Raw genomic sequence first — 107,227 nt, 5'->3', positions numbered from 1 at the left:
CTCCCATGGCCAGTACACAAGAGTTTGGGAACAAAGAAGTAGAAGTAGGCCTTACTGTTTTCACTGTTACACCAAATTATCTATACCTGCATCATTTTTGTTTCCTACCCCTATAACTTCTCATTCTGCAAGTTTAGAGGTCTTAGTTTCCAAAAGAGAAATACTTTCATTAATGACACAATAATTTTGTCATTGAATTATAAGTTGACACCACTTCATGGATAGCTTGGGCTTCTCCTGCCATTAAATTATCAGGCAAAGACAAGGGACGAGGGTTGTGATCCTGCTTACCAACAAGACATCAGTTTGTCGAAACATAATGGAATTCACTGGGACACCCTTCCCACCTTAGTAATCTTAAACACAGTTGTAAAATCCAAAACAATTGCCCAATAAAACCAGAACCACTAAGTGTTCATACTCTTTGGGAAAGAAGTCTTGGGTCACCAACGAGATACAGAACCCTGACCCACTGAGGTTCTGGTTGAGGGCAAGAGGTGAAGGAAGCAATTTCATGATTAGAGACAATCATTTTTGTTATGCATATATTAACAAATTATGCATATTTTATCCTTTCCTCTTTCTTTACTATCTATAAGAAGAGTGTCAGTGACACTTAAATTTTCATTTTAATTCATAAATCACCATACTTTAAGGAACGACATCCAGATGTCCTGATGAAGATATTTTATCACCTAGAGACCTTTGCCTTTGAGAATGAGGAGTGAATAATGAGATTTCAAGTGACCCTTTTGTGGGGGAGAAGTGGGAGAATTTTTATTTGTATTTGGGTTGTATTTTTTTAGATGGAAACATGAAGTTGTTGTGTGGGAATAAGTTATATATGGTTGGGGAGAATGCCTGGTGCATAGCAAAAGAGGTAAACTGTGTGACACTTGTTTGTACTTGTGCTCACAGATTCATTCTCTGCCCTTACTCTGCTCTCCAGGAATTGGCTTTTTGCAGACAACATCTCCAAGGCTACTTTCGTCAATTGACTTATAGCTAGGGAGGGTAAATGGGAAGCTATAATATGAGTTTGCGGCCCAAGGAAGGAGGAAGTCAAGCCTACCACACCAATTCTCCCCCATTGTTTCATGGTTCTAATTCTTTTTTTTTAATGTTTTATTTATTTTTGAAAGAGACAGAGCACAAGTTGTGGAGGGGCAGAGAGAGAGGGAGATACAGAATTCGAAGCAGGCTCCAGGCTCTGAACTGTCAGCACAGAGCCTGATGTGGGGCTCGAACTGACTGAGTTCGACTGAGCCAACTCAGGCACCCCTCATGTTGGGTCCTCATGAGTCAGGCTCATGACAGAGCCAACTCTAACCGACTGAGCCACCCAGGCACCCCTCATGGTTCTAATTCTAGCCAGGGATCTAAACAGCCCTTCTCACCATGATTTTACCTCCTTCTCAGCAGCTCTGCTCCAATGGCTCTTTTTTTTTTTTTTTTAAGTTTATTCATTTACTCTGAGAGAGAGAGTGCATGCATGTAGATAAGCTGGGGAGGGACAGAGAGAGAGAGAGAGAGAGAGAGAGAGAGAATCCCAAATCAGGCTCTGAGCTGTTAGCAAAGAAGCCAATGCGGGGTTCAATCTCAGGAACCGTGAGATCATAACCTGAGCCAACACCAAGAGTCAGAGCCACCTAGGCACCCCCATTGGCTCTTTTAATATCATATCCTTCCTCTGCTCTCCAGTCCTGGATGGAAGTGCTTTACTGGTATAGCTAATGTTAGGGCTGGTATTCCATCATTGTTCGGCTTTTCAGTTTTTCTAATAATTTGATAAGAAGCTTTATACTCCTAATGTTCAGCTACCAGGCACTGACTGTTTTCCTCACTTGACCCTGACTGAGTCAATCTCAGGAGTTCAGGTGAAAGATGATGGTGGTTTAAATTAGGGAACTAGGGTGCTAGTAGTAGGGATCAAGAGATTTGGACTGGTTAGAAGATATGTAAATTGTAGGTGATAAGGAAGGGAGGCATCAAGGAACATGCTTGGTTTTCTATTTTGAGCATCTGCATTATTAATGCCATTATTTATTAAGATGCACTAGATACGGGAGGAACAACTTGGAGGTAAGAATTAAACATTCCACTTTAGATGGGTTTATCATGAGATCCCTGTAGGATTGCCAAATGGATTTCTTTAGTTGGCAGATGGCTAGTGGAATCAAGAGATTTGTGGAAAACTCTAGGCTCCTGAACGCCATCCTTAAGTTCTACGCCCTCTTTTTCACTTGCAGTTAACATCAGAGTGGTCAGATTCCAGCTTTATTTGTGGTTCTTAGCCCACAGTGGCTGGGGGGTGGGTCAGATGGAGTTTCTAGGAATATATCCATTTAAACTATATTCCCATAGAACAAAATTAATTGACTGACTGCCTCAGTTTACTAAAAAGCATCTTACCTTATTTTGAGGTGACAAAAGGAAGTGAGCGTCTAAACAGCAAAAACTTGAGGCAATGTTTAGGTGCTTGTTTTAATACTCTGAGAGCAATGGGAAATCTAGTTACCCAACAACCAATTGCACTTACCAACAGCTTGAAAGATTGCCCTCAGTCAACATTTTCTTTTAAAACATCATCAATTTGCTGCTTTAGTCTCAACTAAATTTCATCAGATGGAAAAAAGGGGAAAAAACAGGCAGTCCTACTGACCCCAGAAAGAAATCATGGAATCTAAAGTAGAAATTTGTTAGCACTTTGGTACACAACTGAAGGATGTAAAAGAAGTATTCGTTAGGATTTGGCTTTGTGAATTCAGTGATATTCCCATATTTCTATACTTAAATAATCATCAATCATTCACATATAAAACATAGTCAGAACTCAGGAACTATTATTAAGCAAGAATGGGTAATAAAACTTGAAAATATCACTGCTATATTTTGGAAAAGGAAATTAAGTGTCAAAATGTCATTCCAAAGTTTCACTCACTTAGGGTTAACTACTATGTTCTCTTGAACATATTTTTTAATTTAGCTAACCTTTTAGTGATCGTGTCTTCCAGAAACTTTTGTGGAGTGTGACATAAGGTGGGAATCCAATCCCATAGCATAGCTTTTCTCTATACTTCTGCTATATACTCTAGGTTTCCAGTAAATGTGTTTGAGATTGGTGTGTGTATGTGCGGTGTGTGTATACTGAATGCATTATTCCCACTGATAGCTGGCTGTGTGTGTAGAGGAAAAGGCAGTGAGAAATGGAGAGGAATGGGTTTGGGGAATTCCCTTCCCAAGACGTCTTAGGAAACCAAAGCTTCCCATGTCTTGAAAGGTCAAAGAAAGAGTATAATACACTTATGAAAAAGAAGCTGTCTTATCCAGTGTTCTTGGCCCAGTCAGCAGATAAAATATAAATGCTGTCATCGCTTACGTGTGAGATAAAGGATAGAAAGTGGGAATGTGTTGGTTTACTGCAAATACCATTCTTTCGGTTTGAGAACATTGCTGGAAATAACCTGCGCTGAGAAGAGCTCCCTGTGAGGAATACACGTTATGGGAAACGGTTAAAGGCAAAGTTTGGTCACTGACCTTCTCGATGTAGTTTAATCAAGCTGCAAGCACCACACCAAAAAAGACAGCTGCTTGAAGAAGGGAGCCATCACGAAGCCAAGACATTTTACCTTTTCTCTATTACACGAGTCGGGGATAAGACACAAGCGTGCAGTAAATCTCTAGTTCATGCATTCAGAGGCTGCACTGTAATAATGATAGACTATAAATCACCCAGAAATGTTACCTTTATTTTAGGACAGTCAATAGCTAGAAATAGTACTCACCAATAGCACAGATGTCTAGGAGATATAAAAACAAATGCTTGGCAGTTGTTTAAAAATGGGAAGTACAAGAATCTGACCTAAAATATATTAGAACACAACAGCGGTTTCATCGTTTTGTCCAGTTTCCAGTTTTGCGTCTCACTATTTTTTTAATCCCATGTTCTGTTGTTGAAGGTAGAACTGTAATTTTGGAGAAGTGAAAAAAGTGTCTGTCATGCGTTTCTTTAAAAACCTTGTAAATATTTGTAAAGCGCACATACATCCATGGGCTGTTATGTAAATTTGTTTTTCCTTGCAAGTTTCAGGATAATTGCATGCCGAGAATTGAAGTAAGATGAGGCTGTAAACAAATGGGAGGCTCCTGCAAGGCCCCGAGGGGACGGAACTAGGCTATCAATGTGCCAAATATTAGCTAATTGTGAGGATGACACTGCCTGGCCAGACTCACAATCTGCATCCCAGTGTCTGCCTCAAAAGAGCTGTTACAAGAAGAAAATGCTCATTTGTTTCAACTGTGACTGAATGTTCTGAAATCGAGTCATGGGCTTTGGAAATGGAGATCCTTCTAATCAGTGACCTTGTTAAGGGTCAAGGAGGCTTTTGATATTTCTCCAGGTAGGAAATGCACAGGGTTAACAGGCTTTACTTTACTTATCAATTTTTTTTTAATTTAATATGAATCTGGACAAACTGGAATGTTATGGAAAAGTGAATCACACTTTTAAAAAAATCTTCTTTTTACGTGTTTTTTTTTCTTGCATCCCACTTTTTTTGGGGGGGGCGGGGGGGGCGGGCGGAGGGGTATTGTCAGGAAGTAGAACAAGTTGATTTAAACAACTGAAACTCTAGAGAAATCTGAATCTTAACTTACCGGAGGTTTCAAGTAAAGCTCAGTTTCCTGTGACTCTCCATTTCCTGGGTTTAACAGGGACACAGATCTCAAGAATTAAAATACGGTGAGAAAGTCTGTCCTACTAAGATTTTCTCACCCCAGCAGGAAAGTACCATACCAGAAATTTCACAAGAAAGTCTGCTCTCATGAGACTCACAGCCAGACTTTTAACCATTTTGATAAGTTCAGAAGAGCTTCAATCAAAAAGCTTTCAAATCCCTGTCCCAAATGACCCCACAAATCCCTTTGAGAGCCACCCAACACCACTTCATAGTTCCCATAAACACTTGGACCTTTCCCTGTGAAAGCTGACAAGTTTTCCCGAAAGTCCTTACATACCACGCTCAGGCTCATCTTGCCAAATGTGCTATCTCAGTGGAAACTGCTGGAACTTTCCAGACAGATTTTATGCTAAAGGCAAAAAGTACCTCAGTCACCAATATGCCCACAGTTTTCTGGGACTAAAGGTACCTAAATATTTCAAATGCTGTGTATAGAGTCTCCTACCCTTTTTCTCCCTGTGTGACCAAGTATTGCTGTCATAATACTTTGTGAAAAATGTCTCATAACTGTAGTAATTACTGATGTCAACACCCCTGTTAATATTCTGGAACTGCAAACATTTCACATCAAATCTCCACGTGGAAAAGGGACTGTTCACCTCTACTTTGTGAATTAGCTATATGATTTATCTGTGGGAAACATTTCAGAAATATAGATTCAGAAAGACATCTACCACATGATGGCTTTTCCATATGGCATCTCATAATTATTTTGCTGTGTGTGAACATGATGAAAACAGTTTCATAATTCTCCGAGGGTCAGAGTAAATTATTTCAATTAGACATATTTCAGAGCAAACATTACCTTAGGGTTTATTAATAATATTACCTGAGAAGGAACAGCTGCCTTTTATGCATAAAAAGCTGTCAGCTTCTTACCACTCCTTACTATAGAAACCCTTTTGTGACTTTCAAAAAAATGGCAGATTTTCTCATGCTTTACCTAAACACAAAACTTGGCAGTAGGGACCTGGTTGTAATCCTCAGCATGGGAGCTAGTGGGTGGATTTTTTTTCTCTATAAACTCTTGTATAAACCACACCAGTCTCCTGGTATTTATTCTGGGTAATGCTGGAAATTGTACACAGATCCAACAGGCCATGTAAAGGAGTTTTGTAACTTCCTGAAGCTCTTTCATGCAAAATCCTTACTCTGAATGCAATTCCAGAAAGATGGGGCATTTCAGCAGCTCAGAAGGAAAGGCTTATTCTGTTGTCTTTTCCTCCTTCTCGCTGGAGTCCTGCAAATATGAAATAGGTCAATTGGGGCAACATAATAACAGCAATTAATTTGACATTAATTGACCTATATTGAAAATTCAATGCCCATTGAAATGTCTTTAGAGATAAATCACAAGGTAGCTGTATCATAATAATTAAGGATTGGAATTTTTCTCTATAGGTTGGTTGCCACTTTATAAGAGTTAGTTGGAGCTACAGATTACTGCAGGACATCAATTAAGCTTAGCTTTATTATTACCACTACTAGTCTCTGAACATGCATATTAAAAAATCTCAAGACACAGGAGTCTATGAGGGATGTGGAAAAGAGATTAGAAATCTTCTCTGTGCCTAAGAAACGTATCGCTTTACCACAAACGTTCCTTGCCTCCCACCCCAAGATAATGATGGTTATTGACGATGTCACTGATGATCAGATGGTTTGGTAAGGGCTTCTCACCAACATGTTCTGCTTTTGGCAAAACTTTCCCAAGGCAAATGCACATTTGTCTTAGTAGAACTAGCCAAGACTTTATTCTTTAGGCATTTGTTGCTGGTTGGATGAGGGTTGGTATGGTAAGTGGTAGAGTTAGTCAACTTCAACTCCTCAAACATTAATCTCTTGGCACTGAGGTTCAGTGTGGCTTCAAATTCTCAGGGGATCCTAGCTGGCACCCTAACTGTGGCCTTATGACTGTTTCTTGAAACAAACAGACTTTAAGCACTGTGGCTGAAACTTAAAAGGAAACTTAAATGTAAACATAATCTGTCAAATACCTGCAGCCCAATTTCCTTCTCACAAACATACATTAAGCCACAATTAAAGCAGTCCTCCACCCAAGGCAGCAAGGAAGTGAATAAGGAAAAGAGGATTATTGGGAGATTGACTGACATCTGCCTATTTCGTGACTGAATACATAGCCAGGAGTGAGGCGCTATAATTTAAGAAATAGAAATGAAAATTGCAGTCAGAAAGGCTATTTGCATAATTCTCTCCTATTTTATTTTAGAACAAAATATCAAGTTAAAAAGTGGGGATATTATAGAATGTTAAAGAACCCTCGTGTTGTGCTTTTTATATTCCTCATAGTGGGGCAGAACATCTTTCTTGCTTTGCTCTAACCATTCCAGAAAGAAAAAAAGCACAAATACTCTGCCCTAAGTATCCCCACCATCCTACAATCTTATGCTTTCTAGATCTCATTTTTCCTCATTTGGCATTCTGCCATGTCACATTCTTATTTTGTACTTGCTTTGACCCCGGCTAAATGATGAAGGACTAAAAACCAAAAGCAAAGCCATAATTGGGTAAGAAAAGATTTGGAAACTTCATTATCTCATGCATGAACCATTGGCAATAGGTCAGTATTTACTTATGGTACCATTTTATTCCTTGCCATAGTGGCCTCCATATCAGTAAATTGTACCATCAACCACTTAGTTGCTCCAAAAAAACATGGAGAGGCAATATCGACTGCTCTCTTTCTCTCACACTCCACATCCAAATCATTAGCAAATCCAACAACTTATCATCTCCGGGGCTATCACCAAGCCATTATAACCATTTGTCTGCATCACTGCAATAGTAATGAGCAATGAGCTACCACAATAAGCAATGCTCCTCATACTGCTTGCTTGTACTGATGCTCCCTCCTCACCTCCACACAGTTGTTGGTGATCCTTTTAAAAGATAAATCAGAGTATATAATGTCCCTGTCCTCAATCTTTCAATGCCTTCTCATTATACTTAGGATAAAATTCAAAATCCCTACATGGCTTCTAAGTCCACACGAGATCCATCTTCTGGAATGACTGAATTGATTTCCTACATATTTCAGCTTACTCATTGCACTCCAATAACACTCGCCTTCCCATCTCGGGGCTTTCACACTTTGCTAGGAGTACTTGTGTGCTAGATATTTACATGGCCCATTCTCTTACTTTATTCACCTCTCTGTTCACCATCAACTTCCCAGAGCTCAACCTTTGCCTATATATATAGAACAGCCTATGGTGTCACTATTCTTTCATCCTACTTCATCTTAATTCTTAAAACTTACTTGACATTATAATATATGATTATGGCTTATATTTACTGATTTAATTAATCAGTTTCTTAATTATTGCTATTTCCTCTACCAGAAATAATGAGCTCCATGAGGTCAGAGAGTTGTATGTTTGCTGATCACTATATTCCCAGTGCCTAAAATATTGCCTTGCACAGAGTATATACTAAATAAGCATTCATAATCTAAATGGATATTTTTCACTCAATTTGAAAGTTTGAAACATGAAAATAAGGTAAGTGGCAGGATACATCACATAGTTTCATTATCCATTTTACATACTAAAGGAAGTAAATGTGTATCGATAACTAATTAATAAAAACTGGTTAATTAGCATGAAAATGGTTACACCGGATTGTCTACAACATTCATGGTTCATACTGATCCCCAGTACCACCTAATGCATTGACTGTCCTTGGGTTTATCTACTTGTGGCCCATCTTGTCCACTTTTCTTATTTAAGATCATAGCTTCAAGTTCTACTCATGTACCGATTGAAAAGGTTGAACTACCTCATCTCCAAGTTCTCCTCTAGTTACATAATTTTACTGAAAATGTAAAAGATATGACAAAAATCTTTTAGAAAAAGATGGAAACTTAATGGCGATTCTCAATTATTCAATATCCCTGTATGTTTTAGTTCATTAGCTACCCTACACTTAACTTTGTTTTTTATTAAGTTTATTTATTTATTTTGAGAGAGAGAAGAGAAGAGAAGATAGAATCCTGAGCAGACTCTGCAGTGTCAGCACCCAGACCAATGCGGGGTTCGAACTCATGTACCATGAGATCCTGACCTGAGTCAAAATCGAGATTTGGACGCTTAACCAACTAAGCCACCGAGGCATCCCTACATAACTTTAATATACAACTAAAGTCACTTGACAGCCAAGATTTACACTAGCCAATGGAACTGAAACTTACAAGGTTGACATTCTTATTAAATATCCCTGGAAAGTCTTATAATCAGACAGATGAGAGGCTAATACGGAGATTGGAAAATCATAGCCATTGCACCTAATATGTAATTCAGTTTGTCCCAAGCAAACTTTTTGTACTTTAATTGGTTAATCTGTAAAATAAGGTCCACGCACAGAACACTTACTAGAAATCCTCTTAATATGGCCATATTCACAGGCTGGTTTCTCTGGAAGTAGGAAATGAGACTGAATTTGACAATTACAAAATGTCAGGAGAGGAGGCAAGGTGGTGCAGAGGGAGAAGTTGAATAGCCATAGAAGCACAATAAACTATTGGTCAGAAGCTCAGGAGAGCTCTAGTACATATATACCCCTTCAGAGTTACTCTGTCTTGGGCAGAAATGGCTGGATATTTATACATGTCTCCATCAGTCATCAGATAGGGATGGGGTGGAGGCAGGAAAAGCATGCCTGGGAGGAAGGAACCCATAGAAAGTTTGGCAGGCCCTGAAGGAGCTGACAGATGGAGACTCTCTGCTAGAAGTTAGGGCAATAAGTCCCTTCTTACAGGGGAATCTGGGTGACACATTTCCATTCTTTGCAGTCATAGTACCATCTAGCAAATCCTCTTATACCATTTATATTAACATGAAAGAATAATATATATCCCATGTGAGCACATTCCAAAAGACAGTTACTAACAGGACACCCTGTGTGTTACTATGTATTCTAGTTTTTCAACCTGTAATGAGCAATGACAGTAAAACTTGGTGATCTGTATTGAAGTTTATATGTATGTACAAGTGCCCATGGGCTCGTGGGGATAAGAAAAAGAACTTGAAGTGGGCAGAAGGTCATTTATAGGCTAATATTTACAGTACAGAAGAACAATTATCAGATTCATATGTCGTGCTTTGGCTGGACTGCCCCTTACTAGACTTATCAAGAACATTGGCTTGGGGCGCCTAGGTGGCTCAGTCTGTTTAGCGTCCGACTTCTGCTCAGGTCACGATCTCACAATTTAGGAGTTCAAGCCCAGTGTTGGGCTCTGTGCTAACAGCTCGGAGCCTGGAGCCTACTTCAGATTCTGTGTCTTCCTCTCTCTCTACCCCTCCCCCGCTCACACTCTGTCTCTCTCAAAAATAAACATTAAAAAAAATCTTTTTAAAAAGAACACAGGCATTAGCTATAGTCCTACTCAATCGGCTGTGTTTAAATTTTACAAAGTTTACATCTCACACCATACTGAAGGGTTCATCAACATATTCCTATATGTAGCTATTTCAAAAAGTAGAGGCTTACTTAAATAGAACATAATTCTTGAATTTTCTAGATAATTCTTTACAGTCATTATCATCTGTCCTGGAACTGCTAATCATAGACTATACCATGATTTTTCCTCATTTTCTCCCTTCCCAACTTAAATACTTTTAACATCATGTTGGCTTTTATTATTTTTTTTCTTGTTTTCTGAAATACTCCACCAATTGGCTTAGCCTTCTTCTTTTTTTTTTTTTTTTCTGCTGTGTCACCTTTTAATACAGGTTTTCATCACCTCCGCAAAAGAGACTTTTTTTTCTCCCCAGTGAAAAAAGATGGATTGGTAAGAGGTCCCACAGCCTATAAACTGTTTCCTTTTAATTCAGGCCCTAGCAGTTTGGCCTGGCTCACGTTCAGATAGTACTATAACTTGTCTGAACCCCTTCTAAAGGGCCTCCTGCTAGTGTATTTATGCCTGAGCACTTGGGCCAGCCTTGAAATAGCTTCTCTAAAGAGTGATGGGATCTGTTTGCTCACCTCCAGCCCACATTGTAATGAAGCATGACCCTTGCTTTCAAACTCCTGAGGTTCTGACCTCACCAGGTGAGGCTTTCCCTGGAAATGGCCCCCTGAGGCTAATCCTAACTGCAGTCCTGTGTAGGATACCACTAAGGGTGTTCACTCTTAAGGGTTTTCTTTCTCGTAGCCTTGTCAGCCGCTTTCATGAACAGCCTTAAAGTTCCGCGTAGGAAGTATTAGGAGGAGATTTCTGAAACTCAAGCTCAATCTGTTAAAGTTGTCCTTTAGCATTCAAAACACTCAGGATTTGAGGGCGAATGGCAAATTTTGCAATCGCGTGTTCACTTTAAGTGGGGTGGTATAATATGCAAAAGAACAAAGAAATCTTTTCATCGTTAATGTCATTGCCAAGGAAAGGAACTGATGTTATCTGAGCTTTGATCTTTGTTTTCTTCCCCTCCCCCCACTGCTTAATTCAATTACAGATCTCTCCTTTCTATAATACAAGCACCACTCCTCCACAACTCCTCCTTAATTACAGACTATTCAGGGATCCTAGATGTCCTGCCATGGCATTGTTTTATTGTAACCTCTACCAGGTACTGCATATTGCAGACAATTGCTTTTTTAAGGCCCCCAAATATCAGACTGCATGGATAACAGCTCATCCAGTAATCAGTAGATTATGAAGTGGTTGAAACATAAATGGAAATTAATGGATAGATTGAGACAAGAGGCTACTTAGATTCCTTTGATGAGATGATACAGCAACTTACAGCTAACCTAACTACTACTCCCTCTCCCCAATTAACTATGCAATTGCAAATTTATGAAAACATTTCAAACTAGATTTATATTATAGGCCTTGTCAAATGTAGCTCTCAAATAATTGTGGGCAAAAATTGAAGATTTTAACACAAAATTAAAACTTCTTTCATCTTATGCCTCACTGCTTTACCTAACGCTCGGACTAGAATCAACTATTATGCTCTTTTTGGGGAAAAGAGAAAGGAGGCAGAAGAATGGATGGATAATGTTCATAAAAGGAAAGGACTGGCACATCATGGTAGAGTTTTAAGCATGTGTCTGTGTTCAGCCTAGTACAGAGCAACCTCAAGAAGATTCCTGTCTGCTAGAAGCTTACCATCTGTGACTGGAGAAGGAAGATACAAACAAATGAAAAGGAATTAAGCAAGGATTTGTGTAAGTAATGCGATGTTAAATATATATATATACATATATGTATGTGTATATATATATACACAATATATATATGTACACTATATCTATCTATCTATATCTATCTATCTATCTATCTATATATATATATATATCAGTGTGAAAGGGAAAAGCTACCTGGGGAATCGATTGCAATTTCTCTTCCAGAGTGTTGTGGAAATGGGGTTTTAATTGGGATGATGCAGTATGAGTTTAAGGAACCAAAGCTGGGAAGTTCTTCCAGCCATGCAGTCTTGTCTGAGAGGAAGACCAGAGGATGTGCTAATCAAGAGGAGTCTTCCTTCGCTACAGTGAGCCAACATTACATTGCCATTCTCAGTAGCAATATTTTGAGTTTTCCTTTGGTTCAAAACATTTCCATAAATTGCAATTACTTCCCACAGTGTCGCATACATTTTCCCTGACAAAGGTGATTATTAGGTATTAAAGTCTAATCCCATAAGAAATTTGTGAATTGTTAAGCCTATTTCTTAACTAGTCAAGAGCAAATCCTTCTTTCTCATACTCTTTCATGCTAATGTTACATGTTATCACCTGCATGTCAGGAGAAAATTCTTCAGGCAAAGATTTTTCCCTCCAGAAAGAAAACAAGGGCAGTTACCTTGCTCTAAATATATCATGAGGGACTTTGATCTTTCAGTTCTTTTCATATAACTTTTATTTTTACCAAGAAAAAGTGTCCATAAGTTCAATTGTAGGGATGAAAATATGAGGGCAAAACCAATATATATTTGAAGGGGAAAGTAACCAGATTACAAAAGGCCATTTATACAGAAAAAGTGTACTTTACAATAAAGTGGTAAAAATGTCATAAATCTTTATGTGCTAAACAAATAGCATTAAAAAAACATTATATGAAAAATGGATAGAAACAGAACTTCTGTAGAAGACTTTGGTAAAAAAGAAAAAGTAAGCCCAAGGTCGAGTCATTTTCCTCCAAGATAGCAAACCAAGACTTAATTACAGTTTCAACCTATTCAAGGAATGTGACCTTATAACAGTCAACCTGAAATTTCCTGATCAGCACCACATGATAGAAATCCACATGATAGAAACCCTCCTGACCCGTTCTCACCAGAAAAGACCTCCTGGCCTGAAACAATCTTTTTTTTTTTTTTTGCTAATAAGTTCTTGCCCCACCCTGCTTCTTATAAAAACCTTCCATTTTTGTACAACTGCTGGGAGTTTCCTCTCTACTTGACAGATGGGATGCTCTCTGATTCATCAATCACCTAATAAAACCAATTAGATCTTCATATTTACTTTGTTGTATTTTGTTTTTTAACAACTTTAGTACAGTTCTGTCTTTGATGTTTCTAGTAGGTTAAGAAAAAAAATTAATTATTCAAAAAAGTAATATGGTTGATTAATAAAAATATTTTAACTATAAATTCTATAAAAACATAAAATATATAATATTTATATAACATGTGGAAAAAATAGTCATCTATAGTTTCATGAAATATTTCAATATACTCTACAAAGCAGAAATTATGCAGGGTACATTTTCTGAAAACCCAGCAAATATAAGAAATAATAACAAAAAGCTAAAGAAAGAAAACCAGCAAAAATTCTAAATATTAGGGAATTTATAATAATTTTGCTAAATAAATTTAGACCAAGAAGAAATAAAAATTAATACATATATTATTTGGAAGATAAAGAAATGAGTATATTACTTTTTAACTCTTATGAGATGCCACCAAGGTGGTATCCAGAGACAAAATACCAGCCTTGACATATTTTTATAATTACACAAGAGAAAAATGAAAATGAACCAAGCATTTGATTAAAGAAATTAGAAAAAGAAAACACACTTAAGGAAAATAGGAGAAAGATAACAGTGATGATAAGGGCAGAAATTAATTTATTACAAAAGAGGAAGATCATAGAAATATTATAAATAAATTCAAGAAGTATAAAAGAATGGAAGAAAATTGAGTGAGAAATACATAAATAAAAATAAATACATGCATACATACATACATAAATTTGCAAATGAAATTGAGAGGGAAAGGATTATGATGATAACTATAATGGTAAATAGTATGTGTTGTGTGTTTCTCTGTAGCAGATGATCCTTAGAGATTTGTATATTATTTTAGTTAATCCTTAGAGCAAAACTCTAAAGGGCTTATTTGTTTTCCTGTTTTTTACAAATTTGGCCACTGAAATTAGGGGGTTAATTTACTATAATCACAAAACTCCACATGTATCAAATATAGATTTTAATGTAGCACCTCCTTGCCTTGACTCCAAGACCTGTGCTCCTAACAGCTATGTTATTTCTAATAAAATCATTAGATAAATGGTTATAAGAGGTAAGAATGCATAATTCTTAATCAGTTTGATAAATTGAAAGAACTGGGCAATTCTCTGGTAAAATACATATTTCACAATTGTAGCAACTTTAAATAGGCATCCCATGTATGTAAGTAACCATTGAATACATTGGAAATGTTACACCACCCCAAAAAAACTCTAAAGATGGCTCTAGGCCAACATAATACTTTATTTTAACTAGTGAGCATTTGTGTTTAAATTTTCAGAGAACAAAATCAGCTCTGTATCATTTATTCTAGAGCTCCTAACAGATAAAAGGTACTCTTTTAATTTTAAAAAATGAAATACTTAATATCAAAATCTGCTTAGAGTAACAAGAAAATTAAAAAAAAATATTGTGCACTTATCTCAGTTACACAGATGTGAAAATACCAAATACAAGTACCAGTAATCAAACTCACCATTATAAAGACGTTTCATTGGATAAAATGCAATCCTATTACTTATTAAGCATTGTACAGAATAGCGTTTAAATCATTAATCAGCTTTACCTTATTTTAAATTTCTACAGATATTCTCATTAAGCTGAGGAACAAAGGAAGACTTCCCACCATCATCATTATTGCACAATAATGTTGGGAAGGTCCTGGCTAATTAAAGAGCCAGTGAAATCGTTTATACAAAATAAACAAAACCTTTGGAAAGAAGGAAACAAAGTTATCTCTATGACTAGACCACTCTGAAAACAAAGCATACAACTTAAAAACACTTAAAATTAATGAATGCTGGTAAGATGATCAAATGCAACAGAAACATAATAAAGTCTTTAGCTTCTTAAATACTAGAAGTAGCCAACATAAAGGAACAAAATCCCATTGGCATCTAAGTATATTTAAGAGCAGAAAAGAGTTATTAGATGTCCAGAAGTGGAAACCTCCGCGGCCCACTACTCCAGTCTGAAATTTTTGTCACTTCTATCACTCATAAACAAAATGCAATCACGATCCAACTAGGCACCAGGATCTGTCTAGACGCAGAGCAAACATTACAGGAAGAGTCCCACAGGTTTCCTTTCTTAGGGAGTTTATAATTTATTGGGATGAGTGGAGTAAGAGATAAATAAAAAAAAATACACAAGGAATTCTCCGAGGGCAAAAAATACCATACGGACTAAAATAGACTGATAAGCTGGAGATTTCACGGACTACTTTGGGTTGAGAGTTCAGAGAGGTCCTTCATCAGGTGACATTTGACATCTGAATGATCAAGGCCAGATATATAAAGGTCAGATCAAAGAGAATTCTAGAAAGAATCTCCTGTTTTAACTTAAAACTATTTAACTTTTATAGTGGATTTTATAACATACACATGCTTCTTTTAATGTAAATGTGCTATTTTTTCTCCAAATATTAATGTGATATTTATGAAAAAGTCCATTTCGACTTAGTCTTCTCACCTTAGTTGCTTTGACTTTAGTTCACTTTGACTTATCTCATGAACTAAAAGTTAGATCTTGTCCCCCTTCTCTTATACTGTCTCCTCTTCCTCATTTCTTTTCATCTTATCTCTGACTCTCACCCCCATCTGAACTCATGACTGAAATGAAGAACGGGGTGCTTTGTTGAGATATTACTACAATTTGTGATACCCAAATGGCCTCAGTAAGTTGTGTCCCACTTATTACCAGTTAAGTTAATATCAAACTTTCTACTTCAGATTGTTCTATTTTACCCCTTTTCAAGTTGGTATTCACCTCTAAAGGTGACTTCTTCAAATATAAGAATATTAAAAATAAATCAATTCTAAATCTGGTAGAAACGTGGTAGGAGGTTAAATCTGAAACTTTCCTCCTCTCTCTTGGAAACTATACAAGAAGGAAAACAGCAAGAACAAAACCTATGAAAACCTATGAAACCTATGAAAACCTATGAAACCTATGAAACCTATGAAAAACTGCATTTCCAGGGAAATTTGGAGACAGATTTCAAATTGTCTAAGTGCTGATTAAGGCAGCTGAGACTGACAAAGTGTTTGGGTAATCGGTAATCCTTATAGAAAGAGGCAACACAAGTAGTAGCAAAGAAATGAAAAATGGAGCCAGGATAGCTAATGGTAGCAGATCTCTGAAAGTGCCAGAAAAAAGGAAATCCTTCCATATATGGACTGTATCCATTGATAGTGGTGGCCAAGAAGAGACTAAAGAAACACAGAACTGGCTGCAAAAGCAGTGAGGGAATGGGTTAGGTTCTGAGAGGCAGAGGAAGCACGGATCACAGAAGGGGTACATATTAAGAAAACTTTCATCCACAGACAGTATTTATGAGACTTTTAAAAGCATTGTCCTTCAGCAATGTCACAGGAAGCCTAAGATAAAGAAGGAACTATTCTCAAAGAGATTTGTGAACATGGCTTTTATCTAATGAAGTGAATGATTAATTGATATTTTTTTTAAAAAAAATCTTTTTTAAAGTGATTATATTAGATTGGACTGAAGTTGACATGTACAAAAACTGTACAAAATAAAAAGATCTTTGAACTTCAAAAATTCTATAGCTACAAAGCATGTTGAGAAAGTTACATACATACTAGTATTTGTAATTTCTAATGAAAAAGGTGGGATGAGTTGGAGGCAAGAACCAGAAACCCAGAGGGTATAGTCAAGACTCTCAAAGAATCATTTTTTAGGGAGCTGAATTAGATTATAAAAACCGCTGAATTTTGGAATTACTCTGAACCACTAGTACCTCACGTTCTCTTTTTTTTTTTTTTAAAGAACTTTATTTATTTTTGAGACAGAGACAGAGCATGAACGGGGGAGGGTCAGACAGAGGGAGACACAGAATTTGAAACAGGCTCCAGGCTCTGAGCTGTCAGCACAGAGCCCGACGTGGGGCTCGAACTCACGGACCGCGAGATCATGACCTGAGCTGAAGTCGGCCGCTTAACCGACTGAGCCACCCAGGCGCCCCACGTTCTCCTTTTTTGACTTGAGTGTCTATTGATTCTATCTCTACCTCAACGTTGCATGTAGGGATGGGGAGCAGAGAGTACATAGCCCTAATTTAGTGGATATAATCCTGGAATACACACAGATGTAATAAGGGGGTGAAAATTTGCAAGTCTTGGGAGGAGATGAAAGTATTTCCTATGTTGTAGAAAGTAAATAATTTGTGGCCAAAGGATGAATAGCTTAGATTAGAGATAGTCATGAATTATTTTCTACTCTTTTCATTGAAATTTCCTTCCCCTTAAATCAGGCCAGACTCCAGTGATTTTTCAGCTCAATAGAAGGTAGTTGAAATGTCATTCAACTACTTCTGAGACTGAAGCAAGATCATAAGAAGCCTTTCAGCTTCCTCCGACGGCTCACATGATACTATTTGTACCATGATTTGCCATGTTTGACTACCCCCGCCCCCCAGGGACATACAACTTGGAAAGGTCCTCAGATTACATGGGAAATGAGAGGATCCCAACTGAGCCCAACCTCTTGGCCATTTCCATCAAAGCACCAACATGTAAGTTAAACCATTTTGAAACCTTCAGACAGCCAAGCTAGCAGGTAAATATTAACAAGTGAAACCAGTTGATGAAATATGGAGTAGAAGTATCACCCACCTGATCTTTATATGAATTTCTACCCACAAAATTGTGAGATAAAATAAAATATTGTTTCATACCACTAAGTTTTAGGATGGTTTGGTAGGCAGCAATAGATAACCAGAATATCCATAGTAGAAAAATACTATGCTGTCTTAAAAAAGAGAAGACTAAGGGTCTGATAATGAGGTATAATCATAAAGCTAACCACTGGAATATAAATACAAACCTTATGAAACATCAAAGCCCCAGTGAGAAAAAAAGCTAAGAAAACAGACCACATTGTGAAAGGCTTAAAACGCACACGTATTACAAACAGACAGTGATTTTGCAAGGAATATATGTTTCTGGACAGCAAGTTGCCGATATGTATCAAATTTTAAAATTTACAATATATAGTTTGATCTGGCAGTTACACCAGAAAAAAAAAATCTTCCAAAATATATCATGAGAAGTGGTTGTAAAATTTTATGTATAAGGTTATTTATTGAATGATCATTTATGATGGTAGAATTTTGGAGTCATCATTATTGCTTCAAATGTGAAATGATTTAATAAATTGCAGCCCATCATATAACAGAATAATATATAACCACTGTAAAACATGGTTTTGAGAATATTTAATAGCATGGAATCTACTCAAACTATCATGCTAACTGCAAAAGAGCAGCAAAAATTATAGAATCCCATTTTATAGGAAAACAAAACACAAATTGCAAAAAACAGCAGCAAAAACTATAGAAAACCATTTTAGAGGAAATAATGTCATTTCATGGGAAAACAAAACACAGATGAATATATGTATATCTATATATCTATGTATACATCTATACACACACACACACACACACACACACACACACATATATATATATATTGAAAAGATAGAAAGAAAACACCCAAATGTCAATAATGTTCAACTATGAGTAATGAGAATAAATGTTTATTTTATTCTATATATTTTGGAGATACCTCTTCTATTTCCATACATTACATTAATATTGTGAAATAAATTATTTAAAAACATCAAATAAATAATTTTATTAAAATTTTTTTAATGTTTATTTATTTTTGAGAGAGAAAGAGAGAGACAGAGAGATCGGGGGAGGGGCAGAGAGAGAGGGAGACATAGCATCTGAAACAGGCTCCAGGCTCTGAGTTGTCTGCACAGAGCCCGAAGCAGAGCTCAAACCCGCCAACCGCAAAATCATGACCTGACCTGAAGTTGGATGCTTAACTGACTGAGCCACCCAGGTGCCCCCAAATAACTAAATTGTTAATCAAACTAATGATCTGTCGTCTTCTCAGGGTGAACCTCTCCACCCTCTCTTTTATAGTTATGGAGAGGATTCCAGAAAGTAATGGTAGAAGTAACACAATTAAAATTCACAATTTATGGGGCGCCTGGGTGGCTCAGTCGGTTGAGCATCCGACTTCCGCTCAGGGCATGATCTCTTGGATCGTGAGTTCGAGCCCCGCGTTGGGCTCTGTGCTGACAGGTCAGAGCCTGGAGCCTGCTTCAGATTCTATATCCCCCCTCTCTCTCCACCACACCCCTGCTTGTGCTCTGTCTCTCTCTGTCTTTCAAAAATGAATAAACATAAAAAAAATTAAACAATAAAATAAAATTCACAATTTATAGCCTAAGGAGATATTTTTAAGCAAACTTCTTAAGCACAATTTATTCTCTAGATTTCTGGAATACCTATTGTTCCTGACGTGTCCACAGATGCTAGAAAGTTTTTCTTTAAATAACTACATATCATTTACATGTATTTTTGCTTCTTCAAAATCAAAACCTTGCTCCTTGCTCCTGGAACCATCATTTAGCCAGGTACCACTTCCTGCTAGACATTGAAATCTGAACGTGTATCACTCAACTACATGCCGCATGGAAATATCTTACCTCTGACAAACTATGTGATTTCTTTGATCAAGGGTGCCTAATGAAACCAAGATACTTTGAATAATACCACCAAGATCCTTAAACATGAAAGAAAGTAAAAAAGAAAGTTTTCTAAAACACTATTCTCTCTCTTGTGTGTTTGCTTTGTTTTGTTTTTAATTGTTGGTTCAGGTCCCTTTTTGTACATTAGGTATGTTTGTAAGCTATATTAATTATTTTAGGAAGTTGTGTTACTCTTCTTTTTTTTTTTCCTTTCCATTCCATGGTCTCCTGGGATCATGAAACAGTTAAATTCTCCTCCGAAATCATCATATAAGAGCAATGTCCACAGCAGGAGCATCTGCTCATTATTAGATTATGTGGGCACTAGTCAGGGCAGAACTCTGAGCAGACTAAGGAATAGCAGTGGAAGCATAGTTGTGGCAAAGCAACCCACAACCTGAACTGCCAGGACACAAAATTACCCTTTGGTCTTGGCACGGAGATTGCCTCCATTTTTTTTTCTGTGCTCTCTTTTTACTTCACACAAAAAAACATTCCAACTCATTACTTTACATTACTTTCAGTCAAGGAGCTGAAAATATGAAAAGATTAATTTCTAAATGTCTAGATATTCCATCTTCCTCTAGTTTTCTCATAGCCTACTTTCCCACCCAAAAAGGAAGAAGAAAGTGCTTCGTATTTAACTGGGCCTGAAAGCAGAAGAGCCTGAGTACCACAAGAAAGTCCGCTGTTTTGATATTTTTGGCGAGCACCAGGGGCGGATGTTCTGGAAACTTGGCCAAATTTTCAACCCTATTTTGCCGACTAACTTGTGAGGTTCTGAGCGTTTGGAAGGAAACAGATAAGCAACTGAGCAACGCGTTTTATTTAAGTAGGACCCGATATTAAGGGCCTTCAGGTTCAACAAAGGTGACGTTTTTGCAGCTCGCAGAGTCTGATTGCCTGACTCCATTGACTAGTTAGAGGTGAACGCGCGAGCAGCTCAGATTACCCACGCTAGGCACAGACATACCGCAGAGCCAGAAGTGGATTTCCTGGTGGCTCAGTGAGGCTAGTAAACGAACCCCTGCTCACATCTACACTCCACATCAGATGGTTGATAATCCGGCTCCATGCTTGCTTATTTGAGAACACAAATGTGAATATGACTTAACTTTTAACTATAACTGTCCTTTTCATTAAATAAGTATATTCTTGTTAGCAGAACACACACACACACACACACACTAAATAGGAACTATAGGAGTGTGTAGAGAAAATAGTTGATTCATTTTTTTCTAAATAAAACAAAAAAAAAATAATCCTAAAACATTTTGCACATTATATGTTTCGCTTGAATTGAGGAAAAGAATGAGGTAATTCTTTCATACATAGAGGGGCAACACCATGCTGAGAAGTGGTCCACTGTGTACTTTCCATGAGTTGAGGATGACTTTTCCGAGACCGACTCCAAACTGCCTCCCCATCACATTTGTCCTCATACCTGACTTCTCATTGAGATATAATTCAACTTTTTTTCTTCAGTAGCTACTCTGTGCTTCCTTTAACGTGTAGCATTTTGAAATGGAGGCTATTAGGCTACTAGATGTTCAAAACATTAATTTGGACTTGTTCTTTGGATCAGCTAGCAGAACACAGGGAGTGTTCTGCTCCCTGCTCCCTGTTCACTAAATAGATGGAAGTTTTTATTTCAAGGAAATAAAGTTTAGATACTTTTTAGATCAAGGTGTATTATTAGCTATAACAAGTGGAGGCATGGTCAGGAAAGTCAAACTTTAGCTTGGCCCTGCGTTCGTATATGTATTTACAAAGGTGAATGATTTTGTGATGAGCACAGAAAAATCAAATAAAAGATAGGTAGATTCAAAATAGAGATTCAGATTAAAAATAGGATGTATTAGCAAAAGACCTAGAGAGTCCAGGAGGTGGTGAAAGTTATCCGAATATAAAACAAATACAAGTATAGTGAATTAAACAGCAGGAATTGCCAATATTGACTCATACTTGTCCTCTTGTATTGCTGAATTGTTTACCAAAATACTTCCAATCTAGAAAGATGGAGCTAAAGAAAGAAAGAAGGGATTAAAAGCCCCATCGCAGATATCATGATAGATAGATCTCCTCTTTTATTGTATTTTGAGTGAAACCAATATAGTTAAAAGACCTTGGGGGTACTCTTACTGTAATTCAAAAGATCAATAGCATCTAACATAACTGATTATCTTTCTTCCTTAACACACTATTCTTCCCTCGCTTTCTTTGACACTTCTCTCCTTCAATTTTCCTCTTATGTCTCTAAATGCTTCTTCTTCAATGTTCCTTTTATTTACTATGCTTCTACCTGTGGTAGTGTCCAGAGGTCAAGCCTTGGATCCTCTCTCTTCTTGAGGTGATTCCACTAATTTCATGACTTCATACAACATCCATTTGTTGACAACTCGCACGTATGTCTGCATTCCTGATCTCCCCCTAAGCATCAGATGTATGTATACTATTGCCTGTTAGTGATCTCCATGTGAACTACAAACCCAACTCCTTAAAAACATGCTTCAGACTGCCCTCTAAAACACATAACCTTCCTTAGCCTGCTCCTACATACATATCCACTCCAATCTCCCATTCTTCTCATTGCTCAGGCCAAACCCATGACAGGTATCCTTGCCTTCTTTCCCACAAATCGCACAACATGCACTTTGTCAACATATCCTATGGGTTCTACCCAGAGGTATTCAAAATCTATTCAGAAAATGTCCCATTTTCTTTTCCTCCATTGCTACCACACTCATACAAAACCACAGTCATTTCTTTCTTTGAATTTTTGCAATTGACTCCTGACTGGTTTCCCTGCTTCCACCTCTCTTCTTAGTCCCACTCTCTGTTCTTCTTAGCGGGCGTACCCTTTTAAAATTCAAAGTAGATTATGGCATTTCCTGACCTAAATTTTCCAGTGACTTCTCATCCTTTTTGGAGTGAATGCCAAAGTTCTTCTGCTCTCCTATAAAACCTACAGGATGTGACTCCTTATCCAACTGTCTGAGCTCATCCCCCTGAATTTTACAACTCGTTTCTCAGCCCCCATCATCTACACTGGTCTCTCAGGAACACCTCTAGCCTCAGGGCCTTTTCGCTCACATACTGTCTCTCAGGGAAACACCACTTTTTTTTTTTAATATGAAATTTATTGTCAAATTGGTTTCCATACAACACCCAGTGCTCATCCCAAAAGGTGCCCTCCTCAATACCCCTCACCCCCCTCCCCACCCTCCCACCCCCCATCAACCCTCAGTTTGTTCTCAGTTTTTAACAGTCTCTTATGTTTTGGCTCCCTCCCTCTCTAACCTTTTTTTTTTCCTTCCCCTCCCCCAAGATCTTCTGTTAAGTTCTTCAGGATCCACATAGGAGTGACATACTTCCTTTAGGTCCTGCTTTTCTGTCGTACTATCAAAAGGCTTCCTTGACGACTCAATATAAAAATAAAATCTCTCTCCCACTTCTAATTCTAATAAGGTTGCAAGATTGGGGGTGGAGGAGCACCTAGTTATATTTATATTTCAGATAAACAATAGATACTTCATTTTTTTAGCATAAATATATCCCAAATAATACACAAGACATACTTCTACTAAAAAAGTTAATAATCCCCAATATTGCACAGGACATGCTTATACTAAAAATTTACTTAAGGTCTTGTGAAATAGAAATTGAACGTAATGCCCTGGCAAGTCGAAACCCATCCCAATACTTCCTCTCCTTTTATTTTGCTTTTTCTCCATAGTAGGTATCACCACATGACTTATGACATCTTTATTTGTTCCTTGTCTGTCTCTTGAACTAGGCTGAGGGCAGGGACTTTGTTTTATTCAGTATTGTATCTTATTACCAAAAACCATGCCTGGCATGCAAAGATTTGTGGAATTAATGAATGAATGTTGATACATTACTATGTAGAGCTTGGGGATGTGGTCTACTTGCTCTCTGATCATCTCCCATGTTTTTCCTCTTTATCCCTACCCAGCTCCTACTGGTCTCTTCCCAGAAAAGGGTCAGGATCTGAAGGCCTGGTTCGGCAGCTACGGGCTTCTAGGAAAATTCTGCCTTAAGCCTTCCTGTCCTCTGCACTGTCTTCTTTACCAAGCCTCAGCCAGCCTGTTTTGGTTTCTCATGCTTGCCTGGTGTCTTAACGCAGGAACCAAAGACGAGGGGATGCTTGGTGGGCTGTGTTTTCGGAAGGAAAAACCCTGTTGGATAGTGAATGTCACTCTGAATTCTTTAGAGGTCAGGGCAGAGCTCACAGAAAGTCATTGTTTATGTCTGAAACAAATCTTTATTATGTGATTGAAAATGTTCTCAGTTACTCTAACTTACTTTTATTAAAAAGTTTAATGTGTTTTTATTTCTTAACGGCAGTAGATAAAAAGGTGTCATACAAATATTGATTTAAAATCCTAGCAAGTCTGCCCTCTTTTCTAAATCTTTTTTTGCTCTTTGAACACAAATATATGCATTCATGGACCTGTGTGTGTGTATGTGTGTGTGTGTGTGTGTGTGTGTGTGTGTGTATGTGTGCACATGCAAGTTAAGAATACTTTATGTAGGAAACAAATCACTGTTCCCTTTATTTTTAGGAAAAAAAAAACCTTATTTTCCAGTTCTATGTTAACAGTGAAATGTAGCAATGCAATGTATTATCTAATTTATTGAAATTAGTGTTAATAACGGCACATCATATAAAAGTGTGCATGAACTCAACTATATCCCCTGAGAAAACCTGCCACACAGAAATTATAACACATGAAATTCTACAGCTTGAAAATTTAACCAGAAACAAGGTTAAAGTGAGAATATACTTTAATAGTATCAGAACCATTTTACAGGTAAGAAAATATAACAGTTTATACACATAAACATCTACTACAATTCACAAAACTGCTGTAATATTTTAATTACAAACTCCAAGTTTCTCAAATTCCAAACAACAACCAGCACTGTAAAGTTGACGATTACAATTATAAGTGCTAGCCATGACATTTCGTGAGAAATAATCTGCTAATTGTGTTCAGTGGTGCTTCAACGGCTAAAGTGAAAACTCCACTAATTCGTTCATGACTTTACAGACAGCCCGTTTCCTTGCAAGATATATTTTCCAGACAGTGCTACCAATAGTACTTCTAGCCCTTCAGCATGTCTTGCTTTCATTCTTCACTGAGGGCTATTCCCAAACTCGCTGTCTCTTTGAGCCTCAGGACTAACCTGATCCCCATCGTCATCTCCAGGAACCTCATTTCACTTCTTAATTTACAGACAACAAAGAATCATCCCTCTACTTTTAGTTCTACCACATGTAGCCTTCTATAATCTCTAGGCTTGCTTCCTTCTTTGAATTTACCGTAGCATATTGTCCTTATAATAAAAAATAAAGTAAGAGAAAACTTATTAAGTAAGTATTGTATACCAACTACTTTTCTATGCAGCTTACCAATAGTAACTCATGGAATCCTAATATAGCCTCCGGCATAGGTCCTATCCTTACCCCTATTTTTTACAAAAGGAGACTGAGGCTTACAGACAGTAATCCAGCCAGAGCATAGCTCCAGAACCCTGGCTCTCACCTACCAGGGCTCCTTCCCTCTGTGTGTATGTGTCTCCCCACCTGACTGGGAGATCCTTTAAGTTCAGTGGCTGTTTATTAATAAGTCTTGCATCTCTAGTGCCAAGCATGATTCCTACATCATAGTAGGAATGACTTAGTTTCTTGCTAAATTAAATGAAGGAAGGAAAGAAGGAAGAGAAGGAGGGAGGGAGAACTAGAGGGGCACATTACCTTTTTTTTTTAACAACGCACTTGTTATGTTAAACTGTCAGCATCTTCTGAGCCCTCACCCATTTATTCTACCAAAGAAGCAAACAGACAACAAGACAAAACAAACCCTCACGCAACCAAAGCAAACAAACAGATGAACTAAGTCCTATTTATGCATAATTCATTTCTCGTAGGATATTGAACACAAGACATACTGAAGTTTAAAGTACTATTCATTCAGTCAACCACTAATGTAATAAATGTTTATTAAATACATATTTAGCTACCCAAATCCCAGGGTCGGCGGGGGAAGAGCTTGCCCTGTTCTCTTTCTTTCTTCCTTCCTTCCAGAAAAAGTCATCTTCTAACATATATGATTTACTTGTTTAATTATATTAATTGGTGTTTTTTAAAGTTTATTTACTTATTTATTTTTTCTTTGGAGAAAGAGAGAGAAAGCATGGGCCAGAGAGTGGCAGAGAGAGAGAGAGAGAGAGAGAGAGAAAGGGAGAGAAAGAGAGAGAAAGATTGAGAGAGAGAAAGAATACCAAGCCGGCTCCACACTGTCAGTATAGACCCCGAGACCCCGATGCAAAGCTCACACCTACAAACCATCAGATCATGATCTCAACCAAAACCAAGAGTCGGATGCTTAACTGACTAAGCCACTCAGGTGCCCCTAATCATACTAATTGTTAATTATTTGCCTCATCTTTCTGCAACGTAGTAAGGTCCACTACTTTGCTTTATTCCCTGGTATATCCTGGGCGCATACAACCATGATGACACAGATAACACATTCAACGGATATTTATTAAATGAATGAATTGGTGTTGAAAAAAAGCATAAAAGAGCATGAAAAGAGTATGGTGCATTTAGTAAGGAAAAGGAATTGGCAGGACTGGGGTCAAACTGGGCACATATAGGAAAATGTATATTCAAGAGTCATTGAGAAATATGAATGATATTGCCATTAACCAAATATATAAGAAAAGTAACCTAAAGTTTGGAAGGAAAAATTGAGAGTTAAATTTTGATAAGGTTTTAGTTGAGTTGCATGTAGAACATCCATATGAATTTGAGTAGGCAACCAAAAATTCCTAGCTACCTAGGACAATATGCTATGGTAAATTAAAAAAAAAATGATGCCTAGAGATTACAGAATTACTAGTATGCAAAGCCATAAGGATGAAAGTATTCAATACCTAATTATGAAAGCCAGTATTTGTGATTTATTTCATAGTTGATTTCTTGCTTTTTAGCCTTCTGTTGCAAAAATATAAATAGGTTGGAATACAGGATTGAAACTAAAAATGAAATAAAATATATTTGTTAGAACTTAGTATGTGTATATGTATACGTGTCCATCTGGCTAACAGTGAGATATTTGGAGTATGATTTGAATGGTCTCTCATTTTGCTGATAGGAAGATTGAAAGGAGCCAACTAATAACTATTCTGTCCTATACATTAGGATTATGTTTATTCATGGAGAAATGGAAAGACTAGTATTGCAAGAGACAATAGATAGGTAGAACAGGTCCTGTAATGAAGAAAATTATGGAATCCAGGAGCACGAATGGAAATTTAAATTTTGGCAAGGAGGAGGGAAAATAAAGAGCAAATATATAGAGATCCTTTAAGGAACAGTAAAATATTGATGGAGTATAATTTTATGATTTTGATATTCCAGGGCAAATATAAGGCCAGTGTTTCAGTCAGGGTTCTCCAGAAAAACATTTCTATATTTCCACCATTTGTGTGTGTATGTACACATACACACATAATTATATTTCAAATAGATGAGACCCATCTACATTATCAAGGATAATCTGCTTTGCTCAAAGTCAACTGATTATAGATATTAACCACAATCTAGCAATATCTATATTTGGTTCTGATTAAATAACTGGGCACCATAGTCTCACCAAGTAGGCACATAAAATTAACCATCACAGAAAGATCCTATGCAAAATTCAGGTTGAATAAGAAAGCAAAGAATACAGCTGGTCCCAAGCAGCTCCCAGTACATGTCTTACCATTTGTTGAGAAAGGTAGAGGAGGGAAGAATGGAAGAGTAGGAGACAGGACAAGACCCTAATTGAGAAGACAATGGCCTAGTTAGAGTATAAATCAGGACACAGGCATATACTGGGAGGCTCACTGGACCAGGAAACAGAACACCTGGTTCCCAACTTTACATTTAGTTGTGGTTTAATTTGGTCATACACAACACCATTTCTCTAAGCCTAAATGGAAATGATTACACCTCCTTCTCCTGCATTAAAAGATCATTTTTCAAGTGAAATAAGATAATGCACATGAAAGACTTTAAAATATAAACATCTTTATATATACACATCTATTATTTCTATGATTGCCAATATAAAACGTTATGAGCTGAAGTCTGTCACTCAAATAGAGGTGGAGCTGAGTGAACATATGAACTCAAGAGATATAGCAAATTTAACACTGAAAGGAGATTGTCACCAATGCCACTGTCCACCTTATTTGCCTATTTTGTTCCCTCAGTCTTATCTATTGGAGCTGCTCACTTAGAGACCACTGTTGGCTATAATAAAGCATCAATATCCAGTTTAAAGTCAAACTGTGATGTGAGTGAATATGTATTGCTTTTACTAGGTTATGGTGATCAATATGGAATTAAAATGTACAAGTTCAAAATGAGACTTAAGTCATTCTCTGAGTGAAGATTTAGCAACAAAGACTGCCGAGTATTTAATCAAAAGGTGATTCATAGTTTTAATCCTATGTTATTATTCCTTCTCCTAGCTTTAGGAATGTTTTAGTAATCAAAATGTCTACACAGAAGACAAATAATTTGAAAGTCTTGAGTTATTGGATGTTCACAAATTATATAAGCAAACTGCATTTAAGCATAATTAATAGCATATATTGTATTGTGATTAATGGGTGAGGGAACAGCAGAAGAAAAATACTTATTTTTTCCCAATAAAAAAGAAACTTCTATGTGTATATACTACTTACTTTAACAAATCTATGTATCAGGGAAAAGCATTATCATTACTATGAAAATGGGAACGCAATTTCTACGTTCAAGTGAAGGGCATTAGCAACAAGGATTAAAATCTATATAAACCTGACATAACAAAATGATAATCCAAGATAAAATTTATGAAAATACACATGCTAGCAAGTAACTGTGCTGTGACTAGCAAAGAAATTCTTTCTTTCTTTTAAATGTTTATTTATTTTGAGAGAGAGAGCACTAGAGCATGAGCATGAGTGGGGAAGGGGCAGAGAGAGAGAGATAGAGAGAATCTAAAGCAGGTTCCATGCTGTCAGAGCCCGATGCAGGGTTAGATATCACAAACCGTGGGATCATGAACTGTGCCGAAATCAAGAGTCAGATGCTCAAATGACTGAGCCAACCAGGTGCCCAGAAATTATTTCTTAAATAGTTCCTTTAAATAACTACATTGCTAATACATTTGAATACTTATTTACAGATGATTCTTTGGTACAAAAGCTGGAAGATATCCTAGGTAAAATGCTAAAAGAGTTAGAAGACTATGCGAATTAAAGTTTGACAACAAAATAATGAGAAAACATTTCTAAAACTGAAATGTCAATCAATGAGCAAAATACTGTTTAGAATGTTTTGAATTACCCATAAAATTTCAGAAATATCTTAATTGGGTAAAGTCAATTCTGTGAACCCATATCAACCCAAACAAAATTCTCCTTCACTTGGGTTCTTCCAAAAAGCAGCCTCCTGAAAAGGGTTTTAGGTCAGGTCCTTTATTTCGGGAAATTCCTCCCCAAGAACAATAGGGATGGGAAGTGGAGAAAGCAAAACAGATGAGGGGCAGGAAAAGTAACAGGGAACTGATTACCACTGTGGAGACCGGGGCTCAGTGTTGTGGGGGACGCTGAGGGAAATCATGTCGAAGTAGTTCACCATGGGATTGCTTACCGGAGGAGAGTATTCCTTTGTGGTTCCCACGCCCTAGTGGTCAAAGTACCCTTGAGGATGTGAATTGCCTACACTTCCAGATGTTCACAAGCTCAGCCTTTAACTCGAAGGCTGTAGAGAAACCCTAGGGTAGAAAACAAGAGAAACAGGATGCAGCTGAGGCCAGATATTACCAGGTGCACCTGAGCTAGCTGGCTACCACGGCAATGGCAGATAGGTATGCTGCTAGAGGATGTGAAATAGGGCACCGTGTCGTAAGATTCCCCTTCTTCAGATATTATTGACACAGTTTAAAATCAACGTCGATGGCAATAGGTTTTTCGAAAAGGTCATTTTTTTTTCAGAGAAAAAAATCTGCTCCACTGTTTTGAGCAGAGTTAGCTGAAAAGAGTCACAGGACTTTAGATGAAAAGTTATCTTGGAAGTCTTCCTGTCAAGGCATAAGCCCTTCTATATTATGGAAAAGGAAGCTCCTAGGGGTTTTAATACCACATGACCCCGAGCAGGACAAGACCTAAGTTGTTGTTTTTTTTTTTTTTCAAATTCAGAGCTTTCTGGTTTTTATTTCATACCTGAGATGCATCCATTTGTTCAGCAATAATATTGACTTCATTCCTCCACACACTACATACCTGATTCTGTTTATCTGTCTCAAGTTAAAATGGTATCATTAGACATTTTTTTAGCATCTACCACTACCACTAACGGAGCCAATAAAGAAATACGAATTCAGTTTTACCTCAGGATACATAGCAATTTATTATGTTGTATTTTCATTTTCCTCCATATTTTGAAATAAAGTATTTTATTTTATTATTATTATTTTTTTATTTTAGAGAGTGAGAAAGCGTGGGAGAGAGGGGCAGAGTGAAGGAGAGAGAATCTTCAACAGGCTTTGGGCTCAGCTCTGACCCATGACCCTGGGATCATGACCTGAGTGAAACCAAGAGTCAGATATTTATCCCACTGAGCTCCCAGGTGCCCCTTTTTCCCTCCATCTTGAAACATTCTCCTACCTCCGGATGACAATAACATTATACTTTTTTTCTTTTCCTCCCACGTTCCTGACCACTTGGTTTGACTTTTTGGCCTTTACCTCTTTCTTATAATTTCAATATGTGCAGTGTCCTGGGCAGACTGTGTCCCCCTCCTCTTTACCCTCTATCCTCTCCTTAGGCAACCTTATCCACACCACCTGCACACAAAAGCTGTGCACGCGCTTATCTGTGGTCTAGCTCCCTCCTCTGAGCTCCAGGCCTCATTTCCCACTGCTCTCTGGATATTTTCATTTGGATATTTCAAAGGCCATGGGCCTTACCACACATATGGTTTTACTCCAATCCTGGCCCTCTTCCTCGGCTCCTGTCTCTTTCCTCATTGAAGAGCATCACAGAGTACCAATTGTACAATCAATGAAATCAGTGGCCTCTTGTTTTTTAAGATTATGTCTTTATTTATTTATTTATTTATTTATTTATTTATTTGTTTGTTTGTTTATTTATTTATTTATTTTGGGGGGAAGGGCAGAGAGGGGCGGGGGAGAGAATCCAAAGCAGGCTCTGCACTGTCAGTGCAGTGCGGAGCCAAATGCAGAGCTCGAACCCGCGAACCGTGAGATCATGACCTAAGCCCAAATCAAGAGTCAGACACTTAACCGACTGAGCCACCCAGGTGCCCCTCAGTGGCATCTCATAACATGTCCTCTCCCAAACTCCTAATCCAAATCAAACTCCCTGAATAGTATATATGAATATTTATATTAATAATAGATATTGCTTCTATTTATAAATAATAAATCAACATTTGTTGTTTATAATACACTAATATTATTGGTTTATTATAATTTTATCATAAATAATTATGTATTGACTCCTTTCTTCTCTCTTTTTTTTTCCACATCATCATCCCAATACAAACTCTCATTCCCCTCCTTCTTGGAGTACTGGAGCAAACTCCTGTTAAAAGTATTCGTTTACAGTCAGTGTGGTTTCCCATGGCACAATCAGAATGTTCTCTCCGAAATGCAGCTGAAGAATGCCCTATTCTTTTCTTGTGTCCTTTCCCCTTTCTCCTGATTCAGATGTCAGTGGCTGCCCGTTGCATTCAGCATGAAGGCTAAAACCCATAGCCTGCCCTCTGCCTGCTTCTCACGCCTCACATTTCCCCATCCCAGAGCTGGGTCATTGCTCCTTCCTCCTGTCCCTCAATCTCCTTCATGCCAGAACTCCTACTGTTCATTTAGATGTCAGTTCAGTCCTGACTTCCTCTGAGGAGTAATTCCTGACCTCCCTAATTAGGCAATACTCTCCTAACATTTTCTTCTTCTCCTTTAAAGCTCTTATGACAACATGGATTGATACTTTCTTATAGATCTCTGTAATCCTTTGAAAAATGCTGTCTGCCTTCTAGAATGCAGGTTCTCACATCAGGGGCTCTTTTTCACTCACATTACACACATGCGTGTATGTGCCCATGCATGCACACAAGACACACACACACACACACACACACACACACACACACACACACAGGCTCTGTTCTGTCCTTCGGCCTTCTGATCCCACAGGAGTGTTAGGTACAGAATGGGCCATTAATACTTGGTTGAATTAACGAACAATATACAGACTGAATTCAAACATGAATTTGATATCAGCTTGTTCTCCTCAACATTAAATGAACCTAAGTGAATTAGATTTTGTTCACAGTATATGTAGATAGTGAGGATGAGTGGAAGGCGGTGGTATATGCATTCAATTCAGCCCAAAGTGTGACTGAATATTTCCTGACATAAATCAAACACAGATTTTTCTGATCCCAGTCCTAATCAAAATTTTTAAAGTTTAATTAAAATAATTCAATCATAAATGCTGGCATTTCTAACACCGTATATCAAGGCTAAGACTAGAGTCAACTTTGTTTAATGGGATTTGGTTATAATTCTAGCCAAAACAAATGTTCTTTACTTTCGCCACATAGAAGACATAACACATGGATCTTAGTGATCTTGTCATAATTATCAGTATGAATAACTGGATTTTATATCCTTGGGAAAAGGTCAAATGTATCTCGTAGCTTCTCGTTTCAATCTTTCCCCCATCTCTTAATAGCAAGAAAAGTAAGTGCCACATGTTCAGAAGGTTGAGTGACATTATTTAAATTCCATTTAGATGTGCACTACGACGATCACAGATTCCTGGAGCCGTGAATATTAAAACTAAAGTTCTGCTGGTTGCCACTACTTCGGCTCTATAAGTGTGAGGGGAGAGAGGGGAAGGGGACAGAAGAAGGGAAAATTTTGCAAAGAAAAAAAAAGGTAATGAACAAACGAGTAGAGATTTCAATACATTAGCAGCAAATGATTTCCCTGATCTTGAAGATAACATTTGACAAGGCTCCCCTCCAAAGATGAAGGCCTACGATCCTTGGAAAGAAAAGCATATGAGCACACCCAATTCACAGAGAATTTTTCATTATTTTTTTTTACGTGGTCAGCCCACAAGGTGATACTTACTTTCAGCTGATGATAAGGGTTGCAAGTGTGCTCTGGAAATCGTAGTATTCTTATAGGCATGAAAATAAAAGAAAGCAATGCAGGAAGGAAGGGAACATGCCTTATTAAAAACCATCCACATACCTAAAATAGATGCTTCAAAAACCATGGCTTTCTTCTTGGCTTTTCTCTTTCAAAATTGGAAAGGCAGGACGAATGCCCATAACAATAGGGAATGGTGAGGAAACTATAATATAAATATGTATTTTGTGGTCTTTCCTAAAACCTGCATTTTGAGTTGTACTTCATGGTGACTGCTTTAGAAATGTCAATGCCACAACAGTCTCAAACTTTTCAAATCTGATCTGTTGCTCAAGACTGACGTGGTGTTCATATAACTATTTTTATTTCTTTTGATAAACTATTACTGATTGCTTCTGCAATCAGTATTCCAAATATGAATGAATAATTAGTATACTTTTCCCTTTAGAGGAACTAATGTGGGAAAGATATGCAGGAATTTAAAACAAAATGGCCTTTTCCCAACACTGAGAAGAAGCCTCTGGAATTATCCTAACACATAAACATCAATAGAAACATCCAGGGAAGTTTCTCCTCTGCATCTACTTAAGCTGTAGTAAAGGTACTAGGCAATTATTTTAGGAATACCAAATCATGTTGACTGACTTTCTCTGTAAATAAAATTTATTTGCTGAGTCCTCAATATCCCACCTGATTTTTTCTAGACATGAGCTTTCAACTATATCAAAGAACTATCAAAAAGAAACTATCAAAAAGGAAAGTGGAACTATGACTTGGTATTTAATAAATGTTGACTAGCTACAGTTTTATCTAATGTGTGTTCAATAAGTGTTTAATGTTTTTTCAAAGTTGTATTTTATATTATTTGATCAAGTTATGCCTTGATGATGAAATTGACATTTACCTTGAGAGGAATACCCAAATTAGATCCACATTAAAGGAGCGTAAGCAGCCATCATTTATGCCAGGGGATCTATTAAAAATGCACCTATATTCTGTTGCTGCTAACTATATCACTTTGATGCTAGTTATATAGATTGCCCCCGTACACACACACACACACACACACACACACACACACACACACACATGCCTGCATACACACATGTACACACATACACAATCTGTATCAATCTACCAGTCTTATCTCTAGGGAATAACTGACTAGAATGGAAATATTTTTCTCTGTTAATCTATATGTTCTATACAGTTGGAAGAAGATATTAACTCTAGTTTTCAGTTTCCAGAACTGAATGGCTTTTCTTGCAGGGGTGATAATATGTGGTTTAATGACCTCTGTGTACACACACACACACACACACACACACACACACACTTGGGTGACACACGAGAGAGATCGCTACAGCCTGTATTTCTCCCTTCAGCAACACACCTTGAACCTCTGTTTAGGTCCGTGAGAACTCCAGACAGGAAGTAGGGCCTGAGGAGTAGGAATCTGTAGCAGGTAATTTTTATGGAAACAGACTTTAGAGAGCAACTCAGAAGAATCAAAGGTGAGTTCACCTTCAACCTCTGCTTTGATCAAAGAATAAAGTAAAAACCTTAAAACATTCTTTTTTTAAAAAAACCTTACTTTATAACTAAAACTCAATACTAAGAGCAAAATAAACTTCTGTGAGTCCTCATCTCTTATTTCAACCTTGTGTATCTGGTGCAGTCAGACTCAAAACATTCGCAGGACTCTAGACCAATTTGCCAGAAATTCTTCATTAATTGAAATGACTACTTTCTCTCAAGAGATATGTTCAAATCTCACTCAGATCAACAGTGGTTTAAAAAAAAGCCTAACGGTCTAATTTTGTATTTGTAAACTTCACCTCATTTTGTATTAAGAATGTATTAAGTTTGCAAAACCAGGGAAGAAAGAAAAGGCTCACCAAAAATTGATTGCAACCAGTAGTTTTCAGAATTAGTAATGGGTAAAATAAATCACCTAAGTTGCTTCTTGAGGAAATGGCAGGGCATGTCACAGAATAGTAACAGCATTTTAGGTGTTTTTTATTTGTCGTTTTATTTCTTCATTTATCCAACAGCATGTACTGAGTAGTTGGTATGTTTCAGGCAATGTACAAGGAGCTAGAGACAGAGCAATAAGCAAAAAGATATCTGTGCTTTTGTCCAGCTTATATTTTATCAGGAGGGACAGCATTAAATGAAATTGCACAAATAGTTGTGGTGGGATATTTTGAAATGCTAACTCATATTTTGTATATATTTTCCTGGGGCCCTAGGGTTTTTCTGACTTAATCCATTAAGGTCATCTATGGTTTTACTTCTGGGAAGGTATGCCACCACAACGTAAAGAAAAAAATAATGAAACTAAACAAGTCTATTCTTACATTTTCCTCAGGATGAAGCAGCTCAATAACCCCCAGATAACAGTGGCTCCTGGGTCGCTCAGTTGGGTAAGTGGCCGACTTTGGCTCAGGTCATGATTTCAGAGTTCATGGGTTCAAGCCCTGCATCGGGCTCTGTGCTGACAGCTCAGAGCCTGGAGCCTACTTCAGATTCTGTCTCCCTCTCTCTCTGTCACTCCCCCACTCATGCTCTGTCTCTCTGTCTCTCAAAAATAAATAAACATTAAAAATCAAAAAATAAACCCCAGATAATAGAAAATGTATTCACTCATGAGTTAGAACCAAGATATCATATTTGAAGTTGAAAGACAAAATTCCCTAGAGGATTACAGAGTATACTTTAAAAGCTAAGATATGAATGGGTGCCTAAGACAGATTTCCATTTCCCTTTCCTCCTCTACCCAGTCAGTTTCTAGTAAGAAAAGGACAGCCTACTCCTAGAGTAGGCTGGGAATTAAGTGTGGGGAGACCAGTGCCCTTTCCAGATGGAATCTGAGATGTCAGCAGACCACAGACTGAGAGGTGAGGCCAAGCAGGTGGACCCAGGTCAGCTCAGAAAGTTTTTTGCATCTGATGACAGTAGAATGATTCTCATGTGTGTGGCACCTGGGAGACTCAGTCATCTATAAGTGGTGGGATCGGAGCCCTGTGTTGGGCTCCACACTAAGCATGGAGCCTGCTTGGGATTTTCTTTCTCTCTTTACCTCTGCCCCTCCCTGACTCACACCTGCACTCTCTCTCTCTCTCTCTCTCTCTCTCTCTCTCTGTCTCTCTGTCTCTCTCTCTCTCTCTGTCTCTCTCTCTCTCTCTCTCTCTCACACACACACACACACACACACACACACACAAATAAACAACAACAACAAAATAATAATTCTCATGTGTTTAAGTATAACCAAAGCTATAGCAAAGGGCCTTTCAGAGATTCCCATGACCCCAGTGGACCATGGGACCAGCAGGATTGCGTTCAGTGATCTGAGAAAAGGCTAGAAAGAAGTTAGAGAAATTCGGAATTTTGGAATGGGCTTGGCAGGCAGGACTCAAGCAACTTGTGTGAACTTGGGGGACAAAGATGGAGACATGGGACATCTCAGAAGTTCTCTTCCTTGATGAGACCCTGGTCCTCGGGACCCTGGTATGAAGCCTTGGATCTGTGCAAGCTTCTTGATACTTAGACTCCATCCTGCTTTGGGTTGTCCTACATTCCCTTCCCCTCACACATGCTGCTTCCCACCTACCTACAGGCGGCCAAAGAGACTGGGACATGAGTCTTTTTCTTTCCTTGGGATCCTCCTATCCTAATCTCTTAATGTTTACTTTTCAACTTTCATTGTGCCCGAGCCTGAGACAGTTTTATCTAATGGCCAACAATGCAGCTTGGCTCTTTACTTATCAGGTAGTTTTTCAATTATTTTGCTCATGCCCTGAGTTCTCTCTGCCTCTCCCAAGGAGTAGGCTCTTGAAACTCAGAGGCTAACACCTTATTCATTTTTCCTTTGCATTTGATGTGTTATCTCTTCTCTGACTTTTCTGGAAAAGGCCAAGGTGTACAAGGAAAAGGGAAAGCATCAGTTAATATTTCAAAACTTCAACCAACCACATTATTCTTTGTACACAAAGTAATAAGCCATGAATATAATTATAGAATTTACACAGGGTATAAACTTGTGTGAAACAGATTCAGTATTATGAAAGAATTATAAGGAAAGAAAGAAGGAACAACAAAAAAAATCAAGTAGAAATTGTGTATATGTGTTCAAATATGTGCATGGAAGAGATCTGTATTCTTTGATGTGGCACTGAGCAAACACAATTGGTAGTATAGACCATAAAGTTATCTGAGATAGATCTCAGTGTTGGAAGAAATCATAGAGGTGCCCTATTGTGACCTCGGAATTATTTTGTTATGTTTAAGCACCAAAATTTATGATGCAGGACAGTTTTTCACATCACTATATAAATACAGCGTTTTAACTGCAGTTAGAAAAAACATTGCTGAATGCAATTCTAAAATCTTCAAAAAACTTCCACGAAGAATACCCTTCTGTCCCGGTTCTAATCTTCTTCAAGGGTTCTTTCTCCAAAGCTCACTTAGTGTGTTGGTCACATGGCATAGATGAAGAAGTAGTGTACCCAGAGTCACTAATGTTTCACGCATTTTCATTTTGCCAAGTTCACCAGTTGTTAAGGTAGCAAGAGAAACACGAATCCCAGTAAGAAAACACCAGAGTCCTGCTGTCTCTTGATAAACATAAGTCATTGAAAACTTGTGTGAATAGATGACATTTTAAAAGGCAAAATCTTAAGTATTCTTAGCTGACAAATTCTTTGGAAGCTTCTTAAAGGAATAAACTGGCAATGCTCTCACATTTCATCTTTACAATGAAAGGCATCCCTGAACTTTCCTTCTTTAGCAACAAACTCCCTTAACCCCTTCCCTCCCTTCCATAGACAAAACAAACAAACCAAAACAAACACAAACAGTACAAGTTAAGATCTTCGGGGCGCGTGCGCGTGTGTGTGCACACATACACGCGTACATATCCACCTCTTTGCCTAGAGCAAGGTATAACCTGGAATATGGATTTACCCTTCATATCTCATTAGTTAAATTATTAATACTTTTATTTTCCTCCTTGTTTAGATTGCATTTTTGCATGACAAAAATGGATGGTTGGAGCTTAGAAAATGAGAACCTGAATCAGCCATGAACTAGAGCAAAGTTGAAGACAACTAAATATCTCGGGAGTATTTTCGGTAACCCCATGAGCTTTCCTGACAGTTGGTCACTGTACCCTCACTACATCCTGTGGTGTTATGTTACACACCCAAAGTCCGTGATGCAACACAGCACACCTCCAAGAGTAGTGGTAGCTTTCCTTTTTCTTTTTTCTTTCTTTCTTTCTTTTTTTTCCCCCTAATTAAGTGGTTTCTCCAAGCAAGTCGAATGACTTAGTCGTGTGTTGTAGTTCTGGAGCTGTGAGTTCATTAAAGACATTTGGGAGTATTGTTTCTGTGAAGCTGAGCTGCATGTGGCCATTGGATCACATATCCACTTCCCTGCCATGTAAGAAGAAAACATCTTGGAATATAACTATTAGTTGGCTTTGTGGTGTTGGGTTAGTATGCCAGTCTGAGGTTAGAGCACAGATGAGATCCCAAGCCCTGGGCTTTGTATTATATAGTATTGTATTTTTGATGTTGTACTTAAGGGTCAATTACTGTTTCCATTATAAACCCTGTTTTTCAAAGGTTTATAACTCACCAATTTTCATTTTGGTATGCAAGCTGCATGAATATACAGGTTTTAAAAATAGTTTAAATTGAGCAGTGCCATTTTTAGATATAAAGAAGTAAAATGCACTTCTCATTGGTTTCAGTTTGTTTTGGAAGTTTCCAATCTAAAAGTTTATTCCATCTTAAAATGCAACAAGGCTTGTTTTTTTTTTCTGTGTGTGTGTGTGTGTGTGTGTGTGTGTGTGTGTTTTAATGTATTTTCGTAACAGCTATTCACAGGAAAGATGGTAAAAGGAGGTCAGGGGAGATATCAAATGAAACTTCAAGGAGGAAAACAAAATATATTGTGCACATTTGTGGACAGATGTCATTTTAGTCAAAGTTCTCTAAAACCGAGAAACTAATCAATCAATGTTCCCTCAGCATGGACACTATTTCATGCTACTATTCTGGCAGGTACCGTGAGGACTAAAAGAGCTCCCTGCCTCAATGTGCTCGAAATCCTAGTTAGAGAAAAATAGAAGGACAGCAATATTAAGGATAATATCAACCTACGTTGAAACATCGGAGTGATAATCATGTGGCTAAGATTTTCAGAGGCAAAGGCAAGGCCGCTTACAGAGTTGTGCAACCCACTGGCATCCTGCAAAAAGAACGAGAGATTCCAATGCATGGGCAATTGCCCAGATGTGGAAATTTACCCATCTCGGGTCATGCAAGATTTAGAACTCTTTCCCTGGTCATTGGATTTAGAAAATCTCTGCTTAAGGGCAAAATTGTTTTCTCTGTCATTCTCAATGTTTCCAGATGATGAAAGCAAATTTCCCCTTGTATTAATCTAAGCTAAACTTCTTAAAATGGTTGTCTACACTAGCTTTTTTCCTTCTGTCACCCAGCTGTCACCCCTCCGTCGATTCCAGTCTGGTTTCCAGCACCACCACACTGCTCATATTACTCTTGCCAAAGTCACGGTGACCTCCTTGCTGTTGCTGCCAATGAAGAAGTCTTTGGGTTTTTTTCTCTTTATCCAAATTTATCTCAATTTATAAGATTACCGTAGTTTTCTAGCTTTTGTCTCATGATGATATTTGCCATTTTTTGTTCTACCCAGTACCCACTCCCCTCTCCTTACCAATGTTTCTATTTCCCTTTTTGGGAATGCTCCATTGGAATGGAGTTTGGGTGGGAGTTAATTGTCACTTCCCATTATGAAAGTTGAAGGGGTATAATGTTTTCTTTTCCCCAGCACAGGGAGTAGAGCTGTAAGCAGGGCTCAGCCAATCAGATCATTTCTTCTGGGATTTCAAAGTTTGATCAAGTCAGGCTATAGGGATGATTAAAAGTCATATTCATGCACTGACAGTGACAGAAGACCCCCTCCAAACCACCACCAATTTATGCTTATTCTAGTTTATGCTATCCAGCTCTCCATAGCTTACCTTGTTAATGTCCATTTTCCAAACCTGGTTTTCCATGTTTTCTGCCTTTGTATTTTCTCCAGATACTTTTTGATATGTTTAAATTTTGCTTAGGATAGATAGTCAGTCTCTGTTGCTTATAAAAAGAATATAGATTGTTGTAATTTCCAATTCTCTGGGTCCTCTTTTTTATAGCTTTTGGAGATTCATTTTCCTCTGCCTATTCCTTACATATAGTTGCAATTCTTTCAGGTACTTGTTAATTTCCCTCCTCATTCTTCCCTACACTAACTATCCACCCAGGTTATTTCAATTAATTCCTTGACTTCAACTGTCACCCACATGCTACTGACTTCTAAATCTATCCGGCCATTCCAAATCGCTCCTCTGATACTCACAGTTCTTTATTCATGCCACTTGCACTTTTGTTTATTCTATAAATATTTAGTGAACTTCGTAACTTTGGAGCAGATATGATAGGCAATGGAGTAGCAATTAACAAAGCATGAGTTTTCCATTTCATAGTGGTCAGTCTAATAGAGTCCATAAGCCTGTGAACTCCATAATTCCATAAAACTTTACATGTGATTTCATAGGTGACATCTAATATTCAGTATCTCCGCCCAGACATCTCAAAAAGAGTGAATTCGTTATGTTTCTCTGACATCTGCACTTGTATATTCCTCCTACTGGGCTCCCTGTTTCAATGAAAATATTCAATTGCTTACACCAGGAACCTGAGCTTCAAACTAACTTCCCCTCTTCACTCCATCCCCATCTCTGCACCAATCATTAAAGCATATTTGAGCAACTTTCTCAGTACCTCTAGAATTTGTTCACAGTTATCACTTCTGCTGCCATCCTATGTATTTAGCCCTCCATCCTCCTTCTCTAGGACCAACATGACACAAGTCTCGCCTTTTGTGTCCAAACTGCAGCCAGAATGATCTTGACAAAATTCAAGCCTCTTTGTGATCACATTTTGATCATAACCTTTCAAAGACTCCATAAACAATCTCAAAGTTATTGATGTAAATGAGTCAGCAAATGAATTGTGGTCTCTCTCTATGCTCCTTCTACTTGGCAGATCCTTCCAGTTTCATGTGAATGCCAACCAGGCCAGCTCCACTCACTCTTCAGGAAACTTCATTTTCCCTAAGCAGCTTTACTCTTCCTGCAAAGACCAGGTTATGTCCCCTTTTATGGGTTCTTAAAGCATCTTGTTTCTCCACATCCTAACATACATTACTCTGCATCATTAATTGCTATGTTTTCTGAGTAGATTTCATTAGACTGCAAGGCATTTGAAAGCTAAAATCATGTGTCTTTCTACATTGCTTTATCTGTAGCACACAGCAGACCAGGAAACATGGGGTAAAGCAAATGAATTTTAGCATTTACGTGATCAAAAACTCAACGCCAAACTGTGGAAATATATGTGTTGCTTTTTTTTCTAGCCTTTAAATACTTTGAGTAGATTGGTTTGACTGTTGACAGATGTAATGATATACATCTGATAGTTATGGCACTTATGTTTATAAGCTGTGTTGTATGGCATCAGTTCTCAGATGGTGAAACAGTAATAGGTTCTAGATTTATCCTTCAATCATACCTCAGACATACCACACAGCACCCTATGCACACCCTATTTGTTTTAAAATTAGTATGTTTGTGAAAATAGTTTAGAACCCATTAGGACTGGCTATTTAAGGCATGAAACTTATAGAAATCCAGAATCCCAGGTGTGTGATTTTGTTCCTCATAAGGATCCCAGAATGCTGTTTTTTCTCCCATTCCCATTTTCCTCTCCTTTTCTGCCCTAACCTTCTTCAAGGGCAAAGAGAAGTGACCTAAAAGGAGACCCAGAGTGAGATAATGTTCTTTCCTGCATGAAAAATCATCAGGATCTGCAGCGATCTGAGCCCTGAGACACAAATCTAAAAGATTTCCTTTGAGCTAGAAAAGAATAATTGGAAAAGAAATTATATTGAGTACCTAATATGTGTCAGGTGTTCCACTGAACTCATTGTTTGGCAGTGGGGAGGGAAATGGACCCATGAATTCAACACATTCTAGAGCCATATTGTGATACATGAGGCTCCCTGAGGCTTCCTGAGAACCTTTCAGGGGGTCTGCAGAATCAAAAATATTTGCCTAACAATATTAAGACACTTTTGCCTTTTTCACTTCCATTCTCTCTGGAGTCTACAAGGGGGTTTTCCAAAGGCTACATAATATTTGAAAAGATGACTAGCTTAGTGAAGAAGCAGATGGGAGAACCTAGATATTAAAGAGATTTGCTAAAATGTAAAACAGTGGCACTCTTCTCACTAAATGTTTTGTTTTGGAAAATGTAGCTATCTTTCATGAAAAGCCTATTTATGGCACAGTGATAGATTCATTATTGTTTTTTTTTAAATAAATTGATAAGTATTTTTTTAATCTCATTTTTAATTTTTGGTAGGGTAAATATTGATAGATATGATACTCAACTGTTAAATGTCCCCAATAACTTTTGTGTGGATCAGAGTTCTGGGACCAAAAAAATTTGAAAACTGCTGACATGGATAATGAAATAATCCAAAGAAGAGGCATCTATTCATCAATGATATTGCACTGAACATCCCTGGAGCTGAAATAAGTCCAGGTGCGGGCGATGACCAAGTGTGGGCCCCACACTGGGGGCACACTGTGGGCCCCATTCTGCCATGTGTCAGTCAGTCTTCTAGGACTGTCAGTACTAAGATAAAGAGAGGCTCATAACCAGTACATCCATGTAAATATCAGGAGTAGGCTTTCTCTGAGTGGTTGAGGACACAGCTTGCAGGACATTCTGTTGCCTCTTTTTCAGATCATTGATTCAAAGAGCATCATCATTTAAAAAAATTTTTTTTAATGTTTATTCATTTTTTTTTGAGAGAGAGAGAGAGAGAGAGAGAGAGCAAGTGGGGGAGGGGCAGAAAGAGAGAGAGATACAGAATCTGAAGCAGGCTCCAGTCTCCAAGGGTCAGCATAGAGCCCAAGGTGGGGCTCGAATTCACAGACCACAAGATCATGACCTGAGCTGAAGTTGTTCTCCAATCTGTTTGCAGCTAAATCTCAGCAGTTGTTTGGGTATCATGCCAAGCAGGTATGTGATCAATGGTCATAAAGTTACCAACTGATTGATCAATGATCTTGCCTAAAGACTGGCAGAGAGCATGACTTCATTGTTGGTCGACTAGTCTATTATCCACGTAGCAAATTACTTCTATGAATAAAAGCATTCAGCTACTCTCTTACTCAATGTAACTGTCTCATATTCTGAAAGAATGAACACAAGGTCAGTGCAAGTGTCCTCAGTGCCTTGGGAGAGGATTTTAGGGTTTCTCTTTTTAATAGACTTTTGCTAAGAGTAGCAAAGGCACCATAAAAAGAACAGTTAACGAAACTTGTTTTCTTCATTACCAAACTTAATATAAATACTTCAACATGAATGTTCTTCTTTTTTTTTCTTTTTTAAATTATTCATGAAGTCTTTGCTTGAGTTGGGGGGGGTTGGTGATATACAAGAGAAATCTCAGAAATGATTGCCACAGGAAAGCAGTAATACGATAGTTTTGAACCCCAACTAATATAAGGATGATGCATAATCCAAAAAAATATATATAAGAAAATAAAACTAAGAACGCAGGTTAGTCCTTAATTTGACCTACATTAAATAATTATCATGTAGAGGTAAAACCATAGCTAATTTCAAGGACTCCAGAAGGCTTCAGCTTAAGTAAATGAGATCTTAGATTTTACACTCTGACATCCCTTGCTTTTATTTTTCCCTCAGGTGCAAACTCACATCAGGACCTCTTTCTGTGCAATTAGCAAGGTAACTGCCTACCTAGCTGGCATTGCCCCTTTTCATTTTGGGGTCTGCAAGCATTTGCCACTTACACTCAGATCATGTTTTTGTGAGAGGCCACAGAGTGACTTTCTTTAAAGCTATCAAAGCCTTCCTCATTATCCTTTATGGGCTGTGCAGAAAACATCTCAACTATTAGGCATTTCACTGAGTGCAGTAGAATGGGGTTTCTGGCCCCCTCCAGTTCCTTGGGTAAAAGCTCTGTTCATAATCAGTTTCTGGTTTTGTAAATGACCCTCAAGAGGTTCCTTCCGGTCCCACTTCAGTTCCCTTTTTAGTGTCCCATTGATTTTCCAGACTTTAGGAACGTGTCCTTAACTGCTGCTTTTCCACTGGCTCTCTCTACTGAATGCTAAAGGAACACTTTGTTACTTCATACACTGAGACTGGAATATCTTGAAAACTAACACACCATTTATAACAGTACAGTTTACAATAGCATTTCCTGCAGAAAGAAGGTGCCTTTCTCAGAAAGAGAAGGACAATTTCTGCACCCCATTTATTTTCAAAACTACAAGCAACACCCTTGTTTCTTGTCAATAAAAAGGAAGATAGACTAGAGCAGCAATCACAATACATAAATGATATTATTTGTCCCCAGAGTACCTACCAAATAGTAATTCACTCAAAGAGCTTGCATGAATTATAAATGGCAGGAAAGCACAGAGAGGGAATCTTGGTCCAGACCCACTCCAACTGCTGTTACACGAACATTTTAAAGTCAGACTAGCCACACCATATAATGAGCTTGCAAAGATATATGATTTACTTTTGATTCCCTTCCTGTCCTAATCTCATTTTAAATAATACAGGGACACTATAGAAGCTGTGAATCCAAAGATACATTGATTAAATTTTAATATCGAATAAGCTAATCGATATAGAATCTGAAAAACCTCTTGAGAGTGGCGGGATTTTCAAAAAGATGTCCCATAGGTCTGACCCACCGCTAAAATAATAACAACAACAAAATCATCAAGAGAACAACAAGAGAAAACCTTGGATCTTTAACTATATGCAGAAGTGGAAGACAGAGAGATAAGCTTGCAGAAAACTTGGGCATTTATGTAGCATTTGGTAACGTAATGATGTGCACTGAAGGACTCTGCTTTGACCTGACACTCGGGGCAAAGCCATTATTGTTTCTGTTGCTGAGAAAAAAAAAAGAGTATTCATGTTGTAATATAACATATTGTTATATTGTCCAGTTCTTTTCTAGCCTCTATAATAAAAAATCGTAGTCATTTTCCAAAGAAAAGTCGTAGAACGATCAGACCATAAGCTCTATAAATAAAAATATCCCAGAGAATTTCAGTCTTGTCTCAGAGTACAGTATTCATGTGTCCTATTTTCTTATTTTTTCCCTCAGCATTTTCCTTGAGGTTCCTTTGAACAAAATAATCAGGGGGAATTGGGAAGGTAAAAGGGAAGAAATCTTTTCCTCTTGCAGAAAAGAACAATTGTACAGGAGAATTTCTTACACACACGCACATGTGCGCGCGCACACACACACACACACACACACACACACACTGAAAAGCAATAGTTCAGTTGAAACAGAATCGTTATCAGAAAGCCTGTGTTAGGAGAAAGAAAAAAAGATATAAAGCCAAAGACTCATCTGAATGATCCTAGTTAAGGGTCTTACCAAAGAGACAGCTTAAGTTATCTTTGAAAACTGGTGAGTTGCCCTGCTTGGCTGAGTTTGAATTGAATGTTCCCAAAGTAACATTTCACAAACAGGGATACCCTTCCATTTCACACTGCTCTTTCTCGAAATAGCAACACCATTTAGCAATATTTCATATCAAGACAATTACATTGCAGAATTATTATAGTCTTAGTGCTTCATTAAAATTAAAAAAAAAGTTAAATCCCTGTTTTGTTGAACACAAGAAATGAATAGTAAATATTGATTTAGAATGAATGCAAACATTTCCCTAGGAGTGGATAATTACTGCCTTTCTATGCAAAACACTTATATTTGAAGAAGCACTTCACTTACTTTGCCATGCGGTATACATTCTTTAGTACATTGTAAATTATACGTTGTCCTGGACAGTGTCTGCTCTATAATTTCTTATGTCTCTACACCAGAGTCAGTATGTAATTTTAAACTACAAAGTTTCTGCCAACTAGGAGAATAGGCTTAACTCTTTCTCTTTGCTGGGTTCTCAAATCCTTACATGAGGGGATCTGGAAAGCCATAGAACAGATGATCTCAGATCTGGGGCAGTTTGGTCTCTGTTTTTAGACTAGCAGAAATGCCACTAGTTAACTGGCCACAGACTTACAAAGTAGAGACTAAATGGAATATAGAATGTAGGTACCTAAGCCAGTTTACAGCCTATCTAGAAGACATTAATTAAATAATTAACATTAGAAATGTGGAATGAAGTGTTTCAAATACTTGTTGCAGAAAAGGTTTAATTAAATACGGGGCTGTCATAGTTAAGAATGTCTTTTGTCAAAATCTTTGATCTTCATGGTTTTGTCCTGCTGCCAAGATATTTGCAACATAGCACTATTGAAATTATGTGAAGGATTATATTTTAACCATTTCAATATCATCTAGATAGATGGTGATTTGGTTCAAAGGTTGATGTTAGAATACTTTTAAATGGATTTCTTAATGTAGAAATACTAAATAGTAAAAAAATTACAAACGATCGTGTACATCATATCATTTTTACCTATAAAATTACCCTTCTCTAAAGTAATAAAATACTCGCAAAATAACATATTAGAAAGATTAAAGTATTCACCATTCAATTCCCAGTTTTTATAAAATTGGTTTTTGTTTATTTGTTTGTTTGTTTCTTCCACATGTAAATTATACCATACAGTATTTGTCTTACTTATTTCACCTGCCGTAATGCTCTCAGAATGATGGTTGCCAGGGGCTGTGGTGAGGGGAAAATGGGAAGATGTCGGCCAAAGGTTACAAACTCTCATTTATAAGAAGAATAAGTTCTGAGGATCAAAGGTACAGTATGGTGAACGGACTTAACAATATGATATTGTATACTTAAAAGTTGCTCAGAGTAGATCTTTAGTGTTCTCACTACACACACGCAAAGAGTTAACTGTGTGAGATGAAGATATGTTAATTATCTTGATCTTGGTAATCATTCCACTGTCTGTGTGTGTATATATACATTACATATAATATATATTTTACTCATATGTATACTCATGCTGTACATTTTAAATACATACAGTTATGTTCGTCAATTATCCCTCAATAAAGTTAGAAAATATATAATTTTTTGAAAAAGAAACATTAAGGTATATGAGGAAATAAAGTCAAAGAAATGCAAAATTTGGAGTAAAGTTACTCTTTAGGAGATAAATGAGATGAAACCAAGTACTTGTTTATGTGTGTGGGTACAAAAGTACATCTCACTTCTATAGAATCCTCACGTTCAAATCCTGTGGGATTTAGTTATTTATTCTCTCTGGTTTCAAACTTCATATAACTTTCTACGTCTTGGACATATTAAAGTTTACAATATAGGAAAGAGAAACTACGAGGGCAACAATAACATTTCAATAAGATTATACCATTCATGAATGTGTTTGGAAAAGGTCGATCAAACTTTTACCCGTTTCCATGTCATGCAGTATCTTGTGGCATCCATTGAGCTCTTATGTTTATACCCTCTTCCATTTTTGGCTTATTTTAGACCAACTTGCCTGGTCATAAGAACTGCCTGGGGAGTTCATTAAAGAACAATTCTCAAGACCTTATTTCAGAAAGTCTGACCCGATGAGTCTGGAACCGGGCCCAGGAAACTTTCTTTTTTTTTTTTTTTTTAATGCTCCAGATAATGTTTTATGATTAAGTTTACTAAGCATGATTCTAGGCCTTCAGCTAACTTATCCTCAATTTTATGTTTAATCAGTGTGAGCAGTATTTTCACTAGTTGTGCTTTAGGGGACAAGGGGAACGTCTTCTCTCCAGCACGCCTGTTGCAGCATTAAAGGAAAGCACAGCTAGGATACAAAAGTAAAACTAATTAACAACAGATCTGTTCTTCAAAGAAGGTATTGACAGAGGTGTATGTCCAGAAAAAGGAAGATGAGTTATTCAAGTGCAGATTGAAAAGGAAGTAGACACAATAAATGGACACAGAACTCAGGGGGCTGGATGGAGAGAAAACAGCTAAGTCAACCAGGTCATAAGTGATCTGAGCTCTGCTCCTTGCAAATAAACTAATTCCTACAGTTCTCTGAGAATGGACTTAATCTGCATAAGATTAGGTGGATTTTGAGGATGTTAATTTTTTTTAAATGCAAATGACAATTTCATAATTCCATAGAGGGGTGCCTGGGTGGCTCAGTCGGTTAAGCGGTTAAGCATCTGACTTCAGCTCAGGTCATGATCTCACAGCTTGTGGGTTCGAGCCCTGCATCAGGCTCTGTGCTGACAGCTCAGAGCCTGGATTCTGCTTCAGATTCTGTGTCTCCCTCTCTCTCTGCTCTTCCCCCGCTCGCGTTCTGTCTCTTTCTCTCAAAAATAAATAAAAACATTAAAAAAGTAATAATAATTCCATAGAAATTATGAATAGAGACCGTATTGACGAATTTACTAGCACAGAAAAACTTTTAAATGCCAGATTTGATCAGAATCATGTAAATCAAGTCCAACCTTGACTGCGTCTCTGTAAGTGGTATCAGGTATTTTGGAAGAGAGCGGGGTAGATGTCCTAGATGATGTCAATTCTAATGTAAATGGCATTAATGAACATCAAAGGTATTTTTAACAGTAAATAGTCAAATTTTACAAGTTGTAAAGGTAACAAACAGGTATGTTACTGTGTTTGATTTTGTCCATTTTGTCCCTCCACATTCCTAACCACTCTAATTACTGAATATTGTAGAATTTTTTCCCTTCCTTAGGGTGCTTGTTAATACATAGGCAGTAGAGGAGGTGTGGGCAACACATCAAGGTTCTTACTAAAGGGAAAAAGCAAAAAAACAAAAACCCCAGAACAGGGTCTAGAATCCAGCTCTTGACAGCCCTTGACTCCACGTGTTCACTGGCTTTAGGAACATTTCCAAAATGTGAAAAGGTAAAAAAGAATGTGCATCTTAGAATCAATAACATGTAGAGCGCCTCAAGTAAAACTAACAGATCGGCAGCCCCCTGAGGTTTTAAAGATGTTTATCAAAGAAACTCAAAGACTGATAAATAAAGGTCTAGGAATGGCCAATCCCCAAGTCAATCGCCAGGACGCTGATACCATGTCCGGGTGACCTGAGTTGCTTGAAATCACTTTGCCATAGCAGGAGAACCTTTGCCCTCTCAGATGAGGTCTTGAAAGACAATGGACAGGAAGCATATCTCAGAGTAGCCAGACTGGGGCCATGAAATGCTTTCTACCACCAGAACAAAGGGATCCTGCTCCTCCAGTCCAACGGAATACGGTATATGCCAAAAACTCTTGACCACTCCTTCTCGCCTTTACTGAATAGTAATCTTAGTGAATTTATCCACTCATTCCTTCTCCAATGTCCACAGAGGTGGTAATTGAAAATACCATTTAGCAATTGTCATTAGGTTATGAAATTGCCACATCTGTGTCAGATTCCAGGCAAATACACATCCCTCAAATATCCTGAACCTGCATTTTGGACGTACTAAAAAAGTAAGGTGTGGGTTTGTAACTCTTCTGAAAGGGGTGAATATGTTTATAGTATAGAGGAGGGTTGCGTTATTTTAGGCAAGGACATTACAAAATTGTTCAGATATGAAAAAGAGCATATGTAGAGAAAAATGGCCCACAATTGGTAACTGGTAAGTGTATATCCACTAGACATATTTGGAGGAACAATCTAGCCTTCATTATGAGAAGGCCACCTCATTTTGATATGGATCCTCTAGGAATTCTAGCTGTCAGATCACCTACACTGGAGAGCATATTTGCCAGCATGTGTAGACAGCCTGCCTAAAATGAATCCATTGCAGAGGAAAGTAAATCCTGGAGAGGAAAGGGAGATAGTAAAAAGGAAGAGGAAAGAGGGCAGAGGGGAAGAGGAGATAACAGGAACCCATGGATCAGAATTCCTAGAAACATGAGAAAATGTAAGAAAAAGTGTGAGTTGGTTTCCTGTCATGGTCAATTGAAAGAGGCCTCATTAATACAGAATAAATTGGCTTTTGATTCAAGTTTTATAACAGCTTTGCAAAGGTGGGGTCAAATAAGAAAACTCTCATTGACTCCCTGTCATTAAGTCAGTGAGAGTAGAAAGAGGAAGCAGATTTTGTATTTTTACTTCCACAGAGAAATGGATCTAAATTTACCAGGATGTACAACCAGGAACTATCCTGTTAATGAGGTCAATACCAAACAGCCATAATAACTAGCAATTATTGAATTCTTATTATGGTCCAATCATTACACAACATTAATGATATATCTATATTAACCTTCCCATCCCCTCAACAACCAAATGAAACAGTTTTACTTGCTCCATTGTACAGACGAGAAAACAGACCTAGAGAAGAGAGACAATTTGCCCAAGGTCACACAGCTAGCTGGGACTGGAACCTGGGCTCCTTGCCCTTACCCATCTATTCCCTTAACCACCATGCCCAACTTGGGACAAGTATACCAAATGGAATACTTCCCAAATACCAACGAAAGTCTTGTATTTATCTTTATCTCCTGTCCAAGTCCAGAATGAGAGAAAAAAGTCTTTTCCCTCTGCCAACAATACCACTAACATTGCTACATTGACATTATTCAGCAAATAACTTTCACTCAGTAATCATGGTGAGAACTTTCTGCCTAAACATTACAGACTGTTTTCCAGTAAGCACAAAGCCAACTAAAAATAGACCCCCCCAAATTCAAAAGTAGTAAAAGGGGTGGCATTTAATTGCTATTAATTCTACTTCATGATTTACTTCAAGACCTGACTGGCTGTTGGACCCTGGAACAGAATGTAATTTGCTTGGCTATTACTCAGCATTGATGTTCAAACTTACCCTACTTCCGTCCTTGTGGCAGGACACCATTTCAGAAAGCTGAGTGTTCAGAGGAATGTTACTTCTGCAAACAGCGTTCTTAACGTCAGAGGATAAAGCATCACAGCTATGGGGAAAGTTGTGCATCTATCAGGAAAATATTCATCGGCCTACCCGGTTGGTCATGCCCTTTCCCTTTGGCTATCTGGATATATGTTAGTCTGTATTAAAACATCCGTGAGATCTCCAATCTTAATTATAAACCTTGAGGGATAAAAGTCCAGTGCAAGTTACTTTCAGGTATAATATTAGAACCTCCTTCTAACTTCTTTGCCTCAAGATTTGCATAACTGTGAGGGCAAAGAAATCAAATCATAAAAATGCCAGATACTACAGATTCGAAATGAAAAGTAAACCAGCCCCATGCCAGTTTCTTGCTACAAGTTCCAGCGGAGACCAAAATCAACGTGACTGAGAGAAGATGTAGTGTAGAGAGAAAATCTCCCAGGATAATCAAGGGATAGATTTCCAAGTCTATTTCCCCCCACAGAACTGTTTTGTTTTCTCACATCAATGAGCTAGAATAAAATGTGGATCCCATGATCAAGCTGGCAGAAGCCATGCTCCCTACCTGGATGCTCGCAAATTGTAAATCACAACTTTACAAGGATTTAACTTTTCCCTTTCCAAAATAATCAAATGTTGTGGTGAGGGGGCCACTAATCATGACAAAAAATATACTGCAAATTCTTTCTTTTGGTGCCAAGTCCAATAAGTTCCCTGAGTGAAATTAAATGCACGATCTTATTCCAAACCACAGCTTCCCTTGGGGATGTTCAAATCTCAAGTGGGGGCTGAAAGGCCAGTTGTATCAAAGCCCAGGGTTACACCCATTTTTTTCAAGTTTTTTGTTTTTTTTTTTCCTTTTTTAACTACTGCCTGTAGTGTAAATGGCTCAGGCCCCTGCGCTTTCCAGCCCTTACAGTCAGATCAGCGCTTCATACTTTCCATACTCTGCCACAAAAAAAGTGGGCCGGTCGCTGACTTCTCTTAGTTTCTCACAGTTCTTGTTTATTTTAAGAGATTCTCTGTTGAACCCCAGGGACAGGGGGGAAAAAGAGGAGGGGGGGGCGAGGGGAGACAGAAATCTGTTATGTTGTAAACAATCACTGGCTACATCTCTTAGATCTGCAGTATCACAGGAATTAGAGATGGAAAAGACCCATTAGCTCATCCTGTACACCCTATGCCAACACAGCACTATTCCCTACTGCAGATTATCTCTTCTGAGAGCTTTTAATATGTTTAAAGGGCAGCCAATGATAACATAGTTCCATTTTATTTCTTTTACTGCTTTGTTCTGTCCAGTCTACAACATGCCATCTCTAAGAATGGCTCCAGGGTGACTTCTCAAAGGACGTTTGACTGCCCATGAAGAATTAAAACAATATTTGTGCTATCCAACAACTATGTTCCATAAGTTCAGCATGGAAGCATCCATAAAAACAAATTTAAAAGAGCCAACATTTAGTCCCAGGGATGGAAATGTTACATGAAAAGCAATTTTGCCATAGACATAGTCTATATAGCTAGTACATTATACCCCAAATACACTGTGTGAGTATGCATATATGTTCACATAAAGTGCACACAAATACTCCTCAGTACCCTGGAGTGTTTCTGTTTCCGAAAGTTTGTGCCAAATGCTGCATAATCCACGAAAATGTGATCCAAAATATTTAAGGTTATGTTTCTCACAATTTTCTTCTTATCTCTCTTAAGTCACACATTTTAAATGTCAACTTGTATGGAGAAATATTTAATTTCAAGGATACTCCTCCATCAGGAAAGTCTTTAACTCTTTCCTAAGGAGTTTTGTTTTTTCTTCTTTGTTCTTACCTTAAGATAATACAGAGTTGCGGCTTCCTTTTTACATGTCAAGCCCTGGCATCCTTACATATTAGACTAGCAGTCCTATACATCAGGGAAAGAAACATGAAGTGAAGGAAACCTAGAATGATGAGCGAATGGCTACCATCCCAATCTATTGTCTTTGAAGGCTAATTGGAGATAAATCAATGTTAGTGTTTGTAAGCATACCATCTTATGCTAGTGATTAGAATCCATCCTAATAGAATATGTATTTTTATTATGTTACACTCTAAGGTATATAGTTTTTTTTGGTATAATGCAGAATACATTTTAATTTTTAATACATTCAGTAAGTTTTACCATCTTTGATACACAGAGTAGAAAAATATAATTTCTTGGTAGTCTACTAAAAGGCAGGATAGTTTAGTAATCAGGAGTCTGGAGCATGAATTCTTTACAAGTTTTGTGATTGTGGGCACTACCAGTGACTTTCCTATGTGAATTTGGCCAAGCTATTCATCATATTTAATCAGTTCTGAGATGTCATGGACTCTAACACTGAGGATTATTTTATGTACTATCAAGAAATTAAAAGTGATGCTAATTAAATGATGACAGTATGCATAGAATTTTTTAATGCAGTAGCATTATATATGTCAGAGGAATACTGATGCCATTTTGTTTCTTTAAGAGGGTTATACCATCGCCTCTTTTTCCCAAACCACTTGAAATCAGTCTGTAAGTTTTGATTTTATGATTTTTGATCTGAACGCAAGGCATAAAACAGCAAGTTTTGAGACTATAAGCAGGAAAACACTTTATAAAGCAATTACAGGAAGGTGGGTAAAATCAGTAAAAGGGTTTAAGAGGCATAAATTTCCAGTTATAAAATAAATAAGTCATGGGTATATAATGTACAGCATAGGGAACACAATCAACAATATTGTAATAATTTTGTGTGGTGACAGATGGTAATTGGACTTATTGTGGTGATCATTTTGTAATGTATAAAAATATCAAATCACTATAATATACACCTGAAACTAATATGCTGTTATATATCAATCATACTTCAATAAAAAAATAAAACTAAGAAGCAATTAAACTAAACATATGTAGTTGCAACAATCCACATATAACTCAAATGAAGTAAAACAATATAATTATCTATGACCAAGCACATTCATAAACAAACAATAAAAACTATGCCATGACAACAAGCAAACCAATTTTTTTAAATATCAGAACATTCAGCAAATTAACAGGGGGAGTTATGGGAAGAAAATAACTGAGCAATTTTTGAAATCATGCAAACCAATTTTTTTTTTAATTCAGGGGTTGCTACTAACCAGTTGAGTGGTCTCAGGAAATTTAATCTCCCTGGCCTCAATGTGTTAAATTATTTAATTATACAACCTATTGAAGTGTGAGACTTAAATGAAATAAAATATATAAGGGTCTTCCCCTGAAGCTTGATACATAGCAAACACTAGTAAATACTAAATACATTTTAGTTTAGTTTTTTTTTCCATTAAAGTGCCAAGGATCAGTGGAGGTCATTTATAGCAAACATGATTATTATGAAGGTGGGAGCAGCAAGTGTGGTGATAGAAACAATAAAATAAAAGGAGCAGAGATTAAGGACAAACCTAATAATTTCTACAAAGGCCTTTATTAAAAGGCAAAGGTCTGTTTATAAAATCAGTGATTGATGGTTTATACAGTACTCCAAGAAAAAGAGCCTCACTTATTCCCAAACAAATGATATGATAGAGAAATTCAATGTATTTTTTGTAGTTTCAAGAATAGAATTAAACTGGAGAACTTTGGAAGAAGAAAGTTTGGGCTCCATAAGATTCTTCTCCATTCTTATTTTGGAGGGCTTTGAGCTTGTTCTTCCCTTGACAAAAGCTCTTCTGATGGCTGGTTCCTAGGAATACTCCCACCCTTCAGAGTCCTCCCTGACCCCCTGGCTAATGGGGCTCATTAAGCCTTTTGCAGAACCCTGCTCATTTTCTTCATAGCTCTAATAAGAATCAGTTATTGTGTTGTTCACTTATTTGTTTAGCTGGTGACTTAAAGAGTGGCATGGTGCTAGGGTGAAGAGCATGGGCTCTAAAACCATCACACCTGGCTTAAATCCTTGCTCTGCCACTTATTAGCTGCTTCTCTTTGGCAAGTTACTCACACTCTCTTCCTTACCTATCTATGAATGGGGAAAATAACACTTCCTACTTCACAGACTTGTTATGAGGAATAAATGAGTTTATACGTATAAGGTACATGGTAACAAACCTGTAGTATGGTCCCAATAAATAGTAGGTGCTGTTGTTTTGTATTATCTTCCTTTGTGTTCCAAAGCATATCTTAATGCCTGGCACATAATTGGCACTCAATAAATGTGTATTAAAGAAATGAAAGAATGAATATTCTGAAGAATCTTCCTTATGAGGAGATTTCCAACAATGGAAATCATTGCTCTTTGACAATCTAAGTCTGTCAGCCGACAGAATTGCTGAAATAATTCTTAGAAAGGTTTTAGACGTCATTCTACAATTATGTCGGAGATGTAACTAATTAATTACTAAGGTCTCTTCCAACTGGAAGATTCTGATATTGATCTAAGATAGTGCTCTTATCCCTTCCTCTGTTTGGGTGCTAGTTTTCTTAAAGGTAAAGTTTTTTGACTAGATACTCTCTAGTGTCCATCCCTTTCGAACATTCTATGTAAGCGAGTTGAATCTGTTATTACATTTTTCCTTCAAAAATTCCCATAGGAGAGGAGTTTTTCATTTGGCAACTCAAATAACTTGGTTCAATTAGCACCTGGGACAATTTTTCTACCCCAGGAGCAGAGAGCCCTGGCAACTTGTGACTGTGCTGTAGTCACTGCCATTTGGTGACAGAAACAGAAACAATCCATTCTCCATACCTCCTCTTTCCATTACTGGATTCTCCTTTACTTCCCACCTACCGAAGCAATATAGCCTCGTCTTATACGAGCAGCTCGAAAGCAGAGGAATTTCACCCACACAGCTCTGCAGAAATCAGAGCCAGAAAACTCCTATTAGGTCCCTCAAGCCACATCCCTTCCAGAACAAGAACATCCTCTTCAACTGACATTTCAGATCTTCTTCTGGCTCCAAAATAGGGCTGTGCTTCAGTGGTTCCTGTATGTGGTTTGAATAATAGTTTATAAGCATTCTGGGATCCTTCAAAAATAAAGGTTCCATATAAAGTGATATCGCTGTTTTGTTTGTTATAAAGGTTTGTGAGTGTGTGTGTGTGTGTGCGCGCACGCGCATAGGCGTGTTTGCTTTATCTTCCTAGGAATAGTCACAAGCTTCCTCAAAGAAGAGAGTGTACCAGCAAGTCTTTGACCTGCTTTTTTGTCAAACTTCTGATGGTCAGCCATTCAGAACCTGGCTGATTAATGCCCCAATTGCCTTGCTGTCAATGTACAACAGAAAAGTTAGTTTTGTAAGTAGTTCAAATATTATTTAAAGTATTACATGTTAATTATTGCTAATATATTTGCTCACATTTTTCTCATCTTAAAGTGTGTATTTATCTATTGTCAATGTGAACTCTGCTTAATTTTAATTACATAACAATACTTTATTGCCTTTGGATATGAAGGCTTGTAACTGTTAATTTGCTGAACATTCAACATTTAAAAACTCTGCTTGTTTCACTGTGCTGAACATACAAATTCAACTTAACATTACTCCAGGTGACAAGAAAGTCAACTGATTCACACAAATGTCAACTACCATTGGGGATGCCGCCCAAATTCTTGGCTGCCATCCAGCTTCTCTTCTCTCTCAGGGATAATTTCATTACTTTTTTGTTAGGAAAGAAACATGAGGATGGGAAACTAAGTCCAAGATGACATGGTAAGTGCTACCTTGCATGCTCCTTAGGCTTTTTTCTCTTGAAGAACTTAAGGCAAATAGCCTAGAAAAAATATTTCTTTCTACCACACGCACAAACAAAATAAGCAAGATTGCACCCACTTTACAGAGATGAAAGCCTGATTGTGGAGAAATAGGGTCACTGGTCATTGTAACTTAAATCATAGTCACAGAGACGGGAAAGGGCCAAAATCTGTCTCCTAAGTCCCAACCCATAATCATAGCCAAAAGACCACATTTTCTTGAAAATCATCAGAAATAGAAACTACAAAGCACTCTCCAAAATGTAAAGTGCTACTAAAAGGTATCATAGTAATAAAGTTCTGAACTGGGAGAGTTTAGGCCCTCCGTCTGAAACTATATTAAAAAGAAGAATTATTGCAAGGAGTAATGCAATATATTCTTAAGAAATCGCTATTATTTTGGATGATACAATAAGTTACATATTTATCAGGGACGTTTCATAAACTAAAGATAATTTCCTGATTTTAAAAAGCTGCTATTCACATCACAAGGCTCTGGATAACAGCCGTCTACTCTGACATGTAACTAATAATGCAGAGAAACCCAATTGTGACCCATAGTTGGGAATGAACCTCAACTTCTAAAACATTCCAATTAAACAAGAGTTCAGAGAAAGAAACAGACAGATATAGACTACTTGGAAATTGCTAATTTCAAGCTCTGAACAAAGTAGAACAAGTCTTCAAAAGAACAAACAGAAAAAAGGGGAGCTCAAGGGATAAATAGCTATTGAAGAGAACATTGGGAACACAATTTTTGGATCAGTTTAGAAGAACAGACACTGGGTATAAACTAGCAGAAAGGTTATGTTGAATAAGGGGCCAAGTGAACAACTAAAGGAAAATAATAGGTTCAGCAGTTTTCAAACTATAACAGTAAATAAATAAACTAGTGTGAAAGGATATCAAGATTTCCCTAAAAGGAAGGATTCCTCATAGGAATACAGTCATTGAAAGTAACATTAAGACACCGGCATTGATACTATCTTCACCAAAATATGAATTATTTTTATCTGTCTCTCCATTTAACACATCTTCCCATTTAAACTCAGACAATGCCTCAACGTGGGAAAGTATTAATCCAGAATTTTTGCAATTTAGGGACCATCGAGGTGCTAATAGAGTCAGTGAGTCTCATTTCAAGTTCACTTTGAGTAAGGAGGACCACAGAAAGGCTGCTCAGCTCACTGCATTGAGAATTCAAAAGCCTCATATTGGCTTAGCAGGAAGTCTGTAATCAATTATTGCTGCCTATCATGGCCACGGGAGTGGGGGGAATCCAAACCCACCTGCCATTTGTTTGATTTTCTGATAGTCCAACCCTCTGAACTTACCGTTGAGGAATCTGAGACATAGGGAACTTGCATTTAAGCAAAAAGAGCTGAAGTAATTGGCCTAAGGGTATATAGATATTGGGTTTGTTATTCTTTACTGAATGCAGGTACACTGATGTCTAGTTCTTTACCCCTCCTTCTTCCACTGCACTACAAATGCTGATTATTTGGCATTCTACAGGAGATATAAATCATGCATAGTTATACTTCTGTAATAATATAGTCTTAGTTTATGCTACTATAAAAATCTTAATGCTTAAATATATTCTTAAATTTTTTCAAGCTACTAATATCTATCTTTCTGAAAAAAAATTCTTACTAAAACTTAATTTCTCTCTCTAGGACATTTAATCCAATAAGTGTACTGATTTTCCTAGGTCTTGTTCCTTATTTTTTTTTTCTCTTTCCTTCTCTCTGTATAGAGAGTTTATAAATCTAACTGACTTAATCCCATTCAGTGTGATACTAAAACTAGTAATGAAGTGTAGAGGAACCATTAATATACCAACTTCCTCTAAAATGCACAGCAAGGTGCCCTTGAGTAATCTCAAATTACTAGCCATATTCCCTTGAAGCTTACAGCAAGAAGTATGGAATATCCATTGGCCCAGCACTTACCTTCTATAACCATACCCAATATAGAATTACTTTTCAGAAATCCAAATGAAATGTTATGGGTAACCAAATCGTTATTATAATTATAATAATTGGATATCTCATATCCATACCAACATAAAATAACCCAGTACTAACCCAGTTGTTCATCACTTAAATTTCCCCACATCATTTGGGTTTTTTTTTTCACTTTGTGTATAGGTTATATTTATTACAAAACTTACTTGAGTGCACTTGCAAAGCAAGAAAAGCAAATTTCTCTACAAAAGGCTCCCGGTGAGAAAACACACAGACACTGTGAAGATGGGTTGTAATCGAAGTGCCTTATGTGCACTTAGGTTTTTTTCAGCATATTTTTCTGTCTATCTTTAGTTGAGTGGTCACTGGGAAGTTAATGGTACGTCTCTGGTATGTGAGCCTTCCTCTGAAAAATCCTTTAACCCAGGCTACCCTTTATAAACTATAGCAGGGGATAGGAAAGTTATAGAGCGTATTTTATGACTGTTACTGCTCTGTCTTTCAGCTGCCCATTGAAGAGATATTTTGGCATGAGTTTACCTATCATGGCAGCGTGGGCCCATTGGGACCCATGGGAGGTTGTGATGAGGGGCTCCATTAACCAGTTTCGTTATCTCAGGAGGCCCACAGGAATGACACACTCACCAACAGTAAGGCTGGTAAAGCTAGAATGTCAAATTACTTTGCTTTGGGGTCAAATCTTATCAATTTCATATGAAAACCCTTTCTACCTCATGCTGATCAGGGTCTCTGATTTGCAACTGTGTATGTGTTTGATTAATAAAATGTGAAATAAAAATGAATGGATTATTCTGTTTGAACATTAAAATAGTTCAAAACACAGAAAAGACTAATTTATATTAAGGGCTTAAGAGTCAACCTAATGTTTTTCATAATGATGATGATGACAACGCACTAGCTAAAACTTTTATAGCATTTACTAAGTCTCAGGCATTGTTCTAAGCATTATACATACACTTATTCATTCAATCATCACGACAACCATTACAGGAAAGAACAAGTATTAGCCCACAGTGGAGCTGTAAAGTAAGAAGTGAGAAAACAGGGACCATCAAATGACATTCCTGTGGTCATATGGACGGTAAGTGCTGAAGTAATCATTTGAACCCAGGCAGTGTGGCCTTAGAAACCATGCTCTCAACTTCTACAGGGAAGTACTCTGCTTGGAGCCTTACTGGTTTGCTTGTTTGTTTGTTTGTTTGTTTGTTTATTGTGAGAGAGAGAAAGAGTGAGTGAGAGAGAGAGAGCACACCTATGGGGAGGGACAGAGAGAGAGGGGAAGAGAGAACCCCAAGCAGGCTCTGCACTGACACCCAACACAGGGCTTGAACTCATGAAGCGTGAGATCATCACCTGAGAAGACATCAAGAGTCCTATGCTCACCTGCTCAACTGACTGAGCCACTCAGGCATGGGGTCTGATTATTAATTACACCAAAGATAACACAGCACGGTGACTTCCTTACATGTAAAATTAGGGATATTGACAATAGTTTTCTCAAGAGTTATTGATAAGATTTAATAAGTTTTTATTTGTAAGATTATACACCAATACTTGGCACAAGGTGAGTTCTGTGAGGTGTTTGCCAATATTAATAGCAATACTCTTTTAAACTACAAAGCTTTTTTTTCTTCACTTGAGTGCAAATCAACCTTCTTACCGGTGTTCAGTATGGGTAACAAATTAACTTTTAAATGACTTTGCTGTTCTCTAGCTACCAATATGCAAGGAAATTCAATTGACTGCCTAAAAACAAACCGTTAACTCACTGTATTGATAAAAGTTCAGGTGAAACACTCCCTTTGCAAGCAGGGAGGGGGAAGGGAAGGGGAGAGGAGGCTATACATTGAGCAGAGGTGCCTGTCACCAGGGGCCTCGGTGCTGCTAGGGACTCTCGTTGAGTATTTTTTTTCCCCTACCTCATCACAATCACTCCTGTGAGACTGGTAAGTTACCACTAAATCTGTGTGCATAGAAACAAATTCTTAAACTATAACATCCACCACATGATCTATACATTCTTTGGGCTAGCCTATCATTGCATAATATTATGCGGTTTTAATAAAACTCCACCCTTTGAAGCTTTGCTGCGGAGGAGAATGATTCCACAGCAGCTTTGAAGTATGCTCCCTCAAATAAAGGAAGAGAAAAAGCCATTGTTTATTTCACTACTATTTAAGAGTTAATGAGAGATTTGCACCTGTACAGCTGTTGTGGACTGAAACTAGCTCACAGAGTGAATGTGTTTTCTGCTTGAGACAGTTGTAAATGCCTTGAGTAAAAACACTGAGGACTGCTAATGGATAGGTTTATTTTAAAGCATGCCATCTGCTATCAATCATAGAGAAGTATAGGAAGCAAGTTTGGCTGGGCTCCCTCCTTGCGAGCCTGATAAAGACAGGGCTCCAGGACTCAGGAACATTGAGTCCTCAAGAGAATAAAACATCAAACCTACTCAGCAGCTCCACTAACAATAATAAAAATGCCTCTGCCTAAAGGTGACATTCTGAATTTACGATTATTTGTGTCTATAAAGTGTATTCTTTGGCTCCTGACTCATTCTGACTGTCTCACTCTGAGAACAATACATTAAGCCTGCCTGGAGTAAATGGAAATCCTATCCTTTTATTAAACCAGCAGCCAGTACCTGAGACGATCTAATGCCCTGTACGATCGCAGAAGATTTTCAGCTCTGTTCTGTTGCTTTTTTTCAAAATTTTCAGTAAGAAAATTACAAGTGAAATCTATGTCAATGTACAGAAATACATAAATAATGTAGGCAATTTGTGTTTCCTAAAAGACAAAATAAAATGAGATAAAATGAAAGAGTGAATTGGAAATCATTGTACTATTCTTATATCATGTGCCTATGACAATGCCATTGGCAAATTACATATTAGAGATACGTGTTAGTAACATTTAGAACCGGTTGCTTAGAGTTATTATGTTTTGTATGCCGTATGGACCAAGTATGTTTTCCAGAGGACAAAACATTATTTTCTCGGAAATCTTCCAGCTGTGGAATCGTAACCAATATTGCTTTCAAAAATGGATCCCAAAGTATTCCTTGAAAAATGTCGAGCCTGGCTTATTAAAAGTGCTGCCTGCTGAAATCCTCAGTGGATAAAAATGAGTTGTAGTGGCATTGGAACCTTCCATAGCTTATAATGTTAGATTCTGCCTCAGATCTGCAGCTTAACTTAATTCTACTGTTAGCCTGGAAAACAGAGTTGTGGGTATTTAGGGAAAACCCACCTGGCCAGCAAACTCATGAGCCTAATTAAAGTTAATAGAGAAATTAAAAGAGGAAAACATTGGCTCAGCAGTGGTAAGAAGAAATGTATAAGGCAACAGAAATTCAGGGCAGCGACTTACATTTTTGTATTCTGCATTTGGTAGAAGCATTTCTTCCTAAAGACATGAAAGAGGAAGTGATATTATTTGACTTAGTATGTTTTATGGGCGATCTCTTACAGTTCAATAAATAATTTTCATGCTGAAGGAAATTAATGTTTTAGGTTAAATAGTAAAAAAGTGGAAATACTGATTCAATCAATGAGTACACTTGCAGATCCGCTATGTGCCCAGCGTTCTACTAGGTTCAGTAATATGAGGAACTTTAGTAAATTAACACTAGTTTATTAGCAGTAATATTAGTAAAAATATTCTCATTATATGTGATATTAGTAAAATGCTTTATCCTCACCCTTTGTGGAGAAAAATGTCTAGCTTTGGACTGGATTGAATTCCAGAGCAATACTATAGTGCCAATCTTAACTAAATTCTTAGACACAAAGCATACTATAAGAGTTCAGAAAAGGCAGAAAAGCAAAGTTTGCAGTAGCCCGAAAAAATGGGTTAGGAAACCTTGTATCATTTCCTTAAAAATAGAAAGAAGACATAACGTGAATAAAAAAGAGCCTATAATTTATACTTACAAGGACATAAAAGATAATTACCTACTGAAATTTCAGCATACTTTCTGGTGCAATAAGGGGTTAGATGTTGAGTCGAGTAACAACATACACCTAGGGCAGAAGGAAGCACCGACAATGCTTTAGTCCTTTGATAGCAGTAAAAAAAAAATTCAAATATCCATACTGATGAAGCTGGAAATGTCTGCGTAAAGCAGGTGAGGTCAGAGTCAGCACAGCCAGTAAAGGGCACCTGCCTCATCTACACAGACAGGTGCCTCTACCCAGCACACACCTATCCTAGGGTTACCAGATCCTGCAATGTAGCAAAGGAAGCTAGATACCTGGCTTTTAAGTAATACTTCCCTCATGGCCAAACTAAACACCTTACCACTGGGAGACAGTTCCAGCAGTCCTGCTCGGGGCCCTTCAACAGTCCATGACATAGAGACTCCTGAATGGTTAATTTCAAGAATCCTGAACTTGAGTCTAACTGCTACTAAAAGCTCCTGTATTACATTTGATGTCCTTCTACCCAGTGGACTCACCTAACTTTTCATGAGGCCAGCCCTCATGAATTATTTTAGGGAGCCAGTCTGTTTCTGAATGTGCTGAAGGTTAGTGGGTTTCTTACACCAAATTTCGAATCCCTGACAAATAATAGAGGGGAACACCAATGAAACCAGCACTGTGGTCGAGCCTGTGCTACCACACTTAGACTTTAGTGGCCATATCAGGAAGAGAAATACCTGAAGATCAGTGCACCAATTTGTTTCTTTAAACCCGAATCATTTAATCTCTTTTCTTGCTAAAGCAGTGGTCAATGAATACGGTAAAAGAATTAAAACGACATTCATAAAGTGATTTCTAAAAGATTTTAATGTTTCAATAAAAAGAATGGAGGAAGAACTCATTAACTTAAATATCCCTACTAAGAAATTATAAATACTCACTGAATTATAAGAAAGTTAAGGGCGACTGGGTGGCTCAGTCAGTTGAGCATCTGACTTCGGCTCAGGTCATGATCTCGCGGCCCGTGAGTTTGAGCCCCGTGCCAGGCTCTGTGCTGACAGCTCAGAGCCTGGAGCCTGCTTTGGATTCTGTGTCTCCCTCTCTCTCTGCCCCTCCCCTGCTCATGCTCTGTCTCTCTCTGTCAAAAATAAATAAACATTAAAAAAAATTTTAAAAAGAAAGTTATAATACCAGGTAGGTATTATGTGATGTTTTCACAGTTAATATTTGCAACATAATATTTGCAACATACATGGTGATAAAGGGAAGAGTTTAAACCAAAAAAAAAAAAAGCCACTCTTGAGTGTCTGGAAATCTTATTTTACTATACTATTTAAAGAAAGACCTATGTGAATTATTTAAACGGTAATGCCAGTTCTAACTACATATAATTCTACGGTGGGAAAATGTTTCCAAAAACATTGTGCATTTATTAATTTGGTCAACAGCTAGTTATTGACGCTTACAAGGTTCTGTGTTTGGTGCAGGAAAAAGATACCTAACTAAAGGATCTTTGTGTTACTGGATTGGAAATCATTTCTTTTAGTTTATTTCCCTTGCATTTTTGACTAGTCTCAAGTTCAAAGTCATCTATGTTAAAAGTGAGATGCATAAATAGCAACAGATTCAAAGACAGAAGCTCTTGCTGCATACCAACACTTGTCAGACATTGTCTACACAGCATGCTAGGCTATTATTAATATTGTGACAACCTTTTCCAATTTAGAATGTCAAACCACCCACAATATGGAGAAACAGGTGACCATTTGGGAGGTAAATATGCCAACCAAATAATCCAACCACAAGCAAAATCAATGACCTACATGTAAACAAAGAAAGAACATTAACAATAAAATGCCATCCATTGCCTATTGGAACAAGCTACGGGCTAAGGCTTGTTCTAGCTCTATCATAAAGTTACTATAACCTTGATAAAAGAGATATCACCTCTCTGTGTTTCTTGTTTCTCCCCTGGGAAAACAGAGAGCGAAACTAGGTGATCTCTTAGCCCTCTGCCCTATCTAAAATCTCTCATTTGTTTCAAGCTATTTCTATGTCTGAGATGGTTACACTAATGAAAAACTTTTTTGAACTTTGATACGGATGTTTTCATAAATTATATTACTTACAGATTAGGATAAGCATTTTTGCATCTAACAAAGAGCATTTTCCTCCTTACAAAAACAGTTTTACCTATATCTACCTAATTATCTACCTATCCATCTATGTGTCCATCCACCCTATCTGGAATGCCAAGCTACAGAGAACATCACTGCTACAATTTTGGTGTATCCCCTATGGATCATTTACTTGTGCAGTTACGCATGTATGTATTTATACAAAGCTGTCATTAAACAGTGTCAGTTTCTTATTCTTCTTTTTCCTCCCGTCTACATTATGCCAAAAACCCTACCCCCTATCTTCGCAGACTTTTTAAAAACACGACTGCAAAATCTTCCATTAGATGGACATATCACAGCTGATGAACCACTTCCCAAATGTTGGACATTTGTTTTCACTTTTTATTTTGCAGTGAAAAAGCCTTGCTAATAAATCTTAGTGTACGCTCATGAACACTTCCTTAAGATCAATTCCTAAGTACAGACAGACGATTTTTAAAGCTTTTAACTTGTAATGCTACACTGCTACTCAGAAAGTTTGTGTCAATTCACTCTGCCACCAGTGTAGAAGTTTGTCTACTTTTGATTAACACAGTGGTGCATATTGCATCAATATGATAGGTGGCCCGTGACAAGAGATTTTACGCTGCTTCCTGGGGAGCAACACGGGAAGGAGTGCCATCTTCATCTCTAATTTTTTCAATCACCATCTTTGAGTATTCTTGAAAGCTTAAAACTGGGCTCTGTGCCCACCCTTTACACACACACACACACACACACACACACACACACACACGCATGCACACACAGCTCCCATGGTCATACATGTAAGATGAACCTTCTGATGACAGCAAACAGACGCCCGCTGACATACACAATCAGGGAAAGGGAGGACTTTTCTGAGACCCCTTGGTTATAAGCCAGCTGTCAAGGGGCCATGGAGAGGGAGAGTGAGTCTTTGGGGGGGATCCTGCCTAGTTGAGAAAACACTTTTTAAGATGATAGGAGTGTTATATGGCGTAGATGGAAAAGATCTTCCCCTTTATCTACTAGAGAAAGAAAATTGTTGCCAGGAAATGAAGTATTTTCAAAACCAACAGCAACAACCAAAAAGAAAAATTTGTGAGTTTTGCCAGCTTGCACAAGGAACTCGGCCACCAGTCAAAAGGCTCTGTATCCAACTCAGAACTGGATTCACTTTAACAAAAATTTCCCTCTTCAGCCACCTAAGTGTCTGTTGAATTAGGCAAGAAGCCAAGCTGGGGTAGAAATAGTCACTCACATGAAATGTCCGCTTCCATTTGGATCTCTGTGGCCCTTTCCCATGTCATGGTGAAAAAATGCTTCCTCTGCTTGGATGCTTTCAGGATGCCTTGGTTTGAGGAGGAAGTCAGATCTGCTGTTCAGAAGGCATCCACAGAAGTGGAAGCCACAGCTCTGCATGCTCAGACCAGGCTGTCCACGTTTAAAAGAGAAAGAGGGAAGGGAACAGAAAGGAAAGGAAAGGAAAGGAAAGGAAAGGAAAGGAAAGGAAAGGAAAGGAAAGGAAGAAAGAAGAAAGAAGGAAGAAAAAAGAAAAGAAAAAAAAAGAAAGAAAGAAAATTTTTCCTCGCCCACTCCTACCCATGGTTTTGATGTTGAAAGAAACCTGTTGTGGTTTAAATGACTCGGTCAGTTCTTTTGGGATTTTCCAAAGTTTCCTATAAAAAGAAATCTGTGGGAAATGAATGATTGCATAATCACTAACATATGCCAATTTCTCAAAACCTGTTATCTTTTTGGTGTTTTGAATTGTATTGTCCCAGCTAGTGAATTACTGTCTTCTAATAGTTTTAAGCAGTGATGCAGACTGGATAGTCTCTCTCTCTCTCTCTCTCTCTCTCTCTCTCTCTCTCTCTCTCTTTCTCTTTTTAACCTCTGAAGGGTACCTAGTTAAAGAAAAAACAGATACCACAAAAGGTAAGACCAGGTTGTTTATGCAGCAAAACAAGTGGACAGGGTGATGAAGGGTGGAGAAATGAGGCAATTATCGAGATATATAGTGGGTGGAGGGAAAACTTGATTTCTTCAATTGCCTGTGTACCTTAAACAATATTATTTTTAGCCTGACTTAGGAGAATAAATATTTTCTTCTTTGGTAAGTCTAGACTTAGATAAATAGTAAAATTATTTTTTTTTATCCATAGTAGACATGAAATTTGTTCACTTTTGCTTAAAGAATATTAAAGTGTCTGGGCCCAGAAAACAATCTTTAAAATTAAAGAAAAGTTGAGGATAAAGCATAAAGGCCAAGGTGTCACACAGAAAGGAGCTGGTGAAGGAACGAAATGGGTACTATTTACTTTCTATGAGGATGAAGATCATTGATGTCTGATATTCAATTGATTAAACGAGTTATAGGTAAAGAATTCCAGAGGCTGCTGTTCTGTTCCTGTGGCTGTACCACAGAGAATCTAACTCACTGCTGGGACCACAGAAATGAATGCTAAAAGTAGACCCATTCTTTATTACTGTTCCTTGTGAAAAGTTGAAGACTCAATGAGATATTGACATTTAGCCAGAGGGACATGTGTCAATACCCTGTAAACTAAGGCTCCCCAACAGGCATTCAGTTAAAGTGGGGACCAATGGCTCTCAACCCTGGGTGTATATTCCCTGGGTGTATATTGGAATTACCTGCGGAACTTTGAAAGTACTAATGCCTCAAGTCTATTCTACACCAGGTAAATCAGAGTGGGGGGCATGAGATCAAGGCATAGGTTTTGTTATTTGTTTGTTTGTTTGTTTTAAATCCTTGGGTGATCAAGGCATAGGTTTTGTTATTGTTTGTTTTAAATCCTTGGGTGATTCTAACATGAAGCTAGGGAAGGGAGCCATTCAAATGCAGTTAAGGCATCTATGACTTCTCTCTCTTAAACCACACCCTATTTGATTGTGGATACATTTTGTTAAATTTTTTTTTTCAACGTTTATTTATTTTTGGGACAGAGAGAGACAGAGCATGAACGGGGGAGGGGTAGAGAGAGAGGGAGACACAGAATCAGAAACAGGCTCCAGGCTCTGAGCCATCAGCCCAGAGCCCGACGCGGGGCTCGAACTCACGGACCGCGAGATGGTGACCTGGCTGAAGTCGGACGCTTAATCGACTGCGCCACCCAGGCGCCCCGATTGTGGATACATTTTGAAATGTACTATCTGTACAACTAGGTTGGGCTATAAGAGAGTTCATGTGCTACTTCTATGCTCATAATACCTAAAATGATACCTGATTTATAATTAAATAAATTAAATAAAATAAATAAATAAATAAAATTAATTAATTTAATTGAATTGAATAAATGTTTATTTAATTAAACATTAAATAAATGTTTAATGCATATTTACAAATACTAGTGATGAGTGATTACAAGACAACATTTTTAAACAGTGAATGATTATTTTAGAAGTGATGAATACATTATAAGAGGAGAGTTTTGGCATAGAACATAATCACAAAGAAAACTTTGTGAAAATGCTGAATCTTTGAAGGCAGTGTGAAATGTGACATGAAAAACTGCATGAGCAGAGATTGAAAAGCCAGTGTTAAGCATTTTGCAGGATGAGGAAACTAAATTCCCGCTGATATCTAGTATTGCCCTCTGCATTCATACCAGAATATTTGAATATGTGTGAATCTACTCAATTTTTTAAAAAGTCTAGAAAATATCAAAAGCTAAATGTGTTAGAAAACATAACGAGCAGTCGCATTAAAGAAGGAAAGGACAGCTAGAAGTTAGCAAATATCCACAGGTAATAAATAACATTTCAGTAGCCTAACTTCATTTTATGGAAATGTTTCCAGTTTAGGGAAAAGCAAAAGAATAATTTATCTTTGTTCCCATCAGAAATTATACATCATTTCTTCACTGATGAGATGGAGATTTGGGTTAAGTCATGGTACAGTTAAGGGAAGTTGTATCTTATTGAAGGTTTCACATTTCATTTGTAGCATAATAATACCGTGTGGCCAAAATTGCCTTTGAGATTGTTTTCAATATGTCTGTCTGTCTCAGTAAGAACAACACGGCCAGTTTTTCCCACAGCTATGTAGCTGATCATTTTTTCTATGAGCATTATATGAAGTGGTTGGCTCATATTTACAAACCATATTGTATATCCCCCCAAATTTTTAAAAACTAGAACCTCACTCAGTCTGACAAAACGATCAAACTCAATGAACATTAGGAATCCTATAAGAACTGCAACCACAAGGCATACATCACTTAAGCAGAATGAAGGGGAAGAGCCTCTACTATGTACAGTGTTTTCTTTTTCTCTCTACCTCTCCCAATTCTCTAAAATTGTCCTTACTGTGTTCATGGGGACAATATAATGCAATTAAGTTAAATTTGTCTCTGATGAAATATGAATACAGGCTTTTGATCATTATCATGCTAAGAAGTAGATTTGATGTGGTATACCTGGGCTTCTGTTCTTTTACGTCTGCTCAAACAAAGGTTTTGTGAATGGCTTAGATTAAGAGATGCAGAAGGAAGTATATATTCCTTTTTTTACAATAACATAAAGCTTGGAAGAGAGCGAATATTTTGGAATACAGGGTCAATATACAAACAGATCTCTATAATCTAGAATTGCCAAGGAAGATAAAATTTGACAGCATACTATAAACCTGTGGATTTAAGTTCCAAATATTAGTTAGGCTCCGTATAACAAATACCTAAATTTATATGAAAAAGACCACCTGTTGAATATGAGCCCCAAATCAAAAACTAGAGTGGTAAGAACTCTATTAGAATAATAACAATGCATAGGCTAATTAAAAACAACCACACAGTAGAAAAGCAGTTTTAGATTTTATGTTTAATTATACACGTAGAAAAGTAGTGATAAGTTGTAATAAAAAATAAATCTGGGGCACCTGGGTGGCTCAGTCGGTTTAGCGTCCGACTTCAACTGAGGTCACGATCTCACGGTCCGTGAGTTTGAGCCCCGCGTCGGACTCTGGGCTGATGGCTTGGAGCCTGGAGCCTGCTTCCGATTCTATGTCTCCCTCTCTCTCTGCCCCGCCCCCGTTCATGCTCTGTCTCTCTCTGTCTCAAAAATAAACGTTAAAAAAAATTAAAAATAAAATAAATCTGAATCCCCCTGTTCATATCTCCAAGTCTCCAACTATTTTTAACAAAATAAACTTTTAACAAAATACATTTTACCAGTGATTGCCCAATGGCATTTATCAAGGTAAATGAATGAGTCTCATGGCAACTTGGAACTCCTTAAGAGGAGTTTAAGAGCTAGTATCCTTCGTAGCTCTTTCACATGATTCAGACAAAACACAACAAGGAACACTTTGTTGTGGAGCAATGATCATGCATTCACCTTCCAGTGATGGAATTTTAGATTTGGAAAGGACTATAAGCAACCATCCTGTCTAAATTCCCTCTCAGTGAAATACTTCTTTGATAGTGTATAGAATCCCAAACAGGAAGAAATCTTACAAGTACGTTAATACAATTATCAGTAAAGTATTTGAATCTCTTTTAAAACATGCCCTCTTGGTACTCAAGTAGCCGACCAGCTAAGTCACTATTTAAACATGAGTTTGAAAGATAGACCCTTAACTGTTAAAAATTCTAGTGATTCAAATTGACATTTTCAGCCCTGGTCTTTTAAACTCCAAACTTCAATAATCATGTGTCAACTAACCATCTCTACTTACCATATGGAAAACTGAATCCCAATTTTCACTCTTTCCTATCTATTCCTATTGCAGAGTTTTCTTTTCAATTTATATTGTTAACCATTCTGTTATCTTACTTTTCAATGGACTATGTTTTTTAAGTGTATTTATTTATTTTTTGAGAGAGAGCACAAACAGAGGGGTAGGGAGAGGTAGAGAGAATCCCAAGCAGGCTCTTCATTGCCCACACAGAGCCCGATGCAGGGCTTGATCTCATGAACCATGAGATCATGACCTGAGCTGAAATCAAGAGTCAGACAGTCAACCAACTGCGCCACCCAAGCGCCCCTAAATGGACTATTTAAAGTAATTACTGATATTTGGATTTATGTCTGCCATCACATTATTTGTTTTCTATTTGATCCACTGGTTTTATACATTTTCTTGATTTTTCTTTTTAATAAATCACATATTTTTAATCATTTTATTTTAGCCTCTGTTAGCTTGTTAGCTATACATTTTCTAGCTTTCTCTTTAGTGTATTCCATGTAGATTACAACATACATCTTTGGCTTATTACTATCTATTACAAATTTCCTTGTCTTCATAAACGGTGATTCCATTTTTATAGCTACATAAGCCCAACCCTTGGAGTTATCCTTGACTCTTTACTTTTTTTCTCCCACAAATACAACTCATCAGGAAACCCCATTGGTTCAGTTTCCAAATATATTTAAAATCCAGCCATTCCTAACCACATCACTTTTAGCTCTGTAGTATAAGCTATTACCAGCTTAAACTTAGCCTTTTGAACAGCTTCCTCACCAGTCTTTCTGCCTCATTTCCCCACTAGAATCTGTGTTCTACTTACTGTCAGAGGGATCCTTTAAAATATAAACCAGATGGCATCAGTACTATTCTCCAAACTCTACATGGCTGGCCATCTCACTTAGAATAAACTCTTGAATCCTTACTTTATCCTCCATAGTCCAGCACAATCTGACCCCAACCCCCTCTGTAACCTCATCTCCTACAGTTTTCCCTGTTCCTCACTCCTCTCTAGCTTCACTGGGCCCCTTGTTACTCCTCAAATGCATACCACACAGCCCCTGCCTCAGACATCTGTATATCCACTACCATGGCTTGGAAAAGTCTTCCCACGGTAACTACTTGATCTTCTCTCTAATTTCAGCCATGTCTCTGCTCAATCATCACCTCCTCAAAAAGGGATTTCGTAAACACCTTTTTAAAATCAACATCCCCTCCCTCCTTATCCCCTTCCTCAATTTTTCTTTCCTCTTAGAAAATCTTGATGCCCTAACCATTTGTCTACATGTTTATTATCTTTCTATTTCCCTTAAAATACAAACATCATAGAAACATAGATTTGGCTTCTTTGGTTCCCTCTTTACTGTCTAGAAAAAGGCTTCAATAGGCCCCAATAGAAGCTCACTGGATATTTATAGAATTAAAGAATGAACTAATAAATGATTTCCAGTTGTTGGAGAGTTACATCCTTCCCACGTATTCTTATTTCTCCATTCGCATTCGCTCTCACAGTTTTTCCAAAGAACTCCGTATGCTGCATTATACACATCTAGGTTGTACCTGGAATTTGCACTCCTGGAGAATGTGGTCTACACTATCCACTGTCCCTTAGACACAGTCCTCAAGCCAGGCAAAGGCATCCTCTCCCATGTAACCCAGCTGAAATGCCATCTTTCCCTTTGTAATTATTGGTCTAGCCACCCAAGAGATGCTTGTTCTGGGATCATGCCTTATTACTTATCATCTCAGAATTGGTAGCTGCCTAACCTGGTTTTAAATGAAATTCGCACATGGTCAAAACTGTGCTGCTAAGGCAGAGTACAGCTGAAAGCAACGAGATGTGATATATTATTTTCTCTAAGTAGTCACATGTTTCTCTCGCTCTTTCTCCCCACTTCCTTTCTCTCTCTTTTACTCTCTCTCTCTCTCTTTTTTTTACCAGATGGGACAGAGCTGTCCAATGGGAATAAAACGTAAGCCACAAATGCAAGCCATTTAAGTTAGTTTAAATTTTCTAGTAACCACATTCAAAACCTAAAAAGAAAAAGGAAAATTATGATAATATATTTTATTCAATAAAATATATATCTGGGCATTATGAATCTAATTTGTTTTTTTTCTAAATTTTTTTTCAACGTTTATTTATTTTTGGGACAGAGAGAGACAGAGCATGAACGGGGGAGGGGCAGAGAGAGAGGGAGACACAGAATCAGAAACAGGCTCCAGGCTCTGAGCCATCAGCCCAGAGCCTGACGCGGGGCTCGAACTCACGGACCGCGAGATGGTGACCTGGCTGAAGTCGGACGCTTAACCGACTGCGCCACCCAGGCGCCCGAATCTAATTTGTAATCAATATGATGATATAAGTTCTTGTATGAGCTACGCAGGGATTGTAACCGCCTGGCTATGTCATGAATCTTTTTAGGGTGTTAAAGAACAGGGTATTCCCACGCAAAGTGTTCAAAACTGTGATTCTCAAGGTGGTGGGGGCCACGTGAGGGAATGAAATGTGTGAGTTGGGATAATCTTAAAGATTTTTAGAAATGTTCATGTAGAGAGAAAAAAGCATGCATGATTTGAAAAAAATGCCCCAGTTTAGAAGTCACCCCATTTCTTCTCCCAAGCTGAGAACTAAAGTGGAAAAGAGAATCCTTCCAGTAGGAATAGATAATTAATAGGGACTCTTTAACTTCCAAAATCCAAAGATCATGTGACATGGAAGTTTGGCACCCTCCCAGCCCTCTCCTAAATCATCGCACATCATGCGACACTCATTTTTCCCAAACAGAAGTGTACGATGACATCCTTAATGTCCATTTTAGCTAAATACATCCCTTTTGGCCTAATGTGTGAAACATATCTAGATTAATGATCAAAGGCTATGAAAAAAATGACAGCCACCTTCCCTTTATTGCCCTCTCTCTCTGCTGGCTGTTCTCTAGCACAAGATTTTCCACTGGATAACACCTGGTGTCTGTGTCCTTTTAACTCAGGTTTTTAACCTCTTGAGGTTGAAGTGGAAGGGGTGGCATATTAGAAAAAAAGTTACGGGGAAAGCCAAAATCAAATCTCAAAGAGTAGTCATGCCATTGTGGGACAATTCTGATTTGTATTTGTTTTCCCACATTTGATATCCCATGGCAGAGCTGTCATGGGTAGGGAATGGTCCAACAAGTTGACCAATGGTCTGTGAATTCATGTATTGGCATCACCTTAATTCTGCTCTGTGACTTGATCCGTCCCTCTAAGATTTACATTAGACATTTCTAAGTTGTTCTGTAAAGATACAATAACCTTATGCAAATAAATATTTTCAAAATGCTTCGGGAAAATAATTTAAATATCATCAAAAGGATTTGTTTTTTATCATCAGATGCTTTCTCATTTTCAGATGATGAGCAAAATGACAGAGACGGAATGTTCCTGAATTTTTTTTTTCATATGCAAACTGCTCGATTTGAGATTAAGAGTTTAGTGGCACACAACAGCCTATGTAACTTTAAATGCCTTCATTACTTCAAATCCAAATTTAAAATTCAGACACCTAGTGTTACTTAAATGTACCCAGGTTTTTGTGGTTTAATAATAACATCTGTTTTGGTTTTTCAACCACAAAAGTGCGTTTAATCTGTTCTTCCTTTAGTTGAACTTTTCACATCTGCTTCGGCTTGATTCCCATAAGCTAAAGACCAGATCTTTTCCAAAAGTAGGAAGTCTACCTGTACCACTGTTGTTCCAGCTCAAAAGATCTGTTTTTAATACCAGCTGAATATTTCAAAAGAATAACAAAAATAAACTGCTTACCCACAATGCACTTCTTATGCTTTTTGGCTTACAAATCAACGTGTGGTCATTTTATGAATGCGATGTTGGGCAGAAATTTTAAATTAAAACAGTGAATTGTCGGATCACACATACCCAGGTAGTCCCCCCCCCGCCACCCCCCCAACTTTTTTAATCATGGAAAAAGAGTGTATTTTATTAAGTTGATGATTTGTGAGAAAGTTACACCAAGGATGGACAGTGGCTTAAAAACCCCAGTGGTTTATTTTGGACACATACCTAATGCTTATCTAAAGCCCATGGGTCTTGAAAAGTAGGCCGGAAAATGTTGCAAGGACAACATTACTTCACAGATTTTCCACAATTGTTGCTGCTGCCGGACTTCAACTCTCCTTCTGTCCTGTTTATAACCACTCCTGAGTCACATACCTAAAATCAGACTCTAAAACAAAATCCTTGGAAGATCCTTTGAAAAACAACCATGGAAGGCACTGAGAAGAAAAATTTGTCTTCACTGATGAATTTGGTTGAGAAAGTTCTTGAATAAATGAGTGCCTGGGTTAGATATGTGTTAATTGTTTTTCTCAAGTGGAAGGATTAACTCTCTTTTATCAGCATTTACATGAGATTGAACAAAGCTGAATGTTCCGTCTTTATTTGGACAAGATTTAATTGATATCAAGTTAGTCTAATTATTTTATTTTAGAAATTTATTTTTGAATATGTGAGATGCACGTAATTATATATTTTTTCTGACACTTGATTATGTAATTATATTTGGTCCTGTTTCCAGGACAGAGTAACACAGCACACTGCAATTAGTAGGTGTTCAACCCGTGTTTGGTGAATGAGGCCTAATGAGGCAATATAATGGGGAGAGCCTGGTACAGTACCTTTGTCTATGCAAACAAGACGGTTTCGTGATGTGAATAATTTCCCAATGTCTAACATAAGTAGAGGCTGTCAGTGGAGATGATTCGACTTCATTCAAAAAATATTTCTTGGTTGTACAATATGCACAAGTCACTCCGAGAGCCACTATAAGAAAGACAAGGGTGAGTAGGAGCTTTACAAGGTTAAAGGATAAGCGGAGCATGCAAATTATTAAAAATGCTTTAAGAAAAATAACCAAGCAGTGCTACGGTACAGCTAGCATTTGACACAGGCCTTGAAAGAAAAGTCATCAAAACTTTCAGAGTTTTGAATAGGACACGGGCAGGAAATGAAAAGCAAGAAGGGAAGTGATCTGGTAAGAAAGCAAAAGATTTCAGGTCTAGAGAACAGTATTAGGGAAAGTGGGGAATGACAAGCAGTCTAGTTTGTCTGGAGCACAGGCTTAGAGAGAAAGGATTAGGGGAGGATAAAGATAGAAAAGTGGCTCAGTGGCGTGCCGTGGAAAGCTTTAAACACTATTTCCTACTATTCAGTAGGAAATGAGAACCTAGATCTTCAAATCAGGTTTTCTTAATGTGATATTCAAATAATTACCACAAAATTTCAACCATTTTGCCAGCATAGACAGGACCAAAGAAGTAACATTCTTTTCCAAACTCGGTCAGATACATTTGGTATAGTTGCTCATTCATTTTTTGTTTAAAAGAGAATTCATGAGCGCGCGTGTGTGTGTGTGTGTGTGTGTGTGTGTGTGTATGGGGGGTGCCTGCCCTATTTCCTGACCGTAGGTTAGTTACTGGGCTTGGAGATAAAACAGAGAAGGCTCTTCTAAAGTTCATGAAGCAAAAACACACATTCCCTGACAGAGACAAGGACATCCTAAAAAAGTATGAGTAGAAAAACCATACTTGGAGCTTCTTGTGCCCACGCAAAATTACGTGCCTGTCATGATCTATTAGATTATTGGCAGCTGTAAGAAGCTCCATATATAGACCATTAGTCCAAAGACAGTAAACACAATATTATTAAAAAGAGAAGAAACAAAGATCATTTAAATTCCTTTTACTTTGTTGAGAGAGTCACAAAAGCAACTATATAAATCATAATTGAGAAAAGATCCATGATATAAAAAATAGGAGTGATGGCATGCTGAGAAAAGTAAAATTTTTCTTTTTCTAATCATTATGCCATATACTATGAATGTAGATCATACCTTTACTAATTAAATGATTTACCTTTTACTGAGCCATAACTGTGAGTTGAGTCTAGACTATAAAGATGAAAATTATTTGATATGTCTCAAATGTCTCAAGCCAGTTTACTATTTTTAACCCCATTTTCTCCACCCCCAAGCTGGCCCACTTCCAATGTTCTCTCCCAGCTAAGTAATACAAAGCACCACTCTTGATCCCAACCTCACTTCCTCTCCCATATCCACCTCATCGTAATGTCTTACAACTTTACTCAGGAGGTATTTTTCAACCCCCATCCTATCATCAGTTCTACCGTCCTAATCCAAACCACCATCATACCATATGTAGACAATTGCAGTAGAAAACTATCTCATATACTTGCCCTTCTCCAATTCATTCTCCACACAGCAGGCAAATTGATATGAACTTGTCACCACATTCTCCCCTAGTCTCTATCCTTTCCCCTTTCTCTCAGGATTTTACTCACTGTTGTACCTCTAACATTTAGCTATCAGTAAAATTATTTAATTATTTAATTTAATTTAATTTAATTTAATTTGATTTAGAGGTACCTGGAGGGCTCAGTCTGTTAAGCGTCCAACTCTTGATTTCAGCTCAGGTCACGATCTCACAGTCTGTGAGATCAAGTCCCACGCAGGACTCTGTGCTTACAGCGTGGATCCTGCTTGGGATTTTCTGTCTCCTCTCTCTCTGTCCCTCCCCCAACTCACATGTTTGCACATGCTCTCTCTCTCTCTCTCAAGATAAATAAACATTTAAAAAATTATTTAATTTAACCAAAAGATGTGCTCACTATCCTCAAATGGGAAGACTGATAAGCAAATCATGGGATAAAGGGGGTAACTAGAAATGGGGAAAGGTTGGTAATTTTGCTCTTACTCCCAGAGGTAACTAAATTTCACAGGGAAAATAAAGCATTCTCTTCCACAAGGCAACATTATCTTTGCTTCTTCTCAGGGTTCCCATGATTGCTCATCGGTTTGGTATTCTGGAGTGGACTTGATTCAGAACATGAGAAACCAAATTCTTTAGAAGTCAAAAGTAAGTTTTTAAACCTTCATTCATAAAAAATTCCCAAATATTTTATAGCTTTCCTTAAAAATCTTCCACAGTTCATTGAGTACAGTACTTCCAGAACTGTTATGACCTCAAACCTGGGGGAAGGCTGCTAGTGAGGAGGCTACCCACACTCAATTCTTAACTTCTATTTCAGAATTCCACAATGCATTTTCACTTCTCATGAAGGATTAAAACCGCATCATGATAGAACAATCTGTAAGAGTCATAATGCTTTTAACAAGTAAGAAATGGATTAAAAAGCACTTTATGTCTTGTTAAAGAAATCCCCCGTTCCTCAGAAGCACTTTTTAGCATCTTATTAGTGGCATTTGATCTGACTGACATATTGACCGGCAATTTGAACAGAAGACGGATCATTTCCACTTATATCACAAAGGGAATATAAATTTGTGACTGTAAATTCAAGAGGGACAACTTCCAAAGAATTTCTTTAGAATAACACATCTTACTTTAAAGCAGCTTTTAAAGTTGTTTTGGATTCTGCCTCAGATTCTTTAATAAATCAGTGTCTACAACTATACTTAGTACTAACCTATTGTTTTTATTTGGCTTTGCAAATAGACCAAAGTAGAATTGGTCTTAAAGTGAAAGTAACTTAAAATACCTGCCCTCTCCTGGTATCAACAGGAATACTATGTTAGTAGTTACAACATTACTGGGTAGTGTTGTTGTTCTTTATCTTGTGTTTTTGTGTTTCCATCTTTGCTATGTTGTACTCCTCGCACATCAACACTCATTGGGTTTTGGTACCATAATCTCACTGACTAATGACTCCTCAGGTTGAAGATGACACAGTTATCACATCTCTTCCTAAAACTCCTGTGAGAAATGGCCAAATAAGTGTGACTGTAACACAATAGGAAACGTGTCACCATTTCACTGTTAACGTGAAACAATGAGCTACCAGTCAGCCCAACAGCTATAGGACATACTCAAGTATTTCCTTTCTACCATACTATTAAAGCTCTCAGTGTCTAGATTACTACCAATATTAATTACTCACATACTATTTGGTTTTATTTTCATTGTTTACAGAACAAGGAAGGAATTGATTGCAGGTCTGTAAAAGAAAATATGTATGTGTGTGTGCATTTTTTTGAGTTCCAATTCTATCCAAGAAAAATCGCATTTCAGATCACGGATGTTGTGTGAATAGTTTAAAGGATCCAACTTGTTTTTCTGGAACTGTAACCACACAAGAGGTAACTTCTTTGTGGCACTTAGGGATTTATCACCTAAACCTATAGGTTCATGCATTTCCAGTGTATTGATCTTTATTTTGCAAATGTTTCAGCAGCATTTACTATCACTGAAGTAGTGGCAACATGTTCTACTTAAGATCAAACAATCTCCCGAAATCTGGCAAGATTTAACAGAAATTTAAAACAATACTTTCCAGGGAAAACGCTAACCATCTGCAACTGTTATTGTTAACACTATTCTTTTCTCTTTTTTCTTCCTATATTATTTATACTTCCTGTTGCTCTCAAAGCTTTCTATCTATCATTAGCAATTAATTGTAAACAAATGGTTGGAGAGGATGTTTACGCTTACATTTTTTTTTTCCTAAGTCAAACAAATGCTGTATCCTGTTTCAGTCACATGAATTTCCCGTCCCCAGACAGGTCTACCTGAGCTCGGCTGAGAAAAATCCATGGCAGAACACAGAAATGATTGCTCTCAGAAAGGAGGGGTCTTTTCTACAATAACATTCTTGGTGGACTTTCAGTAGTTGGATGGATTTTTTAAAGGAAAAAGAGCTAAACAGGCTAATAAGGACTTCTTTAAATTAATAGTTTAAGTTAGTGCTATTTAAAGTAGAAAACACAGGCTCAGATACATTTGCACGTAAAAAGAAATTGAAAACATCAGAAAGTACCCGGTTGCTTCCTGTTACTTTGTCCTAAGCACATAAGCCCAGCTACCCTGGAGGAAGTGGTCTTACACCAAATTATGTCCCCATTTCTTAGTTTTTGTCATAACCATTGGGATCCATCATCCAATGCCACCCACTTGTATCTCTGCCAGAGTGAGTGCACAGTTACTTGTTCAATGCTGCAGTAGAGTTGCCTCTTTGATGTTGTTCAGCCACCATTTCCTTTCCATTCACTTTTATCTCCGTCCTGGCTCTCATTCCTGCAGCATCCTCCTTTCCAGATGGTCTCCATCTCCCCTTCAGAAGTGCCCAAAATACTCCAGCTTCCTCCTCTTGATCTTTCCCCACCGACAGCCATGTTATCCTTCAGGATTTTAATACCAACCTACCCCCTGCTTTAATTATTTTTATTCACCGATTATTTTTATGGGGAGAAGAAGGGACACAAGAGAAGATCACAAAATCCTTAGGAAAATTGTTGCCTTATTAGTCATACTTCTCAACTATTTTCTGGGATGTCTGGTACCTTTTTTACCCAACATGTTTTCAGTAACTATTATTTATTGGGAGCAGTAAATGGGGATTCAGGTATAAATAAAACATGATTAATGAGAGAAGGTAAATGAGATCTGGACATTACATGCGGGACGGGCACTGAACACTCAAGGGGAGAACAGTCAACTGTGCTTAGAGGAATATCATAAAAAAGTTCATGTAGTTGGGTCTTGTAGGCTGACTAGGAGTCCAGCAGGCTGATAACGGGTAAAGGCTACTCCAGGTAAGGAAACAGTGTGGAGATAAAGATATAAAGCAGTATGCCATGTGCAGAGAATTGTTAGTAGTGTGTATGACTATAGTGAATCTTCTAAAAGAAGGCGGGGGAAATCCAACGGATGAATTTTGAAAAATAGATACCCAAAAAAGGGTCTCTCATGCCATGATATTCCAACTTTTCTGAGAGGCAACGGCAAACATGAAAATGTTTTAAACAGGCAAAATATGTGACAATATCTGCACTTTTAATTAATTTTTACGACTGCAGTGTGGTGAATGAATAGAAGAGAAAACAAATGGACAAAGAAACCTCATAAAACACCAATATAATAGCTCCAGTGTGAAGGGCTAGAAGTCTAAACTAAAGTAGTATCGTTGGATTAGGAGAAGAGAGAAGATACAGTCTAGGATTTAGGCTAGAAGAGAGCCTAAGGCCATGTTGGGAGAATAACACAGAAAAAAGAATCTGAAACTTTGCAAATCTTTGATGTGGGAAGTAGGGGATGAGACGGTGTCGGTTCTGATTTGAAGACATTGAACCTGAAGTGCCAGTAGGCGTCTGAGTAAATCTGACCAGGATACAAATAGAATTTAGGAGCAATGACTCGACCACAGGCAATAATTTGGGAATATAAGTTATCTGATGACTATGGACCTCAAATGTATAAATTAGGAGCCTGGGAAAAAGTGTGAAGAGAAGAAGCCAAGCCTCAGTTCCCTAAAAATACCAAAGTCTTCTGTCCACTGCAAGCTGGGGGGTCTACAGTGAATGTTAAGAATGACTGAGCACAATTTCCACAAGGTAGGGTGGAATTGACAAGGTCAAGTGCCTTTGAGAAGTATTTTGAAAAAATGAATAGAGAATGTTGATTGGTAATTAGAAAAATAAGGAAGGTAAATAATGAAACAGTATGATATATTACTCTTGAGTTTGAAGGGAACAAAGTGATAAAAGATGATGATTCTCATGGGTCAATTATTTTTTAAGATGAGAGAAACTGTAACATCAGGAATAGGAAAAACCAGCAGAATTTAATGGAGGACAAGGACATACAAAACAATTACCAAACAGCATAAGTGCTACGATAGAAAATAGAACTGCGGGAGCCCCGTGGGAACTATAATCATCTCCCCCCTTCCATGAAAGTGGAGGCCAGTAATATTTAACTCTAAATTTACGAATAATAACTTTCAGGGGGTAGCATTGGCATGTGCACACATGCACACCAACACGAAGAACAAAATTCTATTGATGTCTTATTAAAAGCCACCACAGGGCTCCTGGGTGGCTCAGTCAGTTAAACGTCTGACACTGGATTTCAGCTTAGGTCATGATCTCATTGTTCAGGAACTGAGCCCCGCAATAGGGCTCTGCACTGTCAGCTTCAGATTCTCTCTCTCCCTCTCTCTGCCCCTTCCCTGCTTGTGCTCTCTCGCTCTCTCTCTCTCTCTCTCTCTCTCTCTCAAAATAAATAAATAAACTTTAAAAAATAAAAAAAGAAATTAAGTGATCCACCACGGTGTTTGAATTACCTATTTTCCAAAACAAAGTGATTCATAGAGAGTTAGAACACAAAGACGTGTTAGGAGTAGTGCAGTGAAGTGCTCTCCTTCAATCAGATGCAGAACATAAAGCCTTGCAGAGGTTCCCTGGGGTGCCGAAGTCAATCCAAACACGGGGGACAGAGTTGCACAACAGTACAGTCATTTGAACTACAGCAGGTTTATCCTCATGACTTGCCGCCTTACCTGGTCAAAGTCTAAGTTTTAAGTGTATAACTCAGATATAAGGAAGAAATGCGTTGTGATTTGGATTTATCCCAGGAACCCTGACTGCAGACACTGTTCTTTGTCGTCACTATCGCTTTATCTTACTTGAACAGACACTTTTCAGAATGTTGACTTGTAACCAGTTTCAGCTATGTTACTTATTGAGTATTAAATACGCCATGCCCATCATAAGTTTTGACAGAAGTTGCGACGATTTTCTTATTACCCGAGAAATATAAAAATATATTTGGAATTTTATTCTCTCCCTGAAAATAGTGTAAGAAGACACAAGTTTGGTTTTCCTGTTGCTGTTCTCTTACTGTTTGGGTTGTTTGTGTTTTTCCAGGGGTTGGAGCAAGGGGGGGTGGGGAATCTTAAATTTAACTTTCCTTCCTAACTAAGCAAAAACAAAGCTTTAGTTTTCAGCCTCAATTCACTTCAAATCTTTCACCCTAGTCCCACTGACACTGTCACTTCAAAATCACAGCATAATGCGGCACACTGTTTTCCAGTGTCAGTAAAACAAAAGCTTTATTGAATAAGTATGTGTGAAAATGGCTGCAAACAAAAACATCTCCACAGGCAGCACCTGATTGGCTCACAGCAATGCTCTCCATTGTCATATCAGAGCTCAGCAAGTAACTTCCTAGCATATCGGACTAACGTTTCTTTCAAAGTGGTTTGTCTTTTTCAAAAGAAGAGAGCAAACAAAGAAAATTAGGATACATATTTTCCTAGCCAAACCTGGGAATAAACGGTCTTCTCAATGATAAGAAGATAGACTGCGAAGATACATACTGGCCTGATACCTCTCCTCCCTCTCTACATACTTTTTAATACATTTTTTGAAAGTGACTTCTTCCCTTTGTAAAATCTTCAGGGGCCCGGGCTAGAGTTTTGCTTTTAACCCAGGGATAAACACGGGTGCATCTGTTCAACTACATATTTTATGAACATTCCGTCTCCACCTACCTAACAGAGAATTACAGACTTCTCTCTTTTGCTCCTCACCCTTGTCACCCAGCGCACTTTGCCGTATCCCATGGCTAAAACAAAAATGACTGCAGTAATACAAAACTCAGCACTACTGTGGTAGCCAAGTCAGAGAGGACACAACTGTGCTAAGGTCTCTATCATTTCCTATGTTCTCTCATTTTCCCTCTGCTTCCAGGGCAGCTACTCTCCTAAGTGGTTAGGGCACTAAAATCTGGAATCTCACGAATCACAATTAGTTTTCCTTCCCCCCCCCCCCCCCCCCCCCCCCCGCCCCACGACCTTAGCAGCCGTGCCGGCAGCAGCCAAGCCGCGGTCCCTACCTAGTCGGAGTTGCCTCTAACTGCTCGCGTGGTCATGCTGTCAGAAAGACTGTCCACTGAGTTTTGCCTGAGCCGAGTTTGAATTTCTGTGTTTCAGGGATCTGTGTCTTGTCACCCTGCTATAACCTCATATTTTAAATTACTTAAAAAGTAGCTTCAAAAATCATCTGTGATAGAAACAATCTGATACAAACGAATATATTTTTTTCCAGTGAGTTATCTAACAAGACTTCTAGATGCAAAAGCTGACTTTATAAAGACTACACTAAAAGTGCTTCATGCATGGTTATTTCCACTCATTACACATCTTTAGAAAAATATACAAATGCCTTCAAAGCAATGGCTTAAAAGGAATCCATTCAGGCTTGTGAGGCAAGAGCAAAAGAGTGGGATATTATAAATAGTGGGAGAAGCTAAGTGCTATTAACTATGATCAGGTGCTTAATCTACAACAAGAGATAATACTTCCAAAAATACAGACTTGGATACAGATCTTCCATAGAGTTCATGAAATGTACACTTAATGTTTATTCATTCATCCAGCCATTCATTCATTCAACAATTATTTATTGAGCATCTACAATGTGCCAGACACTGAACATAGATCTGGAAAAATAACAGACAAAGCTCCTGCCCTTCTGAAGTTTACATTCTAGTGGGGAATAAAAATAATTAAAATTGCAGATATAAAACAGAGAGAAGTCGCATTAAGTACTAAAAACAAAAATAAGTGGGGTCATGGGACTAGAGATATAGGAAATACTATTTTAGATAGATGATCAGGGAAGGCCCCTTGGAAGAGGTGACCTTTGAGTAGAAAACTGAATAAAGAGAAAATATGAGTCATGCAACTGACAGGATTGAGAGAGAGGAATTGAAATACACAACCCGTAAGCAGGAAATGGGCTTGGAATGTTTGTGTAACAGTAAAGATGTAGGAATAGAGAGGAATGAAGAGGAGATAAATTTGAGGTAAGAGAAAGGGGCTTGAAGGCCATAGGAAGGATGCTGGATTTTAAGTTAAGTGAGTTGGAAAGCCCCTGGAGAATTGTGACGCTCAGGGGAGACATGACCTAATAATAGACACACACACACACACACACACACACACACACACACACACACACACACACACAAGTTCTCTAAGTTCTCCAAACATTCCTGTTTCCAACACACAGGGATTTGTTGGCAATTTATGCTCACCATCGGCTACTAGCTTGAGCATTCAGTGATGCCAATTTCTGCCCCTCAATTTATTGAATGTCTGTTTCCTTCAACAGAGAAAACAGAACAAACAAAAGGGTCAAGGGAAAGATCATTGCACTCATTCATTTTATATCATCTTCTTACACATGCTCTCACGTGGACCCCCTAAAAACTCTGTTAGGAATACAGAGGAGTTCCTCCGTGAGGAAACTGTGGTTGGCCTTATTTTATACATAAAAAAAAACAACAACGGAGAGTTAAATTTCCTTGAACAATGACACATCAGTGGAAAGTGGAAGAACTAAGGCTACAACTTAGATATTCTGCTGCTGAGTCCAAGACTCATTCCTATACACAAGACGGTCTCTCAAAAGAAAATTAAATCAGGTCACTCTTCCACCTCCTTCCATATCTCACTCAACAAAAGCTCAAATTGGACAGAAGTAGAAGAATTCTCATTTAGGAAAAAATAAACTCATTGTGAAATGAGATGAGAGCAGGTATATTGTATTGTTCTCCTAGGACCGTAACTATGATATTTGTAATATGCCCGACAGCACCTTGCAAAATCCTGAGCAAACACATCCACAGTACAGCTCACTGACTAACTGAAAGGGGGGTGGGGAGAGACAGAGAGACAGACAGAGAGAGAGAGAGAGAGAGAGAGAGAGAGAGAGAGAGAGAAATAGAAGATGTAAAAACTTTCATGTCAAGGAAAGAATAATATTCATCATCCTCATAATCTCCTTCATACTTCACAGAGATAAAAGTAACATACATTTACAAATATTTTTCACATACACTTCATCTTTAGGTAATAATCATACACTTTATGGACAGGATCATGTAACACTATTTAGGAATAAATAACTTCCTTGTGGGAAAGCTATATATTAAAGCTCTGCGCTAAGAACCACTTTTATGATTAGATCATTGTCATTTCTGTTCAACATATATTGAACACCAGTTAAGTGCTTAGTATACTTTGTTAGATACTGAAATTACAAAGATGAGTCAGATTGTCATACAGTATTTTTGGTAGACCATGTTATTTTGTAATATTAAGAACATGAGGGGTGAATAGAGGAAATAACATTACCTTGGGCACGACTGAATAATTTTGCTCACCATTCCCCTTTTCCTGTCCTTCCCAAACCTCCATCCCTGAAATCTTCACTTAAAGCCCATTAGGGCCTTTTCCTATTTTGCTGTTTCAATTCCACCACCCAACCCATCCAAACTCCACTTTACCCCTTCTCTATCTTAAAAAAAAAAAAAAATTAGGGGAAGAATACTGTGAAGTAGGTTGTTATCTCTGCCTAAATAGATCCTTAATTCTCCACGTGGTAGAAAGATAAACACAAATTTCTCAAAATAGCCTCTGGCCAAAGCACAGGAGATGCCCAGAGTCAGTAGTTCTGAAACTTTCTCATAGAGTAGCCAGAAGATATTGGCAAGAAGATATTAAAGCCTCACTAGACTAGCTATATCATGAGCCATAGAGAAAAGGTCAGGCATGGAGGAAGAAACTCCGCCCAAAGAAGCAACTACACTACTAGAGGCCAGAAAAACCAGACCAGGGGTATTCCATATAGGTCTTTATTGTGGTATTTTTAAAATTCTAAAAACACTAAAGCGAAACCTTTGAAACCGACAAAAATAACTTTATAGACACTCTGGAATTCAATCAGAGATCTACAGACACCAGGCAAACACCCAACCAAGAAAACCCACACACAAAATAGTGGAGAATTTCACGATGCCTTTACTCATGCTTGTCCCTCCCTCCCAGTCTGGGGGTAGAAGCAGTCCAATCGGTCTCCAGTTCCTTTCGGTGACCTGGAAAGAACCAAGTGGGAACAATTTGAAACTTTCTGACCCGACTCTAAGCTGCCTGAGGCACTGTTCCATGTGTCACCCAACTTAAAGCACAGATGGACAAAAGTAACTCAGATCTCAGACTAGCAGCAACTGCAGAAAGCAACAGTCATGACTTGTAAAAATTGCAAGAATTCTACAGGCCCACAGACCCTCGAGGCAAGAGATTAAGAGTGGAGGAAACAAAAACTCTGCATCTGAAAAATATAACTGAATGAAAAGATATACAAGAGGGGTTCCACAGTAACCCAAACAAACAGAAAAAATGATGCAGTGAACTTGAAGACAGGTCACTTGAAATTATAAAATCTGAAGAGTATAAAGAAAAAAATGAATTAAGTAAAGTGTACAGATTCTAAAGGACTTATGGGAAACCAATATACACATTATGGGCATCTTAAAAGGAGAAGAGAAAGAAAAAGTTGTAGACAGCTTATTTAAAGCAATGATTGCTCAAAATTTTCCAAATTTGACAAAAGACATTTATACAAATACAAGAAACTCAATGTACTCCAAGTAGAATAAATTCAAAGAAATGATATCAAGACACATTCTAATCAAGTTTGAAAAAAAAAAAAAAAGACAAACACAGAATCTTGAAACTAGCAAGAGGAAAGTGACTTGGAATATACAAGAAATTTTCAATAAGCTTGTCAGCAGGTTTCTCAGCATAAACCTGGCAGGCAGGAAGGCAGTGGGATGATCTATTTAAAGTAATGACAGGGGCACCTGGGTGGCTCAATCAGTTGGGTGTCCAACTTCGGCTCAGGTCATGGTCTCACAATTCGTGGGTTTGAGCCCCGCATTGGGCTCTGTGCTGACAGCTCAGAGCCTGGAGTTTGCTTCAGATTCTGTCTGTCTCTGTCTCTGTCTCTGTCTCTCTCTCTGCCCCTCCCCCCTCACACTCTGTCTCTCAAAAATGAATAAACATCAAAAAAAGTTTAAAGTAACGACAGAAAAAAAAATCAAGCAAGAATTCTGTCTCTACCAAAACAGTCCTTCAAAAATTAGAGAGAAAATAAGACATGCCAGGTAAACAAAAGCTGAGTTAAGTTTATTACTACTAGACCTGCCACTAGAAATGCTAAAGAGAGTCCTTCAAGTTGAAATGAAAGGCTGCTCGACAGTAACTCAAAACCGTATGAAAATATCAAGTTTTTGGTAAAGGTAACTATACAGACAAATATACAAACCTCCTGAAATCAACATTAATTGAAAAGTTACCAATGTGTAGTGAAATCACTTGCCAAATGAACATCATCTCCACTCAGAGTTATAAATAGTGTTAAGACCACAAATGATATAAAGTTGTTCTCACTTAAAATTAGTCTTCTAAAATTTCATAATACCCTGGAAGAGTTAGAAAATGGGAGTAAATAAAGCAAAATTTATACTGCACAGATAATTACTGAACAAATGTGATGCCAACAGACCAGTGTTGGTATTGATAAAGTGACCCTGCATTGAATTTTCCATCTATATGCAATAAAAACAAAGAAAATGAAGATGAACTCTAAATGCTTTCTTTGAAACAAAATTATACATGGCTATTAACAAAAGGATTGGATGAAATTCCAGGGAGAAAGCTTATAATGCTCTCCTAAAGTTATCAAACAAAAAATGATCTTAAACGATGTTGATGTAATTACTGTAATATATTTGGTTATAGGCCTATCTCCTCGATATGTCTCCTAGTAGTAAAGATTCAAAAATAATTAAGTCAGCCACTGAAGAAAATTTCAAAACAAATAAAAATAAAACATACATAATGGGCACCTAGGTGGCACAGTCGGTCAAACATCTGACTCTTGATTTTGGCTCAGGTCATGATCTCAGGGTTGTGAGATCCAGCCCTATTGGGCTCCATGCTGGGCATCGAGCTTGCTAGGATTTTCTCTCTCTCTCTCTCTCTGCCTATCCCCTGCTTACACTCTCTCAAAAAAAACCCTTAAAATTCAAAAGATGAAACATATCCTACCTATAAGATTATTTTTAAAAGATCAACTAATTTTTGGTAATTTTATGTAATTGTCTCCATTTACATATTTTTTTATTTTTAAATATTGCTTTATGTATCACTTTAATTTTCTGTGTTAGAGTATATACATAACATTGATAGTTTTATAAATTTAAATTTTATTTATGCTTTATAATATTTAGAAATGTTTATATTTGAGATGTATTAAATATTTAGTTTTATTAATCTTTTTTATTCAAATATTGATTGATGGACATTTTGTTTTTATAAAATACAGTGAGAAAAATAAATCCTGGTATATGATCCTTATACTCTAAATTGATGATTGCTATATCCTAGAAAAAGTGAAAGAGACAGACATATGAGATGATTTTAATACAAAGTCTGAGTGATCCGAGGACTTCAGAACCATATGGTGACACGAAAAAGTCAGGAACATCTATGATATTAGTAGGCCCAATGCACTACCAGTTTTTGAGGTCCTCGTTCATATTATAGCAAATATATTGACATGCTACCACACATCACAAATGAATGTAATTTTTATATAACTCAAATATGTAATATTGGAGTTGAGTTGCAATAGCAGTTGATTGGTTGATATAATGACATGTCATGTTCTTAAGTAATTAAACATTTATTCATTTCAAGTTTGCAGTTTTTATTTTCCCTCCTTTTGGTTAACTTTTATAGTAGGTCTTTATTGATCCCATAGGTCTTTTCCCTGTGCCAATACATCTAGAGGTTAAAATCACCCTGGGAATAATTCTTAGAAAAAGAGGTAAGATGCTTGAGATGACTTCTGAAGAATAAGTCTTGGAATAGTGATTCAAGATTAGGAAAGTTATTCCAGGCAAAAGGAACAGAATGAGCAAAAGCACTGAGTCATATAAAAGTGAGACGTGCACATGGGCGCCTGAGTGTTTCAGTCGGTTGAGCCTCGAACTTCCACTCAGGTCATGATCTCATGGTTGGCGAGTTCGAGTCCTGTGTCAGGCTCTGTGCTGACAGCTCAGAGCCTGGAGCCTGCTGTGCATTCTATGTCTCCCTCTCTCTCTGCCCCTTCCCCACTGATGCTCTCTCTCTCTGTGTGTGTCAAAAAAAATAAACATTAAGGGCACCTGGGTGGTGCCCAGGTCATGATCTCGCAGTCCATGAGTTGGAGCCCCACATCAGGCTCTGTGCCTACAGCTCAGAGACTGGAACCTGCTTCAGATTCTGTGTTTCCATCTCTCTCTGTCTTTCCCCTGCTCTCTCTCTCTCTCTCAAAATATATAAATGTTAAAAAAAAATTTTTAAATAAGCATTTAAAAAACATCTTAAAAAAAAGTGAGATGTGCCCAGGCAAACTACAAACTTTTTCATGTTACTAAAATGGGAAGTCACACAAAAGGGGCTGGAGGGAAGGGTGTGAAAAGCTTCAGATGAGAGGTCTGAGATTAGTCTGGCAGAGGCTACCCCTGAATTCAGTGGAATGACAAGGCCAAGTATTCACATGGCTCACCTTGGCAGCTAAATAAAGATGAATTCAAACGAATAAGTTAAAACGCAAGAACATGGATTAAAATATTTCTGCCATATCTCAGGACAATAGTCTTGAAAGATGGGTGCATGGGATGTACTTCTCTCAAGGAGAGTACCAGACAATTCATTTAGAGAAAAAAGCAATTGAGATTCTATTTCTAATTGTTTTTATATTTTCCTTCAAAAACTCTCACCTTTTGGCATTCATCTTGTGACATATAAAATTATACATTTTATGATGTATATAATAAATTAATATACCAGTTCATGTATAAGCTATATAAACTGGAAACCAAGGCTCAAAAAGGTTTAGCAGTGGGGGAACTGAAAAACAAAAGCTCAGAGACGCCATTGTTCTGGGTAAGAGTGACTAAAGTGTGTTCTAAGCCATGGAGAAATACAGATAAAATTGTGAAAAGTTTAGGCGCTAACAGCATCAGAGTGTGCTGCTTGTTTGGATGCAATGGTTACGACTGTCACGCATACACATATGAACATTCCTACATGTTAGTAGGAAAGCAAGGCTAGAAGTGAATCTAGGGTTACGAGGTGAGGCAGAGTAAAGCAGCTCTATAAAATAGGAATTAGATCAGTGGAAGGCAGAGGTATTCTAGTAGCAAATTAAAAGCAGATGGGGAAATACTATGTGAAAATTCTTTCTGCTATGAATCAAAAAATACTTTTTGATGGGAATTTGAAAACAAGAAAAATGTTCTTGCACTGCAGCATCAAATATTTAGGTTAGCTAACAGAAAGGACCTTGTCAGTGGTCATGGTCAAAAACTAGTGTTAACACAGAAGGTAATCATTTCTACTCGCTCTGGTGTAAAGGTTCATTCTGGGTCTTTGTGGAGAACACATTGAAATATCTTCTCTTAGTTTAGTGTTCTTCTCAGCTGTCAAAGAGTTTATATGATGCGTTTAATACCTCTAAATCAGAATCTTCCTTTCTCTAGCTTATCATGCATGAACATCTTAATTAATTATTTGACAATTCAGGCTTATATGCCATACGAAGTAAAAAATTATAGATACTTAGGAAGGACATGTGTTAACTATTGCAGAATAGAGGACTAGACATTTTGCAGAAATCATACATATGTTTTGATCCAGCTATCAAAAACTCTAGTTTCTGTAGGAATTAGGGTATGTTTCCAAGCAATATTAAATGCTCTGATATCATCAGGGTGAAAACTACAGGCTCATTCTGAAGTGATTGGTAGATGTGGCTGCCTCTGCTATGATTACGATTCAGGACTAACAAAAGTAGTCGCACGCCCAAAACACATTCCCCAGCGATTTGCTCCCACACAGTCTGATATTCTCGCAACCAGGGATATTTTATTTAGAAAACGAAAACAAGGTCCTCATCTTCTGAAGGTCACTGTTAAACTGTACGTTACCCTGAAAAAGAAGAAAGGCCTTGGGGACTGTCTTCTGTCTTATCCCTTAACATATCAACATGGGTAACTCATTTCCATCAGCCAGATGTAAACTTGGAAGGCATGGAAGCCCAGCCTTGAGAAGATAAGATAATGGGGGATAGGTAAGCTAAGGGAAACCTTTGCCTCCTTTTTCACAACAGCCAACAGAACAGGCCTTGAGCAAATTACTGTGAGCTCTTCACTCAGGATATTCTACGTTTATAAAGACTATAAGTAAACCTATAAAAGATGAACGTATGCACAGCAGAAACTCAACTAGGAACACAGCTTTCTTATATATTGTTTGTATTTGGGTTTTTTTGTTTGTTGGTTGGTTTTGTTCATGTTTTTTAAGAGAAAGAGAGAGAATGCAGGTAGGGGAGGTTCCGAGGGAGGCGGAGGGAGAGAATCTTAAGCAGGCTCCACACTAAGTGTGAAGTCTGATGCGGGCTGGATTTCACAACTGACCATGAGATCATGACCTGAACCAAAATCAAGAGTCAGATGCTTAACTGACTAAGCCACCCAGACACTCCGATTGTTTGTATTTTGAAATAATCCAAGACTAATCTAGTTTTTACATTAATAATTAATGTTATTAGTATTCAGTATTAATATTATGAATGGCATTAATGATAATATACTATAAAATAATCATATAATTTTAATTATAATTATGTTATATTACGGTATGCTATAGTTATGTTATATGCATATTATAATATTATTTTAGCAGGATAACAAACATTGAGTATCTATAGCGAGTGTCTAGAGAGCAGAGTCCAGTACAAGTTTAATTTAATTTTCTTTAAATTTGTGATCCTAAAAAGTTAGGCAAGCTTATTTGTATTTTGTAAAGTATATATTGATATTGAATATGCTTATGGGGAACTTACAATGCACGGCACTAGTTAACAATGCTTTTCTATGAAATTTATTAACCCTTGGTACCATATATAGATGGCTAACTGCACCAGAGACTGTGTGTTCACTACACTTTCTCATTTCATCCTCACAAAATTCGCTTTACAGAGGAGAAAACTGAGGCTCAAAGAGGCAAAAGTCACATGGTCCAGGTTGCACAAACAGGAAGCAGCACCACTGGAATTTGAACCTAGATCTGAATGCTCTGAACCAGAGCTCCTTCTTGGACTCATTATGGAATTTTTAATTTTGGACATATCACTTGTCATGTCTCAAAAGTGTAATGTCAGAGGGAAAAGCACAAATTGATATAAATTGGATACAGCTATTGCCTTCAAGGAGATTATAGGCTAATTGGAGAATTAATATATATAAACATGTAGACATATTAGATAAATATGCATATACGAAGATACAAATTGTAAGTCTGAGCTGAGGGGCCCATGATTGTGCTAATGAATTTGAGACATTTATCTTCCATCCTGTATAAATTTACAGGTTCTCTCATGGCAGAGACTACAGGCATATTCTGTTCTCTGCAAGAGCACAGATTCCTGGATTCAAGGGCATGAGGTTGAATACCTCCAGTATAACATCCTTATGAATGGAGTTGTATTTCAAGTATGGTAACATATTACCAACTGTGACAGTGTGGATCTTTTGAGAAGCCAAGGCAGAATGCGACATGCAAGATTTGGGGGAGGTTAAACTTTTATCCTGGGGAAAGGGGACAGGAACTGTAATAAGCAGGGCAAGATCTCTGATCACATGTCTGGTCTGATACCTGTGAACAGACCGAGGAACGGGAAGTTGGGTAAGAAGGCTCCCGGCTTGCAGGGCAGTTCTGAGAAATTATCAGGTCAGAGGAAGAAGCTCTGAGTCTCAGGGAGAGGGTCCGCACTAATGTCCTCACCATACTCAGCCGCTGGTGGGAGCAGCCAGGGAATGCATGGTCTTGGAGTTCACAGTGGGAGCAGCTAGGGAAGCCTGTCAACTCTGCTCCAAGCAGTAGGCTCTTCTCTTGAAGGAGACCTGAGCTGCACGTATCCATGGTTGCCACATCTTAGAATCCAGCATGCAACAAGGACCTATCAAATGATGCTTTTAGTGCCCCAGCATACTTGACAGTTCTTCTGATGGCAGGTGAGTAGGCCTGAAGCATGACCCTGCTATCTATTTGAGGCTAGACCACTCAACCTGCTATAATACATGGTGTGTGTGTGTGTGTGTGTGTGTGTGTGTGTGTGTATGTTTTATTTTGAGAGAAGAGTGGGGGAGGGTCAGAGAGAGAGGGCAAGCAGGCTCTGCACTGTCAGCACAGAGCCGGACATGAGGTTCAAACTCATGAGCCGTGAGATCATGACCTGAGATGAAATCAAGAGTTGGGCACTTAACCAACCTAGCCACCCAGGGGCACCTATATAGTGTGTGTTTTAATCATGAGAAGAATCCTGTGTTTGTCCTTTGGGAAATACTCAAACTCTTTTCTGAGCATCAAAAGGTATTTGGTGGCAAAACAGGATGTTATTGGCACAAGAGAGGCGTGAAGGAAGAAACGAAGGGAAGTAAAGGCTGTGGGGTGCTAGTGCTCACTGGCCAAGAGGGTGATTAAGCACTTTACTGGCTGACCTCTACCTTAAGGAACCGGCTCGTTCAGACCTAGATGGAGCCTGCCTGGTGTCTTCTCTACACATTGTCATATGCAAACGTTTACCTTTATTGATGACCTATGGATAACACACCTTTTTTTCTAGATCCATGAACCCGGTGAGATATTAGAAGCCATCCCCTTCCTAGATGCCATTATGAATGACCACCCACACTTGTAAAGAGTCTGCAGTTTGCAGACACATTGACATTATTTTGAATAGGTGGAACTTGTGAGACGAGATATATGTACATCATATGTATGTGACGGCTAAATTTTGTTCAACAGTCAATGCTGGACAATGATCACAGGGTGTCACAGTGAATATTGTATTTAATCAGTTCAGCAGCACTTTGCAGTGCCATTATTCCTCCCATTTTACAGTTCAGGAAACTAATAATCCGATTAAGGGACTCACCTAAGATCAAACAGCTAGCAAGAGAAAGAATAGGCTAGTGTTATTCAGCTACCATTTACTTAATAATTTCTAACTGCTACACACTAGTAAGCTCTTTGGATGGATGGATGGATGGATGGATGGATGGATGGATGGATGGATGGAGACAGTCTGTATATATAATATGTAGTCTCTCTCTGTCTCCTTATCTCTTTGCTAGCTGTTTGATCTTAGGCGATTCCCTTAATCAGATTATTAGTTTCCTGAACTGTAAAATGGGAGGAATAATGGTACTGCAAAGTGCTGCTGAATTGATTAAATACGATATTCACTGTGACACCCTGGGATCATTGTCCAGCATTAACTGTTGAACAAAATTTAGCCGTCACATACATATGATGTGCATATATCTTGTCTCACAAGTCCCACCTATTCAAAATAATGTATCAATTATTCCTCAAAACCGATGGCTTGGGGTCTAGTGTGCCATCACACTCAGAGAGACTAAGTAACTTGCCAAAGGTCAAACAGCAAATAAATTGTTAGCAAAAATCCAAACCAGAACTCTTTTCACTCCAGAACTAACATTCATGGGGCGCCTGGGTGGTTCACCTGGTTAAGCGTCTGACTTTAACTCAGGTCATGATCGCATGGGTCAAGAGTTCAAGCCCTGCTCGGGCTCTATGCTAACAGCTCAGAGCCTGGAGCCTGTTTTGGATTCTGTGTCTCTCTCCTTCTCTGCCCCTCCCCCAGTCATACTTTGTGTCTCTCTCTCTCTCACACACACACACACACACAAATAAACATTAAAAAAATTTTAATAAAAAAATTTTTAAAAATCAACATTTATTCTACCGCATGGCGGTACCAAATTTCATAAGTAATTTGTGAGTTCTCAGCCACTACACAGGGTAGTGAATCAATGTCTACACAGATATTTAGCAAAGAAAATGGAGCTTCTAAAGAGAAATTGATGCTGTGAAGTTATCCAGGTGGCTATCATTTTTAAGTCTAAAACATTCTCACATCTGGCACCTGAGTGGCTCAGTGGGTTAAGCATCTGACTACTGATTTCCACTCAGGCCATGATCTCACAGTTTCCTGAGTTCGAGTCCCACATCGAGCTCGGCGTTAACTCTGCAGGGCCTGCTGGGGATTCCTTCTCTCCCTCTCCCTTTCTCTCTCTCTGCCCCTCCCCAGCTCACACTCTCTTGTCTCTCTCAAAACAAACAAACAAACAAATAAATAAATAAATAAATAAATATGATTTAAAACATCCTCACAATCCTGATAGTTCAGTAGATGCTGTCATATAACAAAATCTGAGTCTTCGCAATTTAGCCTGGGAAAAGTTTAAATCTACAGAAAGTTTATCAAAATCATGTTTTCTTGTAATTCACTTCCCTAAAAACTAAGAAATAATGTTCAGTATCATGAAATTTGGGGGAAGATGTCCCTGAATAAACCACGAAATTATTGACAAAACCCAAAATCATTAGACATGAACTGGTCAATTGTTCTTATTTATGAACTTTGGTTCACTGAGATATGATTGAATACATTCACTGAATTCAATTCAACAAATATTTATTGAGCACTTACTACATAAAATCTGTGGCCAAAACCTGGGAGAAAGAAGTTCCAAGATTGATATGGCAGAGCCCCTGACCTCAAGGAACTCTGCAGTTTTATACAGGAGAAAAGCTATGCACAAATGGAAACAAAAGAAGGCAGAATCTGAAAGGTGCCAAAATACCAGTCACCCACAATGTATTCTAGGAACACAGAAGACAGACATGAGTTCTTACTAGAGGAATCATAGGTTTCAAGGATTTAAGCCCAACTCCTGGTACCAAAATCTATATTAATTATCAATTACTATATAACACATAGCCCCCCAAACGTCATGGCTTAAGCAACATTTATCATCTCAACAGTTTCTGTCACACTTCCTGGTGGAGCTTGGCTGGGTGCCCCTACCTCAAGATTTCTCACAAGGTTGCCATCAAAGGGTCATCTGGGGTGCAGTGTCTTCTGAAGGCTCGTCTGGGAGACAGTCTGCGGACATTCATGCCAGGATTCAGTTCCTCTCAATCTACTATTATCTGATCTAAATCTACTATTATCTGATCCTTCCTGGCCATCAACTGAAGGCCTTCCTCAGATCCTTGCTATCAGAGCCTTGCCATAGAATAGCTCCCAGGATGGCAGCTGGCTTCCCTCAGAGTGAAAGAAGAGAGCAAGAATGAACAAGATCTAAATCACAGTCTTCCCACAATTTAATCTCACAAGTGACATCTCATCCTTTCTGCTATACTATGTTCATTAGAAATGAGTCACTCGGTCCAGCCCACACTCAGTGGGAGCCATGAATGCCAAGAGGCAAGATCACGGGGCCATCTCTGAGGCCGCATGCCAGAGTATACCTTTAAAGGATAGATAGAATTTCAAGTGGTAGAAATGCAAAGAGTTGAGGAGCACAGGTTTCAGGAAGAGAATGCACGCATACGTGGAAGGGAGTACATATAGAGCTTTGCTTCAGAAGAGCAGGTAGCCACTCCAGTGTAGTGAAAACCTGAATGCATGATGCGTATGAGAAAAGAAGTCTTTATAAAGTAGGTCAGAGTTAAAGATTGTCATGCTAACAAGTTAGAGCTTTCTTATTTTAAGTTTGGCAAATTTTTTATTCTTTTTCAACTTCACGGTAACAGAATCAGGTATGCCTCCAGAAACATAGTCCGGAGGTCCCGCGGAAGACAGACTCGAAGTACAAGACGTGGTGTGGACTCAAAGGATACTTTAAGAAAGCTACCCTGAAAGACAAAGAGAGACTCTTAAGGCTCAGACTTGAACAGGGGCAGTAGGAGGGGGAGAGGAGGGCTCTACTGTGACAGCATAGCTATGCTTTACTGTGCATTTCCTAGAAAGAACATTTTTTCAACTTCTGATTCTCAAAATACCTAATATTATATGGATTTTCAAAGGTTTTTCAGTTTCTATTATTCTTTCCCCTAACTCTTTCATGCCTTGCTGCAGGGCAACTGTTACCTATTGAATGTCATGCTAGCAAAAACATTTGATCTGAACCTTGCCCATTTGGCCCCTGCTGCCTCAAAGAAGGAAACATATGACCTGTCTTTGATCACACTTTTTTCCTAAAATGAAAACATCCTCCAATATGTGATTCTTATAAAAGGTGAGTGTTAAAATTCTGGGATAAACCACATTTAAGCCCAGGGACTCAGTTAAAGTTAATGAAAACATACTGGGATGAGAGAAGCTGTTGCAAGCCTTCATGGATATTTAATTCTTTTGCAAACATCAGAAAACCTGTCCAGCCTCAACATAGACAAAAGCTGGAATGAGTGCTCAATTAGTAGCAGTTTCTCAGCATTTTGTCCAATTATCTAATAAAGAAAACGAGAACCTCGGTACATAAATTTGTTCCATTATGGAAGTAACCTTCAGTGAGTAAGCCAGTCAGCTTTATTATTCAAATCATCAGTGTGATGCTTGTAAAATGAAACAAAGGCAGCTCTTTAATGATAAATATTACAATACAGCTACTTTTCACATGTCCCCCCCCACACACATTGTGAACCATTCGCCGAAGTATAAATAAGAGACAACCAAGTGACAATTCAGATACAAGAAAAATAGACAAAACCCAAAACAAAATGGATTATCCAGTTACCACTCTGACATTATTGCCGCTTTTAGGGAACAGCTGACTTTAGTCATCTGTTTCCATCATCTGCTCTATTTTCTTTTACAGACTTTTGCAGAACTTTCCACAAGAGCTGCTGGGTAAAAATCAGAGATAGATAAAAGTCTAGAAGCAATCCTTCAAGTTAGTCCCCCTTCTCTCTTTAATTTCAAGGAGGGATGCAGTTCTTAGGAGGGTCCATTCTTTGACAGATCATTCTGAGGCAGAGACATGGGACTCTAGGGCATCAACAAGGTCATTGCCACGTTCACCCCCGTGCTGCAGGCTGAGAGCAAACGGATGAAGTCCCAGAAACAGTTTAAGAGATAAGCTGGGAGGACTTAAGCCAGGGTCAGGGCTTCTGGAAATTTAAAAGCAGACACATATCACCAGAAGAATTACCATTAGCACTACTCACATACATTCTTGTATTGGCTCCTTACCTTTGGACACATTTTTTTCCCTCTTGAACACAAAGAACAAGCTGTACACATGCCAGCAGCTTCCCAGAGACAGATTTGCCTGATTTGGACAGATACCTTTCACAGAATCCCTATCACCTTTGCAAACTCCTGGCTTCCAGCTCCCACACGTCTCACTGATTCTCCCTGACTCACACCCAAAAAACCCCTCGTATTCCAGACATCATAATAAAAATCATGCACATCCATTTTCAGTAGCACCTGGTAGAAGAACTTCTTCTTTTTTAAATGGTTTTTTAAAGTTTATTTATTTTTGAGAGACAGAGACAGAGCACAAGTGGGGGAGAGGCAGAGAGGGAGACAGAATCTGAAGCAGGCTCCAGGATCTGAGCTGTCAGCACAGAGCCCGACGCGGGGCTCGAACCCATGGACCGCGAGATCATGACCTGAGCCGAAGTCGGAGGCTTAACTGACTGAGCCACCCAGGTGCCCCGAAGACCTCCTTCTCAATTGCAAAGAGCATTTGACTTTCCCCAAGATCCTCAAGATCTTCCGTATACCTGGCCTCAGCTTTCCTTATACCAACTTTTTTTTTTTTAATTTTTTTTTTCAACGTTTATTTATTTTTGGGACAGAGAGAGACAGAGCATGAACAGGCGAGGGGCAGAGAGAGAGGGAGACACAGAAACGGAAACAGGCTCCAGGCTCTGAGCCATCAGCCCAGAGCCCGACGCAGGGCTGGAACTCACGGACTGCGAGATCGTGACCTGGCTGAAGTCGGACGCTTAACCGACTGCGCCACCCAGGCGCCCCTATACCAACATTTTTAAATCTCCCTCCTTTTTTATTTATAAATACCTCCCTGAGCACGTTCTAAGTAACATTACCCTAAGAGACTCAGCAAATGCCACACAAATGGCATGGTCCCTGAAACTGCAATATCTATTCGGAATCTCACAACACAAGTTGCCTTCCAGTGACAGTGAAACAGTCATCCTGCTTAAAAAATGCTATGCTATTAACTGCCAAATAACATTATTTTCAGCAATGCACCCACAAATTTTCTGACAAGCTAGTATCTCACATTCACTCACACTAGCCTAACGGATGCTGCAACGACTGGGCAGGATTTTTAAGATGTGGCATAATTTCCCTAGATTTTGGAGTGAATCCACACCCTGGCATCACAGATGTCTATGACCCCCAGCTTTGAGAAAGACACATGTGATTTAGTTTCGGCTATTTTCAGGTGAAGGACGGCACTCCGTGGACTCCCCACTCTCCATCATATGAAAAGGATGCTAACTATATTTGTTTTTATCTAGTCTATGAATCTGGTCACCTTAAGAGATAAAATACAGAACCAAGAATCAGAGTCATGTGCAATGGCTCCCTTACTGAATTCTCTAACTCACCATCATGCAGACTTTTCCAGAAAGCATATGCCACCTTGTTTGTAAGCCACACTTCAGTTAACGTATGATCCTCCTTCAAAATGTTGTCAGGTAATTCTATTCTCTAGCAAAGTAGTTGAAATAATAAAGATAGTTACTCACACTTGAAGGATTTTCCTCAAGGGCAATCATCTTAACAAGGATTTTTTTTCAAAATTAGCTAATCTGCAGTTCTATTAAAACATTGTGACTCTAGCCCTGCTCTCCTCACCCCAGAAAAAGAAGAGTAAAGACAGGTTCCCATTAAAGAAAAAGCTTAAAAGGCTAAAAAAATCCCAACAAATTCTCAAATATTCCAAAATGACATAAAGGTACAAATACACATTTGGTCCTCACTACATATCAACCTAAGATTGTGATTTAACTAATTATCCCGACATTTCTAATATAGACAATTGTTTCAAAAAGTTTTGTACAGAGTGGGCATTTAATAAAGCTTCCTTGAAAAGTCCCCTGGTTAGAAATATACCTGCTCAAGATGGATTATTTTTCATCAGATGACGATTGGTAGTTGGGAGCTGAATATACAGTTGGCACTGGTCACAGATAGGTGTTCTCTTTTCACAAGAAATATTCTTTAGGCATTAATGAATTTCAATTGGGGTTTTTTTGTTGCAATTTAACATTTTAGGTTAGTTTTTGCATGGAATAACATCTTAATTGGTGTTCCGATACATGCTGTGAACATCATTCATGAAGACCAGGATAGAGGGCCACTCATACTGTTCCATGTAACAGAGAGTGTTTTCAACTTTTTTTCTCTTCTACTGAAATAGCATGTATCTTATTTTTCATGGCATTGGCTAATATAAACTGGGGCCTGTCGTGTGCCAAGATCGTTGGATTTATTCTCTTTAATCTTCACAAGGTGGTATTATTGTCCTTAATTTTACAGATGAGAAAGCTGAGGCTCAGGCAACGAGTAGGGAGCTGTGCTGGGATTCGGTCCCATCTGGTCACACAGCTCACGCTCCCTCTTCTATTCCACTCTGCCTACATGAAGAACACTTTAAAACTCAATCAGGCCTTTAAAGAAAGGGAAGTAGAATAGTGCCAAAGATTACATTTCCCTATACTTATCTGCAAAGAACCTCAGAGTTAGCCAAAGTTTTTTCATCCCTTTTGCTGAGTTAAGTCCAAATGAATTCTGTGCAGCAAGCAGGTGACGACGCAAACATACACATAAATATACACTGACACACATATCCATAGAAGTAAATTTTCAGAAGTAATAAATAACTGAATAAATAGATGTGTTATAGCACCAGCAAGTGATTTTCAAGTACATACAGAGTACTCAGTACTGTGCTAGGTACATGGCAATTAAGACCAGATGTAGACATCCCAACGTGAAGCTGATAACATTGACAGGGACACGAAAAAATCAAAGGACATGCAGGCACATATGCAACTTTATCTTGAGCAAACAGTAATCTTGAGGAAAGGGCAAAATCATAGGACACGGGAATTTCGTGGCTTTAGTAACAGATACAGTATAAATCGCAGATTGTGCATCTTTGAACTTTGTTGAGCAATTTTAAAAAATCACATTATTTCCAGGTATGTGGGAAAGATTTGGAGCGAGGGGTGCAATTTTCAAGCGTTCTTTAAATGAGAGGAGTGAGGCACTCTAAGCTCTTGAGGGAGACAGGTAGAAAGTACATTCTGAATGAAGACACTGAAGTTAGTGGGTTGAACAGACAAAGTGGGTGGTGAGGAAGTCTGCCTGCGAAGAAGTGGAGGAGGCATTTATTATAAGCAAAGGATATGTCAAAATTACCCTTTTTAAATAGATGAATTAATGTCTAAACCCATAAAGGATCCAATTTACTGAAAATTATTGAGTCCCTTATGGAAAGCCAATAGTGATTACAACCGAGAGAGCTGTCGTTCTATAGCCTGGTACGTATGTGCCATATGTGTTTATCTTTTTCACTAGCCTACTTACATGCGATAAGACTACAGCAGCTTTCAAGATGAACATTTGACAAGCCAGCTCACCGCCGACTGACACCTCCATTTCAGCTGGCCTGACATATATAAAAAGAAATTGAATGTTTATCCGTGTGCTTTCCGGATTTGACATATGTGCCATATAAGAGTCACAGAAGGAAACTTCAGAAAAGAAATCAGGGAATGAACTTGTCAGTTTATTAATCAAAGTTTACCTGCTTCACATTACACAGAGACAAATTAAGCTGGCTACTACGGTACTTCGAAAACATCTGCTAACAAAGTCAGAAGTAATGATAAACAAACGAGTTCCCTTTGTGGTTGATTTTCATCCAGCTGCATTTAATTATAATAACGCTATCAAAGAGAGCTTCCCATTAGCTGCTAATTCAGAATGACTTCAGAAGAAACTCCCAGAGCCCCCAGTGATATCCTTCCAACTCTGGCAACTTCCTCATCTCTGCCAGTGTTTGTGAAGAGACATATTAAAGAAGTTTGGTTATCAGTCCCGGCTGTTATTGACAGCCAAGATGGTATGCAGCGGTTTTTTGGGGTTTTTTCTTCCCCCAAGACTATCTTTGCAATAACGTGACCAATTAAACTTTAAAAATGACAACGTTTATGACATCCGTAGTGTGGTCCGACTTTAGCATAAGATAATGAACTACCTCTTATTGAGGAAGGGAAAATCTTATTTTAATGCATATTTCAAGTAAAATGCAACCTCGGTCCTGTTATTTATTGATCTATAAACACCACAGCTAAAAATGAAAGTGACACTGGTTTTTCAAATTCAGTTAGATTGGTTTTTAAATAAAGAAATATCCGAAGCCTCTCACAAGAACACTATTTCTATCCAACCTGGTGAGGAATCCCCATCAAACCTTACTTATTGATCAGCATTGGTTCGTACACATTCCCGAGTATATATTCTTCCTTTGAAAGTTCCCAGCTTGAGGCAGGAGGGTGGAAATACCAAGGTAGCGCCTCTCTTTCTCAGGCTTTTCGAGTATAAGCATGAGCGATTCCTCGCCCAAATCTGGCGTCTGGCCGGCCAGGAAGCAAACGCAGAGTCAAGAGCTTTCATGTGCCAACAAGGCTCAGCTGTCTACGTGCCTTTGCCTCCCCAGCCTGAGAGCATACTGCATCTCATTTATTTGTCTTGGGGTGACCTGGTGAGGTACAGTTAAAAGTGGACACGTACAATTTGGGAAATGGTCCACATTGATTCGGTACTAACCTCTTTGACAAAGCACCAAGCCACAAGTAGAGACGTTTCATGAAGAAAATCATAAATGCGAAGTAACCCAGATTGGGAATGGTAGGCATTTGCCAGCATTGGATCTGGCCAAGCTCCAAGGACCCATGTCATAATATATTTTCCTAACACCTGCAAGAACTTATTCAATTACAAAGGGTACACAAGATTAGGAGAGAATGGAAGAAATTTCTGTTCATCGAAAATGTTGGTACCTTTGGAGGGTTTTGTTTGCGTGGTTGTTTGTCTCTTTCTTTTCCAAGGAAGAACACAAAATATCTCTAAGTTAAACGAATTTGTAAACTTCTGAGCCTCCTTTGCTATGTCAAACCCTCAAGAAGCCAGTATTGCTTATGAGAGTTTCTTGACTTATCAGAAGGAAAAATGGAAGTGAGAGAGGACACCATCGCTTTTAAGTGTGCTTCGTGGAAACTTACTTCCAGTCACCCGTCGGAGTAAGCATATGACATTAATTTCATCCTTGGCACAAAGATCAAATGATGTTGCCAATGTCATTGTTCTGTTTATAACAATATTTGTGATGAACACTGCCCTCCTCCAATTGGCTTGAGAACAAGCATTATTCTTCTGTGTTGGTTTCACAAAGCTGGGGTATGTCCTATTTCAAAAAGAATGTGCAGGCAGGAGCATGGCTTTTGGTGGTAGTCGATCAAACTAAGGATTTTCCAAATGTTGTTTTGCCGGAAGTGCATCAATGCCTACAGCCATTCTTCTACTCTAAAATTCTCCAGGCTGAGAGCCTGAGCAAATGTAGGCACGGGACAATCTTTTCAAATCAGACTTCTTCTCATATCTCTTTCCCTTTCTCTCAGCTAACCAGACTAATTTGCAGTGGGATAAACATTTGGGGGCATGGAAGCCTCTCGGGTATAAATCTTAATACCTTCCAGTAGAAAGGGTCTTCTAAGTAAGCTGGCACGTCAGTTCAATCTCTCTAATTATCAAATTCATTGCCTTAATTTTAAAGAGTATTTAGGGGGCATCTGGGTGGCTTAGCATCCGACTTCGGCTCAGGTCATGATCTCACAGTTTGTGGGTTCGAGTGTGCGTCGGGCTCTGTGCTGACAGCCTGGAGCCTGCTTCACATATTGTGTGTGTCTCTCTCTCTGCCCCTCCCCTGCTCATGCTCTCTCTCTCTCTCTCTCTCTCTCTCTCTCTCTCTCAAAAATAAATAAACATTTTAAAATGTTTTTTTAAAAATAAAAATAAATAAAGAGTATTTGGTACTGGACCTCATATTCTCCTCGATAGTATATATCTATCTATATAGGCTATTCTTACAGCTCATATAAATCCCTGAGTATGCAAATATACTCATAAATTCCATTTTAGAACATTAATAAAACCCTTAGGATTGTACCATTATATAAATACATAACTGAAAAAAAAAGTTCACACAATTGTCAGAAAGCTCCAGCAGGCAAAAAGCAAATAAACAAAAAACAAAACAAAACAAAACAAAAAAAAACCCTTCAGTACATTTGCAGACCCAGGATGGTGAGTGGGTCAACCTGTGACCCTGACCTTTCCATGCCTCAGGTTCTATATCTTTAGCTCAGGAATTACACTTGCTTTAATCTCATTCTTGCTTTTTTTTAATATAAACCGAGAAAATTGACTGAAAAGTACATCTTACTCTTCGCAGATAAGGAAATGGCCATTATAAAACATAGACTGTGAATACAGAAACAAATGGGATAGGTGGTCCACACCGGAAGTCTTGTACTTCTATTACGCGAATCTGTAAATGTCTAGAGTCAGTTACAGGTGCTTCCGGGGAAGCAGAAATTGCAGCCACTATCCCTTAGGCTCAACACCTCATTCAGCCACATGGCTCCAGTTTTTTCTCCTTTTTATATTGCAACTCTGAACATGAATCTATTTGGGAAAAATGTTTACTGCTTAAAAAAAAATAAAGTCTACTCATGGAGTTATACTCATTTTACAGGGAAAATAAAAGGAAACTCAGGCATAAGTGCCTTGCCTGTATTCGGTATTTATCAGAAAGAAGAAAATAAGAAAGTTAAAAAGATTACTATGTCTTCTGTCTCCAAGTTCAATGTCACCTGTTTTGTGGTAGTTATCAAGAAAAAAAATGATGATTTCTTATTATGTTTGACACCACAGCTACATTTTATTACTACCTATCATCTTATCTTTCTCTAATTGTTGGCCATTGCCAACCATTCTGCAACTGTTGTAAATTGTTTTCTTGACTTCACAGCATTCCAATGTATTTCTAGTCAATCTGTTTCTGGACATCACAAAATGGTAAGGTTGCAAGTTGCTCTGAGAGAATTGAGAACAATTTATTTAACTTATTTGGCATGTTGCTTAAACGTCAATATGTAAATGTGATTGCTTAATAAATACCACTTATTGATGTTGACTTCATCTGCCATGTCTTTTGCAGCTTAAAAATCAGGCTCAAAATTATTCTAAATTGTGAACTTACTTTCAAAGTAATATTCAGCCAACACATACTTTCTAAATACTTCCTCTATATGTATAAGTAACCACTAACCATCTTGATTTTCACATGGCAATATGGGAAACATAGGTGCACAATTATATGTAGGTGTGAATATCGACATGTTATCGAAGTTCAAAGGAAAAGAGATATCTTTCCAACCAGTCAGGTAAATACATTTTGTAGAAGTAGTGGCTTTATAGCTGTCCCAGAAGAATGGATGGGAATTTTCTAGTATCCAAAACATCTCAAGTCTCCATCTCCCATTTTTTCTTTAAAACTTCTGCAAGATCTGGTGTTCCCATTTCTTATCCTTTTGGCCTCTGCTTGCCATCTGTCTCTCTCCCTTTTAGACTGATGCCTCATCTAGACTGAATAGCAGGCTTTCAATTTTAGTTTCACTCGTGGACATGGTCTGCCAGATCACCATGAATTTGTGTTCCTCTGCCTGTAGGCCAGTACACTCCCTATTCATGCCAAGCCCAAGTCCTTCAGCCCACCTGCCTAGTGCCTTGTTCTTCAAATATTTGAGAGAAAGAATGATATAAGAAATAGGCAAATATATTCAGAATGATTTCAATGAGAAATTCTTTATTTTTTCCATTAATCACTCCATCTAACAATACTCTGTAATCTTTCCTTCTCTGTCCTTTGAAGAAAACTCCCAAGACTTTGGATTCCCTTCAGTATTTAAAATATAGTCTAGATCAGGGTTCCTGGGTGGCTCAGTCAGTTAAGCCTCTGAGTCTTGATTTTGGCTCAGGTCATGATCTCACAGTTCATGGGATCCAGCCCAACATCAGGCTCTGCACGGGATTCTCTCTCTCTCTCTCTCTCTCTCTCTCTCTCTCTCTCTCTCTCTTCCCCTCCCCCCACTCTCAAAATAAATAAACTTTAAAAATATCTGTATCTATATAGATATATAGATATGGATAGATATATAGATATAGATATTCTAGAACGTCTGTGATGACATTCCTGCAATAGAGAAGGATAGCATAGTTTGTTGTTTTATTACCCCCCTCTCCTTTTTTTTCATTTTCACTGCTTCTTTTCCTTTCTGCGGTTTCCAGGTTTCCCTTGCATCACAACATTGAATTTGTTGTGGGTTCTTCAGGGCTGCCATCTCCCAGAAGTTTCCTAAGATGGATGATACATTCTACAGCTGACTTCTTCTCTCTCTCATCTCCTGCTCCTGAGTCTGCATGACAGTTTCTTACTGGCGCAGTTCCCACGACACAGGAAATCTCTGAAGCTTCCACTTGATCCATGGGATACTCACACACCCTTGTCATGGAAAACACTGATGGTGCAGACTTCCCTGATGGCTCTGTCTCTTCTTCCTCTGTGTTACAGATGCTCTATTTCTCTCTCAGAATTCTGTTTGAATAATTTTAAGCAAACTCTATGAGTTATACATGTGTAACTCCCTTTCAAAACTTTTACTTTTCTCCACTCTGATGTCTGTGCCAGCAGTGGCCTCATGAACTTCTAGGGCTCAGCAAGCTTTCATCAGGAATGGAAGATGTCAGTCTTTCTTTTTGGTACATACTTTAATGTTTATGAGAAATTTCTCCATGGTCCTCAGTAGGTTTGGAAGGACAGGGAGAAGAGAAATCAAAATGTTCTCCCTCGATGCCTATACCTTATCACTCATTGAATGCATTCCAATATCTACTCATCTGCATACATCAGCAGGATGATGAGGGGAGCTGCCCTTTTTGGGAATATAGGGCCACTTGTT

General features: G+C 38.1%; 1 long non-coding RNA gene across 1 annotated transcript; it reads right to left on the bottom strand.

Moving 5' to 3' along the window:
• Positions 1-28,956: 28,956 nt before the first annotated feature.
• On the bottom strand, positions 28,957-63,752 carry LOC123379142. Its single transcript, XR_006583183.1, has 4 exons — positions 63,610-63,752; positions 62,702-62,770; positions 62,118-62,153; positions 28,957-29,636 (listed from the first exon to the last, which is right to left on the bottom strand). It is a non-coding gene; the product is annotated as an uncharacterized LOC123379142 (long non-coding RNA).
• Positions 63,753-107,227: the final 43,475 nt, after the last annotated feature.

The sequence above is a fragment of the Felis catus genome, chromosome C1 (assembly GCF_018350175.1).
Source record: "Felis catus isolate Fca126 chromosome C1, F.catus_Fca126_mat1.0, whole genome shotgun sequence".
Lineage (NCBI taxonomy): Eukaryota > Metazoa > Chordata > Mammalia > Carnivora > Felidae > Felis > Felis catus.
The sequence above is the reverse complement of the archived record's forward strand: the minus strand, read 5'-3'. Positions and strand labels throughout refer to the sequence as shown.